The following is a 144,179-nucleotide window of genomic DNA, read 5'->3' as shown; positions in this document are numbered from 1 at the left end:
AATCATATTTTTAGGTTTCATTGAAACCTGTCACTGAGTTTCATTAAATCTGTAGATAAAGTTAAAAAAAAGTTTATATTTAATCTTTCTATCCAGAAATACAGGGTCTCTCTCCAGGAATGACTTAAAAATATCTTTTTTTCTGCGTATATTTGTTTGTAGGTGCGCACCGGTCATTATGTTTATGGAAATACGTTTGAGCAGTTGGTATCTGGTGTGGAAGGTGCAGCTGATTCTCGTGTATGAATCTAGACCTAGCCGCCTTTGCTAATGCTGGGAGACACGTCTCCATAGGGTCTCACATGTCTGCACATCTTCTTGGTACAGGCGTTGATTGCTTTTGCTCTGAAGTATCTTCTTAAGGATGTCTGGATGGTGAGCAGACTTGCAAGATGGAGCCAGTGCCTTCTGCTTGGGCATCGGGGAGACTTTTGCGGTCCAGGATGATGAAACTAATGACTTCTTCCATTAGAAGCAGAGCTTGTGTAGGGGTGCTTCCAGCCCACTGAAGACGGAGGGTCCCTGCGTCTGGGCTTTCTCAGCTGTGACGCAGACCCACCGTGTGCGCCGCGTCCACCTGGGTGTCTCTGCACTGTCTCCTGGGACTTAAGAGCACAGCTCAGGCCAGGACTGCAATGCGTTCTCATCCGGCAGCTTGCAGCCCTGGTGGCTGTTGCCTGAATTAAACGTTGTATGAAACAAAGGGAACAGAGTTGGTCCCAAGCCCTATGGGCACGCTAAATAGAGGGACCAGTAGCCTAAGGTGCTTGTGGGGAAATTTGCCAACAACTAAGGTGGTAGAGAAACGAGAAGCGGGTATTGTTGGGAGACAGTTCTCCATGGTCTCTCATGAACAGGTAGGACGGTGGGGGGACCGCCCTCCCCATCTCTCCCTGCACGTAGCCGAGAACATTCCCTACTGGAGGAAAGTGACTGTGGTGTGATGTACACATAGAGTCCGTGTTCATATATTTGTTTATAGTCAGTTACAGTACTTTTCAATTTCCATTACACGTTTCATTCATGTTAATTTGTAGTGCATTCTTTAAAAAAATTAACATACATGTTTAGTAGGTGCCTTTATGTTGACTTTTAACTTCAGTGCAGATAACGTATTCTGTATAATTTTAACTCTTAAGATTTGGTGAGATGAGCTTTATAGCCCTGGGTCTTTTCAGTTTTGATAATGGTTCCATATATGAGAAAAGAATGCATTTTTGGACTTCTTGCGGGTACTGTTTATATATGTCTCCTAGGTTAGGTAAAGTTTGTAATTTGTTACCAACTTTTCTATAGCGTTAGTGATTTGATTTTAGTATCTGATCTATCAGTTATGGGAAATGAAGTATTGAAAGGTTTCACATCATTGTGGATTTGTCTTTTCACAGTTTAATCTATCAACGTTTGCTGTTTATATAATGAAGTTATAGTAGTGAATTGAACAATATAGCATCATGAAATAACCCAGAAGCTCTATTTGTCTAATATTAATATAGCAATACCAGCTTCCTCTTTAGTAGTGTTCGTATGATTTATTTTTCTGCATTCTTTCATTGCAAATTTTTTAAATTTGTGTGTTTAGCTCTGCTTCTTGTAAGCAGCATATTGTTGTTTTTGCTTTTTTGTCTAGTCCAATATTCCTTTTTCATCTGGAGCATTTATTCCATTTATATTTTGTATGAGTTTTGATAGGCTTGGGTTTAAACATACAGTCTTATTTTGTTTTTGACAGCTATCCTGCTTGTATTATCGTTCTCTTCCTCTCCTTTCTTGCCTGAGTACTGTGGGGTTTTTTTTAAATGAGTTTTTTACTGGTTCATGTGATCTTTTGCCTTAATAATTCTATTGTAGCTTCAAAAGTATTTTACCAGAAGCTTAAAAAACTACATTGTGACTAATATCTGGACCATATTAAAAAAACAGTTCTTAGTCTATGGTAATTAATTTTTGTCTTTGCTTATTAAGTGTTTTCCAGTTGTCAATTAATATAGTGAGGTACAGAGAGGTGGCATATAAAATTACATGGAAATACAGTTCTATGAGGAAATGGAAATAAAATGACTTACATTCAACAAAGTAGTCATAATTAGTTTTCAGAAAGCTTAATTGTATCTCAAAGTAAGGAAATATTTCTCTCAAACAGAGTCATCCGCGCGGGAAGTGAGTACCTTTTCATGAGGTGAGTTCTGCTCGATGAACTGCTTTACCTGTGGGGAACGCTCGAGATGCAGGGAATTTCTCCTTCCTTTTATCCTCCTCCGCATCAAGTCCAAACCAGTCAGTGAATATTTGCACTTGGAAAGTAAAGGAAATATTTAGCCTCATTGGACCTGCTGGAATAGTTCTTTAAGGCAGTTATTAACCACTTTGAAGTAGGAAAGTTTTGTTTAAAAATCCCCCTGTGTTGATGAACTGGTGTTTGGTTGAGGACATATTTTACTCTCCCTAAGACTTTCAGCACTGTCCCAGCCCCCAGCTTTACCTTCCCTACGGCTTCCTTAACTTCTGCCTCATTTATGTTTTAAAGTTATCCTTCATAAGGTGTGGTAAACTGGTTACTGACATGCTCTGATAACTCCCTTACACCCAAGAGTCTGTGATGGTATTAAGTCTGTGATGGTATTCTAAGTTAAGCTAGAACTTAAAAATACATATATTTTAAAATAAACAGAAGTTTAATTTTAGGTGCCATGGCACAACTCTTGGTCTTCAATTTATGAGCATCTGAGTGAAAAGAAATGGCTTCTATTCATCAAAGGTAGAACTAAGCTTTGGGGCATTAATGTTAATTATGTAATAGTAAATCCTTTCAAAATATGCTAAAACGTATTTCAGTTGGATATCAGCAAAATCATTTTCATTTTAAATGCCCCAGTCTAGATTAAAAGCAGATTAAATGTAATCTATCTTTATAAATTTCTATATTTTTAATTTAAGTTTATTAATTGACTCAGTTCCATAAAGTTGATCATTAATCGAGAACCTCAGGTAAATCAAATATTTGAAACTACTGGCAAACTCTCCCTCCTACCAATTCTGTTTCATTTTAAAGGATAGAAAAAAAAGAAGAATTGAAGTCCTGTGGTTTCCATCTAATTGTAGCCACCTAACGTTAATTGTGACTTTAAACAAAACTTTACAGATGTGAACAAAAATTTAGTACTCTCTATTGTTTGCAATTCTATAAACATCTTTTAAGACTCAATAACAAAACCCTTCAGGTATTTCTTCCCAAAGATTTGATTATCTTTAAAGGTAACAGGATTCTAGGATAAAACTTTCCCCCAAAAATGTTTAGCTCTATTTGAGGTAGTACATGTCCATAGATATCAAAATGTTTGATTATTTTTTAAAGAGCATTTAATTAATTTATTTATTTAACATCTTTATTGGAGTATAATTGCTTTACAATGGTGTGTTAGTTTCTGCTTTATAACAAAGTGAATCAGCTATACATATACATATATCCCTATATCTCCTCCCTCTTGCATCTCCCTGCCACCCTCCCTATCCCACCCCTCTAGGTGGTCACAAAGCACCGAGCTGATCTCCCTGTGCTATGCGGCTTCTTCCCACTAGCTATCTATTTTACATTTGGTAGTGTATATATGTCCATGCCACTGTCTCACTTCATCCCACCTTACCCTTCTCCCTCCCCATGGCCTCAAGTCCATTCTCTGCGTCTTTATTCCTGTCCTGTCCCTAGGTTTTTCAGAACCTTTTTTTTTTTAGATTCCATATGTATGGGTTAGCATAGGGTATTTGTTTTTCTCTTTCTGACTTACTTCACTCTGTATGACAGACTCTAGGTCCATCCACCTTACTACAAATAACTCAATTTTGTTTCTTTTTATGGCTGAGTAATATTCTATTGTATATATGTGCCACATCTTCTTTATCCATTCATCTGTCGATGGACACTTAGGTTGTTTCCATGTCCTGGCTATTGTAAATAGAGCTGCAGTGAACATTGTGGTACATGACTCTTTTTGAATTATGGTATTCTCAGGATATATGCCCAGTAGTGGGATTTCTGGATCATATGGTAGTTCTATTTTTAGTTTTTTAAGGAACCTCCATTCTGTTTAAAGAACATTTTAAAATTGCTTCTATTGTGTACTTCTGTTTAGATACATTTGTTTATAGTATATCATAATATATATTATAACATAAACTAGCTACTGCACTAAGGTTATCTAAAGTTATGATATTAATAAAAATGTAATTTTACCCATACTCGAAGAAAATTTGAGAATGGTGACCCTTCATATTAAATTTATATCAACTTTATAGGTGCTTTGTCACTGTGACATATTTATGAGGCTGTTAACTTTTAAGTGCCTGGAGGTTATAACGTATTTGATGTGACCCTTACATACTAAGTCAAGACCATTACAAGTTACACTGATTACATGCCATTCAGAAATCATACTAAAATTTAGCTTCCTATGCTTTAAATGAAAGTCTATGAAAAAGGATGGCCATTTAATGTCGTAGGGAAAAAAGGTCCTAAATAAAAGATGTAACTGAATAATATACTAACTGAAATGCCAAATTTAATATTATCACTGGCATGCAAATAATAGCACATCATTAGATTTATTTTAAAACATTAAATTTGCATTCAGTAAAATTCGATTTTCCAAAAGAAAAGTATGTTTTTTGTATTTCTAGCACATAAAAATTAATGGAAACCCAAATCACAACTCAACCTTTCATATTGTCTTGACCATCACCAAAAAGTGCTGCTAAAAGAAATATATTGATATAAAAGAGTAGTATGGAAGTGTTCTAGGGCTTTGATATTAGAGAGATAATGGAGGTATCTATCTGATTGACCTTTTGTGTATTAATTTATCTTGTCATTAATGATAGTTGCAAAAAGTCAATCTTTTTGCATCAGATAATAATAAAACAGCTATCCCTTTTTCAAAAATGTTCTTAATAATTTCTGATCTGAACATTTCATTAACTTTAAAACTCATTTCTAATATTTTTCCAAAAAAGGGATGTTTATCATCTCTTACTTAAGTAACCACTGTAAGGTTAACACTCTTGTTCTTTTTTCTTATTTGCTGTCTCTCTCTTTTTCTCTCTCTCTCCTGGTCTGGTACATGTAGAAGAAAAGTAATGTGATATTTTATGTGGTAAATAGCTCCTCAATTGCAAATGCAAATAAAATTATAATTTTATTAAATCCCCACATTGCTTTTGAATCATATCTGTGCAAGCTTATAAGACATTCCAGAGAATGGAAAGACCGTCAGAGGTTCGTGAAAATCAGTTTTCAATGTATAGATTAAAGGTTCTCAAACTTTAGGATACATCAGAATCACCAGTAACAGTTGCTTAAACACAGGTTGCTGCGGAGTTACTGAAGGATGTCAGAGGTAGGATCTAAGAATTTGCTTTTCCAAAAGTTCCCTGTTGATGCTGATGTGGCTAGGCTGGGGAAAGTACTTTGAGAATTCGTCTAAAACAAATACAGTATTGTGCTTTAGCTCAGACTCCTTCATGAACTAGCAAACACAACTAATTACAAATGAAGATATTTTTGACCCAGTGCAGTGATGTGTCCGTCAAGGTTTCTGGACCTATTTTCCATTGCTTTTCTTTTTATTGGAGATTAAACATAAACAGATATGGCAGTGATGAATTCATTGTCTTTCAGCTCTAAATCCACCCTTCCTTGCTTTGTTTCTCATACCACAGCCGCACCCTGTAAATCTTCAGTGCCGTAGCCAGGGAGGGTCCTGCACGTGTCTCGCCCCGCCCCCGTCTCCTGGCAACTGCTTCCAGTCTCCGGGAGGGAGCTGTCTCCTCACCCCTGGGGCTCTGCTCCCCAGCGTCTGCCGTGGACTAACTAACTCCCACGTGCCCGAGCCCGCTGGCGAGTTCCCGGAGGGGCGTGCTCCCGTGCGCTCCTAGAATTGCCTCTTCTGTCCATGTTGCTCAGCCTAGACTATTATTTGCTTTATCGTACTTGCTTCTTCTGGTCCTATTAGAATTATCTTTTACCACTTCTAGTAGTTACCTCTTTAATTACTTAACAATTCATATGTTATTAAATTTCCCTCTTCAATGAACTAAAGTGATTAAGCTCCTGGCCGGAACTTGATGTGTCCCGATGTATTAATGAAAGCTTTATTTACCTCCCTGTAGATAAATTCCCTTTTCTTGTTTTACTAGTGAGCCTCCCTCTTAAGAGTCTTGTGAGGGTGGAAGATGTGCAAATGGACAGACTAAGCCCAGCTTAGGAAGCTCGGTTTTAAAATAATAGTTTGGAAAGTAAATTGAAGACCACACCTTCAAAAAATGTTGAGGTTTCCGTGAAGTTTTGATTTTTTGGAGGACTTGTGGGAGATACCGGAAAAGTTTACCTGCCTGATGTGGCAGGAAAGACATTGTCTCTCCTTTCAAATCAGCCTTGCTGTGTTTTGCTTGGTGCTGAGACCCTGTTGACCTTTCTTCTCCGTCATCTGGCTGTTGGGCTCTGCGGGAGGGTGCGCTGGAGTGGGGCTCCGAGGCTGTGGAAAGAAAGAACTTACTCTTCCCTGTTTTGTTTCCTGGGCGCTGCCTGTATGCTCCCTGCATCCCTCTTTCCTGTTAGCGTCACACTCTTCTTTATCTTGCAGCACCAGGCCATCCCCATGCATTTCCCCCCCATCACATCCTAAACCATGGAACCTTCTCCAAGACACCGCCTTGCTCCAGATCAGAGAGGCACCTCGTCAGGTCTGGGATCAGCTCCGAGGGCCCCTTTGCCAAACACCTACATTTGGATGTGTGTCCTCTTCCCTTTGTTCCAGGAACCCTAGGGGTTGTATCTGCCTTCCTGGAATTTTTTTTTTAAGTGATAACTTAGTGTTTTTTTTGTTTTGTTTTTTTGTTCAGGTTATCTGGTTAACAATTTTATACCTGGTTAGCAGTTTCTTATATATATATATTTTTTTCTGTTCAGACAACCAGTGTGGCTTTGTTTTGGGACAGGATCTTGACAGTAACAGAAACTGGTGCCAGGTGCCATCCCAGGAAACAGACTCTGAAATACAGCGTCTTGAGATTCTTTGGGTTTGCCCTTGTGCTTTGAACTCAGTGCTGATCCCCTGGCAAATCTGAAACAGGATGCGAGCGGTCCATGACACACGGTGTATTCTGATTAATCTGATTTTCACCCCTTGCCGACACTGGGATGAAGTCTTCCCTGAGACAACCCCCCGGGGGGAACCAGGCAGCTACTGTTCAGTTCAGTGACTACAAAGACGGTCGTGCGGAATGTGTTCTTTTCAGGCCACTGAAGCTCTTCCTGAAGGAACGTGTCAAGCATGAGCTCTTCAAACTCTCACCTCAAATTGCAGTCAGAGACTTGGGGTATATCTGTGGTATTCATGAAAGGCACCTTTATTTCTTGTAGCCACCGGGACTAATCCCACTGAACACTTTTTTTAAAGTAATTTTACACTTTGCAGGCTTAAAACATAGTTTTAATCCAGTGTCTCATCAAGTCCCATATGAAGTTTAGTGCATTTTTTTAGTAAGAAATTTGACCCTAAATCTTTGAATTAGGACATTTGGTTGGAAGCAGCTTTCCTTTTCTCGTTTGTCATATTCATACCTCCTTTGCGCAAAGCATAGTCAGTCACACCTGGGGTATTTCCTTTCAAGGAAATCTCCATTCTCCTCAACATATACCCTGAATACTCTGTTTCCCTTAGACTTATAACTAGGGTTATATCCTAGTATTTTCTTGCAGAGTAAGTAGAAGCCTGACACAAGAAAAAATGGTTAATATATCAAAATAATTCAAATATTTTGCTAATTTATATTAACAGAACCCTGAAGAGTATGTGTGGGAACGAACAGTGGGTAGAACTGAATAGAACACCAGATTCGGCTGAATTGATGGATTATGATGTGTTACCAGGCATTCTGGATTTAATATGTTTGCTCATTCAGCTGCAAATGGCCCTACCAGATGACTTGTTTGGTTGACTGAAATTTGCACTCAACAGTGGCCTATGGTTAAAAAATTGTTATGGCCGAACTTTTCCTGGTGTAATGTAGAGGATGGAATCCAAAGGCGTAAGGGGATAGGAATGTCAGAGTGGGTTTATTATGTGTGACCCACACAAATACTTCACACACTACATCTCACAGGAGTGCCTGGAGAACATTCCCTTCATAGGGCTTTGGGAATCATTACTGGGGTGGTACCAGCCTCCCTGACATGCTCTGAGGTACCGCCCCTGGCTCTGCTCTGACCGGGGGTACGACAGTGGGAGATGCTGTCAATCGTAAAGGCTCTCTGACTTCAAGAGAGACAAGAGGATCCCAGGACAGCAAAGGCCAACATCATCTCTTAACTTCCTACGGCAAAGTGATGGTCGCTGCCAGGGGCAGCAGAGAGAAACTGGTGATTAGGGTGCTTTGATGCACTGAGATCGCACTTACGGCTAATTGATGTCTATGTTGGTAGGAACAAAGTAGGTTATTTGTCAACTAAAATGTCACCAGATACATAAAACAACTCCAAGACAAGTGAACAGAAACCCAATATGAGTTGCCCAAGTAGGTATTCTCAGTTGCTTACCATGCTTCCAGAAGACCTTACATCAGTTCACCGACCAACCTTCACTGAAGGAGAAACTGAGTTCCTTTTCATCCCATAAGCAAAAATTGCAGTGATCTGAGGTCATTTCCTAGAGTGGTTGTGTTCTGAGGTAAAGGAGAGGCCCTGATTTATTCGGTGTTACTGAACATTGCCTTTGAAGTGGCACGGATTCTTGAAGACCCAAAGTAAAACTGTGGTCCAGGAATTAACGTGGGGGTGTACAGTGTTTAAATGGTAAAGTTGGGCCACAGTTTGCATCACCATGGATCAGTTGGAATGGGCTCCTCCTCTAGTTCCGTCCTCAGGGCTGAACGTATAATTGGAATAGACATACCAGGTAGCAGGTAGAATGGCTGCGTTGGTTCTCTGACCCAGGGATAAGGACATTTAGTATGAAGGTATACACTGAAGGTCTAGAATGTCTCTTCCTTACCAAGTTAGCACTGTAAAAGCAGGACTCCATCCCTGGGAGAAATGTGCACATTTGTGCCACCTTCAAAGGCTTGAAAGCTACAGTGGTGGTAATACGTTACCACCTCACTACTTAGCTTCTCTGTTTGCCTGTGCAGAAATCATACAGGATTTTCAGAACTATAGGTTATTTTGAACTTAATCAGAGAGCCTCCATCTTCAGCTGCTCCTCCAGATGTAGGTTGCTGGCACCTGATATTTAGGTATTTACCTGGAAAGTGCTTTTTCTTCATAAACTTTCACAGGAAAACCATAAGCCACAGCGTTTACTTTTACCTTCGGTCTTTCCTTGGAGGTACATCATTTCTCCTACTCCCTGCCATGCCATAATCTGGAGAAACCTTGTTTATCTTCAGATTCCCCATAACATTACACTGGATCATTTTATCGTTGTCATGTGCTGATTAGAAAGTGGCAAATGCTTTAGGTGTCAAGGTACGACATCCCTGTCATAGACTGGGAGGTAACCCCAGTGATTTTCAGGGGCCTCAAGTCCCAGGAATGTTTCTGGCAGTCCACTGGTTTGTCTGTTATGGAGCTGTCCACTCTTGAGGGAACGCTGGGTCACTGCACCTTGCACCACCTACCAGGACCAAAGAGTAAGGGCTTGGTGAGCCACTTTTGATTTCAGAGGCAACACATAACATATTAAATGTGTATTTAGACCCATTTACCAAATAACCTGTAAGGCTGTCAGTTTAGTGAAATACTTGTGGACGTATGCAATATGTTATTCCCTTAGTTATATTATTCTGCCTACTAATGCTTTCCTCATTTCACAGCAGAAAAAGTGCAGCAACAGATTCCACATTTAAGGGATTTGCTTACCATTATGCTATCACCAAAAAGCAGCTAAACCAATAGACCAGTGGAATGGCCTACTAAGGACACTACTATGATACTGGTTGCAGAAAAGACCCTGAGGACATGGGGTTCAGTCTTGCAGGGTTCAGTATATGCTTGAAATAGCAATTAGTATCTCTTCTATGCCAGGATACACAAGTATTAGAAAAAGGCATGAAAATGGAATGACTTCTCTCGCTATTAAGTTAATAATCCAACTGCAGAAGTTTGGCTCCCACAACTTTGCGTTCTGCTGGTTTGGAGGTCTTAGGTCCCTGGGGAAGAGCACTTCTGCCGAGGAAAATCAGTTTCATTGAATTGTAAGTTGGGACTGCCTCCTGTTGCCGAAATTCAGCTTCTGTTCACTCGGAGACAGAGTTTGGGGTGAAGTAGAGAAGAAGAGCTTGATTGCTTTGCTAGGCACAGGGGGCCACAGCGGGCTCATGCCCTCTAGACTGTGTGTCCCGCCCTGGAGCGGGTAGTGAGGGGTCTTACAGTGTTCAGGGAGTAGGGCGTGGTCAGCTCGTGGACACTCTTCTGATTGGCTGGTGGGGAGGTAAGCGGGAGTCGGCATCATCAACCTTCTGGTTCCAGCTGGTCTGGGGTCTCCGTGCTTGTGAGCAGCATGCAGTTAACTTCTCCCACCTGGAGGGAGTTTCAGTATCTGCAGCACAGCTCAAAGGATCTGGCTCAGAATATTATCTATAGTCCTGGAGGAAGAACTAAAGGTCCTTGACTTTGTTTAATGGCTAAAACATTAATTTTTTTTTTTTTTTGTCTTGCTTGACTGTTTTTCTTACTTTTTGCATTTTCTCACTTCTCTGATTAAATGTATTCTTTGACTAAAGTTTTTCTACCGACAAAAGGCAGATGGAGGACACGGGTGGGGGTCCATTCTGGGAAGACCCCAGAGGGTCCTGCTTGGCTACACTCCTCGCCATTGGGAAGACCACAGACATCACATGACAAAACAAATTAGGAAGGAGAGATATTACCCTACTAGGTGAAATGAATGATCCTCATTACCAAGGGGAAGTTGAGTTATTCCTAGATAGTGAGGTCAAGAGTTACCGGAGGCGCTTCTTTGTACTTCCATGCCCAACAGTAAAATTAATAGATCTTTGTAGCGACAACAGCAAGAATGCAGGTCCAAAGAGAACTCTGTCTCTCCAAAAGCTAGATTTGGGTCACGCCTCTAGTAAGGACCCCTCCAGCTGTGGTTCTGGTTGAGAACAAAGTAAAATGGAAGTTATAAATATTAGCTATGGCCTTCATGCCAGTTACAGAACTGAGGAATTTAGTACCTACAAGAACAGTTAAAGGAAATGTGACTGAATTTCAGGAACTACAGAATGAATAGCAGAGGCAAGGGCCTTGAGTTAGAAGAGTGTCCAGTGTGTCAAAGAAGACTAAGGAGACTGGGGGACATGTGAACTGAGGGGAGGAATTGGAGAAAGGAGAACCAAGAGATAAAGGGTAGGGGGGCTGAAGATTCGGGCTTCACACACAGGGAACTTTGCTCAATATTACATAACAACCTAAATGGGAAAAGAATTTGAAGAAGAATGGATACATGTACATATATAACTGCATCACTTTGCTGTACACCTGAAACCATCACAACATTGTTAATCAACTATACTCCAATATAAAATAAAAAGTTGAAAAAAAAGAAAGTAAAAGATTAGGGCTTTACAGATAATGGACATGCACAAACTCCATGGCTTGGGGTATAACTTGGTAAACGTTGGAGGGACATTTGGCAGCACCTCAAAAATACTAAATAAAGGTTCTCTCTTACTCAATCATGACTTCCTTTTTATCCTGGAGACATAGTTATGCTCAAATATATGTGTAGCAGAGTATTTATTGCATAATTGATTACTGTAAAAATACAAACAACTCAGATATCTGGCTGAAAAATACTGTATATCCATTAATGGAATTCAACATACCTGTCATAAAGAACGATGACTTCTGAGTTTTCTAATGATTTGGAAAATATTCTAAGATACATAATTAAGTAAGAAAAACAAGGTACAAAATACATGCTATCAGTTATTTGAAAATGTGTGTGTGTGTTTATGCATATACACAAGTATGCATATACAACATTCTGGAAGAAAATATAAGAGATATTAATAGTCTTTATCCCTGAGGTGATAAAGAAAATCCCTTTCCCTTTCTTGACTGTTAGAGAAGTTTACAACTTGGAAGTATTCATAATAATAAAAAGAAAATAGCAAATGTCTACAATGAAATAGAAAATTAACTAATTAGATTAATCAATATAAAAATTAAAATTCTGTAAATGTTACATTTTATATCCACATTCCCAGACATCTATTAGGATATTTTGATTCTCTGGAATTTATCAAAATATAGATATTTGTATTTGAGTAGATTCCGGCACCTTTTGGTTAGATATACAGTAGGCTCTTTTCTTCTTCTGGTTTGGAACACTACTGGTCAACAAGGAAATCTAGAAGGCTCTTTATATTTTCAGATACCTGTGATTGAAGGAGATCTTAAGAAACTGGTTGAAGTAATTCTGAATTGCAGAGAAATTTGTAGCATATATTTATAAAAATTGTTTCTGTCAATTATAGGGAAGGTTGAAGAAAAATGCTAAGTTGGCTGAATTGAAAATTCTTTGCTAATAAATTTACAACCATGAGCCAAACAGATTTAGAATACAAAAAATATTCAAACCAAAAGAACTTCACTTTAATTTCTGCACAATAATTTTCATAGACTGTACTGAGCTTGTCCAATTTTCTATTCAGAGTCCAATTATATTTATTTATTTATTTTTTAACATCTTTATTGGAGTATAATTGCTTTACAATGGTGTGTTAGTTTCTGCTTAATAATAAAGTGAATCAGCTATACATATATCCCCATATCTCCTCCCAAGCTATCAGAAATAACTAGGCTATATTTAAATATATGCTTCTAAAATTTGCACAGATGTTAAGACTTGGTTCAAAACCTTTAAACTGGCAGGTTATAAAGTACAAAGTCGAAGTGTTCAGAAAAAAAAAATGTGGGCAACTTTGAAAGCACAAGGAAATCAATTTTATTATGTCACGTATGTATACATGTTGTAGAGAATTTCTAATTAAATCCTTTAAAGTTTTTTGCTCTGTTTCACTTTTCTACACCTTTGAAGGATATCTTTGAACATTATTAAAAGTGAAATATAAATGCTATTTCTTTAGAATAAATGTAGCTATTCTGACTAAGCACTAAATTGTGTAAATGATTTATGGACATCCAATCTACCACTTAATTCATATACTGTCGTTCCTCTCCTATAAGCATATTGTCCTTGATTGTTATTTCAAGGTCATACACACAATATTTCTTTATAAAATCAGAAAGTTATTAGGGAACTGGTAAGTTATGTTACACTGCATTGTACCTGATGAGAATGTGACAGTACTCAAATATATTCATTTATATGCAATTAGTTATGGACCGTAGTTTTCCACAAGTATTATTTCTGGAAACTGTTCTGTATAATTGGAAACAAATTCGAACAAAAAATAGCCTTAAAATAATTGCCAGCTCAATATGATAACATTAACTCATCCTCTGTTTATAACTTTTCCATATGAAAAATTTATCATTGGGAAAACCAATCATAGTATCTTGCATCATAAGTATCATTGCGTATATATACACAATGGTTTAACTTTATACGAAATACAGAGCTTTTATTTGGGGGCTTCTATTTTTCTAAGATATTTGAGTACTTAAGTAAATGTATTTTATTTGAAATCGAAGCAATAGTAAATATTCTTTTTATTAAAGTAAAACAAAATTGAAAAATTTGTTTTATCTGCTAATAGAATTTAATGAACTTAAAATAATAGAATTTAAGCTACATTTAAATTTTTTTATATTATTGATACCATGGTAATTATATTTCATATGTAGCAACATACTACTTTGATGTCTTTTAAAAATTTTTTATTGAAATATAGTCGTACAAAATATGTTACATGTGTGCAATATAATGATTCACAAGTTTTAAAGCTTATACTCCATTTATAGTTATTATAAAATATTGGCCATATTCCCTGTGTTGACAGTATATCCTTGTAGCTTATTTTATACATAATATCTTGTACCTCTTAATCCCACCCCTATATTGCCCCTCCCCCTTTTCCTCTCCCCACTGGTAACCACTAGTTTGTTCTCTATATCTGTGAGCCTTTTTTTTTTTAATATTCACTAGTTTGTTGTATTTTTTAGATTCCACATATAAGTGATGCCATACAGTATTTGTCTTTCTCTGTCTGACTTATTTCACTTAGCATAATGCCCTCCAAGTCCATCCATGTTGCTTCAAATGGCAAAATTTCATTCATTTTTTATGGCTGAGTAGTATTCCATTGTGTATATATGTACCACATCTTCTTTATCCATTCATCTGTTGATGGACACTTAGGTTGTTTCCACATCTTGGCTATTGTAAATAGTGCTGCTATGATCATTGGGGCACATGTATCTTTTCAAATTAGTGTTTTTGTTTTTTACAGATATATACACAGGTGTGGATTTGCTGGGTTATATTGTAGTTATATTTTAGAGCAACCTCCATACTGTTTTCCACAGTGGCTGCACCAATTTACGTTCCCACCTATAGTGTAGGAGGGTTTCCTTTTCTCCACATCCTTGCCAGCATTGGTTGTTTATGTTCTTATTGCAGATAGCCATTTTGACAGGTGTGAGGTGACATGTCATTGTGGTTTTGATTTGCATTTCTCTAATAATTAGCAATGCGGAGCATCTTTTCATGTGCCTGTTGGCCACCTGTATGTCTTCTTTGGAGAGATGTCTAGTTAGGTCTTCTGTCCAGTTTTTGATTGGGTTGTTTTTTGATGTTGAATTGCATGAGCTGTTTATATATTTTGGATATTAACCCCTTTTCAGTCATATCATTTGCAAATATTTTCTCCCATTCAGTAGGTTGTCTTTTCTTTCTGTTAATGGTTTCCTTTGTTGTGCAAAAGTTTTTAAGTTTAATTAGATCCCATTTGTTTATTTTTGCTCTATTTCCCTTGCCTTAGAAGACAGATACAAAAAAAATGTTGCTGCAGTTTATCAGTGTGTTTTGCCTATGTTTTCTTTTAGGGGTTTTATGGTTTCCGAACTTACATTTACGTCTTTAATCCTGATGTCTTCTGATATAAGCATGCTATTTTAGCCATTTTATGTGTTAAAGGTGGAGTCCTGGGTGATTATAATAGATCCAACAGTTATTTAAATCACAATTATGTTAAAATATTGTACGGTAATTTAAATACGGCAGTAAGTAGTTGCTTAACATTTTTGTGTGGTGCTCTAACTCAGTTTCACTAAGAAAAATGACTTAAACTTTGTATCTAACATGTGTCATCAAGTGAACGGTGCAAAAGCTCTTTTTACTTAACTCATCAAGAAATCAAAAAAGTGAAGAACACCAGGAAAATTCCTTTGGCAGTCACTGACAAATGACTTTCAAAGAAAAGACAACTTAATGTTCACAAGAATCTTGGGTGACCACTGAAGCAAAACACATTTTTATATTTAGAAAACGTCTTTATAATTTACCCTGCAAAGTGTCCCATTTACTTGAATTTCCTTGGGCAATCAGGGTACGTGTGTTCTGCAGAGAGTTTAAAATCAGTAGACAGCTGACCAAGATTCGGTCTACTTTCAGTTATCAAAAGGTGATGCAGTTCTGACAGAGATAAGATACTCCCCTATGTAAACTTTTCTGTTATTCTAAGTTTTAAACTTTTGCTGACATTGCTGTTGAGTTTTAGTTATATGCACATGTAATTACACATGTGTAAGCTTCAAATCAGCACTTTTCAAACACGTTTCTTTTAATAAATGCTGTATTTTACCCAGAGGTTAATTCAAAGCCCCAGTTGTACCAGTTACACACTCAGCCATCAAACGTGGCCCCGGCTGCTAGCATTCCTTCTGAGAGGACTGGAGTTCCTGGATCCCCATCCTGTGATTGTGCATGGCCCTGTGTTTAAAGAGTAGATACGAGAAAAAAAAAATGACGGAAGACTGATTGTAAAGGGGAAGAAAGAGTCTTGATTTATCATTTGATTTCTATCATTTTTTTCTAACCACCCAACAACGTTCTGTGTAACATTTAAAGCCGTGAAATAAGAGTATGATCAGCAAGGTGTAATATTTATTTGGGAAGTGAACATTTTTGTTCATACCTGAACTATTTCTTTGAAAGCTAATAATGTTTTGAAGTTGAAATGTATGCTTTTAGACTTGTTAATTGTTTATAGTGAAACTAAGGAATACATCTAGAAAAAAATATTACTTACTTGAAAATACTTGTGTTGTGTAGAAGCAGGCAGTGTTAAAAAATAATCCACTCTTGGAATCAGATATTCTGGGATCACAACTGGTGAAGGGTGAAAAGAAGACAAGTTGATGAACAGTAGTGCCACCAAAAGAACTTAGGGAGACGTGGAGAAGAATCACAGTAGGTCTTGTATCCCACAAAAGAAAACAACGATAACAGCAAAATTCAGACACACACACACACACACACACACACACACATACACACACACAGTGTGATACCTCACAGTAAGTACTCTGATATCTGTAAATGAATTATTTTCTTCAGAGTCACATGTTTTGTGCCTTTTCGGGCAATCAGTGTCTAATTTAGTGTCAGATGGTTTTTTAAATATATTAGGCATCTTATAAATATTCGCTTTAAATTTTACATATCTTGCACTTTTTTCTTTGAGTATATTTTCAACGCAGAACCCACATTATAGGAGGATGTTAGATAATCTGTATGGTCAATTTGTTTGATGGCTGAATAGGGACATTGAAATACACTTGTTCTTTGTCTATATTCTAAAGTCTGTTAGGTCATACCTTAATTTTTTTGATGAGTGTAATTTAGTACTCGTGAAGTAATTTGTGTTAAATAAGTATTGGTAAAACTACAAATGAAATAAATTTTATATTATGTCTCCAGTTTGGACTGTTAAAATGATGTGAAAAGACCTGAATGAAATAAAGGAAAAAGTAGGTAGGCCAAATCTTTAAATATTTAGAGCTACTTCTATGATTGATTTTCTCATTTAGTTTCTCACAACATCACATCACAACATAATATTAGTGTCACAGAGAGTGAAATTCCTGGTTGATCAAACAGCTTAATATATTTTGCCATTTCTTAACAATAATACCGATATATGAATAAATGTTTATAAGAAGACTTACAAGAAAATTTATCTCAGTCTTTGTACTATTAGATAAGGAACCCAGAATGTTCTTCAAGAAAATTTATCTCAGTCTTTGTACTATTAGATAAGGAACCCAGAATGTTCTTATCAATATTTCAGTGTCATCCAGGGGAGACATTAAAAACTTTTACTTAATCATTCTTACTTCAAATTTCTATCAATATCCTTGGAATGTACTCAGGGAATTTGCTAATGACATTGAATTAAGACTGAGTCACAGCCAGTATTTATTTCAGTTTCAAGGGACCTTAATGTTATATTTAGAAGCAGAACAATTAAAATGAATGAAACCCTGAGCAGGACATCATACCTGAAAAGAAAATTATAAGCTACATAAATATAGTAACCTGCATTAAAATCAGGAGTTATTTGTAAAAAAAAAAGGAGAAAGAGGTTTTATGAACAAAGTTGCTATCAGCCTATTACTTTGAGTTGCCCATTTAAAAATCAGGAAACTGACAATATTACGATATTGACTTCCAGCCTGTATGACTCACAAGTTAATTTTTAAAAGAATGCCTTTAGTATATTACTTCATTCAGTGTTTGTAACAATCCTGTGAGGTTTATAAAGCTGATATTATACATGTATTTGCTGTTAAGGAAACTCTGGACACCTGACTATCCCTAAACTGTTACCCACTAATTCCGTGGAACCCAGGATGGAACCCGATTCTTTGACCCTTAGGAATGAGGGTTAATGCATCTAAGGAGCATATACCTCAATCTTACCTGGACTTCATAAATAAAAAGGTTCAAGTAATTAGTGTAAAAAAGAACAGAAGACCATCACAAAAGTAATTGAAATACTGGAAATTCATATCGACATAAATGTATGAAAAAGCCATATTATGGAGAAAAAAAGTAGGAGCCATCTATTATTTATAGTAGTAAGTGTAAATCCTTCAAACTGTTAGGAAAAATATACATCTTTGTTAATATTCTAAATTTATTTTTCCTTTTCTTAGTCCTAAAATAGATGATTGCTTATTTTTCTATTTCCTTATTATTATCTTTAATTTACCATATTGTAAAAATGAGACTGAATTCTAAGAATGAAACTTAGCAGCAAAACTAAAATAAAAACTCATGGTTATGCTTTGTGAACACTAAATTTAAGATTGACTCATAGTCTACCTTACTTAGGGATGAAACTCAGAGCTAGGATGTCAGGCTGAGTCAGAAACCTTGGGTATACCTGTTGATGCGTTTCTTCACGTGAAATCATGGTTAGCCTCTGACGTCTAGAAGACAGATCTGAGACAACGGAGTTTTGGATCCTTGCCTGGTTAAATCAGGCTCAAACTTGATTGCTCCTTTTCTGAACTATCTCTTTATTATCCTTGATTCTGTCACAGTAATTTACAAGGAAGGGCTGTAGCCTTCTCTCTCAATATTGAGGAAAAACTCTTGTAACTACCAGAATTAGAGGCTAGGAAATATATTATCACACGTTTGTCTCTCTCGAGCTCAGCACAGTAAAAAGTGACCAGTATTCAGGGTGGCAATTTTGATGGTACCTTGTGGAATGCCAGCGTTGTTTTGGCACTTGAAACTTTAGTTGAGTGAAAAGAGGATTGATTCACTTCCTTAAGTGGTTCTCCAACTGGTTTGAAAGTTTGAGGCTGGCTTCTAAGAAAAGGAACAGCTTTCAGAATGGATAAACGTGGCTTAAAAGTTTCAAAGCAATCTTTCCAAAAAGGAAAGGTTAGAGTTTAAGTGAAATACAAGACTTAATATCATTTAAAACCCATTTTTCCTCCAAGATCAGGACATATATCAATATTGTGATTATAACTGGAGGATGGTATCTACATTTTATTTATTTCTTACTATGAAATAAATTGAAAAGTAACACTAAAATTTGTTATACTTTAAATTTTATATGCTAAAATTACCTTTCTGTTGCTTTCTGTAATACAAAAATATTGTTAATAAAACCATGCAGATTGTTATTACTTGCCTAATATTGTCAAAGATAAAATATAGAATATTGTTTAAGAAAAATATAGAATTAAATCATAATCATAAAGATATCAATGCTATTATTTTAATAGTTATTTAAGTTTTGAAAATCTGGTGAATGTTATGTTTAATTCTATATGAATAAATTAGGATTTGCATCAAAAATTGGTTCTGATTTTTAACATTTGGTATGAGAGGTAAAAATTTCCAGAACCTAAATGAAATGCTAAATCAAACTGAAGCCCAATCCTTCACAAAATCTGCCCTGTTGAAGAAAAATACTTACCGTAAAATACCTTTAAATCTGACCAATAAATTACTTTAAATGATACTGTAAACTACAATACTGCTTTGGCTATTAACTAAAAAATAATACAACAGATGAGTTATTTAGATATTTTTTCCATTTGCAAGATGGGGATTTTTTATCTTTATTTTTATCATGGAGGGTAAATTGAGTTAAGATTAAAGAAACTTAAAAAAAAAAATACCCAAATGGTTTTTCATCAGAATATGTTGAATCAGTAAAATAAGCAGTAAAGAAGAGTAGTAGAAAAAGAAAAAGGCAATTTTTCATTGCTTGTATGCCTATTCCTTGGGAATTACAAGTTAACCTTAAAATAACATCAGGAAATTCAATCTCTGCTTTGCTCCCTGTTCATTTCTCTATAATTACTGAATATAGTTATTTGTGCTGAGTGGCAAAGGCAAACAATGCAAAGGTTACTGAATCATAGACTATTGGAATATTGATCACCCCTTCCCCCAAAATTACATCTGAGGAAATTAAAATCAAGACAGTACAGAGACTTTAATAAAGTCACTGAGAGAATTAGGAGCCGGGCTGGGATTAGCAGCTTTCTGACAGGTATTAGAGAGAGGTTTACATTCACTGGCAGGAACTCTAATTCACTCATTCTAAACCATGTTGGCGATGTAATATTCTGGAAATTACTTATATTGATGATAATAGCACTGGCTCACCTAAGTAGGAAGTTGATATTAATATTTGGAGAATCAAAAGTAGCCCCGTTTTCTGCAACCATTCAACAGCCATTGTCAAGGTTGTTCAGATTGATCACCAGATAATACCTTTTTTTAGCAGCATTTACACATTTACAGTCAATCAAATGTTTGTTGATTGTCTCCTTTTTGTTTGCCACAATGAAAGATACAGTATGGAATACATTATGCCAGGATTAAGTCTGCCCTTAAGTAACATGAAATTATTAATGAGTCAAAGTTAATTTTTATACAACTATACCATAAGTTCCATAAAGTGTCAGAGGATATAATCTACAGACGAAAATAGCTTGTACAGCCTCTGACTTGTATTATTATTTTTTAAATTTTCATTGGCGTATATTTGATTTACAATGTTATGTTAGTTTCAGGTGTACAGCAAGGTGAATCAGTTATACATATACATATATCCACTCTTTTTTAGATTCTTTTCCCATACAGCCCATTACAGAGTACTGAGTAGAGTTCCCTGTGCTGTACAGAGGTCCTTGTTAGTTATCTATTTTATAGATAGTAGTGTATATATGTCAGTCCCAATCTCCCTTTACCCGCCCCTGGAAACCACAAGTTTGCTTTTTACATCTGCAACTCTGTTTCGTAGATAACTTCTAGGAAAGTTAGAAGTTATCCTTTTTTTAGACTCCACATGTAAGCAATATTATATGATATTTGTCTTTCTCTGTCTGACTTAAACTTCACTCAGTTTGACAATATCTAGGTCCATCCATGTTGCTGCAAATGGCATTATTTCATTCCTTTTTATGGCTGAGTAATAATATTCCATTGTATATATACCACATCTTCTTTATCCATTCCTCTGTTGATGGACACTTAGGTTGGTTCCATGTCCTGGCTATTGTAAATATTGTATTGATCTCCTTGAGAACAGTTTCAGCACTGTCTGAAGTGGTGTCTCTAGAATTCTATACAAAGTGGGCTCATGAGCTTTATCTCTAATTTGGTATAAAATGGTCAGGTTCGGCCACTTGTTTTTTACAGTTACATTTGAAGAGCATGGTGATTGTTTTATTTAGATCTTGTGTTGTCAATCGTAGAACAATTGAGGTTTTCTAAACTTGCTTATTTATAAACTTAAGAGAATTTAAAGGTCAAGGTCATTATTACCAATATTCATAGTGGACATAATATCATCCAAAGTGTTTGGAAAGCTGATGATTCGAGTAGGCAACACACTCAAGTAACAACAACAAAATCTCCTGACGCTGTCACTCTTTTCACCCATGTCCTATTTTGTTTATAACAATAATAAGGGTATGTAGATCCATACATACATAATGTATTGAGTTAGCATTTATCATATGCTGGCAGGTGAATTATTGTTGCTGTCACCTGAGGGATTTGCCTGAGAACCGTGTGTTCTTTTTGGATGAAGGTGTCAGCAGATCCTAGAAGTGGTTTTTGCTGAATCAGAGGGTTTCTAATGCTAATTGTGGTGGTAACCGTCTAGAGCTCCCCTTCCAGCAGCTACTTTTATAACTAGATATTTTTAAATTTTCACGATGCACTTAAAGCCAGACACTCCCAAAGTCTGTGTGCCTCGTTACTCACCCCTTGGCTATTGTCCTTTTCAACTTCCTTACTTATTTTCTATTAAAATTCACTTGACCTTCTGAAGAGTTGTTGAGTCTGAGGTACTTCTAGGTGGTGTAAAGTTGTGATAATAGGAGCACTCAGAATCCACTCCCCCAAAAAAGCTTTCTGTAAATAGCTTTACAGAATATTTTAAAATATTATAAACATTGCAGGATAGAGAGTCCACAGAACTCAGTTCTGTGGCCATCCTCTAGGACCCCAGACCAGGTCAGAATTTCTTTTTCAAATTCTGTGACTTTTTATTTATTTATTTATTTATTTATTTATAAATTTATGTTATTTATTTATTCTTGGCTGCATTGGGTCTTCGTTGCTGTGCGTGGGCTTTCTCTACTTGCGGTGAGCGGGTTCGTTGAGGTGCGCGGGCTTCTTATTGCGGTGGCTTCTCCTGTTGCGGAGCATGGGCTCTAGGCGCACAGGCTTCAGTAGTTGTGGCACGTGGGCTCAGTAGTTGTGGCTTGTGGGCTCTAGAGCACAGGCTCAGTAGTTGTGGCACACAGGCTTAGTTGCTCCACGGCATGTGGGATCTTCCTGGACCAGGGATTGAACCCGTGTCCCCTGCATTGGCAGGTGGATTCTTAACCACTGCGCCACCAGGGAAGTCCCTGTGACTTTTTAAATGGCCAGTAAAAGACATTTCACAACAATGCATCAGTTTGTTAACAAATGTTGATTTGAATTTAGCAGAGAAACTATTATAAGATGGATGAATTTCTTTTATTAGATAGAAAATTACAGGTTATAATTGTCATCTGATAAATCACACTTCATATGATTTACTGATATTTTCAAGTATTTACAGCTTATCCACTGCCTCTTATTAAAATATCCAGATTCTTGTTTGGATAGCTAGTGGTGCGGATAGTTTTGTTTTGCTAACGAAGTCTCTGTGTGCCCGTTTTTCACATATTTAAGGAAAACTTGTGTGTCGATTCTGTTTTCCAGTTACAATTTTATTACTGTCTTGTGCATAACTTCAGCATGGTTTGAGGAAATACATGTATTTTTCTCATGCCTCTGAAAGCCTGCTTGTAAGAGGATCTCTGTAGTGTAAAAAGGCTAGATAAAATTTGAACTATTTTGAGCAGTCAATTGTAATTTAGAAATTTCTATCACAATATGAAGTGTTCGTCATCCAATATATGTGTCAATACTTATCACTTTAATGGACTGATTTAGAGATGCAGCTTTATGAAGTAACCCAATTATGACAGATATTTGTATCACCTGTTTAGGTAGGATTTCTTTTTTTTTTTTTTTTTTTTTTTGAGTTATTTATTTATTTATTTTTGGCTGTGTTGGGTTTTTCATTTCTGTGCGCGGGCCCTCTCTAGTTGCGGCGAGTGGGCGCCACTCCTCATCGCGGTGCGCAGGCCTCTCACTGTCGCGGCCTCTCCCGTTGTGGAGCACAGGCTCCAGACGCACAGGCTCAGTAGTTGTGGCTCACGGGCCCAGTTGCTCCGCGGCATGTGGGATCCTCCCAGACCAGGGCTCGAACCCGTGTCCCCCGCATTGGCAGGGAGATTCTCAACCACTGCGCCACCAGGGAAGCCCTAGGTAGGATTTCTTTAACTTTTGCATCTACCTCATGTGCCTTTCTATTCCTCTGCTTATTTATCTGTCTGTATTTCTACTCATTCCTTCATTTGCCCGTAAGTCACCATGTACTCTCTGTGTGGCCAGCGGTGAAGTAGATGCAAAGGATACACAAATACACAATATGGTATCTGCCCTAAGAACCCTACAGCTATGTGAAAGAGACAGGCAGGTGACACAGCTGAATACCTAATCAAAAAATAGGACACTAGGAAGAAATTTTCCTTATAGACTCTAATTTAAATTTCTACCATTGACTCTGTTAATAATACTAAGCCATGTTAAATTATTTTCTAAAATTGTAAATAGCAGTTTATCTTTTACAACCTTCTATAGTTTTAGTAATTTGCAGATTTGGACAGGTTATAATAATTTGAATGCTATAATTAATAGTTTAATTTGAATGAAATACATTATATAGGAATATATTGCTCATCATTTCAAAATAATGAAAATTACAAAGAAGGTTCTCAATCTTCCTGTTCTTTTCAGAAGAAATGTTACTTTTTTTTTTTTTTTAAAGAAATTCACGTTCTTTTATTTATTTATTTATGACTGTGTTGAGTCTTCGTTTCTGTGCGAGGGCTTTCTCTAGTTGCGGCGAGCGGGGGCCTCTCTTCATCGCGGTGCGCGGGCCTCTCACCATCGCGGCCTCTCTTGTTGCGGAGCACAGGCTCCAGACGCGCAGGCTCAGTAATTGTGGCTCACGGGCCCAGTTGCTCCGTGGCATGTGGGATCTTCCCAGACCATGGCTCGAACCCGTGTCCCCTGCATTGGCAGGCAGATTCTCAACCACTGCGCCACCAGGGAAGCCCAGAAATGTTACTTTTAAATAAATAAAACTTTTTTTTAAAAGACAAGAATAAAGACGCAGACCTACTAGAGAATGGACTTGAGGATATGGGGAGGGGGAAGGGTAAGCTGGGACAAAATGAGAGAGTGGCATGGACATATATACACTACCAAACGTAAAATAGATAGCTAGTGGGAAGCAACCGCATAGCACAGGGAGATCAGTTTGGTGCTTTGTGACCATCTAGAGGGGTGGGATAGGGAGGGTGGGAGGGAGACGCAAGAGGGAGGGGATATGGGGATATATGTATATGTATAGCTGATTCACTTTGTTATAAAGCAGAAACTAACACCCAGTGTAAAGCAATTATACTCCAGTAAAGATGTTAGAAAAAAAAAAAAAGAGGTCACGATTAGCCCCCTCCCTTTTATGAGCAAACAGTACCTGATATGTAGTGTGAAGTGTATGCAAATGTAACTTTTTGAACTTCTTCTAAAGTAATAATTGATAAACAGTATTTTCTATAAAAATGGCTTTATTGACTGGACTCTTCCTTCCAGTATAAAATATAAAGGGTCTTCAGTCTGATAATTCAAAGTTATGTTTCTGCTTCAGTATATGAAATACGTGAATATTGAGTCTTGTTCAGTGGTCGTAAAAAAAGAAACATTTCTTATGTATCTATACATAAACCTGCAGGTTTAGTGTAACATTTCTGTTTGTTAATAACGTATTATGGAAGTTTTAATTGAATCCTTGAATTCTAGTACCTAAAATATGTGCAAAGGAAAAAGAAATCAAAATTTATATCCCCCAAAGATATACCTTAGAAATGCTCTATTTACCTTAGATTATGTTATAAGATGGTGATTTTTAGTCAGGGGAATAAAAATATAAAGATAATTTTATATTTCTCAGTAAATATATAAGAAATACATTTTAACTTTTTATTAAGCAGAGCATGCAATTATTTATAAATATTGATGTAGCTCATTACTAAACTGCTAAAAATAGAATTCTAGAAAAAAAAATCATTAGATAGCATTATTCCCAATTAAATGTAAAACGCTGTCAACCACTTGACCATGAAATTTGTATTCTGTAACTACCTCCCTCAAAATTCTTTGTTCATTTTCACTCAGGAGTCCAGCCAGAAAATGATAGCTAGAGGACACTTGAGCATTGGTTTTCCTACATCATGAGTCATGTCAAAAATGCTGCCTAAAAAATTATGTTCTTTCTGTACCTATTACTGTCACCACATCAAAGGAGAAGGACATATTGAAAATATAATTGCATTCACGTTGAAGGATGGTTTGTAGCATAACCAGTAGTGGTCACAGAAATAGTGCATTTATGAATGTATAAACAGTACAACAACAGTACATGGTGTTTCGTTTACTGGTTGCCTTCTTTTTATGTAAAGAGGCTGGGCTTTCTAGTAAAGTGAACTCAAAATAGAAATGGGGAAGAGGCTATTGCAGTACGTTGTCCTAGAAAAAAAAGAAACATATAATAAATTAACTTTTAGATTATTGTTTTGTTATCTCCATGAACCTCAAAATTGTCCTTCAACAAACATTTAAATTATATTTATAAGGGAATTGAGTCTAGAGAAACTAAATAGTTTCCCCAGTGTTACCTACCTTGAATGCCAGCTTCTATATAGAGACTTAAGGAAACTATTTTCCAAAAGTCAGATTAAAGACATATATATTCATGATTTCAAAGACAAACAATACCTACACACTCACACACACACAAGCATACACATACATAAACACATTCGTCCCCAAAATGAAACTAATTGAATACAAAAATGAAAACTACCAGGAGAATTGGTAGTTTAACCAGGAACACTAAATTTTCTATCTTCTAAGTCTTTTAAACTAATGCAAACCTAAAATACAAACAAAACCCGTCCCAAATAGAACACTGTTCTTAAAACTGAGATATAATTGGCATATAACATTATATTAGTTTCAGGTTTGCTACATCATGATTTGATATGAGTATATGTTGTGAAATGATCCACGTTAAGTCAACATCCATCACCATGTATAGTTACAATTTTTTTCTTGTGATGAGAACTTCTAAGATCTCTCTTAACAACTTTCAAATATAAAGTACAGCATTATTAACTATAGTCAACATGCTGTACATCACATCACTGTGACTTATAATATTTTATAACTGGAAGTTTGTACCTTTTGACACCCTCCACCCATTTTGCTCATCCCTCACCTCCCACTTTTGGCAACTACCAGTCTGTTCTCCATCTATGAGCTTGTTTTTGTTTTGCTTTGTCTTTTTAGATTCCACATGTAAGTGAGATCATACGGTATTTGTCTTCATGAACACTTTTTCAAAAATGTGTTTTTAAATATATAAGTAATATGTTACAAATATAGTTTACTTGTTTCCATTCATGTCTTTCCCTGATCTTTGTTTTTTAATTACTTGAAACATATATGAAGCCATGAAATCCAAGGTTCCTGAGTGATAAACCAATGAGAAAAAAAACTGAGATATAAATTAGTACATTAGCAAGGTTTGTTTTCCAAGAAAACACTGTCTCATTGCACTGCATACAATTGATTGATGTATAGTAATTTGGTGGATTAAGCACAGTTTAACATCAATTGATAAACATTGTAACAAGGATTAAAGTAATTAGCTTAATTCTTCCTTTCCCAGTCTCATATGATGACAGGATTGAATTAAATATTCTCTTTAGCAGTCAAACTGTAGAATGATGGATGAAGGAAAGAATAGGAGCTCGGATATATGATCATGAGTTACTTTTCTAGGCTGAAATACCACACACTGCATACTAATGTTTCTTTTCCTTCCATTCACTAGTTAAGCCAATCTGCAAGTATGAGTACTTGTTATTTCTCACAGGGACACAATCTGTGAGAGGGGTCAGAATTCTGTTTGTCAGGGTGTGGGTGTGTTTGTATATTGTTTACAATTTTGAGGAATATGTATGTGCAACATAATATCCTAAGGAACATATTTCTATTCTCGTAGAGTTAAAACTGTTTCAGTATTACTGTGCCAGCACTTTTATTACCTGATACTATACTTTCATATTATAATTTACTGCAAAATTTTTTCTATCCTCAAGATTGTTAGGTTTTCCTTCTTTTTTATCTCATAATGTCCTGACATGTCAGATACCGAAGCATTTTGTTGTTATTTATTGTAAATTGGTACTTATTTTCTAGCCCTTCCACTCAATTACGAGATCATTGAGAACTTTCTCATCTTCTTTTCTCCATTACATAATGGAATGTACTCATAAGAAGACACTGTCCTAGCATTCTTATGAGGAGTATAGTATTATTCCCAATGTACTGTCATGACTTTGAGACTTTGACAAGCTAAGTCCTTTGTCCATTGTCCCATAGCTGGGAAGCAGAACATCAGAGTTTCTTCTATGTATTGTATGTCTGAATATAAATTCCAATCATGTCTATTATTACGTATATCATTGCCCTTTCAATTCTTTCTCTGTGTGTGGGTGTATGTGTGTATCAGGTGGGCCTGATGTTTATGTGTGCCCGTGTATTTGGAGAACTTTGTAATTTCCTATACTGTTCCCATGGAATTGAACCATCAGAATCACACGTAAGGTTTGATAAATTATTTATGTTTTTTCATTAGCTTTTTTTAATATTGGGGTATATTTGAGTTACAATGCTGTGTTAGTTTCTGGTGTACAACAAAGCAATTTAGATATACATATACATATATCTGTTCTTTTTCAGATTCTTTTCCCGTATAGGTTGTTACAGAATATTGAGTAGAGTTCTCTGTGCTATACAGTAGGTCCTTGTTGATTATCTATTTTATATATAGTAATGTGTATATGTTAATCCCAAACTCTTTATTTATCCCTCCCCCCTGTCTTTCCCCTTTGGAAACCATAACTTTGTTTTCTAAGTTAAATATACTCATAAATCAGTTGTTATATGTAGTAGAGTCAATGTCAGGTTTAACTTAAAATGATTTCAGTTGTTTTAGGTGTTTTTTTTTAATATAAATTAACTTGGAGAAAGAAGCTATGCTACAAAAGATAACAGATTTGAAAAGTCTTAGCTTCAGTCTTCAATGGACTAAACTTATCCATCCCATGCATGGTTTATATATGATCTCAGATCATCTCGGAGTAACCTACCCTCCCTCGATCTTGGCCAGTTGTCTTGCATCCAAGGCAGAAGGGCTGGAGTGAGGGCTCACAGTGTTCTCGTGGTTGGAAACTCCAGCCCCTGGAATTGGTGGATGGGACGAAGAGAAGCCCGGCTTTGGCAGAACTGGCTCTGAGGGCCTGGGTGACACAAACTCGTTTGCAGGTGGAACAGAAGTTCTGTGAAGCAGACTTTCAAAGTGGGATTTGGGAGGCAGGATGGAGGAAGCAGATCAATCCCTTCTACTTCCACCAACAAACAGTCTGCGATTGAAGAGTTTCTGTTGCTTTGCTAAAGATGCCCCACAGAGCCTCAAAAGTTGGTCAGCTGCTCCTACAGTAATGCTGTGTATCCAAACACCCCAAACTCAGCACTGTACAACCACATTTGATTTCCATGCAGACATGCGCGGGACAGCCTGGGGTTACTGCTCTAGCTGACCTCAGCTGGATTGGACTCTAAGCCTCAGGTTGGACCCAGCACTCTGCCACGTTGGTCTCATCCATCTGGGACCATAGCGATCCGATGTGCGGGAGAAGAGGCGGAGCCCTCAGGCACATCTCGCAGCACGTGTACGTCTGCTGGCTTCATGCTTGTTAATATCCTGATGTAAGGAAAACACACGTCCGGGCATGCAGTCAGTAACGTAGGAAACACACTTCACCTCCAGTGAGAACTGCAAAGCTGTAAAGCAAAGGGAATGAGTACAGCTAGAGAGTGAAGAATTGAGACCAGTATTTCAAACTTCCACAGTGAGAAATCAGCTGTGTGTGTGTGTGCGCGTGAGTGTGAATCTGGGAGGAGTTGTATTAAACTTCTTTTTCCATGTGCTCTTCCTTCTTCCCTCCCTTGCTTCCTTTTTTCCTTCACTGCTGCTTCTCCTGAATTACATCCAACACAACCTTTGCGCAAAAGTATTTGCTTTGGACTCTGTGTTCTGGGGATTATGGACCAGGAGGGTGGGTCTGGGATTATAAACAGACCTCAGGATGGGACTTTGGAATGGGTTTTAGGACAATAGGAGGACAGCAGCTGTACCATTATGATTGATAAGAGGGTGTTGAAAACCACTAGTAAGCAGGGGTAGCACATTAGTAAAATTTTCATTTGCGTTTAACATAGATAAGATGGAAATACAAGGTGACCATACATGGTATCAAGTTCCTGCTGCCCTTAAAGGCAGTGATCTCAAGATGTGCTGCGGCTTTTGCTGATGACATTTCAAGCTTTGCAGCAAGAATGTAATAGGTGCGGTGCAGCTAACAGTCAACTTAAAGCATGCTGTGAAACACGGGGGCTATCAGATGATCTCTAAAGAAAATCTCCCTATGTCTTTAAAGGAGAACCTCAAGAAGCTGATTCTATTGAAAGTAAAGTACAGAATATGATTTTATAAAAATACCGTTTCTGCAAAAGGCACTAAATGTTAGTCGTGTCAAAATCAGAACCCTGATATGGTAAGAATGGAATTCAGACCTGGGATGGATTCATCTGGATAAATGAACTAAGGGATCTTGAAATCCAAAACGCCACGTGGATCACCTGACTGTTAAAAGCAGGGAAAGGATGTGGACTGGGGGACAGATAGGTCAGGGCACGACACAGATCAATAATAACCACTGCCGAATTTCAGGTCCACCCTGGGCCCTGAATGACGACAGTGAAGGGATGTCTACATAACGGGTAGACACATCTTAGTTTTTCATATTGAGGGAGCAAAAGCTGCAGTACCTTTCCTTATCATTTCTACCATATGACGGAGAGGCAGCTAGAGATATGAATCTATACTGACTCAAAAGCATATATTTTGGCCAACTTGTCAATGACGTGGAATGAACAAGATTGAAAATTCAGAGACAGGAAAATTTGAAGAAGTTACACATGGATGGATCTTTGAATATGGACAGAAAGACCTGTAAATGGTGTCTAATGGTAATACTGACCAGCACTTACACAACATTACATTATATTCACTATTTCCTTGATTTGAAGGATATACTTTAGAGAAAAGGAAGGGTAACAATGGGCTCAGCTAAGGAATTCCCTAGTTGTCTCACTAACCCCATTACCCAGAAGCATTTGGATTGAGTCAGTGGCGAAATGGCCATTTGAAAGTTTAGCTACAATCCTATGAGGGTTTGTAGTATTCTTGTTCAATTGCTAATATGTGGTTCTATGTCCCCATTGGGTCAAGAAACCAAGAGTTTGAAGTAGCATTTACCTGTTGACCTTAACTCTCTGTGACAGGTAGTAGAGTGTTTTTACTTCCTTTTTCCACAGCTTTCTTTTCTGCTGGTAAAGGGGTGCTGATTGTCAGAGGGTGGGTGCTTGCACTGGCTGACAGTGGGGATTCTATTGAAGTGGGAACTATGATTTCCACGTTGCCGCTTCAGTCTTGTGCTAGTGAGCTGCCAGGTTCAGCATCTAGACCCTGTGCTGAGGGTCACTGGGTCTGTTGCACGTGAACACCTAGGGCTGCAGAGAGAAATATGCCTGGGACCCCAGTGTTCACTTATGTCTTAGGTTTCTTCACAGACCAGAAATAACCGTAAATGGGACATTGCAACAAACATAGGTCTGTAAGTAGAAGGAAACTAAGGTCTCTTAACTCCTGAGGAGGACATGGGGCTGAGACAAAGGTTAGACAAGCAGGACACATAGGCTTAAGTTTAAGGAGGCACCTGCTCTCCTGGGTCAGCGCTTGCAGGGTCCTAGCAGTGAGTATCCTCTTAAATTTTGCTCTGTAGGAACCTCGCCTTAGTGTGGGCCTTTGGGTCTGGATCGCTCCTCTATTTACCAATTAGTCTGGCCAAAGCACTGCATGACCGTGAAGAAAAATCTAAAAGTTGGTGGAAGAAGTAAATGAAAACCAGTGGTGATACTGGGATCGGCTGCTGTATCAAGTCTCTTAAGAGATTGCAACTCCCCCTCTCTTCTCCTCCTCATGAAGAAGTGAAGGCACATTATTGAGATCAGGATATTAAGAGAGGGTCCAGTGATTCAAAATGGCACAATGACTATTCTGGATTCAGCCCGTGGGCCACCCAGATTGTCACAGTCTTGCCTACCTCCCCTCCAGGATTTGGCAACTTATCCTGCTGGTCCTAGTGACAAATTACATTATTTCTGTGGTGAGAAAGCCCAGGCTGCTGCACCTGACACGTCAGTTGCCCCTAAGACCCCCATGCATGTAGGTATCTATGCTTACAAGGAGAGACTGACACACACCAGCTAAACTTGACCCCCCGAAGTGTTGGCTTCTCCAGAGCCTGACTCCAGATGCCAGATGACAACCCCAAAGTGCAGGAGAGTTGGGATACAGCCTCTGGGACTCAGTCCTGGGGGATGAAGAGGGAGCAAAGATAGTTTGTGCATCTTCCACATCTATTCCACCAGAATCTTCTGATGTGCAGTGGTTTCAGAAGTCCTGTCTGAATATGTACCAGGGAGACTGAGCAATCAGGAACATTATTATGTCATTGTGGCCAGCTTGATAATGCATTTCTTATCTTTTCCTTTCTTCACTTTTTCTTCACTTCTCTTGAACTCTTCCGTTTACCACCCCTATAAAACCTTACAATGAAAGTTTTTTTGTCTCTAATTCTTTTCTCTAGGGATGACGACAAAGATAATAGCAATTATGATCTATTTTCATAACTTCACATACTCTCCACCATGTTTCCTTTATATGATATTTTTGACAAGTAACAAGTACATAAAACAACACTATTTGAGGGAAAGCGAGCTGATAAGGAAAACGCTACAGCTCTTCCCAGCAGCACGCGTGGCTGCTCTGTTAGTTTCAGGGCTCAAGCACCACAGGATGAGCCTCCAGCAAAGCGGTCTCTGGCAGCTGAGGAAAATGCAGACACACTGGTGATTGTAGCATTGCTTCTTCCAGCCAATCAGAAACAACATAGACGTGAGCTTGTCCGCAGGCGAGCTGCCCTGGGAATGCTATTTTGCTGAAAAGAAGGTAACTGTTTGCTTGTTTCAAGATGAAACATTTCCTCTGACACCTTTGAAAGAGAAAGTTAGAAATAAGAATATACTAGGGCCTAGTAAGCTAACCTGTTTCTACCATGTGGACAGGAATTCCATTAACTTAAAAGGGTCAATTCCCATCTTTTCCTGAACCTGGATTTTGACATTAAGGAAGTAGCTATGGAGTTTCTGGCACCGTGCCTCGCTTACGTCTGTTGACAGAACTTTCTGGAGGTATGGAGAACTAACTCTGTCACCCTCAGAAGTATCTCTACAGAGCCTCACATTTTGTCATCAGAAGTCCAGGATGAAAAATTTAAAGTTTTAGACAATTAGACTTCGAAGTCCATAAGTTTTTAATGTGTGTACACATTTGGTAAGATTATAAATGTGGCATTTAAAAAATATATGTATGTATGTATATTGTAAAATTTAATAAAATATACTGTTTACAATATTCTATAAAATTATATTTATTATGTATGTATGACTCAGCTTCCATGTCTAAGGTGCTTGCGCTCTGAAAGTTTAATTTTAGAACATTATGCACTGATGAATCAACGTGATAAAGTAAGACTGAACGTCTAAAATCTTTTTTATTTTAGTAAATTTATTTACTTATTTATTTTTACCTGTGTTGGGTCTTTGTTGCTGTGCGCGGGCTTTCTCTAGTTGTGGCGAGCGGGGGCTACTCTTCGTTGCAGTGCGCGGGCTTCTCATTGCAGTGGCTTGTCTTTGTTGCACAGCATGGCCTCTAGGCACGCAGGCGTCAGTAGTTGTAGCACATGGACTCAGTAGTTGCGGCTCGTGGGCTCTAGAGCGCAGGCTCAGCCTCAGTAATTGTGGCTCACGGGCTTAGTTGCTCTGCAGCATGTGGGATCTTCCCAGACCAGGGCTCGAACCCGTGCCCCCTGCATTGGCAGGCAGATTCTTAACCACTGTGCCACCAGGGAAGTCCCCTAAAATCTTAATAATAATATATTGGTCATAAATTTTGCTAAGTGCTTCATGTGAAATATCTCACTGACTATTGCTGAAGACCTGTATGAGAGTTATCGTTTCCCCTACATTATTTATAAAGTATCTGAGACTTGCAGAGTTTATGTTATTTATCCTTGTATAAGTAGTAAGTCACAGAGCTGGGACTCAATCTCAATGTCATTTGACTCCAGAATTTATGTTTTGTGAACTGGACTTACAATAAAATTGTTGATAATCACCCACGCTCGCTGGCTGTCTCTCTCTTCCTTTTCCAAGCTAAGCTTCTGTCACCTCAAAGCAGTTACATATTTTGTCCCTACTGCCTGAAATGCTTTGTCTGAAAACATCCACATGGCTGTCTTGTCATTCGGGTATTGATTAAAAAACCCACCCACCACCACCACCAGGAGCAACAACTTTATCCGAGGGCCTGTCTTCATCATCCCATCTACAACACTCATCCTTCCCTTTCACTGTCTATAGCATCATCCTATTTTGTTTTCTTCATATAAGTTATTACAATTGGACTTTATCGTGTTAGTTGCTTTATTGCTTGGTTTTTCCAATCCTTACCAGAATATAATTCAGAGACATTGACTTTTTAATTCATCACTGATTTCTGGCCTATAAAACTCCTCACACTCAGTAGGTCCTTAATTATCTATTAAAAGAGTAAATGCATAGTGAGTTGGGGTCAAGTATTGCTCCAAGTAATTCTGTATATTAAAAACTAGGCATAAAAAAAAAAAACAAAAACAAAACTAGGCATAAGTTCATTTGACAACAATGAGTAATTGTTAGTATACACAGCATAAACTCATTAATTCCCCATCCATGATGTTGGACTTACAGAAGTTGAGTTCTCCTGTAGACTGCCTTATGACTAACCTGACTTTCTCATTCTCTGTTTCTTGAAGTAATCGTCTATTCTTTCTCATCCCCAAGAGACTTATCAGCTGTACAGATGCGTCACCCCTCACACATATGTTCTACTGAAACTAGTTTCTCTAAAGTCACAAATTAGTTCTTAATAATAAGAACATCTCCAAAACAACAGCTCTTCTTCACTGAATGTTCTTTATCTTTTTTTTTCTAGAAAGTACTTGCTGCAATACAGCCCTTCTTAGATTTTCTTTTTTCCTTCTTTGACTGCAGTTCCGACATTCCTGCTATGTCTGTCAACTTACTTTCACCAACTGACTCCTTTTCTTCCTCATGAACAAGTTTTGCAGGAGATCTTGTGGATACCCCCACGAGGACATCAAGGAGCTAAAGAAACTCAACAAGAGTAAGAAACTGGTCCAGAACCTTTTTTTTTTTTTTTTTTTAGATTCCATATATATGTGTTAGCATATGGTATTTATTTTTCTCTTTCTGACTTACATGAAAGTCTCTAGGTCCATCCACCTCACTACAAATAACTCAATTTCATTTCTTTTTATGGCTGAGTAATATTCCATTGTATATATGTGCCACATCTGAGAGAGTGGCATGGACTTATGTACACTACCAAATGTAAAATAGATAGCTAGTGGGAAGCAGCTGCATAGCACAGGGAGATCAGATCAGTGCTTTGTGACCACCTAGAGGGGTGGGATAGAGAGGGTGGGAGGGAGACGCAAGAGGGGAGAGATGTGGGGATATATGTATATGTATAGCTGATTCACTTTATTATACAGCAGAAACTAACACACCATTGTAAAGCAATTATACTCCAATAAAGATGTTAAAAAAATAATAAAATAAAATAAAATTTAAGAGAAGAAAAGAAACTGGTCCAGAAGTGAGATGCCTTTTTGGCTTCAGAGTCTCAGATGGGACAGATCTCACCAATCCCAGGCCCTGGCCAGCATAAAGCTGGTGAATTCCCTTCCTTGATGAACCACAATGAGAATGCGGTGGGCAGAGTCAGGGAAGTGAAGTCCACGGTCAAGTTCCTGATGAAGAGGATGCTGTGTATGGTGGGGCAGTCAGCCGTGTGAACGTGACGGATGGTGAGTTTGTGTGCAACACCCGCTCGGCTGTCAGTTTCCTGGTGTCGTTGCTCAAGAATTGATGGAACGTCTGGGTTTATGCATCAACAGCACCTTGGGCAACTCCCAGCACCTGTCCTAAGGCACAGCTTTGTATGCCTTAGTGATTTGTCAGTTCACTGGTCTTGTCACTGCATTCTCACTACATGTTAAATGACTGAGCTCTGCCACGTCTCATGCAATGTGCTAGATGTTACGGAGACACCAGTAAAACTAAATCTTCATGTGAACACAAGGGGAGACCAAAGATAGGTCCAGGTGCCAGACTTAGACAGATGGTCATATGCTGTTCCTGTTCAATAAGGTTGGGATTTCAGGAGACATATGGCAATTTTTTAACATCCTGAGTTTAAGATTTCTATGTGATATTCCAACAGATGGGTCTATGCTTACTAAGTAGTACCTAAATTACTACCAGATGGTCACTCATTAAAATACTAAAACCAAAAAATAGGCTAATTGAGTACATACATATACACATATACATAGGTACACACATACAATCTGTACTTTTTTTTTAATCTGTTCTGCTTCCTTTTTTTGAAGGCCTTTATTCTTGGGAACAAAGTTCACTGTGGGATTTAAAGTTATAGCATCAAGAATGAACACCCAAGGATAGACATACAGCTGGTTACCAAAGTGCCATATTTCCAAAGTGCATTCGTCTGTCTAAATGCATTTCCTAACTGACCCACCATTTATATAGACAGAATTAGAAGCTTACATGGAGAATAAGAGTCTAGAGGAAGAAACGCTAGCAAAAAGAGAGACTGTACATCACAAACTTCATTTTCTACTAAGTACCACCAACTTCACACTTGAATGCCTTCAAATAAAGGAAATGAGACATAACACATTCATTAAATGGATAGGTATTGGCAACAATCCCCTCTTCACACTTTTATAATCAAACAACCCCCCTCAGGTTCCTAGAAAGGCTGCCTGTCTAACCACTAAAGATGCCCAGTTATAACCAATAAGGTGGCTCCCATTAGACCTAATTATTCACCCACCCCCTCAGAGAACATCAGGACTAATTCCATTGTACCATGTCTTGCTGATTTGTCTTATTTTTTAGATTCCACATATAAATGATATTATAATATATATTTGTCTTTCTCTGTCCAACTTACTTCACTTAGTATGATCATCTCTAGGTCCATCCATGTTGCTGCAAATGGCATTATGTCATTCTTTTTTTATGGCTGAGTAATATTCCATTGTGTAGATATGTACTACATCTTCTTTTATCAGGTATATAATTTAGAGTATTACATTTTTTAGAGTATTATATTTTTAAATTTTTTTTACCATCAGAAACATTTTTAAAGTGTACAGATCTGCAAAAATTAAGTTCATCCACATTGTTATGCAACAGATCCCTAGAACTTTTTCATCTTGCAAAACTGAAACTCAGTACCATTGAACATCTCCCCATTTCTCCCTCCTCCAAGCCCCTGGTAACCACCATTCTACTTCCTATTTCTATGAATTTGACTACTTTAGATGCATCATATAAGTGGGATCAGACAGTACTTGTCTTTATTTGACTGGCTTATTTCATTTAACATAATGTCCTCAAGGTTCACTCATGTAGCATGTGACAAGATTTCTTCCCTTTTTCAAGCTAAATAACGTTCCATTGTAATTATATACCACGTTTTGTATATCCACTCACCTGTTGATAGATATTTGGGTTGCTTCTACCTCTTGTGTATTGTGAATAGTGCCGGTATGAACACAGATGCACTGAATAGTATTCCATTGTGTGTATATACCACATCGCCTTTATCCCTTCATTTGTCAATGGACATTTGGATTGCTAAGATCTCTTGGCTAGTGTGAATAAGGCTGCTGTGAATTCAAGACCCCGCTTTCAATGTTTTTGGATGTATACACAGAAGTGGGATTTCTGGATCATATGGTAGCTCTATTTTTAATTTTTTGAGGAACCACCATATTGTTTTCCACAGTGGTTACACTATTCTACAATCCCACCAGCAGTTACAAATGTTCCAATTCCTTCAAATCCTCAACAACACTTGTTTTACAGTTGCTTTGTTTGTTTGTTTGTTTGTTTGTTTTATTAGTCATCATATTGGGTGTGTGGTGATATCTCATGGCGGTTTTGATTTGCATTTCTCTAATGATTAGTGATAAGATCTTCTCGTATGTTTCTTGACCATTTGTATACCTTCTTTAGAGAAATGTCTCTTTAAGTCCTTTGCACATTTTTGATTGGGGTTATCTAATTTGTATTGATTTTGAGTTATGAGTTTTTTATATATTCTGTAAATTGACCATTTAGAATATATATTATGCAAATATTTCCCCTCATTCCATAGGTTTCCCTTCCACTGTATTGATTGTGTCCCTTGATGCACAAGAGTTTACTTTTTAAATACAATTTATTTTTAAAGCAATTTTAGGTTCACAGCAAAATTGGACAGAAAATTCTCATATATACCCACTATGCCCACACAGTACAAACTTCCCCACTATCAGCATCCTGCACCGCAATGGTTTCTTTGTTATAATCAGTGAACCTACATTGACACATCATAATCCTTGAAAGTCTGTCTGCTTTTTCCTAGCATATTAATTATAGTTTTTAAAAAATGGCCTGGTCTGATAATTCCGTTGTTACTGCCATATCTGACTTTAGTTCCGATGCTTATTCAGTCTCTTCAAACTATGCTGACAACTTTTAGTATGTGTTGTGATTTTTTGTTGAAAGTTGGCCATGATATACTGGGTAAAGGAACTGCATTAAATAGCCCTTCCGTCATGCAGTCACAAGCTATGGAGTGAGCAGGAAGCATTCTGTAGTCTTATGATTGGGTCTCAGTCTTTTGCTGAGCCTGTGTCCCTGGACTGGGAACCTCATGAGTGGTTCTCAGGTTCCCCTGTGATTTGGTGGTTGGAGAGGTCCAGAGTTGGTTATCTCCCTTAACCCAGATCAGTGAGGCTATGATAAGACCCCAGTAAGTTAGGCTCTAGTAAAAATAGTTTCTCCTGAGGACAGGCATTGTTAAAAAGAACAGAATACTCGTGTACTTCAAAATAGTTCCTTTTATCCTCTCCCTACCAGAAACATGATGGGACTGATTTTCTCACGTATTCACTGTGAGAAGTTGGTAGAGCTCCTGGAAGTAAAGCTCACAAAAGGATTCCCCCCTCCCCCAAATGACTGGGTCCTCTTGGATTTTTTATTTCCCAGGCTTGACCACACTTAACAATTCATCAGTTACAGGTCAGGTTTTCCTGCCCCACCACTGGTTTCCATAAATGTTTCTGCTTATGTGTTTTTGCTCTGGTAAGCAGTGATTCTCTATATTTGCCTACCTGTGCCTCCAATTTTGGAATCAGTGGTTTACCTTGTGACCTCACATCTCTGACAGACTAAAAAAGAGTTGTTGATTTTTCAGTTTATTCAACTTTTTAGCATTGTTAGGATGGAGTGACGATGTTCAAGTCCTTACATGTTGGGCCAGAAAAAGAAATGCACAAAAGTTTTTAAGTTTAATGTAATCCCATTTGTCTATTTTTGTTTTCATTTCCTGTGCTTTTGGTGTCACATCCAATAAATCATTGCCATAGCCAATGTCGTGAAATACCCTCTCTATATTTTCTTCTAAGATTTTTATAGCTTGGGGTCTTATTTTTAGGTCTTTAATTCATTTTCAGTTATTTTTTGTATATGGTATACGTAAAGATGCAACTTAATTCTTTTGCATAGAGATATCCAGTCTTCCCAACAATGTTACCTTAAGAGGTAAATAAGGATACTATTACATCTGAATATTGAAGAATTTACAAGTTATATTAAGTAAAAGCAAGGCATATAATGAAATATTGCTAACATTTGGGTTTAAAAATATAAATATCTGCCTCTAAATGATAAAATATCTCTAGAAAGATAGATATAAAAGCATCTAGTAGAAATATTTACCTTCAGAGAAGGGAAGTGGGTGACTGGTAGAGACAAAGCAAAGATTTATGTTTTACAGTATACTTTTTATATCATTTTTAATGTTTTACCATATAAACAAATAGTTTTTTAATGGTAAATTAAATGCAAAAATGTTTCCCTTTCTAATGAGTTCTTTTATTTTCTTCTCTTGTCTTTAATTTTTTTTTCTAGAGCAGTTATCTTGTCCCCCATCCCAATTTTTATCGTCTGTGATACCTCAGAGAATTTTAAACTTTTGACAGCAAGGGAAAACTCACATTAATTGATATGCACTGAATGAGTAGAAACTCAGATGTTTCATTACCTGCAGCAATTCAGGTGGATTTTATTAACTTTACAGTTATTTTTGACCAGAACTGTTTTTATGAGGTTATTCAGTATCTCTTGCAAATAAAAATGGATATCAGCTCTGTGAATTGCTGTTGAAAATGATTCTGTTTATTTAGAAATATGACTATAAATAGAAAATGCATCTAGAATCTTTAATAGGTGATACTTTTTACAGAGACATATGAGAATGTGTTGCCTGATTTTTAATTATATTGCTAAACTACAAATCATATAAAATAGCACAATTAGATGGACAGATTTGATTGTTATTCAGTGAGTTGGGAACTCAATGACAGTAATTAAATAATATTGTAGGAGAACAAATGCATCTTATTTGCCCCTCTCTTCTCTTATTAGAAAGCCTTTCTAGCAACGCTTCCAAGTCACTAAATCAAATTAATATTTCAAAATATGACTTTGTACTGCAAGGTCCCCATGCCTTCTTAGGTAATACACTTAAGTGTATGTTCCAAGATATTAAATCCTATGTAACCTCTACTAAAATGCTTCAGAGCTCAAAATTGATGTCAAATGTTAATCAAAATCTTTTGTCAAGTATAGAATTTTAATGGAATTACTTGGTTCTTGAATTAAAGCAGAAATTTAGTCCCTGAAGTATAGGGCAAAATCTCAGCATATTAGAGACACATTCTCTGGTATTCGTTTAAAAGGGGCAATCGAACATACAATGAATGCTACTGATACAAGCTAGTGGCATTAGGTACATAGATTCTATCATTAACCTTATCATTTCATGGATCTAAATGATTTGTCTCTCTTAGCCTTTGATAATAAAAACAAAAAGAGGAATCTATATCAATTTTACTCATCTATTTTTCTTTCAGAACACATTGGGACCCAGGGACCCATTTTAGCTAATTTTCTCTGAGAATCTTTCAGGACTCCAGAGAAGGAGTTAACTTCATTTTAATCCTTTGCTTCTCATTTTCATCCTTCACATTTCCAGATTTAAGTGGTAGTAAAAGTATTTTTATGTTATAGGAAAGGCAAAATAATTTGATCTCTGGAAAATCTTTTCTGAGATTTGGCATCAAGAAAAAGTGGCTGTTCAGCTTCTCAGGAGGTGTCTGAATATATATATCATCAAAACACTAAGATTGCATTATTATTTTTTTATGGGAGAAACACATTTTTTGTAACTTGGGGAAAAGAAAAAATTAAATGCTACTTTCCTTATTAAAGGATGGACATTTTTGAAATGTCACAAAATATGCCATTTGTCTTTTATAATTAATTATTTTTTCTTTTTTACTTATTTATTTTTTTACATCTTTATTGGAGAATAATTGCTTCACAATGCTGTATTAGTTTCTGTTGTACAACAAAGTGAATCAGCCGTATGCATACATATATCCCCAGATCCCCTCCCTCTTGAGCCTACCTGCCACTCACCCTATAATTTATTTTTAAGGAAAAATTGTGTTTCTATTTGAAGAGCAGCTGTTTACTATTTTACTAATTTTGGCCTTACAAATTAGTGATTATGAATTTTTACATAGGAGTCGTTGAGAATATAGAAGGTAAAATTGATTGCAAGGGTATTAGGTAAATACAGCATTGTAGTCATAATATTTTCTGAAATTATTTGTATGCTAAGTGTACTTATATACATTTGCATTTCTCAGCCTGCCTCAATTTTATTTGCTTCGTATACAGTTAATTATTTACAAACAACACATAAAGTGTAAAAGTATAAAAAAAGCAGAAATTATATGTTCTGCTGCATCCTTCTAAGCCAGAATATAATCTTAATAGCATTGCATAGTATTGTAACAGGTGTATTTGGAACTGCAAAGTGTAGGATGTATGTAATCTTATGTCAATTACATTCACATATTTAGTGTTTAGATTCATTTATATTTATATTGAGTCTAAATTTTATGATCACACTTTTACAAAAATACCATTGAAATGTTTTCTGGAGGCAAGAGAAGAATGGGTAGGAAAATAAGACTTTACTGTACATAGCTCAATTCCAATAATTACTAGAGGTTTCTTTTGGTTTTTGAGTCATACAAATGAATTGATATAGAAATTAACTTCACAAACTATAATCAGGAAATTCAAAAGACAGTTTTCCTTTAGGTACTGCTTTTTGTTAAATGTTGTTTTCAAGGTTATGCTACTTTCAAAAATTGACTTGGGAGTATAACCTCTTAAGTAATTTATCAAAACTGATCTGTAAACAACATAGTTCATGAAGTATAAGGAAACTGGTCTTTTGAAGAAAAAGATAGTTTCAAAGCCTTGGTTTGATACTTACTAATGAAAGTGAGCATGTTACTGAAGTTTTGTTTGTTTGCTTGTTATTGAAGTTTCGATTCTATATTATGTGGCTTATAACATACCCCTCATCCTAACATAATGGGCTATTGTGATGAATATATATTTTGGGAGGTCTCCTATGTTAACTGCATCAATTGGGCTCTTAGTAATTCCTAAAATAATCTTTGGCCATTGGCTTGGTGTTTAAATTTCTGCCTTTAAACTTCTGTAATTATTTTTGGCATTTAAACTTATGTAATATAATTCTTTATCTGATTATTTATGAGTAATTTAGTTCTGAATAAAATTGAGTGTTATATCTTCCAGATATAGGGTTATGATAATTAAAATGTCTGTATCAATAGTGATGAACATACATTCTAATTTTAACTAAAGATCAAAAATACATTTTACTTATTTTTGATTGGAAAATATAAGAGACAAAATGAAGATTGCATTAAATACAAATGTACAGCAGAGGGAAGAGCTGTAAAGACTACGTAACCACTACCCAGGCCTAGTAAGTCCCTTCTTATTAGGAAGCCTGTTTCCTCCTTCATAGATGTAATCACTTTCAAACTTTTATGACTAACACTTACTTATACTTTTCCTACTTAGGTTTTTCGTGTCTGTCTAAAATTTTATTACTTTTTATACATTTTCTCTTTTGATCATTTTAAATCCTTCCAATCTTTCGTTATTTATTTTAAATGAGAATGTTTTTTTGTTTTATTTTCCTCTCATTTATGTTAATTCTTTACTACTATTTGAGAGTTTATTTTGATGTTATTTTTCATATGATTGCTTGGATCATTAAATGTTAGCTTTCCTTCTGCTGCAATATAACATAAGCCCTTAATGATATAAATTTCCTAGTAAATACTACTGTATTAGGATGCCAGAAATTTCTCTATGTAGCATTTTATTAATGTTTAACTCAAAATACTTTCTAATTTCTTCTTTGAATAATGAGTTGTTTATCTATAACTTATGTTACGAGTATACTTGAAATTTTCAAATATAATTTGGGGGTTATTATTTTATTGATTGCTAATATAAACACACTTAGCCAGAGAATACCGTTCTGTGATTTCAATAATATGAAATTTGTTGAGATTTTCTTAAAACTGTATAGCTCAGTATATGGTGAATTTTATAAATCTTGTGTTTAGACTTAAAAGAAGAATGTGTGCTCCATACTTTTTGAGTATAGTGTTCCCTATGTCACGTTTGGTCATGTTTAGGTCACGTTTGTTAAACTTGGTGCTCAAATCTTCTGTATATTTATACTATATTTTTCTTTATGCATTTGTTCTATTAGTAGAGGTGATATGTTAAAACTCCCCATGCTGTGTATTTTTGGTTCTTGGTATTGTCTATTTTTTCTTGTAGTTTTCCAGTTTTTTGCCCTGTGTGTGTATGGGTGTAGAGGGAAAGAGAGAGAGGCTATTTTATTAAGTGATGCAAAATTTAAAGTGATTATATCTGTCCTAATAGTAGGGATATATGTATATAAATATACATATATATATGTAATTAAGATGGATAAATAGATAGATGATAAGTAGATAGATGATAGATAACACCTTGGCTTCAGTTAGTACTTTTTGATGACATATATTTTGTTTGATATTAATATAATCAAGCCAATAACTTTAATTTTTATTAACAATATTTTGATCCTTTTATGTTGCCATGTTTTTAACCTATGTCTAACTTACTACACTTATAACCTGTATATGTAATTGGACTTTTGGTTTTATCCAGGCTGCTAGTTTTTTTAACATGAGTGTTAAAAACCCAATATAACACTAATATTATATTAGGGATTAAATGTACTATCCGAGTGTGTATATGAAAATACAAGAAATTTAGAGCAGTCTCAATCTCATTTTTTTCCCCCTGACTACTATTCATAAATTTTAATTGTACTTGATTTTAAGAAGATAATATAATTATTGTTTTATGTAACCATGCTTATTTCACTCTGTCAATTGCATAAGTCAGGATAAGCAGTGGTTCTCAGTGGGGGTGATTTTGCTCCCCCAGGAGACATGTAGTAATGTCTGGAGATATTTTTGGTTTTAACAATTGTATGGGGTGCTGCTGATATAAGTGGGTAGACACCGAGGAAACTGCCAAACATAGCCTAGCATGCGACAGGCCCATGACAGAGAATGTTCCAGCCCAAATATAAAGAGTGCTAAAGTTGAGATGACCTGAGGAGGTTATGCTGAGGTAACATAGAAGGCCACACAGTCAAGTGTCTAGTTACCACTTGTATCACATGTCCCTAGACTGGAGTCATCTGTTCTCAGCCTCCCAGGCTGAGGAAGTAGCCACTATCTGTCATTGTGCAAAAAGAAAGACAGTTCTGGTGAGTCTTGAATTATACATCAAATATTTGGCCTGAGAAAAGCATATGTCACTCTGATCGCCAGTTATTGACCAGTGCTGAGCTGGTAACCCCACCTCATCACCAAAAGGCAAATAAATACATTCCTACCGTCTGCTGAGGAGATGGAAAGGCAGAGATATTCAATGTATTGCACTAATAAACTCCCACAATCAGTCCTTGTGGTCCCCAAATATTTGGCCCTCTCTCCGTCCTATAGGCAAGATATAATCACCTACCCCTAAACAGAAAATTTGAAAAAGTCCAAGTCAGTCTCAATATGATCTCAAACTCTAAGATTTCTGCATGACTCATAGTAATCTCTAAATAAGGGATACATTATTTTTAAGATGGTCTTTTCATCCTATCTGGTTGTTATGCCTCTGAATCCAGAAAACCATGACATGAAAAGATGTTTTGTCCTCAAAAAGTATACTAAAAATGTTATCATGGGGCAGGGGAAGGAAAAACAAAATAAACATTCCTATTGAAGAGGTAAGAAGAGAGATGCACGGAAATTACCGGACTGCAGCTGTTCTGAAATCTCGAAGTGCGGAATTTCCAAGACTCTCTGCTCTGGTAGAGGATAACATGCTTTGGGTAGGCTTCAGTTTTATGACTTCAGACAGAATCCTCAAGTCACTGTTCTTTGTGGACTGGCCTCTGGGAATTTCTGCCGGTCCCAACGTTCCCCTTGGTTCCAAGGAAAATAGTTGCTTGAAAATATGCCTTACCTGTGCTAAGAGGATCTGTCAATCTGATTCTTGCCTTTGGTCCCAAGGAACTTTCCTTTGTCAGTAAAATCCTCTTAAGAAAATAGTGAATTTTTTATCACTTGTTTCCAAAGGATTATATGTCATTTGATTCTTAAAGCTAAATTTTAATTGGTCTTTATCACTCTAAATTTTATCTTATGCTAGTTGAGATTGTACACTTTTTTTTTTTCCTCTTCAGTAAATACCTAGAATGGACTCCTGATCAAATAGTACATGAATAATATATATAACTTTATAGGAAAATGTCACACTGTAGTTTACAAAGCCATCAGCAATGTTTCCCTCCATTACCTTATGGCTTGCATAGTTTCTTGTTTATTTATTTATTTTTATTGGAGTATAATTGCTTTACAATGTTGTGTTAGTTTCTGCTGTACAACCAAGTGAATCAGCCATGTGCATACATGTATCCCCTCCCACCCCCCATCCTGCCCATCTAGGTCACCACAGAGCACCGACCTGAGCTCCCTGTGCTACACCGCAGGTTCCCACTAGCTATCTGTTTTACACGTAGTAGTGTATTTATCTCAATCTAAGGCTGCTGTAATTCTTATCTTCGTTCCTCTCTATGTAGTAGGTCTTAGTTCTCTGACTGTTTTTACGATTTTCTTTTTCTTAATGGTTTTAGCAGTTGGATCATTATGTGCTTTGGTGTAATTTTCTTTAAAATATTCTGCTTATACACGCTGTGCTTTTTGATCTGTGTGTTTATAGTTTTCATTGCCTATGGAAAGTTTACAACTGTTATTCTTCGGTCTCCCACCACCACTTTTTGTTCTGGGCCTTCAAGTAAACATATGTTACACCAGTTTACATGGCAACACGTGTTCAGTCTCACTCTTTATTTCTCCTGTGCTACATTTTGGATCGTTTCTATTGCTAAGTTTTCAGTGCACTAATCTTTGGCAATCTAATATTCAGTTTACATACTACAGTGTAGTTTTTGTTTCAGATATTATATTTTTCAACTCTAGAAGTACCGTGTTGGTCTTTTTGTTTATAATTTTCATTTCTCCTTTTCATTCTGTTCATGTTTTTTCTGTAGCATCTCAAACATGTGATGGAAGCTCATTTTAGATTTAACATTATTCTTTGCTTATTCCATCATTTCTGTTTTCTTGGGTCTGTTTATATATATATATATATATATATATATATATATATATATATAATTTTTATTGGAGTGTAGTTGCTTTACAATGTGTTAGTTTCTGCTGCACAGCAAAGTGAATCAGCTCTTTGAATACATCTATCCACTCTTTTTTTGGATTTCCTTCCCGTGTAGATCACCACGGAGCACCGAGTAGAGTTCCCTGTGTTACACAGTAGGTTCTCATTAGTTATCTATTTTATACATAATATCAATAGTGTTAAGTATGTCAATCCCAACCTCCCGATTTATCCCATCCCCCTTTCCCCCTTGGAAACCATATGTTTGTTCTCTACATCTGTGTCTCTATTTCTGCTTTGCAGATAAGTTCATCTGTACCATTTGTCTAGATTCCACATATAAGTGATATTATACGATATTTGTTTTTCTCTTTCTGACTTACTTCACTCTCTATGACAGTCTCTGGGTCCATCCATGTCTCTGCAAATGGCACTATTTTGTTCCTTTTTATGGCTGTGTAATGTTCCATGGTATATATGTACCACATCTTCTCTATCCATTCATCTGTCGATGGACATTTAGGTTGTTTCCATGTCTTGGCTATTGTAAATTGTGCTGCAATGAACATTGAAGTGCATGAATCTTTTTGAATTATGGTTGATTTTTCTCTTCATTATGGATGACTTTGATCTGCTGCTTTTCACGCCTGATAACTTGTGATGGGCTGCTGGACAATGTAAATAATGTTAACTTACCTTTTGGTTCATCAATTTTATATTTAGCTGGTATCTTACCTGCTGTTAAACCCGTTCATTCATTTTTAATATTGGTTGTTGAATTTTTATTTGTAAAGTATCCAATCATTATATTTCTAATGAACTCTGTGGCTTTTTATAATTCCTTTTGAGCTCGTCTTTCTTTAAACATTGTAAATATATTCATTTTGTAGGTTGTGCTTGAGAATCAACATTGAAGAACTATGTGAGTTTTTTTGTTGCCCATGATTTGAGCTAGTGTTGTTCATGAAGAAAAGATACATTTTTTTTACTGTTTGTCTTCTTCTATCTACTGATTTCCCAAAATATGATTTTTAATAAAAATAAAGATGTTAATGTTGATATTAAAGATATTAATGATGGTATTCCAGAGAGGTTCTGATTCTCTGCCACTCTCCTGAGGATAGTATCCTGAGTATAATTCTATTCGGAACTATAACAAAACTTTTTTGAGGCTTAAGATTCCCTGAATGTCACAGGTAATAAAAAGGTGGTAGTTTTGTGGGGTTTTTTCCACTCCAGGTTTGGTACATTTCCAGTTCTTGATTCTCAGTTTAGGATTCATCCCTTCTTATATGTTTCTGTTGTAGGCAAACATCTCCTTTTAAAATGTTTCATTCATCCTCAGTCATGAGATCATTAAAAGCAGAATTTAAATTTCTTCATAATGACAAAGAGACTCATGGAAAAAGCACCCTTCAGGCTTATAACTTCTCTGAGTTATGTTTTTTCTTTCAATTAGTCTTAGCCTGCAAACACCTGTAGGTGGGCTCTTGGTTGGGTTTAAGTATTGCTAACATATATCAAGTCTCTAGTTTTTATAGTATTTTGTCATTAGGAGATAGAGTCTGAAACAATTAGCCTTCTATTTTGGGAAACAGGAAATCTATTTTTTTATTTATAATTTGTAACATCTATATATTTAGAAATATTTTAAGATTTGATGACATTTTAAATATTTTAATATGAATAAAAATCTGATCATAATTTGACATCAGATATGGTCATAAAAAAGAATTATGGCATATGTGTTTCATTAAGAAGATAAATAAGGAATTAATATTTCTTTGGATAGAGTATTTGACAAAAGCCAGAAGAGAAAGAGGTAGACTCTACCTCTCTTGAAAATGATACAATCTATTTAAAAAGTTGTGTGATTTGAAACATGATTTTAGGCTGAGTTTGAGGCTGTTTCTATAGATGGGTACACAGAAACCTACAGACAATTTCTAGAATTTTCAAGGGATGGAACATTCAAGAGCTCTGGAAAGAATCACACCATATATTGTTTAATTAACAGAGGACGCAGTATTTCTGTTGAAATACCAGGGACAAGAATTTGAACCCAGAGCCCAGTGGTGTCAGCAACACACCAGAGCCATCATGTGGACTCAAGGTCTACACGTGGGAAGAAGAAAAAAAAAACAAAACAAAACAAAACCCAGAGTCCAGCTGAGTAGCAGAGCCTTATTTTGGAGAGAATATAGATAGAACTGAGAGCATGATCCTGCGTTGATGTCTCCAAAGCCAGTCCTGCTTTTGAATTACTGTGAGTTGTGGTAGAAAGAAAAGATTTATATAACTTTGCTAGGAAATGTCCTTCATGAGGAGTAGCAGAGTTTGTCCTGTTGAAAGCACACATGATTTGACAGAGGTTAGTAACAACACACACAAAAATCAATTAGTCACAACAGGAGAGAAGCATAGTGACTGGTATTAATTAAGCAAGGAGATACAAGCGGTAAACGCCAAAGGATACGGTGTCAAAACATGTCAGCCTCCATCAATTCCTTCTTAAAATCCTAGAGGGAATAGTCACCGTTAGGGGACAAGGAGAAAATGATTGGACATCTTGATAAGAGCCCCGTCATAAGGTCATAATCCTGACCTTTGGAATGTTGCTATAGATATGATTTATTTGCATTTACGAGTTGGTGAGAACATTAATGATAGGGAACAAAATATTTTAATTGAAATTATATCATTCAACAAAGATTTTCAAAAAAGGCTTTGGTCAAAATCACATGCGTACATGAAATGTTAATTGTAACAGTTCCCTACTAAAATGTAAGCTGGTGTCACTGAACTGAATCTAGCCAATTTAAAAAGAATGAAAAGGAAATAAACCAAATGTTGAATAAAAAGGGTGAAAACATAAACGTTAAGTCTCTGTATTAACGGGAGAGGATCAGTGTGTTGCCTAACGAGCCCAACACCTACAGTTATTCCCAGATAATAAGAGGGGTTTTAGAGGCACATTAACTCTTTCAAACAGCTAACCACCTAATTTGCAATTAGGGGACATTTCTCAAAAGATATAACAGAAGCTGTTAAATGTTTTTAGATATTTCTTGAAATTTGCACTATAAAACTTAATGGAAGACTGAAAAGCATGGTTTATAGATAATGACTGTAACAATGCAAATGAAAATAAGTGGTGAAAGACTTAACCGTTTAAGTACGGAAATAGGATATGTTTTCTTTGTAAGACTTTGGGGGGGACTTTTAGGCTTTGTGATATTTCACGTTAGCAAACATTTTATTTTATGATCAATTTAAATATAAAAATTGCTTGTTGGTTTTTCTTTCTTTACCTCAACTACATTTCAAAGCATCCTTTGTATTTGATGGAGATGAGCCGAAGTACTTGAGCTGAATAGTGAGTTTTCAAGGAGAATTTTAGGTCCACTACTGAGAATTATTTAGTCATCAATGAGAATGCATGAAATACTAGTATTTTTACAAGGACTGTTTAAAGAATATTCATAACTTAGTCAAAGGATTCTGTGAGTTCAGTGATGTTATGCCATCACATTTTCCAGAGATAAAGAATATTATAACAAAACAATAAATTTAGTTACCTTTTGTCTTCCTAAATTTTGACCTTTTCTTATTATGCTAGTGGTTTGTAATTATTTTTAAGACTATATTTAAGCTAGAAACAACACAAGATTGTTTTTACTTTGAGTATGAAGCGATGCCTAATAAAATATGAACTTGTTTTCAACAAAAAATTTTTGTAAAATGTCTCCAGTCCTTCTCAGGTTTGAACTACCATAAGCAATGTATTTTGAAATGCCTTAAAAATGCTGCTTTTATAATATTCTATCAGCAGAGCAGATTCACTTTTATTTACTCTAATTTCTGCAATATTTATCTTGAAAATTTACGAAAGCTTTGGAATTTATTTAAGCAGATCTCCTGCCACTTCATATTTACTAAGCCTCTGAAATATAGTTTGAATTTGATGGGGTCTTCTCTATCTTAAAGAAAAATATTTTTTAGCTGCTAAAATATTTTTAAATAAAATAAACACAAGGTTGTCTGGTGTGCAATGAAATTAAAATACTGAGTAATTTCTAGTGCCCAGCACCGTGCTGTGGATATCCAGGAAATCTTATTGTCACTTGATCCGGAAGATAAGCATATGTGATTGTAAAATGTATAGTGTAGTCCTTAAGAGTAGAAGCTCTAAAGTGACAAAGATGAGAATTTGAGCCTCTCCTTCTACCTTTCCCAGTATTTATCTTAAAAATTACATTTCTAAGTGTCAGTTCTCACTCAGAAATGCTAGGAATATATTTCTCTGAGGGTTACTTTCAAGATTAAAATAGAATCTATGCCGATAAAGTCTTAACTGCAATTCCTAGCACAAATTGAGAGCTAAGAAATAATCATTATTTTTATTACAAAATTATTTCATTACATTTTGTTCACTGGAAATATAGTATTGATTGATGTACCACAGAAGTGTGTAACTTCGAAAATAAGATAAACATCATTTTTAACATAAACCTTTTATTGAACAGTAAATAAATCTACAATCCAATTGGACAGAATACTAAGTCATCCTTAGATTAAATTTGCCAACTTCAAGAGTCAGTCCTCAAATATGAGGCATACTGCACTTTTTTTTGTATCATTCTCAGCTGTCAATTAAATTGACACTGGTTGTTATTTCCAATGTAAAGAGCATTAGTCTGACAACCTATTCAATTATCTTGAGATAAAAAACTATGACATTAATTCAAATGTGACCATTCCTATTTTAAAATATATGTCTCTATATACTTATTTATTTGTTGTGTGTGGCATAGATACATATATATTGCACATTCACTTTTTTCCAACAATTGAAGGTTGATTTTTCTTTTTTTGAGTATAGAACTCTTGCTAAAGTGAAATATGGTATAAAGGGTAAAATTCTAGACATTGAGTTATTTGACTTCTTGAGGTTTATATTTGAGTCATTTAGCCATTTGTGCCCTTATTATAAAGTTACAGCCCTTTTCAGCAGATGGCAAAGAGAATGGAACATAAATTGTTCTGTTTCTCATTACCTTTCTGTGCAGTAACCTATTAATTCCAGCCACTGTCTGCCTGCACTATACCACGTCCTTCTCTTCAAAACTAACTCTAGTTAATGAACTGGGTATATTTCAAGTGATTCAAAAAGAAGGCAGAAAGAGTTTGGGGACTGGATTACAGAAAGTTCAGCTGATTAAAGGAGAAAGGAATGAAAGAAAATGGCATAAAGCCAAGGAATAATGTTTTGACTTGAATTAATGAGTTTGGGACTATTCATTAAATGAAATTTTCCCTAATGTATTTAACCATTTAGGATAAATTCAATATTTTGATTGAAAATAAGCAACTAAAGATTATTTATTTATTTTTGTTTTAAGGTTGTGTTTTTATTTAAATAGCGTGCTCACTTTCTAAATATCCCCATATATTGCACAAAAAAGGGTTTCACTCTTGGTGTTGTAGTTTATATGGTCTTGGACAAATCTATAATGATATGTATCCACCATTATGGTATACAGGGCAGTTCCACTGCCGTAAAAATCCTCTGTGCTCTGCTTATTCATTCCTCCTGTCCTCTAACCCCTGGCAACCACTGATCTTTTTACTGTCTCCATAGTTTTGCCTTTTTCAGAAGGTAATGTAGCTGGAATCATACAGTATGGAGCCTTTTCAGATTGGCTACTTTCACTTAATAATATGCATTTAAATTTCCTTTATATCTTTTCATAGCTTGGTAGCTCATTTCTTGTAGGTGCCGAATACTATTCCATGGTCTGGATGGACCACAGATTATCCACTCTACCTGCTGTAGGGCATCCTGATGATTGGTTTCCTGTTTTCAATTTCACTGATTTCTGATCTATATGTTTTTTCTTTTTTTCCCTTCCAATTTGATTGAGATGTAGTTGGCATACAGCACTGTATAAGTTTTTTTCTTTTAATATTTTTTTGATGCGGACCATTTTTAAAGTCTTTATTGAATTTGTTACAATACTGCTTCTGTTTTATGTTTTGGTCTTTCGGCCCCGAGGCATGTGGGATCTTAGCTCCCTGACCAGGGATCGAACCTGCACACCCTGCATTGGAAGGCGAAATCTTAACCACTGGACCTCCAGGGAAGTCCCATACAGCACTGTATAAGTTTTAAGATATGCAGCATAATGACTTGATTTACATCATGAAGTGATTACCACAGTAAATTTAGTGAACATCCAACCATGTCATATAGATACAAAGTAAAAGAAAAAAATATTTTTTCCTTGTGATGAGAACTCTCAGGATTTAGTCTTTTGACAACTTTCATATATAATGTACAACAGTGTTAATTATGTTAACATGCTGTACGTCACGTCCCTAGAACATATTTATCTTATAACTGGAAGTCTGTACCTTTTGACCACCTCCATAGAATCCCCCTCCCCCCACCCCCCCACCTTTGGTAACCACAAATCTGATCTCTTTTTCTATGAGTTTGTTGGTTTGAAGTATGAGTGACCTATACCACTATGTTAGTTCCTGTTACACAACACAGTGATTTAATATTTCTGTACATTACAAAATAATCACTATGTTAAGTCTAGTTACCATCTGTCTTGATACGAAGATATTACATACTTACTGACAATATTCTTCAAGCTGTACATTTCATCCCTGTAACTCATTTATTTTGTAACTGGAAGTTTTTACTCTTAATTTCCGTCACCTATTTCACTCCTTCCCCCCATCTCCTGCCCTCGGGCAATCACCTGTTTGTTCTCTGTATTTATAACTATGTTTCTGTTTTGTTATATTTGTTTTGTTTTGTTTAGATTCCACATACAAGCGAAATCATACAGTATTTGTCTTTCTCTGTCTGACTTATTTCCCTTAACATAATACCCTCTAGGTCCATCCACGTTGTCACAAATGACAAGATTCCATTATTTTTATGGCTGAATAGTATTCCATTGTGTGTGTGTGTGTTTGTGTATATATATAAATATACATATATATATATATATATATATATATACACTAAACACATCTTCTTTATCCATCTCATAATGGGCACTTAGGTTGCTTCAATATCTTTGTTATTGTAAATAATGTTGCAATGAACTTTGCATGGGGTACATATATGTCTTTTTGAATTAGTGTTTTCATTCTCTTTGGAAAAATACATGGAAGTTGAATTGTTGTATCATGTGGTAATTCTTTGTTTCTATTTTTGACTTTTTTCTGCCTTTTGTGCTTTTAATTGAAAATTTTATACGATGCCATTTTCTCCCCTTTCTTAATATATCAATTACCCTTCCTTTTTTGTTTTCTTTTAACTTTTTTAGTGGTTTCTTTTTGATTTTGCAACATACCCTTAAAACAACAACAACAACAAAAATTCCCAATTCCTTCCCCTGCTCCACAGATCATTGCTGTAATTTATTTCACTTATACATAAGCATATGTGTACATTTGACCCTTGAACAATGCAAAGGTTTTCGAAGTGCCAACCCTCTTTGCAGTCAGAAATGCCTGTATAACCTTACAGTAGGCCTCCGTATCAGCAATTACACTTCCTCGGATTCAACCAACCGTGGATTGCGTAGCTCTGTAGTACGTATTTAGTGAAAAAAAAAAAATCGGTGTACAAGTGGACCTGCACAGTTCAAGCACACTTTGTTCAGGGATCAATAGGATCTGTGCTTTGGTGTGTCATTAATTTGGGGAAATTATCCATCATTATTGCTTCAATCTTTGCTTCTATTCCTTTCCCTCTTTCTTCTCCTTCTGGCGTTCCCATTATGCATGTTATAACTCTGCAGTAGCTGCACAGTTCTTGGATATTCTGTTCTATTTTACTCAGTCTTTTTCCTTTGTTTTTCAGTTTTGGCAGTTTCTATTGTTACATCCTCAAGCTCAGAGGTTCTTCCCTTAGTCCTGCTAATCACTCTGCTAATGAGCCCATCAAAGTTATTCTTCATTTCTATTATAGTGTTTTTGTTTTCTAGCATTTCTTTTTGATTCTTTCTTAAAATTTCCATCTCTCTGTTTACATCATACATCGGTTCTTGCATGCTGTCTACTTCTTCCATCAAATCCTTTAGCACATTAATCAGACTGTTTTTAAAAAATTCTTGCTCTGATAATTTCAGCATTCCTGCCATACTTTTCTATGGTTCTGATGTTTGCTTAGTCTCTTCAAATTGTGTTATTTGCTTTTAAGTATGCACTGTAATTTTTTGTTGAAAGGTGGACATGATGTATTTGGTAAAAAGAATTGTGATAAATAGGTCTTTAGTAATATAGTCCTAAGGTGGGAGGGGAACCTATCATTTTATGGTTAGATCTCAGTCTTTTGGTGAATGTGCGTCCCTAGACCGTCAACCTCACCAGTGCACCTTATCTCCCCTCCTTAGGTAGGGGAGGATGGCTGGAAGGGCTGGAGTTGTGTATTTTCCTTCTTCTACCTGGAAGCCTAGAAGGAGTTGGGGCTGGGTATTTGCTTTACACCAGATCAGCTAGGCTCTGACATAACCCTGCAGCTGCAGTTCTGGGGGCAGCCCTTGTTAAAAAGGGCAGGGGATTTTTCCCCTGACATTCGATGTGAGAACCTGGTAGAATTCCTGAAGGTAAAACTCACCAGAGTGTAAACCCTCCCCTGCAACCCCAATGACTGGGTCCTTCTGGAGCTTTTATCTCCCAGGCTTGTCCACACTGAGTCTCTAGCAATTCATCAATTACAGTTTGGGTTTTCCTACCCTGGTCCTGGTTCTCACGGAGGTTTCTGCTCATGGGTTTCTCCTCCAGTAAGTTATGATTCTCTATATCTGCTTGTGTGTTTCTCCAGTTGGGGGGCAGTATTATTCACCATGACCTCACTGCTCTGATGGATGAAAGAAGAGCTGTTGATTTTTTAGTTTGTTCAGGTTTTTATTTATTGTTAAGACAGAGTGAAGACTTCTAAGCTCCTTCCATGATGAACTGGGGACTAGGAGACGCCCTTGTTTTTTCAGATGAGGATTAAAGACTTTCAAGTGAACATATTTTATCAAAAGTCACACGTAAAGTAAGATACAGAACTGTGCCTGAATTATGGCCACCCAGCGGGCCCTGTTTCATGGCCTCTGTGAAATGATGTAGCACGATCCTGAGGTCAAGTTAAACAGTCACCTCAGGAAAGTAAACATGTTGTCTGTGTTGTCAAATATTGAAGCTCTTTGACAAATGTGAAGTAATAGAAGTATAAATAATGATTAAATTACATATATTAAAGCCTAGTGTTTTACAAGGTAAATATGTTAATGCCATAGATGGGGCAACCTAGTGTAGGTCAAAAATTAAAACCAAAAACACCCAGGAAGAATCTGTTTGAAGGCGGCTGCATCATCATTGGTACGATCTATATTGCCTCTGTTTCATACAGTTGCAAACACAACAAATATGTCACTTTACAAAACCAATGCTTCTGGAACTGTTTCTCAAAATGATCCCACTTCTTCTAAACATCTCCTCATAAATGCCTATATAAATATCCCTGGAGTCTTGAACTGCATGTCCCATTTTAGAAAAAAAAAGTTTCATTTTGAAGAGATAAGATAGAACTTAAATCATGTATTTATAAACATCTCATTTTTTTATTATTGTGTTTTTATTATAAATAAAATTTACTCCCAATTTTTAGACATCAGAGATATGTGAAGAAGAAATACATTTTGAAAATCATGCCCCTTGAGAAGTGTGGCACGAAATCCTAGGTATCTTACTTTGCTGTTGGGAAATAAATATCCATCCAAAGCAGTGTCCCAGAGCAGAGCACATGGGATGCCACCCGTATCCACTGGTATCTGATCAAATCTCTCCCCTTCCTTTTCCATCTCTCCTTCTAAGTTGGGGGTCCCCCAGGTAGGTACTCATTACAACAGTCAAATCCACAGGTTTTTACATTGGTAAGCAAGAGACACATGATTTTCTTTGAACCTGTAGATTTCAACTTAAGGAGGTTTTCATCATTGCAACTGGAAAAGGGTTGATCTGCCGTGAGTAGGTGTGTGGTCCATGCTCACAAAGCCCAAGGCCTGCTGCTGCTGCCACTTCTGGACCTTGAAGGCAGAGGCACTGCCTCTCGTGATGAAACTGAAGTGGTGAAGACAAGGCTTCCCCTCGTCTCCCTTCCCTGGCAGCTTAGAGCCATGGATGAATCATGTCATGTTGTCCTGTGCCCTCTGTATAGAGTACTTTTGTTTATACGACTAGGTGTTCCCCAGGACACAAATCTACCACCAGGACAGAGTGGCCAGGGGATCTTTGATTTGCTGTTTCACTCACAGACTTACAACTAGAATATCTCCCTTTCTGGTACTGGTCATAGCACCGGGATCAGATTACCATTTCTGTCCTTGGACATGCTCACAAAGTTTTATTCCAGAGGGCTTGTTATATCACATAGCTAATTTCTTTGATCTGTGTCAATTCAAAGTTTTAAATATCCTTTACATTTAGGAAAAAAGTAACAGATTTTTTTCTCATGAGGCCCCTGGGTTTCTTATGAAAACTGTAGCACTTTCAGTTAGCCTACTAGCTCTGCACTAATTTATTTCACAAAAGTATCAATTTAGGCTTCACTAAGCACTGCCATATGTGCACACAGGTAACACCATGGCTATTCAACATGCAAAAACAGGGATGCATGGAAGGGCCACTAAGGACCAGGTGCTGCTATGGGGAAGGGGAAAACAGCAGTGAACAGACAGAAATGGTTTTGCCCCGAGGGAATTTGCATTATTTTGTAAATAATAATATGAAACACTATTGTTTTATTTCAAGTTAAGTGTTCGAAGGGATGCCTTTGGTGTGGAGAATGGAAAAGTATGAGGACAAGGTGGAAGTAGGGAAACCCCTTGGAAGGCTACCAACGTGGTACAGATGAAAGACAGCAGTGGTCTATGCTAAGATGAAGCTAGAGGAAGCGAAAAGTACTCAGATTCAACACTTATTTTGAAGCTAGAGCAGATAAAATGTGTTCATAGAATGTGCTTGGAGAAAATGAGTAATCTTGGGATTATAATGCATACAGTCTTCTGTTCCTTTTTAAACTTAGAGCAGAGTAATATCAGTTCTCTCCAGCAACTGGTTTCTTAGAAGCACCTCCGCCCTGGCAGTGCCTCCCTTCCGCTGGAACAGCTTTGTCTGACCCCGTGACATGTCCCTTTCGACATAGTGCAACCTGGAAATGTGTAGGGTGAGGGAAAATTCTGCCCTCCCTCAATGGAATGTGCAGTATCACTTCTAAATTTCTGTGACTCCCAATCTTGAATGAGTGCCAATGTTCATTTAACTGTTCTTAACAAATATTAACATATTTTTTCATTGGCAAATCAATCCCAGCACTTTTTTCTCTATTAAATGGTGAGGTGAATTGAAACTTTTCTGTTCTTAACATTTTTACCATCAGTTTTCGTTGGCAAGATTGCTTCTCTTAGTTTTTTGCCATCATTCTTAATTTCAAGACACTTCATTTTTTTCTGTTCTCTAAACTCATTCCAACATACCTGTCTTTTAAAAATATGTATTCTTAGGTTTCAGTAAATAGCTCCACCTGAAATGTAATTGATGCCAAATAATCTTCTTATCTGGGTATGATACATATTTTAAATAGTTTGCTGTATGGATAAAAATAACAAAAGGACTTGTTGGACAAATTGTTGAACCCATAAAAACTCCTGCTGATAATTAGACTCCAAAGAGATCCACTTACAGGATTTTACTGCTTGGGATGGGAGTTAATGCACAAATGATGAGGTCATTTCATCAAATGCTATGTGTTGAATCCGTGGGGACCATTTTGGGCATAGACATGTAGCTCACATCCAAATGAACAACATTCTAATGATATAAAATTTCAAAAACAAAAACAGGATTAATACATTTTTCATTAATTTAATAGAGCTATACTGAACAAAAGTATAAAGATTGTCACATCATATGTAAATTTCTAGACAAGAAATAGTTTGAAGTTACCTTGTGTTACCGTCACTGCCTTTTGGTTCCCATTGCCAGCATCATAATTTAAGTCTTGATAAAGTCACACAGCAGTAGTTTCCTAAATGACTTCCCTGACCAGCCTTGATATTCTTCAACACTATTTATTTCTGTCAAGTTGAGTTTCCAAATACCACATAAATTATTTATTCCGATTGCCATTTTGCATATTGAAAAATTAGCATTAAAGTCAAAAGATCTGAGTTCAAATTTCAGTTTGAACATTTTTTAGAGCTTCAGTTTCCTTCTCTATAAAATGATGAAATTACTACTTAAAATAAAAAGTTGTCTTGGAAATTACATAAATATATACACATATACATTACCTATGTATTTTAACTCTCTCTCTATTAATCTCTAATCAATGTATCCATCCATCTAGTAGATATTTCCTTGTCCTTCTTTAAGATTGTTTAATGCTTATATATTTATTTTGAGAAAAATAACATCATTACTAAGTCTGGCGTATAAGACATTTTCTCACGTGGCCATAAATTAGCATTTCCTACCTGCTCCCAACATATCTTTCTGGCCTTATCTACTATTTTTTTTTCCATCCAAATTGTGTTTTTCAGTGACATAAATCCACCTTACCCTTTGTTTCTTTTGGCATTCCCTTCCTATCTTTTTCCTGCAAGTAATGCTATTCTCCATCCCTTATGAATATTCTGTTCATCTTCTCTATTGTTCTTTGTTAAATCCCCATTATAAACTTCAGATCATTTCTTAACCTTTTGCTTTCATTCTTATTTTCAAGGCATTTTTCCTTGATCTCCTCACTCAGTGATTTGAGTATGTCTTCCTCATTTGAAAGGTGAGAATAGGAGGAACACAAGTTGGGCAGTGGGAAACTTCAGTTCAGAGTCAGTTTTGACCTTTGTAAACTGAGGAAACTTCACCTTATTTAGTCTCTGTTTTTTTATCTATAAATGTAAAATAATAATATCATTCTCAACTGTCATAGGTTTTTCATGACTGATCATGTGGGTAATTCATGTAAACATGATATATAATCCATAAATTACTAGATGAACTGAGAAAATTCTGCTTTTTCTCAGCATCTCTGTGTTTAAGAAAAAGCACAGTTGAACGTATTATTTGTAAGTATGCCATGTATATGTATGTATGTATACACATACACACGTAAACACATATATATATCTTATGAAAACTGTAAGCTACTTGAGATCAAGGATAGTGTTGTGTATGACCCTACATCTCCTATGGCTCCACACTAAGTATTTACGGAATGCTTAATGCTTAAAATTTTACTCTTTTATTGTTTTATTAACTCAATTAAATGCCCTCATGCTGAAAATATACTGATGGCTTATCATTGCATTATGTTTGAAAGTTTTGATTCTTAACTTTCAGTAGTAAGAGGTTTCTAAGTGCAAAAAATTTACTTTTCTACTGAAGATTAAGAGAAACTTAAATCCCTTAGGAAAATCTCTACCAAATACACTACTTTTCTGTACATGAAAAAGCTTAAATATATCAAAGCTAAAACTCATGGAAAAAGTATTCTTTATCAATAGAACATCTCTCCCACTTATGACGATAACCATGGGACAATGTTAAAAAAATGAAGAAAATCTTATTTGAACCAGAAACTTATTTTGTTATAGTTGTAACAATTTATTTAGAAAAAATGTTTATTAGACAAAACAAAACTATTTTCGTAAAATTTAATTGAGAACCATTCAAGTTCTATTGGCTTCTAGGAGAAAATGCAAATTTTAAGATACAAAGGAGAAAAATAGGGTTATCTTAGAATTTTCCGCAACTGTAATCAATGCCAGAAGACTAATGTCTACCAAGTGGTGAAGGTAGGAATAAAGGATCAGCTTCAAGAATGTTAAGCCATGTTACATTATCTTAAAATTCAGATATAAAGGTTTTAGAAATATTAACAAGGATGCACAAACTTGCAGATTATACCACCTTAGGAGTCTTTCAGGGAAAATAAATACAGTTCAGTTCCCCAATTAAATATCCTAATTTATTTTGTATTTTAAATCTAGACAACATAAAGATGAACTAAAATAATAATTCAGGAATGTTGACATCATGGTTAGATGGTAAACATCATAGTCATTAAATATACGACAAAAACTGACCAACTGAAATTTTCTTCACTAAACAAAACATAAATATTGTAAAGCTGGACAACAGTAATATAACTGCAGTAAGTTGAGAGGTAGCGAGGGAGAAGTATATGGTGTTAATTTCTTCCTTCTTCAAGGCAGGGAGTTAATAGTATAAAATTAAAATGTAATTTAAAGATGACTCCAATTCAACATGTGCCATAATCTCCTTTCTTAGTTTAGAGGGATCTTTTAGGAAGGAAATCATATCCCATGTAGTGAAGAAAATGGATGTGAAATAAGTCTTCCAATTTTACTTTGGCTCCTTTTTTCTTCCATTCAATTCAAATATAAGAGAATTTAGTACTTTTAAATATTAAAAATAATGTGCAGAAGAAGAAAGAAAACAAGAATTTTTGAAGCTAATTTGACTTATCTGTTGACAGGTGCTTATTTGTGTTTATGTCTGCAGTTATGATTTAATAACACTGATTTTTGTGGAGAGTTTATGGAAGTGGTTTATGGAAGAGCTAATTGATTCTAATTACCTTAGAATCACAGTTTATACACCATACCCCACTCCCAAACTTGTATATATTATGTATACTTTGACATGAGAGATTTTTAAAGGATTATATAAAAATGGTTTTTAATGTCACAACTAGTTCTAAAAATCTCTTTCTCACCACATCCCTCATGTTCCAAAATAAAATAGTTCAGTGGACTTTGTGAACTTGATTTTTTTCCAAATTTTTAATTCCTCTCTTACTCATGTGAATCAAGGGAATATAAGCAATGTGTCTTTGTGCATCCAAAGGAGAGAGAAATCTTAGCTTTCTATGTATAGTTGTTTTAACAGCCTGTGCTTTTGCAACGTGGATATAAACTATATTTCAGTGGGAACGGTGGAAAAGATGTGGTCTCTATGACATTTCTATGTCTAGATCTAGTCTTTTCTTCTAAGCAAAAGTTGAAATCACCTTTACAGGAAGTAAGGCCTTACTAAGAGAAGGACAAGTGGATGTGAAGAGGATGTATTGCTTCCTTATTAAAGAAATCTATTTAAAAATTAAAATGTGTAACAATCTCTATCCTAAAATCATAACATTTCTCCAGGCCTAAGTCGTCTTCATAGCATGGCTCAGAATGAATTGGACACTTGATAGTAACTCAAAATTATTAACTACAGCAAGGTGATAAATTTTGACTTAAATAATTCTAACTACTTAGTTTTTGTCCAATTTAAGGAATGGAGTTTGTTTCCAATAAGATGAAACCTATGAAAGATATTGTAGCATAAATTTCTGACTTAGTTGTCACATATGAAAAAGAAGAGGGAGGCCACCTCAGTCAGTACCACTAAAGAGACCAGTTTTGTTCTTATTGTTCCAGATCAATCGTGAGACTGAAGGTAGTTGGGAGCTTATTTCATGTCTAGAGTAGCTGTTAATTAGTTTCTATAATTATATAGTGATTAAGTTAGATTAACCTAGACTTGTCTAAGTCCTGTTATGATAATGTCTCTTGCTCCCATGGTTCATCATAAACTTAGACATGGGGAATTTCATCTTCTACATGCCATCTATTGCCTTCAGTTTTGTTTTATACTTTTTTGTTAAGGTTTTTTTCTTTTTCTTTTATATTATTTTTGTCAAGTAAACGTGTGGTATGTGTATTACCAAGGAATTTGGACAGGCTATAGCTCTTCTGGATAAAGATATACCCAGAGTTGTTGATAGAAATAAAATGCCAGTAAATGCACTGTTACAAGAAACGATTTCTTGAAGAGATAATTGAAGCATGCACTAACAACAGTGTGTCAAAGGTATTATAAAATGTACTACATATTCACTTAGATAGCATACTATCTAGCATCTGCATAGAAAGTCTGAGCCCTTTTAAAATCTGAAACTTAGAATGATTAAATTGCATTATTAAATGATCATACCTCTGATTGGCCTGTGTTACAACTGAATTAAAATAATATTTTTATTTAATACATTTCCTAGAAAAAAGTATTGATATATATATATGTAAACATTTTATTGCCCTTAAATAGTGCTATATTTATGAAAACCTCACTTTTATTCTAGAAGGTAGAAATTAGATAATACCAGCCACATTACATGCATCCCATCTTTGGATCCCTTTGGTTATATATCAGGGTAGAGTAATTGAAACATTTTTGTTTTGGAAAAATATAAATACATGTATTACACTTGACTTTGAACAATGTGAGTTTGAACTGTGAGGGTCCGCTTATATGTGGATTTTTTCAATAAATACAGTTACCTGTATTTTCATTTTACAGATCTTTCAGTTAATTAAATGTGGGGGAAAGTTTTTGTTCCCGTAGAAATCACGGCATCCAAAGAACTAGGGTTTGAGTCCTGATTCTATCCAAACTGTTTCAGCTTCCAGCCCGTGGGTGGGTCATTTCTCAGTTCCTTTGCTTTCGAGGCAGAGAGAGCCATAGTATGTGGATTTTCTACTGTCCCTAACCCCTGCCATGTGTGAGGGTCAACTGTATTTGAAAGCCTGTTTCCCGTTGTATGAATCCATTCAGTATCAGATGACTGAGTATTATACTCAGAAATCCATGTCGGTAAATTTTATTGTCTTTTGTTTTTATAACAAAATTCAACCTACTAATAATTTTCAGGGTGTAGAATTTTGCGACTCTAGCAAAATGATCTCTGCTCTATGTGTCCCACAATGTTCTCCTCGGCAAATGTTCTACATCCTCTGCGTTGAGGCAAGTTTAGCATTATCCGTGTAGGACTCGGAGTCCCCCCCAGGGTAGAGGTCTCTGAATGTGGAGTCCGCCTTCCTGGGTTCGGTCCTGCCTCTGCCACTTTTTACCAACTGTGTGACCTTCCATAATTCCTAAGCATATTGATATCTCTAAAATGAGACTTATCTGTAAAACGGTACATATCTTGTAGAACAGTTGTGAAGATTTTCTGTGATGATTATGCAAAGATTGTAGCAGAATGCCTGGAACATATTATGTGCTCAATTACTAACCCGTCAGTATTTTCAGTATTATTATGTAAGTGTTCAATATGCTGTTTTATCACCGATCGGCAGATTGTGAGATGGAAAATATGGTCCAGAATAGGAAAGAAGCCTCTACGTCAATTGCTGGGCAAGATTTGCCAAGTTCTTCTCCATTTAATACATCACATCATATTTAAAAATAGGAGTTACTCTATGGGTGCCTTTTCTATGGGCTTTCCCAGAGCATTTTCATCCTCATTTGAGTTATGATTTATCTAACAAACTAATAAATAGTCAAGGTGTTCCTCTGGGTCGACCTAGTTTTTGATAATTTTATTTCCAGAAATTAATTCATGGCTCAGATTAGTATTGTTAGAAAACAGACTTTCTTGTTATATAAGGCATAACTTGTATCTCTTTAGAATATAGGAACTCATGCACAAATTGTAATAGCGGGCCATGTGTGGGCTTATATCCTTTGGTAATCAGAAATTTTAAAAATTAGCAACATTTAGAAGCATCTAGTTAGACTACTCACCTCACCCATTTGAGCAAACGTCAGTACCACAAAGGGAAGGAAATACTGTTGTTAGTTTTCTGGACTCCACAACTGCTGAACTAAAATCTCTATGTTTCTCCTCTCACTTGTATTTCACAAATTAGCTCTCTATTCTTCCTATTAATTAGGGACATCGGAGACTATTGTTAGTCATTCGAGAAAATCCTGATCTTTATTTTTTAGTATTTTCATTTCCTTTGTTTTCTGGAGTCGTAAGTGCAGTGACTGGGGGGAGGGGAGACGGGCACTAAGCGAGGAGTCTTATTCCCAGGGAGGAGATGTTCTTGAAGGTTTGCTTAAGTAACCCGTCTGTTGCAGCCCCAGCATAAACTGTCCTCAGACTTCTGTCACTTTAGGAAAACTAGGTGATGGGAAATGAGAAGGAAAAGTCAGAGTTACTGGAGTACTAAGAGCTTGAGTACTAAGAGTGGTAAATGGTGCTGAGATTGGCTGAGAATCCCAACAATACAATGTAAGGTCAAGACGTGATTTGGGTTTCTTACATATTACAAAACTTTGATTGAAAACTAGGCCTGACTCCAAGTTCTCATCCTCCAAGGGTTCTGACTTCTCATCAAGCATGATTAATAGACTGATACTTTATTGCATCCTTCATGCAGTGTGTTATACATTTAAATAAAGTATTAATCTTTCATTGTTAAACCATGAATACAACATGATTCTGCTCTTCCCATGGCAGGCTGCAGGCAATATTATCAAGGAGAATGACTGCACTCAAATCCTACATTGATTTATACCATTGGGTATAAAAATCATTTTTCTATTCTAATCCTTAACCACAGTGGTTACTCCACCCTCTAATATCTGTTCATTAATTCAGAAAACACAAAGACACTCTAAAAACATCTTGAGATGCCATGCAACACTATAAATAGCATATTAGGACACTAAATATTTCTAAAATGAACAAAGTTCTCTTGTTTCCCCGAAATCTCTATTATTAGGTAGTGTGCACTTAGCTACTTACTTTTATGCTGTCTAATGTTTATAGTGATTTAGGTTTTCAGGGAGTGATTTCACAAGACTTGGAATAATATAATAAGAGGTATAAAATATTTTAATAATTGTTTTCATATATTAAAACTCTGGTTCAATATTACTTCCACAAACTGAACATTTCTACTTACATAATGTATCTTGGATTTAGATCAGGTTATAGATATAGATTAAGTATCTTAGTTATGTAAATAGGAAAATGTTTGGGCTTAGCTTTTAAATATATGCTAATGAAAGCAGTAATAATAACTTGCAGTTATATTATTGAAGAATAGTAATGACTTGAGAAGTAAGCATATACTGTATATGTTTCATGTTGACTCAAATAAGTATGCTGTGATTCTATGACTCTCATCAAATAATGTCACTCTGGGTTTTAAACCCATTTTTATCACCCAGAAGATCACATCTGCCAATATTTGATTAGAGGATCTAGCTACCTAAGACAGATTTTCTCAGTTTGATAGATAATCTGGAGCTTCAAGACTATTGATTAAAGCTGCATTCAAATAAAAGAAAAGAAAGCAAGCAAGCAAGCAAGAAAGAAAAGAAGGAAAGAAAGAAAGAGAAAGAAAGAAAGGAAGAAAAGAGAGAGAGAGAAAGAAAGAGAGAAAGAAAGAAAGAAAGAAAAAGTGAAAGATGACTTTGGTTGCACACTTTAAATTCTGCTTTTTTGCTGCCTTGAATCCAAATAGCAAAGTGTGTTCCTGTCTTATCAACTCAAACAGATTCTTCTGTATTGACTAGAAAATAAACTTCAAATGAGTTCCAGCTTGATGAAATTTTTAAAAATCTCATTTAAGAATAAAAAAGACCTTGATTCTCTTTATTATATTTTTATTGAAATAAAATAAACCCAAATCATCTGAAAGGGAACTAGGAGTAATGTACCAGTGTACCTTGAAGTCCTTTGCTATTAAATACATAGAATCAGACCAATAATGTAAACTGTTCCAGTAAAACAACTACAGTCAAATATAGATGAAATATGAAGTTTTCTTAAATGATTTTTAGATACTTCACTGCCTTATCCAGCTACTTTATGGATCCTTCTCATGGGACATAACTGGGATTTAGTGAACACCCAAGGCAGGTGTTATGAGCCTGAATGCATTAGTACCAATTTGAGCTCTGCGCTCTAAGTATTTTAGTACAATCTTAAGACACATAGAAGTATTTACAATATCTCTGTAACCGGACAAACAAACTTCTGAGATGATTTAATAGATACCAGACAAAAATTCAGAACTTATACAGGGTAATTTAAAATTAATTTATATAAAGCTAAATACACATTATTAATGTACAGTTTGATGAAATTTGACAAATGTATACTTCAGTGTCATTGCCAACCCAATAAATAAAGATTTGAACGTCTTCCTGATTCCTAAAACTTCCCTCAAAGCACTTTGTGTCTGACTCTCCCTAACCCTGGAACCAGGCACCCTCTGATCTGTTTTCAGTCACTAGAGGTTATTCCCATTTCTTGAATTTAATCAAATAATATACAGTATGTACTCTTTTGTATCTGTTTTTTTTTTCATGCAGCCTTTGCTTTTCAGATTCATCTGTGTTATTGTGTGCATTAGGAGATCCTGACTTTTTATCTGAGTGGTATCCCATTGTATGGATAGCTACCAATGTGTTTATACACTCAGCTATTGATGGACATTTGTATTGTTTTCAGCTTGGGGCCATCAGAAGTAAAACTGCTGTGGACATTCATGTACATGTTTTGATGTGGACATGCTTTCATTACATTTGGGCACAAACCTAGGAGTAAAATTGCCGAAACAGCTGGAAATGCAAGTTTAAGGGAAACAGCCCAAATCTTTTCCTACATAGTTTTTCCAGTTTACTTTCCCAGCAGTAACGTATGAGAGACCCAGTTGCTCCACACAAAGAATTGTCAGTCTTTTAAAAAGTAACCATTCTCATGGATGAGTAATGTAATCTCCTGTGGTTTTAGTGAATTTTACTGATGACTAATGATGGGAGAAGCTTCACATTCATGTGTTAGCAGCGGTGTATTTTCTTTCAAAAGTATCTGTTCAAAGCTATTGCCAATGGATTAGGTGTCTTATTGAGTTGAGTTCTTACAAGTTCTGGATGCAAATCCTTTGTCAAATGCATACATTGCCAACATTTTCCTCCAGTTTGTAGCTTGCCTGTGCATCTTCTTAGTGGTGCCTTTCAGAAAGTAATCATTTTTAATAAGTTGGAGTCCAATTTATTATTTTTTTTTTCTTTTATGTTTCATGATTTTTGTCCTCTATTTAAGACATCTTTGCCTACCCTGAGGTAGCAAAGATTTTCCTCCTATGTTTTCTTCTATAAGTTTCATAGAAATAAGATTTACATTTAAAGTTATGATGTTTTAATGCTTTAAAAGTAGAATTAATATTTATGTATAGTGTGACGTGAGTATCGAGGTGAATTATGCTTCATGTGGATATCCAGCTGACTCAGGACCAGTTGTTGACTGTTGTTATCCCCTTGCAATTAACTTGACATCTTTATTGAAAAATCAGTGAACCATATATGCATTGGTTGGATTTGTGGGCTCTTTTTCTTCACTATTCTAATGCATATCCTTACATCACTATCACATTGTCTTAGGTGCCAAAGAGTTAGAATAAGTCCTGCAGTCAGGCAGTTTAAGTACCCAAAATTTGTTTCTCTTTTACAAAATTAGTTTGAATATTGTACATTATTTGTATTTCCATAAATATCGTACAGTAAGTTTTCCAATATCTACAAATATAAAAGCCAATTGAGATTTTGATAGAGATTATATTGCATCTGTAAATTATTTTGGGGAGACTAGCATTAAAATCTAGAGATTTTTTATTATGAATGTACTTCTATATTTAGATATATTTAAATTTTTCTCATGAAAATATTGTATTTCAAAAATTTTATATTGATTGATGATATGTTGTTAAATACATTCCTAAGAATTTCATATGTTTGGACACTATTATCAATTGAGGTTTTTATTTCATTTCCTAGTTGTTCATTGCTTGTATATAGGAATATCATGGCTATTTTATCAACTGTATATCCCGTGACCTTGATAAAAACATGTAGTGCTTCTAGTAGCTTTTTTATAGATTCCTTAAACTTTGTGTATCCACCATCATAGCATCTATAAATTAAGACATCTTTACTTCTTTCTTCTAGTGGGTGAATCTAGATACCTTTTTTTTTTTTCATTTTATTACCTTATTGTTCTGTCCAGGATCTTCAGTAATTTTTTAAATTAATTTTTATTGGCGCATGGTTGCTTTACAATGTTGTGTCAGCCTCCACTGCACAACAAAATGAATCAGCCGTACACATACATATATCCGCTCCCTTTTGGACTTCCCTCCCATTTAGGTTACCACAGTGCGCTAGGTGAGTTCCCTGTGCTATACAGCATGTTCCCATCAGTTGTCCGTTTCATACATAGTGTCAATAAAATGTTTGTGTGGGCAATCTTGCCTTGTTGCCAATCTTAAGAAAAAACTGTTCAATATTCCATTATGCAGATTGTTATAAGTTTTCTCTAGGTATCTGTGATGAGGTTGTGAAAGAGTCCTTCTATTCCTAGTTTGGTGAGAATTTTTTGTTTTTGTTTCTGTTTTAAATGAAGTATTCAGTTTTGTCAAATGTGTTCTCTTCATCTACTGAGATCATCATCTGACTCTTCTCTCTTTTCTTTTCATGTGGTAAATTACATTGATTGATCTTTCTTTCTTTTTTTTTTTTTTTAATATTAAACCAACCTGATCTTCCCAGGATGAACCCAATTTGGTCATGATATCTTTTTCTTTTAAAACGTTGCTAACATTTTCAAAGTGGGGCAGCAGTAGGGAGTTATTGCTTGATGATTACCTAATTTCTGTTTGAAGTAACGAAAAAGTTTTGGAAACGGGTAGTGGTGTTGGTTCCACAACAACATAAATACAAGGAATGCCACCGAACTGTACACTTAAAATAGTTAAAATGCCAAAGCTTATGTTATACATATTTTACCACAACGTGAGCAAAACTTTTAAAAAGGATAATTATGAGCGATTTTCGAACTTGTGGTATCTTTAGCACTACATTACCCGCAGAGTTCATTAAGCTGCCCGTGCTTGATTTCTGGAAGTCCTCTGCATTAGTTACCAGTGGATTCTTGCCCTTACAGTATGTACCACGCCTTGATGTTTCGGATGCCTAGAAACAAGCACGGCCCTCGTCAACATAGCACTCAGCTGCAGAGCCCAGTTCTGTTCTCTGCTTTAAAGTAAAGGGTCAGCGGATGAGGCAGCCAGAGTCTCACTTGCTCCAGTGTGTACGAGAGCAAGCATGACTCATGTTAGGCGTGGGTGTCACAAATGGACTACCCCCAAATTAGGCTGTCAGAGCTTCTCGTCCCTACAAACCGCTGACTCCACAGTTTCATGAGGACCCGCTGTCTTTCACGTTAGGTTTGTGTAAATAGTTTTTTGAGTGTGGAATCTCACAAAGGAGACAGTTCTATAAATTCATGCCATATCATTTTACAGGTAAAAGGTAAAAGGGTGTCTTCTTTGGAGGTTATAACCTCTTGCCTCTATGCTTTCCATTGGGCCAATTCCCGCTAAAATTGGTATTGTTGGTACTGTTGCTCTTCATCGTAAGTTTTTACATTTGTTTTGTAATTTGTAGAGTTTTACAGAAAACTCGTAAGGATAACGAAATCTGTTACCCTGACATTTCACTAGGTTCATGAATGTTTGAACTTCAGTTAGAACACGGTGAGAATATAAAAGGTAAAACAAAATGTGCATATTTATGGACTGCTTTGTTATTATATGACCATAATCATCAATTTCTGATTTAATTATTTGTCATTTGTAATGTCCTGTTTGTACACATAAATTTCTATGCCAGTCACAACACATTGAGATATAAGGCACATGCACAAATCCGTCTAAATTAAACTATCTTAAGTTACAAAGAGAAGGAGTAACTTGGCTTACCTAACCTCTCTCACTGTTAGGAGAAGGCTGGCTTCTGGAGTTGCTTAATCCAGGGATTCCAATAATGAAATCACTAAGGCATTTTTCTCGCTTCCCGCAACATGGGGAGGCTCTGGTCACAGATGAAAGCATCACTGCCTCTGACATCTTATCAACTGAGCAAACCCTTTGAAAATAGAGCTTTTTTTCTAAAAGTTGTAACTAAAAAGGCTGGAAAAAATCACATGCATATGTGCACATTGTCTCTGGCCAGAGGCAGAGACCATGTAATTGGACATATCTTGGTCATGTTCAGCCCCTCTGCCGTGGAGGGGAAGAGTTGAGATGGTTAATCCTATGTCACTTACATGGAACATGAATTCCTAAGAAAGCGGGTTTGGCAACAAGGAAGTGGAATATGCTGTTCGGCTCCCAAAGAAAAGATACTACTTGCGCTTATATTTAAAATTGGCATAGTGTTTCCTAAATCAAAGGATTATTAAGTATTAGAGGAAATTGTGTGGAATGCCTTGAGACTCACTTTCACAAAATGAATGACCAATGGATGGAATATCTTTATCTTCCTCATTACTCTTAACAAGTGGAAGCTAAATTCAGTAGATTATGTCTATTTATAGAAAATATAAAAGATGCAAGCTAAGACAGTCAGATATAGGGGGAAGAGTCTTACCTTCTTTGCTAGCGAGATATGTTACCTCTGTAAGAACAAAGGGGAGTCATGACCCGACCATGTTTTAGAGCTCATTCCTCATCCAGTGGGATAACAGAGGAATTTGTCTTTACAGTTAAAGAGACTCATATATGCAGAGTGTATAACTGATTAAAATTTTAAACTGTCATTTGAAATATTTATTTTCCCTAGTGCTAACAGTAGTTCAATCTCAAAGAAGAAAAATGTTGACATACATGGCTAAAAAAAAGGTTAAGAAATAAAGTAATTCTCTTGTTAGAAAAAAATAGAGTAGTGAATGTACTTTTTTTTTAAATGGCAGAAACTTTAAAAAAGTTATTTATTTATTTTTTCTGGCCACGCCGCACAGCATGTGGGATCTTAGTTCCCCAACGAGGGATCGAACTTGCACGACCCCTGCAGTGGAAGTGCAGAGTCTTAACCACTGGACTGCCAAGGAAGTCCCCCTGAATGTGCTTATTTGATCAAAGAGAAAAAATATTTACTACAAGAAAATCAAGATAATGTGTGATCTTATTTCAGAGTGAATATTTCAAACAAGGATGATGCAAGAAAATATAAAAGTGTTGTAAGTTAAAACTATTAAGTTCTGAAAAATATTTCATCGATGAGAGCAAGTATTAAGATAATTATTAAAATATTCAAAATGTATTATATAAAGTAATAACATAACAGGAAACAATACATTTACAATACACATGCAAAAGAAAATAAGCTACGTTCATCTCATGCCATGGAAAAGAATACCAACATATATACCAATAAAACACTAAAATGAATTACTTTGGAATTAGAAAGACTGGATTTCATATTTATAAAGAAAATAAGGAATTTGTAATATCCAAGAGAAGAATGTAACAATGTAGAACAAGCCAAATAAAAGCTAAAAATATTAAAATGCTGCAATAATTAAACGTGTAATTTCAGTGGAAGAAATAGAAAGAATAATAATGACCCCAACTGTGTATAAGAATTCAGTGCAAGGTAGAGCTGCCTTTTCAAATCAGTATCAGAAATGTATAATACCGAATAAATGTAGCTGTAAATACTGGGTAGCCACTAGAAAAAAAGACAGTTGAGTATTTGTCTCATCTAACAATAAAATTATTCTGGGCACATCAGATATTTAAAAGTAAGAATGAAGTTATTAAAGTTCAGAGAAGAAATATTGGAAGAATTTCTGCCATGACACAGAAGTCACATTTTTTTTTTTTTAACATTTTATTTTATTTATTTATTTTTGGCTGTGTTGGGTCTTCGTTTCTGTGCGGGGGCTTTCTCTAGTTCCAGCGAGCAGGGGCCACTCTTCATCGCGGTGCGCGGGCCTCTCACTATCGCGGCCTCTCTTGTTGCAGAGCACAGGCTCCAGACGCGCAGGCTCAGTAGTTGTGGCTCACGGGCCTAGTTGCTCTGCGGCATGTGGGATCTTCCCAAACCAGGGCTTGAACCCGTGTCCCCTGTGTTGGCAGGCAGATTCTCAACCACTGCGCCACCAGGGAAGCCCTACAGCATTGTTTTTAAAAGCAACGTTAAAGAGGTAGGGGGAAGAAGGAGTGGGAGAGGGAGGCCAGATGTATACTTAATATAATGTAATATTACACAGCCAGTAAAAAACATGAGACAGCGTTATACATGCTGGTATGAAAGAGTGGTGAATTCTTGAATTATAAAACACACACACACACACACACACACACACACACACACACACAGAAAGGTACCTTCAGTTCCTGTACAGGTTTACATGGACTCATAAGTGTCTGCTGTAACTTCATTAAGTTTACACCTATTAAATAGAGACCTGGACTGTGGATGGTGAGCTATGGTTCAGCCGGAGGCCACCAGGGAACTGAAGCAGAGGTTTATGTATCGCAGGTCCTGGAGGAGGAGGGTGGCCTTGAGGGGTCACTTTGGGAGGTCAAGGCAGGTGCAGGTGGAGGGAGCGGAGGACTGAATTGGTCAATTCAAACCAAAAAGAACAAGGTTTGGGTGAGCTCCCTGGGGGTCTTATCTAAGGGGCGCACACAGAGAAGGCCTGGGGGGAACGGGGGAATGCTGCTCACAAGGGCGGCTGGGGGGTCATTTCAGGAACTTCCATGCCGGTGACTCTTGGGCAGTTCCCCAGGGCATAGATTCGCACGAGGGTCTCGGATAAGCCCAAGGCCCCCGGCTGCTGGCCACACAGCGTGGACGCGGAGGCCGCGACATCATGGGGTACCTTAGCACGCTCTGCACACCATGTGTGTGTGAAACGTGGCACGGGTCTCGGGAAGGATACCTGGTAGCCTCTGAGGTGGGAAATAAGGACTGAGGGGTGAGTATGGGAAGGAGAAATTGAGCCTTTTCCCCTCTTTGTATCGTATTATTGCAATTATATATTCAAAAATTAATAATAACTTATGGAACATATGTTGCCCTTCCTTTAGGGATATCTTTTCATACTTAAACTATGTTATTGAATCTTTTTTTATGAATAAATCATGCCAATTATTTATTTTGGATGCTTATTCCTCACCCCTCTGTTGGCCCCGTCGGTGAATTATGAGACCCGAGTTTTAAGGTTCACGCTGTAGTGCTGGTCTGAACATGGAAGGAGCCCGAGAAAGTCACCCATTTTTACGGGGGCTGGGGTGCAGGGAGGGCAGAGGCAAAGGAGCAACGGTTAATGAAATCAGTAAAGAAATTACCTTAATTAGTCTATAAGTGGAGAGGTAATCTCATCATTGAGATGTGGGTAGATTAGAAGCAAAAATGAGTGTTATTCCCTCATCTTCCAAGAGGAAAGTCAAACGCTATTTAGAAATCAAGCAAAAATCTTGTGGTCAAGAGAAATGAGAGGAACAGTGATGGAAGTTGTGTGAAGGATTTCAGGGGCTGTAGGAGGTTCAGGGTTCAATATGGGAGCCCATTATCTGGGGCGGCTGTTTTAGGGTAGGTGTGGATGCCATTATTTAAGGTCTTTGATGAATGGGATTGGATGCAGACATTTGCATGCATGTAACTCACTCCACTGTATTTGTTAGATTATTTCTTATTTTTTTCTTATAAGAGTTGGAACTTCATGTATCACAGGATGGACTTTGCATTTCTGTATATGTAGGGACATATAGCTTACTAAAGTACTGAACAAGTAGAACCCAAGTTTCCTTTTGAGATTTTTGTAAATAATGAAAGTAGAGAAATTAGAAACTGAATTAGCATGGAGGTGAATAGAGAAAGATATAGATGTAGATGTAAATACGGATACAGATGTAGAGGCAGATGTATTAAAAAGACTTGAGTATATCAACAGATAGGAGACTGAGTATCCAGTGGGGGATCATAATTTGATGAACTGAAGAAGGATCTTCCAAGATCTTTGAATAGTAAAAGCAGATGAAGTTCAGGACACTGTTTGAACTTAAAGTATTTAAGTACTTAGGTCCCTGAGATAAAGTAGAAGACAGAGGAGATGAAATTCATTAAAGAAATACTTAAAGCTCTAGAAAGAAGGAATCTCTAGAAGCTATTTTCATGGCAATAAGCAATTAAATAATTATACGTGGTTTTTAAAATATGCTTTGGAAATTCATGTGGATACAAGACCACTTTTTTAAAGCATTAAACAGAGTATAAGCCACAGGTGTTTTCCCCTGATTGTCTAAAAATGAATATGTGATCAGTTTTCCTAGTTTGAGAGTAGATTTTCCCAAAGCATGGAGACAGAGTCAGTTTATATAGTATTGTATAAAGAGTGTGGCCAGAATAAGGATACATAGATCCTAGATTTACCCTTAAAACTATCTTTGGGAACTCAGTTAAATTCTGTAAATCTCACTATTTTTTTCCATTAACATGAGAGGTTTGCTAGATTGTCTGTGTGGCCACTTCCTAAAAACCGTATCTAATTGTTGAGCTGACTTTTGCAAGCTTCTTCTAGCACCAGGGTCTGTAATTTTATGATATTTCTCTGTACTAGCAGGAGACAAAATAAATTATTTGTTTACATCTATTTCCTACTGTCTGAGGATCTGATATGTGAAGCAGTAATAAAAGAGTGTTTGCTCCTAAATTATTCCTAGGGATTTTTTGCACTATTTGCTTGGGAGTTGCCTCTGCATAATTGTTTGACTGCCAAAGCGGGTCTGATGATGAGGGCTACAGGAGGGTATTTCTGCAGACAGTGAGTCCTTCTTGCATGAAGTATGATTCATGACTCCACATGGTTTATCTCAGTTTTATATACAGCAACATACATACCATATAGCTATTTTAGAGTTAATAATAGGTAAGTCAAGAATCATTCTACACATTGCAGAATAAAGTAATGACTCTAGTTTCCTGAGGGATTTTAGGACACAAAGGCAGAGGGCAGTTGAAAAAGGAGACATTTAGGATACAGATTTCATTCAGACTTTGATTAGCTGAATGTGTCCACACAAAACATGCACACACAGACATGTGTGCACACACAAACCCATGTGGGTGTTTCAGGGTCACAGAAATCAATTAGTCATGAGTATGAAATTTTGACAACCTTATTGGAATATGAAAATATTTATGTAATTGACATATGGTACTTTTAGCTATGAAAATGAGTGCATTTTAAAAATGATTTCTAAGATGATTGCTCAGCTCTCACTCTTTAGGAAACTCTGCAGGTCATCTATAGGGTAGTCCTGGGGTTCTTGGTTTTTCTATACATGAGCCAAATAATGGAAATACATGTAATTTACTCTTCCGACCCCCAGGAATAAACATGTGTGCATTTTTAAATGAAATATTGGTCACTTCTGATTTCATGGCTAAATCCTGGAGAGCTTTTATTTTGTTTTTCTTTTTTAATCAGAGAGCTGAGTTTATCACACTCATAGCCCCTAATAAGGTAAAATTATTGGTCATTCCATACTTCTCCCTTTGTTTATTCCCTTTCATCTTCATACAGCTTCCATGACTCCCTCCAGAATGATAACCATCTTAATATGTTTAATAAAGTACCTTTTATTTGAATATGATCTTGCAAAGTCTGTGTTTCTTAATGCTGTGTTTATTTTCATAAAGGTTGTTGATGGTTATTACACACTCGGAAGTGCACACATTGTAAGTGTACAGCCGCGTGAACTTTCATCACATGAACATGTCTGATTACTCTGTACAAGGTAAAGGCATAGAACATTAACAGGATCTGTAGAAGATGTCCTGTATCCCTTCCGGTCACTACTCCCTTCCAGAGCAATCCTGACCATGAAAGACTAATAATGTCTCTTGTTTGGGGGCTTTATATAAATGGAATCACACACCAGGTACTCTGTTGGCTTTGAGTTCTTATTCTCAATGCTGTTCATAGCAGACTTATTTCTGTTGCTTTGTGAAATTACACTTCAGTTATGCTCATGACTCCAGGGTAGCCCCCCTCAAACATTTTACATGGGAGGATCTCTTGATTCTTGTTCAGGTCTCAGGGAACCCCTAAGTAAAAATTATAATATCTGTTTGTCAAGGCAAGCTAACATGCTCCCTGAGTTCTCCACCACAATCTAAAATTAAAATGTCAATGATCTTTTGAGAGGTAAAAGATAATTTTCTATAGCTTTGCTCATTTTGGGCCAGTTTACTCCCTTTTTGTATGCTTTCTCCTCCCTACAAAGGATATTAATTCTAATCAAATCAATATTGTAGGTACAGGAAATTTATGTTTTTAAAAAGTTTCTCCTTTTTTTTTTAACTTACTGAAATGTCCTAAAATCCTCATTACAAATTTCTGTTATACAATATGCTGATGAGTTGGTGAGGTATGGTATGTGAAATATTGTCTGTGAAAGAGTTTGTTTTTCCTAATTAAACAGAAATGACTTTTAACTAAAAGTTACTAACTAAAGCAAAAACAACAACAACAATGAAACCCAGGTGAAGCATAGCTTATCTTTCTTGAAATTAATCTCTTTCTTCTGTTTTCATAAAATTTTAAAACATCATGCAGACATTTTCTGATAAATAATTGCTGTAATCCAAATAGGATTCAATTTTCTAAAGGTAGGATTAATTTAGTGACTGTAAATTGGTCATAGTTAAGATCATTTATAACATGAAAATTTATGGCAATGTTGACAATTAAATATACTAATACAATTATCCTTTAAATAAAATATGAATAACATGTGGCTTAAATTATTTTATACAACACTGATATAAAAACGTTTCTTCCCGAGTGACTTGATTAAATACAGGGCTAGAAGTTACAAGTTTATTTTACATGTGTGAGTTTCTTGATCTTTTGCAGCTTTATATACTTTTGGCATGATATGTTAAAATAAGCATTGGTTACATTTGCTTTATAATTTTACCTATAACCTTGAGTATTGTTTTCTTGAGGAAGGTGCCCAATTATTGAGGGAAGTGTCACAAAGCACAGTCAATGCAGTATGCAGGGAACTGGTCTAGGAATCCCTTGCTGTTTCCAACATATACGGGAAGTAATTAAAGCAAAGCAAAAAGAACACTTCATCTTACACAAAGTAATCTGGATTCTTGAACGGGCCAATGAACGATTTAAGAAGTTTGATTATCACATAGCTCTTACTGCTTGCCTCATGACAGGCCAATAAATCAAGAGATGAGGTCTTGGGACAAAGAAGAGTGGCTTTATTCAGAAAGCCAGCAGACGGAGAAGATGGCAGACGAGGGTCCCCAGAAACCATCTTACCTGAATTAGAATTCAGGCTTCTTTTATACTGAAAGGGGTGGAGATGTGGCTGTTTGGTACAGACATCTTGGTGCTGGAATCCTTTTCAAGTCTGGTTACAATGTTCTCCTAAACTTCCAAGGGGACAGTTGCTATTCTCTGTTCTGCAACTTTTTTATCTCTATATAAATGGAAAAGTGTTACACCTTTAAAACTCAAGCCTGGGAGGCAGAACATTGAGAATGGGCTATTATGTATATTTCAGGCAATAGGCGACATTCTTTTACTGTTTGAGACAAAGATGCCGCATGACTAAGCACAGGCAACAGAGCACAAATGTTAGAGCTAAAGGAATAGATCCAGTATGAAGTCAGGTTTGTTCTCCTCGGTTACATAGTGAAGTACCAACAACAGAATAACTCACTGAGCTTGTAGCTCGCGTGGCCATGACGGGAGGTGCTGACCATTGGGTGCAAGCGGACTTCATGACATGATCTCAGTGAGGATGTATGCCCTTCCTTCTCACTGGCTGAATGCATACCAGGTGACTGGACAAAGTTACAGAAGAAATCCTGAGTCATTATCTGGCCTGACGTGTAAGAGTGGAGAAGCAAACCAGAAAGTGCCTGGAAACTTAGTCATCATGCAATCACCCTTTTAACCATGAAATTTTGGATACACTAGTATTACCAGTAATATAGTAGACAGAAATGCTTAAAACTAAAAAAAAATTATGTATTGATATTTCAATGGGGAGAATGTGGATCCATTTATTGCTTGAAAGCGGCAACATCTTATCTTACCTCCCAGGATCTTGATACGAAAAGCAGAATGGGTTACTTAAAATTAGTAGTTATTGCTTGAGTTTTCATATATAAATGATCTAGTTACTTATCATTAATTTCTTTTGCAAGGAGAAATGTTGTTCTTAGTACCCACTCCTGTATGCTAGTTTTATCTACAAGTATAAAAACTTAAACTATAGATTAATAAAAATATATATCAGATGGAATGCCTATAAAGAAAACGTTGGAAAAGCATTTGTTGTGTGATATATAATTTAAGGTAGAGCTAAAGTGGTATTCTGTCAATGTAACTCAGAAAAAATAAAAGAGAAAATGAGTTAAACAAAACAAAATCAAACCTAAATTGGATTTTAATCAAGACTAAATAAATCAGGCAAAAAAGAAAAATCCATCAAAGTATGGATACAGGGACTTCCCTGGTGGCACAGTGGTTAAGAATCCACTTGCCAATGTAGGAGAAGGGGTTCAATCCGGGTCCAGGAAGATCCCACGTGCCGCAGAGCAACTAAGCCCATGAGCCACAACTACTGAGCCTGCACACCTAGAGCCCATGCTCCGCAACAAGAAAAGCCACCACAATGAGAAGCCCACACACCGCAACGAAGAGTAGCCCCCGCTCACTGCAACTAGAGAAAGCCCACGTGCAGCAACAAAGACCCAATGCAGCCAAAAATAAATAAAATAAGTAAAAATTTTTTAAAAATTTTTAAAAAATATGGATACAAAAGAAATTAATAGGATGATGGACATAAAATTGACACTAAAATTAGCATTTAAAAATGAATAATATGACAAAAGTTTTAATTCTTTTTGTTTTTAAAAAGAAATAAGCATCTAGAATAGCACATTAAAATCCATTGAATATAAAAACTACAGTTACAATAAGTAACAGTAGGATAACTTAAAAGAATTAAATTGCTATCATTAAGTAATAAATCTTTCTATTTTTTTGAAATGCAGTCTTTCATAATTTTAGCTTACCTCAGTTGAGAATCCCTGGTTTAATGTGGTAGATTTTTATAATGGAAATTATCTTGTCTATATGTTATTATATCCATTTATAATACAGGTATATATTTTCTGTTATAACCTTAATCATTAAAAAAAACAGAGATTTCCTTTTTTTCATGGCTGAATATTATTCCACTGTATAGCACATCTTCTTAATCTGTTCATCTCTTGATGGGCACTTAGGTTGCTTCCATGTCTTGGCTACTGTAAATAGTGCTTCAATGAACAGTGAGGAATTTTGCCATTTGCAGCAACATGGATGGACCTAGAGGTCATTATGCTAAGTGAAGTAAGTCAGACAGAGAAAGATAAATGCTGTCTTATTCCACTTATATGTGGAATTTAAAAGACAAAACAAAAGAACAAATATAGCAAAACAGAAACAGACTCAGATGCAGAGAACAGACTGGTGGTTGCAGAGGGCAGAGGGGTGGGGGAATGGGCAAAATAGCTGAAGGGGATTAAGAGGTACAAACTTCCAGTTGTAAATTAAATAAGTCATAGGGATGTAACATACAGCACAAGGAATATACTCAATAATATTATAATAATTTTGTATAATGCTTAATTTATAAAAATATCAAATCACTTTGTTGTACACCTAAACTGATATAATGCTGTAAGTCAACTATACTTCAAAAATAAATGAATAAATAAATAATTTAAAAATTTGAGTAATGTAGCACTTTCGCATGTGGTACCACATATCTAACGTGACTTGATGTATCTGGAGCTTAAATGGTTTAAGCAGTTTAGAAGAGGTGTCCAAAATTTAAATATCTGAAGAGAACCATTAGCCTGTGAGACAGGCCAGGTGGAAATGGGGCCCGTGGAGAGCACAGGACTTCTAAAGTGTGGTGACAACTCTCTGTGCTCACCTCCTTGTAGGAAAGGTGAGAGCCTGTTTTAGCCCTCGTTTCCCATTCTTCCGGAAAATTCCATATCAATATTTAAATGAAATCTCCACATATTTAAATACCATTAAACAGCAAATTCCATTTTTCTTAAAGTGTGTGAACTAGCTTAACAAAATCAGCATCTTTAGATCATCAATTTGCAAGATTGGTTTAGAAAAAAATTTGAAAGTAATATTCGCAGACTGGGATGAATTTTGTACCTGGAAAATTCCTAAATTGAAGCCCTAACCCTGAGTACCTCAAATTATGAGTGTTCCTGGAGACAGGGCACGCAAGAGGTGATTAAGTTAAAAAGAGGCCATTAGCCTAATCTGACCTGTCCTGTGTCCTTGTAAGAAGAGGGAATTAGAACACACAGAGAGACCCCAGAGATGCATGTGCACAGAGAAAAGACCACACGGGACACAGCTAGAAGGAGCCATCTGCAAGCCAAGGGGAGACGCCTCAGAAGAAACCAACCCCACCAACACACTGATCATGGACTTCTAGCTTCCAGACTCTCAGAAAATAAATGCCTGTTGTTTAGGCCCCCTAGTCTGTGGAATTCTGTTATGGCCAGCCCTCACAAACTAATATACAAATTCAAATTATCTTTTCTAAGTATTCCACTTCTTAAAACTGATAATCTAGTAAGCAATCTCCTTTTGTGTAAAATAATATAAACTTGTTTTTTATTCACTTTAACTATACTTGTTGCATATTTCTTCTATTTTGCTTTGGTCAGTAAGAAACATTTTTCAAGCATCCAGCCAATATCCGTTTATATTGCATTGCTTTAGTGAAAAAGTAATGTTATTTAAGCAAAAATCTTCTACTGAGTAATGTTTTCTGCAGACATGATTGTGAAGTAGCAATATCATTAGCTAAGAGGAGAAGTTGATGCAACACTTGTTCAGTAGATCACCAAGATTGCCTACTAGAAAAGTTTTAATCAGCCTAAATGAATATATTATCTTCCTTAGGTCATATAAATACAATTATTAAATAGCACAATTATCTGTACAAACAAACTAATATGATAGGAGTTTGTGTGGTTCTAATAATTATCCATTAAGAAGAGTTTGTTTAATTTTTCAACATCACACATAGAAGGGATTATTTAGGAATACATACTTCAGTCTTATTTTCTTAAAAAATATATGTGATACATAAAATAGCCCATATGCTTTTTAAATATTTAAAACCAGACTAATTTAAAACTGTTTATGTTCCAGACATAATTATGTATTATATGGTTAAATATTACATATACGTAAGAATATAAATATGGAAATGTAATAAAAACAATTACTAGCTTGCATTGTTTACACATTGGGAAAGAGAATAAAATCATGAAGAAAACATAAGGCAGGATAATCCATCCTTCTAAAGAGGCCAGTATTAAATCTACGGTCATAACTTTCAGTATTGAGCTTTATTAACTTAAAAAATTAAATTTTAAAGTTCAGCAGGACATGAGATAACATCTTATATGACTATTATATTTTTCAGAATGAAAATAAGAGCAGAAATATTTCCCTTAACCTAAAATTCAAAGTTAATAGAGCCAGAACCTAAGTCTGCTGAATCATAGTCTGGCATTTTGCTTACAATATAAAAGACTTGTATTATTTGTTCCTTGTACTTGTTTGCCCGTTTTTCTTTTTTAAAATCTTTTTTTTTTCATTTTTAATGACATTTATTGTTTTCTTTCTAATTTTGCAAGCAATACATATTCATTGCTAATGACTAGAAATCTATAAAAGCTTAAAGTAAAAAATAACAATCACGCATAATCCGCAGCCCCCGGATATAACCATCATTAACATTTTGATGCATTTCCTCCAGGGTTTACTTTTTTTTTTTTTAAATTGAAGTATAATTGACCTACAACACTATGTTCGTTCCAGGTGTACAACATAGGGATTTGATATTTCTATACATTACAAAATGATCACGATGATTAGTCACCATCTGTCACATACAAGGATATTACAATATAATTGACTATATTCCCCATGCTGTACATTTCATGCCCATGACTCATTATTTTGCTACTGAGAGTTCGTACGTCTTGTTTGCCATAAAATACTTCTAACCTAACACCAACCTGCCAAAATTCTAGTGGTATTAGACAATGTACATCCTTTGAATTCTATTTCACTTATCTGTCTGATATAGGGCCAAGGAATATGGCATACTTTCTAATTATTTTGCAAATAAAAATATAATAAGAAAAAGGTATATTTTCAATAAAATGAGCTATGTTTAATAAGATAAAATAAACATTATCTTATTGCAGAAATTTTAAACATACTGAAGAGTAAATGCAAGAGTATAATTGAAAAATACTGAAAAGTAAATCCCCCAAATTAACTCTTCAGCTTAAATATATTCATACTTTTCCACCTTTCATGACTGAAATACATTAATATTATCTTGTTAAATTTGTGATGCTTTTCACCACATTTTTATTTAAAAAATTTTTACTGTAGCATTTTAAAAAAATATTCAGAAACCCATCATGTACCTCCAGAGTTCTGAGTATGAACATATCTATAATTATTATCCTTACTTTCCTGACTAATTGCTGTGGTTAAAGTGCATATATTTTATGTTTGGTAATATTGCCAAATTCCTTTCCTGGAATATAGTATCCGTAGACTCATCTACCACCAGTGTGTGCAAGTATTTGTCTCACCACACTCTTACCAGCTTGGACATTGTTTACAGAAACAAGAAAATAAAAAATAAAAACAAATTTTAATTTCAACTTGATTTTAATTTCAGGGTTTTTTTTTTGCAATTTTCTTCTCGTTCTTCCATATTTTAGTCATTATTCATGTAATCATATGATAATTTTATATAAGTTATTTATTTCCACTTCACCCATCTATAGACTCCATGTCTCCTCACTTACTGTTGAGTGTGTCATGGAGTTTTCTAAAATTTCCTTATGGTTCCTGTGATGAATACTTTCTCTCTGTATGTTTTGCATCTGGATCTTCAGGATGATGGTTTATTTTCTAACTATTCACAATTTTTATTTCGTAGAGCAACTATTTCTTTGCTATTAAATCATATTGGAATCAGTGGAGATCTATGCATTCACCACTTGAAAGGGATCTGGATTTGATCCCATGTATTAGCTGATTTCATTTTAGCCAACTGTATTTCTTGGCTATGCTGCTAGAGAATGGATGGATAGACATATACAATTCCTACGCTAATTTTCTGTAATTTTGTTCTTTGCTCTCTTATTACAACTCAGTTTTCAGAAAAATGATCAAAATTTACCGTCTTGGAAAGTAGCGATAATTTTCGTGAGAAACAAACTGTTAAACTACCCCCACTTTCTGTGTGTATATGTATACATGTGTATATATACATATTTGTATTTCTCTTAAGTATGGTACCTAGTGTAATCAACCATTTATAAAAATTACCATTTTTAACCAAGTAACCAATGTATTTCCTCTCCAGACATAAGAGAAATCTGAAGTACAGTTTAGTTTTTTTTCTTCACCATGCTATTCATTTCATATTATTTTAAGAAATGGAGGTAACAAAATAAATGTATATAAATTATATATTATATGTAAATGTACATATATGATATACAAAGTAATTTCCGTGTTTTAACCTATTATAAGTAATAAGATTAAATTAATAAATTAAGATTATGTTTAGTAACCAGTGTTTTATGTCAGTTTCTTACTTAAAAGTCATCTAGGCATGCAAAATTATTTATTTTTAACTAAATATTTTGTCTGAATTTTAAAATTAAAAATCTGAAAGTTCTAATTTTAGCTACCACATTATATTCCTATTATTAGCAGCATTGTGAGAATTTACAACTTACAGTACTCTTGCACAAAGACCCTAAGTCATGCCTTTAAAATTTAGCTTACCATATAAAAGTAATGTCATCACATTGTTTCGGTTTGTGCAAGACCGTTGTAAATTGTAAATTCTTACAATGTTACCATAGGAATATAATGTACTATTAAAATTGTAATTTCCAGATCTAACTAACCAAACCTTAGACAAAATATTCAATTAGTAAATAATTTTTGCATGCTTGGATGATTTCTAAGTAAGAAACTGATATAAAACACTGGTCACTAAACATAATTTTAATTTAATAATTTAGTCAAATATTAAAGAGAACTTTATATTCTTTTGTTTTATCTTTTTCTTGTTACCAAGGCTCTTCCTCTTTATCTTGTAGCTATAGTAACAAATACTATTATGTATATAATATTTTCACTATCAACAACAAAACACAAAGCCTTGAACGTATTTTCTTTCTTTTATTGAGGTGTTATGAATCTTATCTGTACTTAAATATCCCTAAGAGTCCGCACATAGTGACATAAATTTTATTTATGTTTTTTCCTGATTAATAAATCTTTAAAGTTTACTAAGAGAGGGGAAAAGAGGAAGAGAGAAATAAAAAAGGAAACAAAGTGAGAGAAGGTCAGCTTCAAACAAATGACTTGTTTACTGTAAAAGACCAACTATTTTCCCTCTGCAAGTTGAGGGGAGAATAACCTTTAGAGTCAAGTAAATCAACATGGACACACATCCACAAATGAGGTGCATTACAGTTGTTTTAATAACTCAGTCTCCTGACCATTAACAAGTTGTGTGATTTAAAAGCCATCATTATTAATTCCTGAAGTATGGAGACAAAGAAGAGGGTGTCTCCTATGTTAAATCCATGATCTCTTCCTTTCAAAAGGTGAGAAGTTCTTCTCTGGGTGGTACCCTACCTATCTCTCAAGTGGAAAAAAAATTTTTTCATATGGAAATGTTACCAAAGTAGCCACTGCTGGTCTAAATTGTTACTGGTAAAATTTTGTCAGTCACACAAATCTGCATACCAGTTAAAGTGTTAGTGAGAAATCCTAAAGGGAGCAGGTGTTCAGCCTGGGGGGAGGCACAGCCTTACCTTGAGAGGACCTGGAAGAATCATAAGTCTGTCAAGATATGAACCCCCCTGTCTCTAGAACTTAGCCAAAGACTCAAGGGGCCCCAGAGGTGCTCCCTCTTACTGACTTGAGACTAACAGTCAGCAAGGGTCTTGAGTGGATCTCAGTGAACCTCCACTTCTGTCAATGACCTCTAGCCAAAGGCCACCAGGAATGTACTTCTAGCCAAACAAATTTGGGTTTACTGGCTCATTGCATTCAGGGAAAATGTACCGCGTGTGGAAATGTGGCTGCATTCACTAGCCCTCCCCTCACTTCCTGTCTTTGTAAAACCAACACACCACTAAGAATTTGTGAGATGCTCCACAGTGGGAGTGTTTCTTCCTTGAGACTGTTGCTTTACGTTTTATGTTAAAATGGAAATGTGGAATAAAAATAGTGCAAATTGCTCATTTCTATCGTATAAGTATGAAAGACCTGTATATAGAAGAGGTGGTTAAGGTAGTTAGGTGTGAACTTGAGCATGTGACATAGACCCAACACTGTGAGAGCCAGCATTTTCTTATCCAGGTAGCGGGAGTCTCAACCTGTTTTGAGTGTCTCTGTTCCTCATCTGCCACCCACCAATCTGGAGCGTCTGCCTCTTTCTTTGGTCTCTCCTTGCCCTCTGTGTGTGGAGGCCAGTTTAGAAACCACCACCCCCACAACGAGCGACCCCAAATGGCCAGGACTTGTTAATAACTGGCAGCTTTCCGAATTTCTGTCCCTGCTTCCAACTTAGGACCAACTAGAGAAAGCCAAATAGGTACCCCTAACCAACCACATAGGATGCCCCTCTTTAGTTAGCCGGCCCGCAGCTTCCCATGCCAATCAGCCCCCATCAGGGCACATTTGAAGCCTTACATTTTTCTTCCACTATATAAAGTTTTCCCACTCCTCTGCCTGCCTTTGAGTCCCTGCCAAAACGCAAGTGTTGGTGGCTGACTCTTTTGCTACAGTAAGCTCTGAATAAATAGCCTTTGCCTGTTCTCATTTGGTCGCCCCTTGCTTATTTCCACAGAAACTATAAGAAAGAAACTAATACAGAATTTGACTTGGTGTAGGTGATTGGAGAAGAGTCCAAGGAAGTGGGAGTCGTGGATTGTATGAAGTGGGGGTGATTCTCTATTATTAGGTGCCTGTATTACATCTAGAAGGAAGAAAGACGGGAGCAGTGCTAAATCTGTAACTGGTAAAGAAGCAGCAATCATATCAGCCAGTAAATGGAGATATTTGGTCATTCTTCATGTTTGCAGCATGTGATATGAATACACATATCAGGCTTTGATATGAATACAGAGTTGTGCTATTTCTGTCTTTGCCCATCAAACTCGCAGAGTGGCTTTGTCTGCTGTTGGTGCTGGGTGAAGTAATTGGTGTTCAGTAGTAAAATGTATGTCCTAACAGTAATGGCCACACCAGGTCCCTGCAACCCCACAGCCTGGCTGATGGTGCCAGACCACGTCCTGGGTATTAGAGCTGCTTGTTACTTTCCCCAGAGTAAATGATTTTAGGAAGAAGTCTTCCGTTAACGGCACTTGCTGTGCAGTATAGACCTGTCTACCCAGTTTTCTGTGGCAGAGTATGTATCTCTAAGATGAGGAAGGACAGTCTAAGGTAGATTAAATATCTTTTGACCCCCTTTCCAGGCTTCTAATAATTCTTTTCTGACATTTCTAATAGCAGAACTACTACCATTACAACCACTACTAATCAATCATCATCATCATCAAATTATGAGCCTACTTTCCTGTTTCACAATACATTTCCATTAATTCTTAGACTTTCTATATAAATTGTGGCTAAAGTTGAAGATTAGACCTAGAATTTTCTTCTATTTGTGATTTTTTCTTTTTTCTTTCTTTTTTTTCTACTGTGTCTTCCTGCTCCAGGGTAACTTGTAAAGTAATTTGGAAGAAGCTTCATCAGGGACTTATATAAGATGCTATTTTAAACCTAAACCCTACACTCTCCTTTCTCCATATGCTTTGTAAAACTTTCAAAGGATATTGGTAGTTAAGAGCTATTTGGAGGTAGATGAATAAACCATGGAATAATTAGAAAGTTGAGAGACTGCAGGAGTTGGGTCTAAAATAAAAGTAGGGGACAGAAGTAAAATTTTTGGATTGCATTTGCGTCCATGTCCTTTACAGCACTATCTTATGTTGCTATATGGAACCTTCTCCACTTTGGGAATCACCTGAGTCTTGAAGAAGAATAGAAATTAGCAGTAGGGATGGGATGTTTTCAAGAAACAAGTATCATATTTATTTATAATAATGAGAGGCCATAAAACACCCAGCTCTTTTAATGAACAATCACATGATTCTCAAAAAATGATGTAACTGAGTGCCAGCCTACAGAGCCCCACCGCCCTGCACTTTATGTACACCAGCAGATGAAGAATGCCCTGGGCTTGGTCACAGTCATGGGTAAATAATCTTCCTCTTTTGGGGAGATGAAGTCAAACAGAAATATGTACAATGGGGTCAGGGGAAAACAGCCCTACCTCTCTTTAGCCTTTTAAGCATCACCATGTGAAAACATGTCTGAATAGCGTTCTGTGCATGATAAAGACTTTATTAGAACCCACTCCCAATAAGCATACAATTTCAAGCTGCAAAAAATGTCATCATGTTTGCCCACCACCCAAAAAATGAAGTGTACTTACTGATTGAGGATGACCATAGAGCCTCAGAAGTTTTATTTTTTAGAACTTCATTATACAGGTTTTTTTCTTTCTTTGTGGAGACCATCTAATTCTATCACTCTAAATTCCTCAGTAAATAGAGTATCTTTATCAATGCTTTTTCCCTCACCTGTGTTTTGCCATTTGTTGATTCCAAGTGTGTGTTTTCTGTAGTTATTTGTGAAATAACTTCTTGGTTGCTACACAGCAGTTCTCAGTGTTTATAAATCAATACCTTAAAGCAATTAATTAAAAATTTAAGGCAGTTAATCCAGCCTAAGGCTTCCAAACTCATGGATCACCAGCTGGGCTTATGGAAGCCTTCTGGCATATACTGATTTTTCTTTTTTCTTTTTTAAAATTTGCAGCATAGATTGTTCAATCAAGGTCTTTCCTTGAAAGATTTGGGACAAAGCATCTTGCTCCAAAAACCATCTGTATGTAGGTTAGTAAAGATATGCATAAAAAGTTAGGATAATAAATTCACTTGGGGAAATAATATTATATGTTATAGCCCTTGGAAAAAATGTTGTTTTATGAATGTCCCCTTAACTTTTCCCTACCACTCCTTATGCATTTTTCTAAATCTCAGAAAAGTCCACATTTTAATACAGAAATTCTTAAACCTATAAGACTCAGTGACACTTTTTAAGAACAAAAGTTTTATAACATTATTTCCTATATTAAAATGAAATTCACAGATTCTATAGCCTACTTATATAAGGAACATAAACCAAGACAATGCCATCAATATAAGGGAGATATTAAAATAATAATAAATGATAGTGTTCAGTGTAAACTTATGAGACATAATAGTTACGTTAGAAGTCATATCAAAGTAGTGAGATACTTATAGTTCAACCTGGAATCACTATGAATGATGCAAATACAGGAAGATACAGTAATAAAAAGATTCCATTTTTGATGTTAGCAAGATGACAGTTTTCAGGTTACCACACCCCGCTTCCTCCATAACTGAGTAATCCCCCTGCACCGCCGCACCTCCTGTCTCAGGTCACAGGTGGAAATTCATCACAATAGAGCAGCCCGTCCACTCCACCCAGTGACCATAACACACACCCCAAGCCACCCATCTCCTCCTGTTCCTGTTTCTCTCCAGACACAACCTGAGCCCTTCTCCTTGAGGAAATCCACTTCCTGTTTACCATGTGAGTAATAAACTTATTACACATCCAGGGGTCCCTGTGTGTCGTTAGGCCAGATGTTCATAAATCTTGGGGTGGGGGGAAGTTGTTCCCTGCATCCACCTGGGGATGCCAGGTATACCTAAATCAAAAAAAAAAATGATGTGGTTGTGTACTGTTGGTGATTTAAATAAGAAAAGCTGCCATTTTACCATTGTAGGTATGGATTTTTGTGAAAGGGTACATAAGGTTTAATAGAGTTTGAACAAAAAGTATAAACTTGCCCTGGTTTACCTATTGCTTCTCTATTAGAAATATTGGAAATAGCTAAGTCGTAGAGTCTTTGTTGCCCGTCAAGCACTGTTGCAGGTTTTTTGTGTTTACTTATCACAGCCTTCTGGTATGACCATCCCTGTTTCACAAGGAGAGAAACCAAAGCACAGGAGGATGAAGTAACTCATCTAGGGTCAGACAGCCAGCGACAGGTCCAGAATTCAAACCCTGGTAACCCAGAAACTGCTCCTAATCAACACCCGGTATTGGTTCTTAGACACTTCATTTACGTGCCGGACGGTTAGAGTCAGTCTCAGGTAATTAATGATTAAAAAAAAAAAGTATCCCTCCACACATTTCTAGAAGATCAGTCAACAGTTGTACAGTATCCAGGACTGTACTGAGGATCCACAGGACAAGACCCGGTCCAGCTACCTGCCCACTGGTCCTCATTTGCCTAACCCCGTCCCATCCCACACCTACTGTAGTTGTGAAATCAAAACACCGCCAGGGATTTACAAAATGCACAAAGGTGGAAGTAGTTCTTTCATTGGTACTGTCGCTTTACATCTTCTATGAAAACGGAAGTGTGGTATAAAAAAATATTTCAAAATTGCCCACTTTTATCTATAAGTGTCAATAAACTATTTGTAGGACAGACAACACATAGAAGGAGGTAAGTGTGACCTTGAACAAGTCACATAAATCCCCAGCATGTAAGCCAGCATTGCAGATCAAGAGTAGCTTTTTTATGTGTTTTAAGTGTCTACATTCTGGGCATTCAAGGCTTAGAAAGGCAGGTGGTGTTTTGAGGACTAGATGTGTTCTTTTTCACTTAACAATATCCCCAGCATTTTGTTGTTAAATGTTGGTCTAGTTTATAGACCTGTTTTTATCTAAGTTGTTTTTGGTGTCGTATTTCTGCTCTTCCAAGTCAGTAAGCTCTAGACAGAAGGCCTTAGGGATTGATAAAGCAACTTAATATTCTTTCTTATTATGCATTTATTTAAGCTTATGATCAAAGCATCTGTATTTGAAACTTCCAAAGCAATTAATCTAAAGTAGTTTCAGAGATTTCTTTTTTAATTTTAAGGATTCCCCAGAGATGACTATTCTCCAGAGTCATAAAAATGAGACTGTGACAGAGTCAAGTTTACCAAAATATATTTATAAAGTGCATATTTCTTTGTGCATTTTCGCCATGCACAGCAAAGTAGATTGACAGCTCATGAAATACTTAAGTCATAACAGAAGGAGAAGTTAGATTTTTAAACAACTTTATTTAGATTTTTAATGTTAATGTTAATATTTTCTCATTCCTTTATTTCATTTTGTTCTATAGAGTTTTGCATCTCTTTCAACAAAACTGTTAATTGTATTTTTTCTATGCTAAAATTTGACTCAGTAAAGTCTGAGTTGCTCTTATACCTTACAAAACATTTTTCAAAGTCTTATACTAACTCCTCTCCATCAGAATGTTTGACCTTTGGAAGGAATAGAATTTTTCTTTGGCTCTTGAATTAATTTGGAAATGAGTCTTTGCATTCTAATACAACCAATGGATCACTGAAGGATACTAGAGGAAACAGAGAATACAACAAGAATTATTTATGAGCTTTAATTCAAAAGCTTGTAGATACCCTGCTTCTAAGTCTGGAGAAATAAATATCGCATTTATCAGTAATGTTTTCATGCCAATGGGATAGAAATCTTTGAGTAAAATCCCTTTGCAAACATCAGTTCTCAGCTGCCATCAGGAAAATGTTGAGCACCTCACATCTCAGTTTTGTCAATTTCGGTGATTATCCCAAGATCAACTTCCTGTCAGAAGATGCTGTAGAAAAGCAGACAGTGAAGACAGTCTCTCTGAAATGGGAAATTATCCTCAGACAAAGAGGCACACTGAACCCAATGATTAATAACCTTTAACTTTGCAGTGTTTGACTTCAAAATAGTGATAAATAGCAAAATACAAGAATAAAAATCAGGAACAATTATTTCTCCAACTCTTTCATTTTCCCTTTTAAATAATGTCCTTTTTAAATTTTTTTTTTTCATAGACTAAACAACTTAAAATGCAAACTGTTTCATAGTTTTGTACAAAGACTCTGAACGAGCACTTAAGAGCTGGGTTTCCATTTCAGGATTGTTAAGAGGTCTGTCAACTATTTTACTTATTGGGCACGACATCTGAGAAATGAGGTTGTACTACATGGGGATTTAAATGCATGTTTGATGGGGTTCACTGATGAACCATGATGGGGGTAGGGGGTGAGAGTGTAGGGGTTTGGGTAGCATGATTCACAGCTTTTCACCTTTGTTTAAAACAAAATGGATTTGCCGTTATATGTTTTATATGCTGGACTGCTGTATGAACTTAATTGGAGACAAGCATTGGTAGTTTACTTCTCTTTTACACAAAGGTTTGTGGATGGTTTTTCTCTAATACCTGAGAATGAGGATACTAATTCTGAATTTCTTTCCCAGAAGGGAAGAGGTTTAATCAATGAAAACAGAAGGGTGCACTTCAAGAGAAAAGGGCATATGATTGTGTAAGGAGTATTTTATGGCTTTATGCACACTGATGTCTGTCAGTGGATTCAGAATCCCAGAGTGATGGTGGGTGCTGAGATAGACAAGTCGTCAGGTGTTTCAGCTGTGATTGCAACCCCTCCTCTCACGGAACTCCAGACACCAATTATGACGATGCAAAATTTCAAGGACTTGTGTAACAGCATATCTGTCAGCACATTACCCCAAACCTACACTTGCGATTCTGCATTGCCTTTAGTCTGCTTTATACACTATGTTTCTGCTTTGAGATTCAAGATAACACCTGTTCCTCTTGCAACATTTACCTCCCTTTTCACAAGAGGAAACTTGACTTTGATAAGAACCAAAGACAGCATCAGAGATAAAGCAGATTTGGTCTTAGAAAGCAGCGTGCAGGAGTATGCATGCAGTGCTTCTAGGGCACTAGAAGGAGGGTGGAATGAGCCACCAGGAGCCTTTGCAACTGCTCAGAGTATATCCCAGGTACAAAGAGAACTGGGGATTCCATTGAAGAAGAGTAAATATCAAGATTCTACAAACAATAAAGGCTGGAGAGGGTGTGGAGAAAAGGGAACCCTCTTGCACTGTTGGTGGGAATGTAAATTGATACAGCCACTATGGAGAACAGTATGGAGGTTCCTTAAAAAACTAAAAATAGAACTACCATATGATCCAGCAATCCCACTCCTGGGCATATATCCAGAGAAAACCATAATTCAAAAAGTCATGTACCGGGGCTTCCCTGGTGGCGCAGTGGTTAGGAATCCGCCTGCCAATGCAGGGGACATGGGTTCGTGCCCCGGTCTGGGAAGATCCCACATGCCGCGGAGCGACTAGGCCCGTGAGCCACAACTACTGAGCCTGTGCTTCTGGAGCCTGTGCTCCGCAACAAGAGAGGCTGTGATAGTGGGAGGCCCGTGCACCACGATGAAGAGTGGCCCCCGCTTGCCACAACTAGAGAAAGCCCTCGCACAGAAACGAAGACCCAACACAGCCAAAAATAAATAACTAAATAAAAAAAAAAAAAAAAAAAAAAAAAAGTCATGTACCACAATGTTCATTGCAGCACTATTTACAATAGCCAGGACATGGAAGCAACCTAAGTGTCCATCGACAGATGAATGGATAAAGAAGATGTGGCACATATATACAATGGAATATTACTCAGCCATAAAAAGGAATGAAATTGGGTCATTTTTAAAGATATGGATGGACCTAGAGTCTGTTATATAGAGTTAAGTAAGCCAGAAAGAGAAAAACAAATATTGTATATTAACACATATATGTGGAGTCTAGAAAAATGGTACAGATGAACCTATTTGCAGGGCAGGAATAGAGATGCAGATGTAGAGAATGGATGGGTGGACACAGCGGGGGAAAGGGGGATGGGGCGAATTGGGAGATTAGGATTGACATATGTACACTACCATGTGTGAAATAGATCTAGTGGGAACCTGCTCTATAGCACAGGGAGCTCAGCTCGGTGCTCTGTGATGACCTAGATGGGCGGGATGGGGGGTGGGGTAGGAGGGAGGCCCAGGAGGGAGGGGATGTATGTATACATATAGCTGATTCACTTCGTTGTACAGCAGAAACTAACACAACATTGTAAAGCAATTTTACTCCAATGAAAAAAAAATTTTAATAAAATTAAAATTAAAAGAAGATACCATGGCACGCTGTAGAGATTTGATTCCACTCTTTGCCAAGGACCTCTCCAATTTAATACTTATGGTTATACACTTAATTACTTCTGTGGATTATGTGTGTATTGCCCTAACCCCCTGCTCTTTTGCTATTTCCCAGTTTAAGTAGCAACAGTGACTCAGTGAAGCAAGTTGCTTCAGTTGAAAATGAAAATACCACTCACATAGTAAAACATGGGCATTCACTCTCTGAAAGCTGAGATATGGGCCGGAGTTGGGATATGGCGATAAGAAATAAAGGAATGACTTACTTTGCAGAGAAAACAAGTGCTGACTCTTCAAGGCCTAGTCAGGGGAGCGGGGGGTGTCAAGAAGGGATCTTGGCAGAGGGAGGAGGTGAAGCATATTCTGGGAAACAGAATGGAAAACGCTTTTCTCATGAAGACTTCAAGTGAAAATGTCCCAGCAGCTCTTGAATGAACCCCCTAACCACAGATAGAGCAGAGGAGTGGGGCCCCGCGTGCTGTCTGACCAGGGGGCTCTGTGATAATCCTTTTCCTGGTACCCGCTCCCACTGGGCTAGACTTCTGACATGTCCCAGTAGTTGGAACTGCGGTGCATACACAGCCTGGTGATTCTGACTGCTTCAGGTCAAGTTACTTTTCACTTAACAAAGGAAAAGGTTGAAATGTGGGCATATGCTTAGAGAACATGAAATGTGCTGATATTTGGGGTGAAGCTACTACGAAAAGTACATCCTCTCTTTGGAGGTATCTTAAAATAGATTTGAATGACCTTAGAATACATTTTGCTTAACAAGTAATAACATCAGTGTGTACAAACAAGCCCAAGACATCTCTTTGAAGTTTTGACTGACTTACATTTTCTAAATTTTCTGGCCTCAAAAGCACCCTAGATCGTCCTTTGATGAATTTGGTAATTAAATCCAAACTGAGAAAACATGTGGAAATATAGTTTCTAAAGCTACAAGTTTGCGATATTTACTTAGAGAAGTTAAGAATCTGATGCACACACTGTTGTGGTCACTTTTCCAATTGTATGATTTAAAATAAACTTCTCTTAATTTTTAATACAGCGTTGGACACGAGAATTCAGACAGGGATTAAGAATAGTTCCTCATAATATGTTCAATAAATGTGACATGTTAAAATTTAATTTTAAGTAAAGCAACAGTTGAAGTGTTTAACTTACCAAATCTACAGACCTAGTTCCATCTAGTGTATTTAGAATGTAGTCTGTCCTACTAAAAAAGTGAATTCTCTGTATTCTGTAATTAGGCCTTTTTATGCAAATGTCTTTCCTGATGAATTGCAAGGCTTGGATTCGTAGGTCAACGGTCTAGGTGAGGAGCAGATTAGTTTTAAACACTGTTAATTCACTATTGATCACTTTTAAACTCTTTGGCACCTGGTGCAGAAACTCCTTTCGAATAATTTATGTGTTCATGTCCATTATGAACTTTCAGAAAGTCTTTATTCTGCACCTGTTATGTTTGAGCTGCTTATATTCAGTTTACCCTACACTCACCCCACCCTGTTATTGATATTTCTTCCATATAACTTGCATCGTATTAGTACTATGAATAGTAATTTTCACTAGGATTAATATGATTTTGTTTATTTTAGATCTTTTCTTTTCCAATGTGTATCTTTAAGGTCATGTCCTTTTTGAGGATGAGTTTTTCGTCTGTCTCCCAAGCAAGGTCCTCTTCAGTAGAAAATAGCAATGCAGATTCTTTTCACATGAAGAAGACTTAATGGTATTTCCCCCAAACTAGACTGCATTGTTTCAGAGCCAATGTGGCCTTTCCTTCAACCATAAGGCACTAATTATCTGTGTATACTTTGAGTTGCTGCCACAATAAGGTAGCCAAAGAAATTGAATCCTCCTAATTAAAAAATAATATTCACTAATGCAATGACACATGAAATTATTCCCTCTAGAATATCTCTGTGTATTTACTCTTGTAATTATTCTTTAATTAATAGAGGTAGTGGTCATATAAAAATTCAAAGCAAATTCATATTAAATAAAAAATCTTGCAAAATATAGCATTTTATGAGTTAAAATGATGTTGGATTACCACTTAAATCACTAGAATAGTTAAGTTATGAATTAGAAAGGTTAAAAATAAAATGAGATAGTTGTATAAAAATAATTTAAAATCTAAGGATATAAAAGCACTCCAAACTTTGATGAAACATATTATATCCTTAAAAATTAAATGTTCTGGCTTTTAATACTATAATATTTTATTATAAAATTAATATTTAGGTGTATCTGCTTCTGCTTTAGCAAATTTTTAAATTAATTTTTATTGAACTATAGTTGATTTACAATGTTGTGTTAGTTTCAGGTGCACAGCAAAGTGAATCAGTTATACATATACATATATCCGCTCTTTTTTAGATTATTTTCCCATATAGGTCTTTACAGAGTATTGAATAGAGTTCCCTGTGCTATACAGTAGGTTCTTATGAGTTATCTATTTTATATATAGTAATGTGTATGTGTCAAACCCAATCTCCCAATTTATCCCTCCTTCCCCCATCCCCCTAGGTAACCATAAGTTTGTTTTCTACATCTGTGACTCTATTTCTGCTTTATGAAAATGTTCATTTGCATTAGAAATTTTTAGTGTTAATGTCATTATCATCTACTCATTTCTCCAAATCAAGTATCTGGGAATAAATCTCCGCTTCAAAGTGTACTTTATTTTCCATGTTCATTATTTTCCACATTTGTTGATTTTCACCTCTTGAGGCTTCTCCAATCCATGCAGCATGGAGAGGGGTCTAGGGCAGCCTCTCATCAACCATCACTTCATCCCTGCAAGCATTTACTAACCCTCTTATCATGTTGTGTTTACATTTCTCACTCTCTTACTAAATTATCACTTCCTGAACTGTAGGGACCAAGTTTTGTTCATAAGCCTGTTCCCAGTACGTATTACTATTTTGTGTTTCCAAAAAAAATCTGCCAAAATATTGTTAAAATATCTGTTGAGGTCAGAATGGGAACAAAAGAAATACAATTTCCAGGTCAACAGAGTGGGAAACTGTGTTAATTTCCAACGTGAGATTAATTGAAAAAAACAGCCATTGGTTTTCCAGTCTGGCTTTCGTCCTGCTGTAAAATGACTAACCAGATTGATGGGTTTAGAAGTAAGTGGTTTCACCAAGGATAATCTGTGATAATCTGTGAGTGACAGTATGTTGTTAGCAGCTTGGAGTGAAAAACAAGAGATAAATATAATGATAATTTGATGGAAAGGAGGAAGAAGAGGAAATCTGATTTTTGTTTTATAGTTTGTGTACTTTTAATGATTCTGCATAAATTTTTTTACCATTTGAGAAATTAAAGAAACTGATTCTTACTGAGAGTGTGGAGTAAGCATTGTGCCTTTCTGTATAATCTTTTCTTCAAAATCAGTTTGCTGTGGATGTACAATCCTAATACATTGAATCTCCTGCTCAACTGCTATGTCTCAACTACTTTTGCTTTCACCAGTGATAACAAAATTTATTCAGGTATGTTTCTAAATTTTTATGGAGCTATAATACTAGGAAATCAATAAATCTTCTCACATTGGAAAATCTATCCTATGTAGAATTTTAAAAATCTTATTAACTAGATGTATCAACCATGGAAAATTATTAATATAATACATGTGGAGTCACATAAGTAAATTCTCAAAATACAAGACACCCGGGATTTAGAAAACATATTTCTCTGCTTAAGGCACATTCATCTACACACTTTTCAAATTTGTCCTGGCTTTTGCTTGAATATACATTCAGACATTGAATGTGTTTCTTAAACCAAACACAGGGGTTTAATCCTATGGTTCAAGATGGTTGAGCTGATTATAGACCTAAATGTAAGCCCTAAAACTATAAAACTTTTTGAAGAAAATTTAGAAGAAAAATCTTTCTTACAGTATTTCTTAGGTCATGAAATCACAAACTATAAAAGAAAAACAGTGATAAGGAAATCTATTCAAAATTAATGAGTACTGCTCCTCAAAAGAGAGTTAAGAAAATGAAAAGTAAACTATAGTGTCAGAGAAAATATTAGCAAAACGTGTATCTGATAAAGGACTTATATCCAGAATATACGTTGTATACTTCCAACTCAGTAATAAGACAAATGACTCAATGCTAATGGGTAAAATATCTGAACAAATACTTCACTAAAGTAGGTAAATGAATGGCTATGCTCAACATCCTTAGTCATTAAATACAATCTAAATTAAATTACAAATTAAATGCAAATTACAATGACAATTAAATGTCACTGTACACCCATTAGAGTGGCTCACATTAAAAATCATGGCTATAGCAAGCAACACATACTCTCCTACGTTGCTGCTGTGGATGAAAATAAATGGTGTGTCCAATTTAGACACCAGCCTCACAGTGCATTTCATAGGTAAATGTACAGGTAATTGTCACCACATGACTCAACTGTCCCTCTTTTTGATATTTACCCTAGATTAATTAAAACATAAGCACACAAATACTTACATTCAGTTTTTTAATATCAGTCCATTCATATTCCTCCCAAAATGAAAATGTCTATCAACTTGTGAACAGATAAAAAATGTGGTGAAAATATATACAGTTGAATGCTTTTAATGAAAAAACAACGAAAAATGCTGCTACAGAAAATAGCATGGATGAAATGCAAAAGCAATTTGTTCGTGACAAAAACAAGACACATGGATGAATATATACTTTATGATTCTATTTATGAAACTCAAGAAAAGTCATAACTGTTAGCAGATTAGTCATTTCCAGATGGATGGGGTATGTGGATTTACTAATCATGGCTGTGCGGTAACTGTTATCCAACTTTATATACTTATCAATAGCATTTGAATTGTATACTTAAAAAGAGTGCATTTCCTTTCATGTGTTAACAAGTTCAAGCTTGTGCTGCTTGCTGCATGACAGGCCAATAAATTGAGTTGTTGGGGCAAAGAATAGCGACTTTTTCGGAAAGCCAGCAGACAGAGAAGATGGTGGACTAGCTTCCCAGAGAACCATCTTCCCTGAGTTAGAATTCAGTCTTCTTTTATATTAAAAGGGAAGGGGTGTGTAGCTTGTTGTTGCAAACGTGTTGGTGTCAGGTCCTTTGTTCTTGCAGCTGTCCATATAAGTCTGGTCCTGATGTTCACGTAAACCTCCAATAAGACAAATGTTATTCTCTGTTCTGCAACTTTTTATCTCTATATGAATGGAAAAGTGTTACACCTTTAAAGGCCAGATACTTGAGAATGGGCTGTCCTGTATATTTCAGGCTATAGGCAACAATCTTAACTTGTAGTGAAAGCAATAGAATACAAAGGTTAAAGTAGAAGAAAGAGATCTAATATGGAGTCAGATGTATTCGTCCCTATTACACATGTATATTAAAACGCCAAAAGCTAAAAATATTTTACAAATATATTTAAAAAATTGGTGAGCAAAAATCCCTTCTTGACTTACATTAATCAAATAAAACATTTTGTACAATTATTATTAGTTTATAATTTATCATATTTAATTTGGGAAATAAAAAAAGAGAACTTCATAATAGGACAAAATTACACATAGGGTGATAATAATGAAATAATTTTATTTTCTATACGTCATTCAGGAAATGGACTGATACGCTGCTTGTCAGCTTTTATAAATTAAATGCTCATGATAAAATGTCTAAGATAACCAATAAATAATAGAAAAAGACTATGTAACATAGCTACTATCACTTAAAAGAGACATATAAGGAGAAAAATACAGGTATACTCCTTTTATGGCACTTCACTTTATTGTGCTTTGTGGATACTCCATTTTTTACAAACTGAATGTTTGTGGCAACCCTGTGTCTAGCAAGTCTATTGGTTCCATTTTTCCAACAGCACTTGTTCACTTTGTGTTTCTATGCTACAATTCTTGCAATATTTCAGACTTATTCATTATTGTTATATGATTATGGTGATCTGTGATTCGTGATCTTGGATGTTACTATTGTAATTGTTTTGGGGACACCACGAACCTCACCCATATAAGGTCAGGAATTTAATCTTCAGTGTTGTGTGTGTTCTGACTGCCCCACCAATCGACCATTCCCCTGTCCCTCTCCCTCTCCTCAGACCTCCCTATTGTACACAAAACTATTTAAACTAGGACAGTTAATAACCCCACAATGGTCTCTAAGTGTTCAAGTGAAAGGAAAAGTCACATATATCTCATTTTAAATCGAAAGCTAGAAATGATTAAGCTTATGTGAAAGCCAAGATAGGCTGAGAGCCACGACTCTTTCACCAAACAGTTAACCAAGTTCTGAATGCAGAGGAAAATTTCTTGAAGGAAATTACAAGTTGAATCTAAAACATGTTACAAACGAACTTATTTACAAAACAGAAACAGACTCATAGACATAGAAAACAAATTTATGGTTACCAAAGGGGAAAGGGGGTGGGGGAGGGATAAATTAGGAGTTAAGGATTAACATATAGACACTACTGTATATAAAATAGATAACCAACAAGGACCTATTGTATAGCACAGGGAACTATATTCAATATCCTGTAATAAACCATAATGAAAAAGAATTATATATAACTGAATCACTTTGCTGTATGCCTGAAACTAATACAACATTGTAAATCAACTATACTTCAATTTAAGAAAATGTGCTACTCCAGTGAACACACAAATTATAAGAAAGTGAAACAGCCTTATTGCTGATGTGAAGAAAATTTTAGTGGTCACAGTAGAAGACCAAACCAGCCACAACATTCCCTTAATCCAAAGCCTAATCCAGACCAGGGCCACAACTCTTCAATTCTCTGAAGGCTGAGAGAGGTGAGGAAGCTTCAGAAGAAAAGTCTGAAGGTAGCTGAGGTTGGTTCATGAGGTTTAAGGAAAGAAGCCATCTTCATAACATAAATGCAAGGTGAGACAGTAAGTGTTGATGCAGAAGCTGTAGCAAGTTATCCCAAAGATCTAGCTAAGATCATTAATGAAGGTGGCTACACTGAACAACAGATTTTCAGTGTAGACAAAACAGCCTTCTATTGGAAGAAGATGCCATCTAGGACTTTTATAACTAAAGAGGAGAAGTCAATACCTGGCTTCAAAGCTTCAAAGGACAGGCTAACTCTCTTGTTAGGGGCTAATGTAGCTGGTGACTTTAAGTTGAAGCCAATGCTCATTTACCATCTGAAAATCCTAGGACCCTTAAGAATTATGTTCAATCTACTTTTCCTGTGCTTTATCAATGGAATGACAAAGACTGAATAGTAGCACATCTGTTTACAACATGGTTTACTGAATATTCTAAGCCTACTGTTAAGACCTACTGCTCAGAAAAAAAAAAAAAGTTTCCCTTCAAAATATTACTGCGCATTGACAACACACCTCGTCATTCAATAGCTCTGATGGAGATGGACAGTGAGATTCATGTTGCTTTCATGCCTGCTAACACAGCATCCATTCTGCAGCCCATGGATCAAGGAGGAATTTCAATTTTCAAGTTTTATTATTTAAGAAATGCATTTAGTAAGACTATAGCTGCCACAGATAGTGATTCCTCTGATGGATCTGGGAAAAGTCAACTGTAAACTTTCTGGAAAGGATTCACTATTCTAGATACCAATAAGAAGATTCATGGGAAGAAGTCAAAATATCAACATTAACAAGAATTTGGAAGAAGTTGATTCTAACCCTCATGGACGACTTTGAGGTGTTCAAGACTTCAGCGGAGGAAGTAACTGCAGATGTGGTGGAAACAGCAGGAGAACTAGAATAAGAAGTGGAGTCTGACCTAAGTGTCCATCGACAGATGAATGGATAAAGAAGATGTGGCACATATATACAATGGAATATTACTCAGCCATAAAAAGAAACAAAATTGAGTTATTTGTAGTGAGGTGGATGGACCTAGAGTCTGTCATACAGAGTGAAATAAGTCAGAAAGAGAAAAACAAATACCTTATGCTAACACATATATATGGAATCTAAAAAAAAAAAAAAAGGTTCTGAAGAACCTACGGGCAGGACAAGAATAAAGATGCAGATGTAGAGGATGGATTTGAGGACACGGGGAGGGGGAAGGGTAAGCTGGGACGAAGTGAGAGAGTGGCATGGACATATATACACTACCAAATGTAAAATAGCTAGCTAGTGGGAAGAAGCCGCATAGCACAGGGAGATCAGCTCGATGCTTTGTGACCACCTAGAGGGGTGGGATAGGGAGGGTGGGAAGGAGACGCAAGAGGGAGGAGCTATGGGGATATATGTATATGTATAGCTGATTCACTTTGTTATACAGCAGAAACTAACACACCATTGTAAAGCAATTATACTCCAATAAAGATGTAAAAAGAAGTGGAGCCTGAAGAGGTGAGTGAATTGCTGCCATCTCTGGACGAGGAGTTGCCTCTTCTGTAAGAGCAAAGAAAGTGGTTCCTTGCGATGGAAACTACTCTGGGTGAAGATGCTGTGAGGATGGTTGAAATGACAACAAAGGATTTAGAATATTATCTAAACTGAGTGGATAAAGCAGCAGCAGGGTTTGAGAGGATTGACTCCAATTTTGAAAGAAGTTCTCCTGTGCATAAAATGCTGTCAAACAGCATTGCATGCAACAGAGAAAGTGTTCATAAAAGGAAGAGTCAATCGATGTGGCAGACTCCACTGTTGTCTTGTTTTAAGAAATCTCCACAGTCACCCCAGCCTTCAGCAACCACCACCCTGGTCAGCCAGCAGCCTCCATCGAGGCAGGACCCTCCACCAGCAAAAAGATTACGACTCTCTAAAGGCTAAGATGATGGTTAGCATTTTTAGCAAAAAAAGTGTTTTTTAAATTAAGGTATATAAATCATTTTTTAAGACATAATGCTAGTACATACTTAACAGACATCAGGATACTATAAGCATAACTTTTATATGCACTGGGAAAACAAAAAATTTGTGGGATTTGCCTTATTGCAATATTTGCTTTATTGCAGTGGTCTGTAACCAAACCCGAAATAGCTATGAGGTATGCGTGTATAGAAAACCCAAAAGCAACAAGTGATGTTTGAAAAACATCTGAATATTTTTATTACCACAGTGAATTTAAACTAATTGTGCCGAGTAAAAGACTAGGATATCAGATTATATATGAAAGTCTAGTAGCATGCTATTTATAAGATGCACACTAAAATCATAAGATTGTAGAAAGCTTGAAAATAAAAGGATGGAAAAGACACAAGAGGGAAAAAAAAAGTTGAGTTTGTTACTGGACAAAACATTCAATTAACTAAGTAAGCAAATAATAAAATAGTCTAAAACTACATAAATTTTCACAACAATAGAAAAAAATGAAAAATTCACCATTACAGTATGTAACTGTACCATATCTCTCTTAATTATTTGTTTTGCAGGCAAGAATTTAGTGAAGATATAAAAATTTTCAACAACAGAAATAATGACTTCCATTTATTGAAAATATTAAACTATGAATATAATAGTTTGTGAATTACTTGAACACACATTGAACATTTACAAACAACTGGCCATTTTCTAAAATAAAAAGCAATTTTTGATAACTGTCAAAATTAAGAAGGTATAAAACTCCTCTTATGATAAGACAAGTAAATTTTAACAGCCAATAAAAGACAGGAAACAACAACAAAAATTTCTGTGCTTGAAAATTTTAAAGCACACTGCTAAAAACATCCGCCCAAAAATAATTCATGGTGATAATTTATAAACTAATTAGAATATAATATATATGCATATCAATGAATGTGATATACAGTGACAATAATTCTTAGAGGGAAATTATCATAAAATTTTCTAATAAAATGATATTTAAAAATAATGACCTTATTTGAATTAACATGTCAGTAAAATAATAAGGAAAATATTATATTGAAGAAGAAATTAATGATACAGAACACTAAGTTATAATAGACAGTATCAACAAAGCCAAATGTTAATTCTTTTATATGACTAATTAAATAAAAAAAAATTTTTGAAGGGAGTTAAGAAACAAAAGTGAGAAAGCATACCTAATGTAATAATTTTAGTACAATGTGTTTATTTTTAGTGCAGTTTATTTAATGCAATTTATTGCTACAATTGTAGCAAACATTTAAAAATGTACAAGAATGGTATTAAAATCTTCATGGCAATGTATTTGTAGCTTAGATGAGATGGACAACTTTCTAGGAAAATAGAGTTAATTAAAATAAATTCAAGAAAGAATGCTTAACTAATACTGTAACCAATTTAAAAATGAATCAATTTTAAACATTTTCCTAAAGGAAGTAAATTGATATAGTATGTAAATTCTTTTCAAAATATGACGAAACTGGTCATTCTTTGTATATTTAAGTTTCTCTCTCATGGAATACAAAAAAAAACCAAAACACCTTCCAAATATTGTTATGAGGTCTGCACAACTGCTTTAACAAAATTAGACACATGCAGGAAAAGAAAAATTTTCTGAATGATTGCATTTATGGATATAGATTTTTTTAAGAATCTTAAACAAAATGTTAGGAAACACAATCAAACTATGTGCAAAAATCCAATATATTATGAGATGGAGTTAACCTACAAATATTGGGACAGTTTTTAACAAAATGTGGTACTTTACCATATTTACACATTGAAGTAGAAAGACATATGAGCATCTCAGTAAGTGTAGGAAAAGTATTGACAAATTTCAACATTTATTTTTGAAATCAATTCAGTACTGGTACTTATGCTGATAATGTGTATATACATAATTCTTTCAGAAATTATAATTCTCAACAGTGAAATTTTAGAAGAATTCACTCTAAATAAAGAACAAAATTAAAATGTGCACTTTCCTTGTTTCTGACCCCAGATAGTATTTCCAATGAAAAATGGAAATAAATATTCTAAGAATGATAAAGAAAACAAATCTGTGAATATTGTGGAAGAAGTGACTATCTTCATTGAGAATCCAAAATAGTATACCAACATATGATTAGAAATAATAGATAAATTTAACAGAATATCTGCTTGAAGATCAATATACAAGGGTCAACTAAATTTTAGAAACTAACAGGAAGCATATAGAAAATACAATATTTATTTCATTAAAAAGTGCCTCAGTAATTAATTAAAACTTTTCCGGAAAATATAATTTATTTATTTATTTCCTATATTTATTTATTTCCTAATTGATATTCAGACACAGTACTATTCCAATTAAAATCCCAGCAAGATTTTGCTAAACCATGGCAAGATCTTTCTCATATTTATATACAAAGAGTATGGACTAGGGAAATTGTTCTACCAGATAGGAAAATTGATTTTAAACCTAGGATAATTGAGACTGTGAGTTAAAGGGGTAGTCAAATGAAATGATAGAACAGCAAAAAAAAAATCTCAGGAGCAGACATACTTATGTGAAAACTCAGATGTTGCAGACTTCCCTTTGCTTGGCATTAGGGAAATGATCCTACAATAATTTGTTATTTTTAGAGGAATATTGAAGTTAGATCTTTAGTTTTCACTATATACTAGAAAATAATTGCTGATGGATTAATCCCTTGAATGAGATGCAACATTTTTAGTCATTTAGAAGAAAGTATGTCTTTTTGGTTCATTTTATGTGTATGAATCACAGCACTGAAATCAATTCACATAATGATCCAAATATAAAGACAAAAGTATTTTGTGTAGTAAAGAGGAATACGTGAAATGGGAGTGGTAGAAATGTGTTCCTCTCTAGTAAATGATACCTTTACTGATGGTATAAAGCTTTCCCCAAAATCATCTCAGTTGAGCCTAATGACAAACTATGAAAACAAGTACGGAAGGTGTTATTTTCCAAATTTTTTAAGGTAATTGTTAGACAGGAAATGTCCCACCCCACCCCCAAAAGAGATGTCCAAGTTCTAGTTCCTAAAACTCGTGACTTTTACCTTGCAAAACAAAAGGGACTTTGCAGATGTGATTAAATGATGGATACTGATTGGACCAGATAGAGGAGGGGTGATTCTCATCAGTTGGTTTGGTGTCAAAGGCATGCTCCGCGCTGAGCCCTTTGCTGTCTCAAAGAATTGCACAGCCCATGAATGCCAGTATTTTCCCAGCCAGAAAGGTTATTTTTTTTAAGATAGCAAAACATTATAATATTCAGAAAATAAAAAATATGTAAACAATTCAGTATGGTCAGAAATCTTTATGACATAGTAATAGCAATTATTATTAAATGTATTAACCGTATATTACATCGTTTACATTTGATCAGTAAAATGAACAACTTCACTTATCGAAAAACACCTTAAATGTTGTGAAAAAGTCAGATGGAGAAACAGTTTGCCACAGGTCCTGAGCATCCGTGCATGTTTTTGCTGCATGTGACAGACAGAAAGCTCTCCTGATCTGAGTCAGCTCTATGGCTGATCACATGGAAAACTGTGTAGGTCAAAGGGATCGGTGTAACTACTGTGTAACTAACTGCCTGCTTCCCTGGGTGCGTGTGGAGGGCGTGAAGGAGGACCAGGAGGACGGGCAGGGTGCTGCTTGGTACAGTGTTTGCTCTTTGGTCAACATAGGCAGGACCCTTGGCCCTGAGTTCCTTAGCTGTGAATCCTGTCTACTTTGCATGTGGTATGTATGTGCTTGTCAGAGATAAACACAGCTGAATGCTAGATAAAGCTGGAAGGATGGCTTTTCATCATGCTGTACTACTGCTATAAGGAAGAGTCCAGCATGAACTGAATTCAGTTTCGATTTGTACAGAGGTGACTCAGTATTTTAAAGGGGCATGATGAGCAAGGGCGCAGTAGAGTGAGTGAATGAAAAATACAAAAGGAGGACGGGAATGTTGGTCCATGAACCCCATCTGGGTTTGCTAACTGGCGTTTATGGAAATTAGGCTCCTCCCCTTCCACAGAGGCTGGGGGACCAGGGCCCTGTCTTCAGGTGTCGGATGGAACAAATAGTACACTCTTTTCGCAGCTTCAGTTTTTTCAGGAAGGCACTTTAAAAGGTGGGAAGATCACCCTAGTGATGTGGCCTTGAGATGTTAGAAACCAGGTTAGTGTTTTGTTCCAGCCTTCGTAAGCCTAGGTTGAGGCTAGTCAAGAACAGGGCTAAGACGAGCCTAGTAGAGTTTGGTCAGGGAGGGAGTCCTGTCAGCCTGGACCCAGTTCTTCATTCTCATGGAACTGAGAACAGGAGAAAGGATGAAAATATGGTAATACTCATGATGTTTGCTGCTGTGTTGTGAGTAATGGTTTCTTCTCTCTTATTTAGAATTTTCTTGTCTTCGTCAGTACCTGTGACATGGTGCTGTCGAGCTAACATGTGCCTTTGCAGGTAGGGTACAATCTCAGACCCTTCACATTCCTGACAGCCATCAACCTAAAGAAGATATTTGTGACATCTGGAACCAGCACACAGTATACTATACATAGAAAGAATTTCTGGGAATTAATAAGAAAAGGGAAAAACAACGAAGTAAAAACAGACCTAAGAAAGGATTGGTTGTTTAAAAATAGGAGAAAAAATGTTAAATAAACAAATAAAAATATGTTCTTAACTTCACTTGTAATTAGTGAAATAAATATAAGTGAGATCACAATAAGATAGAATTTTACATTCATAATTTTGGCCACAAATAAGATGTGTGACAATAGCCAGTTTTGGATAGGATATAGAATGAGGAGAAATTTTATAATTTGTTGTTTTGAGTGTACAGTGGTAAAAACCACTTTGCAATAGATTAGCATTCAATACTCTGTAATCCTGCAATATTTTTTATTATCTTGCAAGTGAAGGGGAGCAGATACACCACTTCAAATATGACATAGACATTCAGGACATACCACAGCAAATTATGCCATTTTGGTGTATTGATTATTTTGAGCTGTAGGCACTTGGTAAAAAGGCGGTATAGGGAGAGGCTTCCTCTGAACTGTTTTTATCTGTCCAAACATAAATTCTGCAAAAGGAACAAAAGGAACTGCATGGCCACAGATCCCCTCCCCAGGAGTTTCATCAACCAGGGAAGATTGACTCTTAATCACAGGAGAGACTAGAAATCAGTTCCACACACAGACAAACTTTGTCACAAACTGTCAGATCCCCCATCTCTCCTTCTAAGGGCTCATTCATCTTTCCTAAAAATCATTTCCTCTCCCCTAAGTTGTCGACATCCCCCCTCCCCTTTCCCTATTAAAATGGTATTTAAGCCTGAATTCTAAGCCACCTTGGGGAGTTTACTCACTTTTCCCTGTGTATCTCCCATGTATATGTGAGGTATACGTGTTAATACATTTGTGGTTGTTTTCCTCTTGTTAATCTGTCTCTTATGACAGAGTGTCTCAGCCAGGAGCTCAGAAGAGTGGAGGGAAGATGATTTTTCTTCCTTACACAAGAATGCAGTAGGGGATAGGTAGGAGGTATTAATAGCAATGTTTATAAGGGAGCGGACTGAATCAGTAGCCCAAATGCCCTTTTATGTATATTAAATTAAAGAAACTATTTTACAGATATGATGTTGAACAAACTAATGCCGTACTCAGTGACATGAATGAGTCTTGTAGAAATAAATGAGTCCCCAAAAGCAAGTCTTAGCACATTACACTTCTTCTATAAAGTCCGAAACACAATTTTAAAAATAAAAATATATGATAAATTGTTGAATGCATACCATGAAGCCAAAATTCAATCTATACATCTGCCTAGACTTACAATGAGGCTATGTCCCAATAAACCCATAGTAGGTTGAAAATACCATAAGTCAAAAATGCATTTAACACACAAACTAGGACACATCCTAGCTTAGCCCAGCCTGCCTTAAATGTGCTCAGAACACTTACGTTAGCCTACAGCTGGGAAAGATCATCTAACACAAGTCCTATTTTGTTATAAGTGTTGAATATCTTATGCAATTTGCTGAATACTGAGAGTGAAAAGCAGAATCGTTGTCTGGGTATGGAATGGTATTACGTGTATCGATTGTTAACCCTTGCAATCACCTGGCTGGTGGGGGACCTGTGCTCACTGCTCCCATCACAAGACGGTAGCAGGCCATGATCCCTAGCCCAGGAAAAGAGCAAAATTCTAAATTCAAAGTATGGTTTCTACTGAATGCTTATTGCTTTCACTCCATCATAAAGTCAAAAAATCCTAAGTTGAGCCATCATAACTTAGGAGCCATCTGTAGTTGCTTGGCAGCAGGACAGAGAGACAGAATTTGAAACAATAAACACATATATTCAATCACATTTGTAACATTGAAATTAAGTATGGTAATGTGGTCATGGTTATTTATTTTTATGTTTTGTAACATGTATTCTTTTTATAATCAAATATTGTATAATAATTTAAACATCATATGATAAAACAAGAATTTGTACTATACATAGAAGAATAATAATGAATTTGTAATCTGAATATAAAAAGCATAGTTTCTATAATGTCTAAGAAGATAAATATACCAATAATTTCACTCAGATCTTGAATTTCATGACAATATCTTTATTTTCCAAATTCTAGGGTATTTTCTTATTCAGTACTAGTAATTCTACAGCTTTAATCACTTAAACCTGAAGGTCATAGAAAAGTTTCTCTTGTCTCTAAAATTATTTAGATCCTACTCTGGCCAGTGAGCTCTAGGCATTTAATTATTTAACCAGATATGCTGTGAAGTCGAAACTCAAACAAGATTTTTAATATCAGATCATGTCTGCTGTCATGCTAACTTTGGCAACCATGTCAAATTGCTCTTATGTCAAGCTTACTGTAGACTGAATCCTTGAGGTTTTCTTTTTTAGTGTTCTGCTTCTTAGTTTTCTCCTCATGTTTATTTGTATGCCGGGAGCTTTGGATTTCAGTACACACGGGTGTCTACTTTCATCCGTGTTATTTGTCATCTTGTGGGGTTTAACCTGTTTCTCCAGTCTGTGCGTTTCAGCAGTATCATGGCCTTTGTGCTGGCTAACCTGTGCTTTGATTTGATGGTATGTACGTGTTCTTCTTATTTTGTCTCAGTTGATCTCCTGGCCAGGAGTACAATTAGAATAACTGCAGAGCCTCTCCCTCATGGTACCTGCTAGAAAAATGGAGAGGAGTGTGTGGAGTGAACTGTGTGTTACACAGACACACAGGTGTGCATGCAGGTGAATTCTGCTTTACCCAGCTTATGATTATTTAATTACAAATGCTCTTCCCTTCTCCTTTAAAGCTCTCCAGAGGGGGATGAGCTGCAGCCCAGTGGTTTGGAAGGTGACATGAAAGCTGTCATTTGCTATTCAAGTATGGCTCTCCTTCCTGCTATCCCAGAAAAATTAGGATACATCACTTGCAATGCTCCTTTGGTTTAACTTTGGGGACTCGTTGAACTTTAATCTCATTTTAAATACTAGGAGAGGAAATTTATAGACATGATGAAAAGACATGTCTCATGTATTAGACTTACATATGATTACATTCTGTTTCTTTCAGAAAAAGAGACAAATCTAAATCAGAAACTCACCCGCTGAGAACATGATGATAAAAAAACTGATCACTGAAAAAGTTTCTAAAAATCTTGATGTGAGCTCTGAGACAAATGTGGAGAGAAATAGTGCAGATATTATGTTTCCTGTGGTCAGATCCAGGGGGAAAAAAGCCTTAATCTGTTCTAGCAAGAGCCCCATGCTATATGGAAAACACAATTTTAAAGTGAAACATTTAGTCATATATTGGCTTTAAACTGAAATTGCCAGTAACTAGGAACTGAATTAGCTAAAGATGTATATTATCTTAGGGGATACTCTTTACTCGATAATATTTTGAATAGTGCTTAAAATTTCCTAATATTACTAATGTAAGTCAAGCAGCCTAGATTAAAAGCCTGGTGCAGCCCCTTCCTATGTGTGTAACTAATTCACTTACTAGTAAATATTTCATCCGTGATTTAATCTTTCGCTGTCTCGGCTTCCTCATCCATAAATGAAGGTCATGGTAATAGCTACTCTTAGAGTCGCCATGAGGATTAAATGGGTGAGGCACACACACCCAGAGAGAGGGCTGAGCTGTAAGCACCCGTTCGTATTAGGGGCTGTGAGTTCAACCGCCCAGTCTCCCCACCGCTCTGCAGGCTGTTTCTTTCTAACGGTGGGTACACTTTCAGGACATTTTCCCTTCACTTCCTGCTCACACTCTACATTTCTAAAATATTTATGCCCCAGGGAGTTGAGAATGAGAACTTCTCGATATAAAATCAGCATCTCCTGGTTTCCAGCTGCACCAGGCACATGTCTAGAGCATGGAGACTCGTAGCCACTGCATCACTAATAGGAGCTGCTCCCTTGCCAGGTCCCAATCCTGGTCTCTGTGAGACTGTGTTTTCTGTTCTGTCTGAAAGTTTGCTTTCATAGAAAAATGTTACATCACTCTTTCCACGGGGTTCGTTCTCGTCTACAAGCAAAGAGGAAAGCTTCAGACGGTTTTGGTGCTCTCCTTCATAATTATTAATAAAGACTAAATGTTACCTGGAAAAAAACACAAGATTCCGTCAACTTCTATTCATAAGTCTTATAAATATATATGTGTATATGACGATACAGCAGATTTAGCAAGTGCTAAGCCAGTGTTCCTCAAAATGTTATCAAAGTTTTGCCTGCATTGTTTGCTACACCAGGCAGTACAATTTTTATATGTTTGATTTTAGACCCACCTAAATTGAAGGATATTACTTGGGACTTTTGGAATCAAAATGTTATATTAATGCGACAAAATAATTGTAATAAGGGGGCGTGGGGAGTATGGAAACGTCTTCCCATCCCCTACTACTGTGGAAATTTTTAAAAATTTATTTATTTGTTTAAATTTTTATTGGAGTATAGTTGGCTAACAGTGTTGCATTAGTTTCTGCTGTACAGCAAAGTGACTCAGCTATACATATACATATATCCCCTACTTTTTGGATTCACTTAGAAAACCTCAAATACATGATGGAGATTTTGCTGTCTCCTGAGAGGTCACGCTCCCACTTGACTTCTCTCTCTGGTTGCTGCATCTTTTCTATATTTCTAACATGCTGATTATCGTTTTCTTAATGTTTTCTTATCCGACATGGATTAAGGTTGCTAGATTTAGCAAATAAAAATACAGAACGTCCAGTCAAGTTTGAATTCCAGCAAATATATTGTTTTTAGTAGAAGTATGTCCCAAATATTGGAAGCAACGTACTTGTACTCAAGAGGTATTTGTTGTTTATTTGAAATTTGAATGTCACTAGGCCTTGTGCGTTTTATCTGGCAAACTTACTGTGGATTATGTTTCTTGCTTATTTTGCTTGATTTGGTCTTTATCTTTTATCATTGCAATTTCTTTAAATACCCAATGATACTTGCCTCTTCCTTCACATTTAAGAGGGGATACTACAACGGGTTGAAAATGTTATGCACATAGGGGATGCTGATTGGCCGGTGGGTTTTGATGTAGTATGAAAAGGTTACTCCATTTTGCTGGGAGACCCCATCAGCTAGAGTCTTCAGGTTTTTTCTCCAGGTTTACCTGGAGATTCCAAGTCTAACTGCCAGTATTCTCTGGGCCTAAAGCCAGAAGGGAGCTCCGGGGTCTCAGTTCAGAATGGATAATATCTTGCAGTGCCCTTTTTTGTGGTAAGAAATTCCCACCTTTACCTGCATCTGGATTCCCTGGGTCAGGAAATGGAAATCACAGGAATTTGGAGACTAGCAAGTATTCATCAACGGTACCTTCCAAGCAGTTGACATAGCATAAGATAAGTGCAATATCATGCTATAAAAAGGCCTTTGCAGCAGAGCTGGTGACCGAGAGTGCGGACCCTGCTTTAAATACTAAGAGTGGCAGGGAGGGGAGACAGTGAGCGCAAGAGCCCAGGGACCAGTAGTTGAAAGAAGAGAGTCTTCCCGATGAAAACAGTTATCCAGACAAGAAAGTTGGCTACAATTACTTGCCCATGGTAATGATGAGGAGCAAAATTAAGTAAAACATAATAGATTTTCAGGAGTCTGGCCTGCCAGCACCTGTCATGTTTCTATTCCTAAAGCAGCTCTAGGCCACCCAAACTGCAGTAGCAGCAAGAAGGCGTAGGAAGCTATGTGGTCCCCAAGAAATAGCTCTCTGAAGTGAGGACTTGAAGGGTGAGGGCAGGACTGAGACCACAGGGGATGCTGAAAAAATGAGTTCTTCTGAGAGAGCAGAACTGGGGAGGCTGTAATTACTAACCGAAAAATTTACTGACAGAGGGGGGCAGTTCCATATACGAGGGGAAAAATGATAATTGTATGGACAAAAGAGTGCTGTGTGTTTGCCATTCGCCCCGGTTCTGAATGGGACGTCCTGTCCATACTCCACCATTGCTTGTTGAACGTATTGTGTGCTGATAACTTGTATAGTTCCTGGGGCTTGGAGAGCTGTGCGTAACCAGGTTTCCTGGGCCGTTTGTTGAAGGCAGTAACTAGGTGATGCTCTCAGTCATCTCTCTTGGGCAGACGTGGGACTGTTTAGCATGTAAAAAAAACCCAGTGATATTGGACACGAGGTGAGTAGGAGAGTGGACCCGCGTTTTCCTTGTTTCTACCTTTGCTTGCTTCTCGTCTGTTCTCAATACAGCAGCCAGAGTGTTCCCGTTAAGAAGTGAGTCACCTAATGTCAACCCTCTTCTCTAAGTTCTCCGGTTGCTTCCAGCCTCACCCAGAGTAAAGCCGTGGTTCCCCGCAGGCCAGGCGTTAGCTTGTTTCCTGCTGGTCTCCTTCCTAACTGCTCTGGCCTTTGGTTATTACAGACGATGCTAGGCTTTCTCCTGACTTGGAACACTGGCCCTTGCACTTGCCTTTGCTTTTTCTCTTTTCCCCCAAGAAAATCTAAATAGTTTTCTTACGTATTTCCTTCAGATTTTATTCAAATACCACTTTCAACATGACGCCTAACCTGGCAGCTCCGGAACCCTCTGGGATCATCACAAGTATGAACTCATTTTTTATTCATTTTTATTGGAGTATAGTTGATTTACAATGTTGTGTTAGCTTCTGCTGTACAACAAAGGAAAGCAGTTATACATATACATATATCCACTCTTTTTTGAGATTCTTTTCCCGTATAGGTCATTACAGAGTATTGAGTAGAGTTCCCTGTGCTATACAGCAGGTTCTTATTAGTCATCTATTCTATATATAGTAGTGTGTATATGTCAATCCCAATTTCCCAGTTTATCCTTCCCCCCCTTCCCCCTTTGGTAACCATAAGTTTGTTTTCTACATCTGTGACTCTCTTTGTGTTTTTGTAAATAAGTTCATTTGTACCATTTATTTAGATTTCACATACAAGTGATGTCATATGATATTTGTCTTTCTCTGTCTGACTTCACTCAGTATGACAATCTCTAGGTCCATCCATGTCACTGCAAATGGCAGTATTTCGGAATGACCGCCTTTTCCTTCTAGATTTCTGCATATTCTTTGTCTCCCTCCATTAAAAATGCAAACTCAAAGGGTGTGGGCCTGTTTGTCTGATTTTGGTTTTCTTTAGTCTCTAGTTTACTGCGGAATATTTATTCCTTAAATCTGTGCCTGGCACATCGTGCGTTTCGTAAACATTTGGAGACTGAATGAGCAATAATGGTCATGCCCTCAATGTGGGGATGGGAGAAGCTTGCAGACAAGAATCAGCATTTCACTGTTCCCCACAGACGTGTGAGTGGCGAAGCTTTGCCGTGGCTTCTAAAGCCTTTCCTGAAAGAACGGGTACAGATCCTCTGCCTGTTCTGCCTCCTTCCTTTTGCATCATCTTGACCAAAATGTGGGTGTAATGTCTGCAGATCCAGCCCCAGCTTCAGGCTCCAGAATAAGAACCTTATCCTGCAGACGACAGAGAGATCAGATAGGCAGGAGCATGTTCACTGAAGCCTGCGTGGAGCAGGGCTGCCTTACGGGCTGTGAGGGTTAATTGTATGTGTCGACTTGACTGAGCCATGGGGTGTTCAGGTATTTGGTCAAACGTTATTCCGGGTGTTTCTGTAAAGGTATTTTGGGATGAGTTTAACATTTAAAACAGTAAACTGAATAAAGCAGATTGCCCTCCCTATTGTGGATGGGCCTTATCCAATCAGTTGAAGGCGTGGATAGAACAACCACAAAAATAAAACTTGACTTTGCGAGGAATGGTGATTGATTCCTGTGGGCTGTGAATGTTCTGTTTCTCTAGAGAATCAAGACTAATACTGTAGTCCTGACTGCTATGAAGGATCCACGTGGGAGAAGTGAACTTCTATTGAGGTTAAGCTGCTGCTACTTTGTGCTTTCAACCAGTGGGTATTTCTGGGTTGTAGCTGATTTCCTACAGAGAGAACTCCTAGGCCTCTGGAGCATTCACTGCCCACATTCTGCCCCACAAGAATCATCTGCCATTCCTCCTGAACTCTTTTATTTCCTTTACTTCAGGTGTCTTTTATTGGCCAAGCATCCTTTGGGTACTTCACAAACATTTTGTAAGTTTGACAGTTATATTCAAAGTGATACTGAGAAAAGTCCTTAATGAATCATACAGTATGCATGATACGTAAAATCACTCACTGGTGGGTCAAAGAGTAACTGCGAACAGATTATAATTATATGACAAGAAATATAAATACAACTTATAAATATGATACATATATAAATATCTCTACTTCAAAATCCCATATCTAAACAGTTATCAGTATTTAATTTTCCCTAAAGTTGAGAAAATTTATTTTTGAATGTTTCTAAATTAATTTTGAATATGCAAAATATTGACAGATGGTGTAGGAACTACCGATTTTTCCCTTGAATTCTAAAGCTGAATTAGGAAAGAAATGAAATTGTGCGAAACGTTCACAAGTGTTTTTCTATTACTTTGTCTCTTTGCGTATACATGTATCTAATCAACATTTGTTTCACACCATTGTGAAGCAAGTATACTCCAATAAAGCTATTAAAAAAAAAAACACATTGGTTTACCTTAAACTCTTCTTTGGTTATTATATTCCACCTAGAGCTGTGCTTAATTAGTATTTCCCGAGCAACTCACCCTACGAATGCTGCTCGCATCACCCAGCTTACATCCGTTTGAGGTATTTGGATTTGGAGACATGCCTTATTATAGGCTTTAACTTTTTAACTGTTAATACTTTTTGTCCATATTCTTAAGCTTCCACAAAATATCTATTTGAAACAAGGTGGAGACTTAAAGTAGTGTAACAACCCAAGAGGTAAAGAATAGAAATTCTTAAGAAAAATCACTTGACCAGGAATGACACGTGACACCTCCTCTTTCAGGGACAACGCACAGCTAAAGGTAGCAAAGCTGACGGCTCTGAATACTGGCAGAGGGTCTTGATTCATGCTTTCACCCTTCTGAATAATAATGATGCACATTATGAAGAAGGGCTTCATTGGAAATCTGATGGTTGGATGGGTACCATCCTCCTCTGCAGGAGAGAAACCCTGTCTTTAGCACATGGGTGTCATTATTACAGCTCTCAGTCAGTGCTTGGTGCAGCTTAGAAAGAAGATGATTTCATGAAGTATCCTAGCATTGAGGGGTTTACTCTAAGACATTACCCTGACTTTTCTTCATTCCTAAACTTTTCCCCAAGAATTCCATCATCTCTTACAAATAATAGTTATCTTCTATTTCCACACATTTAGGTGACCGGGTTTCATTTTTCTGTTATTTTCACTCCTATGTGTTCAAAAATAATTCAACATAATATTATTACAGGCTCTGAAAATTAGCAAATTAGCATTATGTTGTAAATTCATCACCACTGATATGTTTACCTCACTTTAGAGGAACAAGAAATTTGTGATGAAAACCATTGTCTTTCACTTTAATCTGTGAATGGTTCTGTATTTGATTAGAGTTTGAGTTTATAACAGCACACTTTACTTAGGAAGTCAACAGGATACGGTCAATTTACGTTTGTTCTACCTGTTTTCAAAAAGTAATTGCCACTAACAGTATATTAATTATAATACCATCATTATCTGTGTCTTTAAATCAAATTCAACGTTATTTCTGTATAATTTAGTAATTTTCCCTCAATTGTTGCCAGATTTTTCTCATTTATCTCTTCTCTCATGCAGATTTGAGACATTCTAACAACAAACAATATTTATGATTATATCCATTCAATAGTTGTCTTAATTTCCTCAGTTTATTAAGGAGGTTTCTTAGATTACATGTATTTCCAGTTCCATCTCTCCCCCCATTTTTTGCTTTGCCCTTGGACTTTTCCACTTGACAGGCAGGTGTCAGGTGTGTATAAAAACAGAGCTCATCCAGAGCAGTATGAGAAATGCAACTAACCTCGATGTGAGCATTGATTAGACCCCCTTGTCTTCTTCAGAATATGAATTTATCTCAAAGTTAGTCCAAGTCAGGGTATATACTTTTCTTTGAAGTTAAAACTCTCTTCGTGCTATGTATTGAATCAGGTATTTGTGAGATATAGCACTCAGTTTTTGTGTTTGTTTTTTAAACCAAGCCTAAAATACCATGTGATCAAAATCCCTTGACCAAAAGTATGTCAGTCGATAAAAGTTAATATTATTTTATCTAACGTTGATCTCCTTTATAATTTTGGTCATATGCTCTTTCATATTTTGCGTACATTTAAAATGCGCCTCCTCACAAATCCATCTGGAAATGGGCTGTCTATAGATGTTAAGTGGATAAAGAATATGTTGATATTAGGCTTTGCTATTTATTTATTTGCTTATCATTTATTTCAGTCTATTAGAAAAGACTACCGAGTACTTGTTAGGATCTCAAGCTTTTGGATTAGAAATCTTAGATTTAAATGCTGTTTCCATCATGTGGTCACCTCCTCTACCTTAAACATCATTATTGACTTCGCTGAGCCCTATTAGCCTCTGTGTGTGTTAACATCCAGGGAACGGTCCAGGAACATTCACAGAAACCCTAGGTCCTACCAAGGCACCAAGGTTCCAAGGATAGAGGGGAGACACAGGCACTGATGGAGCTCTTGTTTCTGGAGAAGCCTGAATCTCTCCAGCAGAGATTCTAATTGTCCCTTTCACCCTTGTTGGGATTCATTTTGGATTAGCCCACTGTGGTGTGACCACCATTGAGATACAGCTTCACAGATGCAAGAGATCTCATTTGTGACTCTTTTCCCCCCTAGAACTCTCTGAATCATTGGAGATGTTAACTCTTGCCTCCACCGTAAAATTATGTTGCTCTTACTTCTGTGATACCACATTCTCCTTATTTTCTTCCTACATCTTTGATTTTTTTTTTCCTATTTACCTCTTCTTCCTTGTCAACTGGCATCTAATTGTTAGAGTACCTCAGGGCTCAATCCAGGTCTGTCTTTATTTCTTACTCTACCTTCTCCATGTAAAGGACCTCATTCTTTCCTAGTATATTAATTCCTTTGCCAGAAATTCCCAAATTCTGCATTTGGCTCCTACCTCTCCTGTGAACTTAAGGTTTATATGTTCAGTGTTTGTCCAAGCCTGAAACTTAGTGTAATTGTATGAACAGAAATGTGAGGCTCATTCTTGAAATTTAGTTCTTTGTTACAGCCTGCTCACAATTAATCATGTGTCCACCTTGCCTCCAAATGCACGCATGTTTCTCTTACCGACTTTGCTTAACCTCAAACCTTTCTTTCATCTTCTGCTGCCAAAGTCTCCTCCTCTAGTGGGAAGATTCAACTTAACAAATTGCAAATCAGATATGCAACACTTCTTTTTGTTCACAATTACTTTTATAATAAAATCCAAATTCCTTAATTTGTCAAGTCCTAATTGTTTAATTCTGACTCAACTATTCATTTTCCTCCTCATGTTCATGACAGTCTAGCCAAGTGTTCTTCTCTGACCTCCTCAAATCAAGCTCTTCTCTACTTCCTTTGCCCATTAGTTGTCTCTTACTCATCTTTCAAATATCAACAAAAATGTCATTTCCCCAGAGAAAATGTTCCCGAACCTGTAATCCTAATTACATCTTTTCTCTTCCTCCATACGTTAATATTTTGATTTTTCCTTCATCAAGTGCCACGCTTTGTATTTATGCATGCATTTTGGGTTTATTTATGTACTACCAATCCCCACCCATACTAAGCTTCCCAAGTCTTAGGGTGTCAGTGACCAGTTTCTCTGTCCAAAATCTGGTGCGTGTGTAAGTTACTGACATTTGAAATGGAGATGATAATACTTGGTTCATTGAGTAGATGTAAAATTAGGTATGTTTAAGTGTCTAGCAAAGCTGTCACATCATAAGCCTTTTATAACTGTATATATTTATGAGGAATAGTCCTGTCCAAGGCTTGCACTGTTTAAGAATAGAGTCAATTATTTCAGAAGGGTGAAAGCATGAATCAAGCCCCTCTGCCAGCATTCAGAGCTGTCAGCTTTGCTACCTTTAGCTGTGCGTTTGTGGGTACATCATTCTGCAAACCTCTGTCTTCATTTCCTCAGTTTTAAAACAGGAATAACAATATCTGATAAATTCATATATTTAAGGTACATAGTACAGTGTGTAATACATATGTATTAAGCAGTCAGTGAACATCAATTTTATTGTAATTATGAATTATTTTGCTTATTTTAACAAATATTTAGAAACTTTTCTTCTACAAATATTGTCAGTTCTAAACTGTCTTCTGAAAACTTTCCATTTTATGTGTATACTTTTCCTCTACTTTGTCTTGTTTTATTCTATATTAAAAAGGTTTTTCCAGTCATGACAATGATTTAGGTTTCCTTTTTCCTGCACAGCCCTCTCAAGTTTTTTGCTAACACTTTTTGCAGTGCAATTCCCAAAATGAGTTATGACTTCATTTTATTCTCTTCAGAATGTCATTGTTTGGCTCAGCAAAATGTGTCTGGTTCTTCTTGAAGCACTTTGAAATCTCTGCTACTTAGATCGTTTTACTGTTCCAGGACCTTAATCGTGTCAACTCATTTTAAAGTCTCTCCCTTAGTCTGAAAATATCTTTAAAATTACAGCTCAAGTTTCTAAAGTTGCATAATCTTCTGGCTTTGAACTGCATAGATTCCTAGGCCAAATTCATCTCACACGCAGACCTTGAACGCCGTCAAGGTCCATCCTGACAGGCGGCTTTGTCTTCCTCTCCCACTCTTTACACTTCCTGTGCTGAGAATGGCATCTTTTTTTTTAGCATCTTTATTGGAGTATAATTGCTTTACAATGGTGTGTTAGTTTCTGCTTTATAACAAAATGAATCAGTTATACATACACATATGCTCCCATATCTCTTCCCTCTTGCATCTCCCTCCCTCCCACCCTCCCTATCCCACCCCTCTAGGTGGTCACAAAGCAACGAGCTGATACGACCCAGCAATCCCACTACTGGGCATATACCCTGAGAAAACCATAATTCAAAAAGAGTCATGTACCAAAATGTTCATTGCAGCTCTATTTACAATAGCCAGGACATGGAAGCAACCTAAGTGTCCATCATCGGATGAATGGATAAAGAAGATGTGGCACATATATACAATGGAATATTACTCAGCCATAAAAAGAAACGAAATTGAGTTATTTGTAGTGAGGTGGATGAAGTGAGAATGGCATCTTAATCAGCATCTGTTAAGTGCACTCTTTCAAATCGTCTTCTTATGCCCACCTTTTCTGTTTGATCTAGAATACTGGAATTAACATTTCCTCACCCCCCAAATTCTTGGCCCTCTTCAGTTTTTATAACTATAGTTATTTTTCAACTCATATCCACATAATAGGAATGTATGAAAATTGAAATGTGACTTTTAATTGACAAGAACATCTGTAATATCTCCTTCTACCCCAAATTTTGAGAGTATATCCAACCTTCACTGAGAAAGAAAAAGTTATTCCTTGAGTAGATAATGCAGTGGGCATAAAGGGCATCTCTATTGCATGTAATATCTCTAGACTATATGTAATGCATTTATTTTTTAAGACTCTTAAGGACATGGGCTTCTTTTGTAGGTATTTTTTCAAGATCTCATATTGTCTATTTCTGTGCTCTGAAGACGAAAGACACTGAATAATTATCCATCTGAAAACACTATTGCTACTACTCCTGATTGTTACAGCATCTACAGTTCTTTACGTGCTTGAGTATTAAGACTTGAGTGCCTGGCAATTTGCAAGTTACTTTACAAATATGCTTCTCTCAATTTTTCATGATACCAAATTAGGATAAAGTTGTTTATTGCTGTATTCCAAATTAAGAAAAGAAGTATTAGAGTAGTTAATATATCCAATTTTAAAAAAATGAATAAATAAAAAATCTTGGTGTGAAAACAATTCTGATGTCAAAATTTGTGGCAGGCGGTATAGTGATTCCCAAAGAAATCCATATCCTAATCCCCGGGACCCGTGGGTATGTCAAATTGCACAGCAAAGGGAATTAAAGTAACAGATGGGATTAAGGTTGCTAATCAGATAACCTTAAATTGGGAAGATTATCTTGGATTATTCATGTGGGCCCAATATACTCACAAGAGTCCTTAAATGTGGACAAGGAAAGAAGAAGAAATTAATTCTATGTAGGTGAGAAGAACTCTACCTGCATCGCTGGTATTGAGAACAGAAAGGGGCCACGAGCCAGGAATTCAGAGCCTCTACGAAGCTGGAAAAGGCAAGGGAAATGATTCGCCCCCAGAGCCTCCAGAAGGAGCTCAGCCCCCAGCTAACAGCTTGATTTTAGAACTTTCGACCTCAGAGCCTTACACTAATACATTTCTATTGTTTCAGCCACCATGTCTGTGGTGATTTGTTAGGAAACTAACACAAAGACCTCAGGTATTTGTAGCTTTTGATTATCAAGAAAGGCCTATCTTAAAGCCGTACATAGTTGATAGAGGATCGAATTCAGGGCTCTCATTTATCAGGTGAGAAAAACAAAGAATAGAGATCCTAAAATCAATTGCGGTCAACTTTTTCTAAATGCTCCTATTGGCTTTTCAATTGAAATATAAAACCAGACTTCATCAGAAGTCGCATGCGTTTGTTCTTCCTGCTCCTGTCTTCACAGGATGCTAGAGCTATTACAATAGTTTGTTTCTTTTGATTAGGACGTTTTTTCCCTCTGATCTATGTTATCTCCCTTGTGTTTGCACAATACATCAGAAGGACTTATTACTATATTAGGAAGGTAATGAATGCTGTTAGAATTATACTTTGTCTGCTTAAATGTACTCTATATATTAATAAATTACATACAGTACATTTAAGTGGAGAAAATATTGTTTTCTTAATATTTCAATCGCTTATTCTTCTACAATCACTTTCTTAATGCTCAAGTGACAGGTTTTTGTTTTTGTTTTTAATGAGAGTTATTGGAAACATTAGAAGTTGATAGTATTATGGTAATTTTTAAAGGAATGATAAAAATAACCATAACTAACATTTGCTGAACATTATCTGTGTTGGATATTGCTCCCAAACACATGTTTCATGTGTATTATTCAGTCTTATTCTCAGAGTGTTCCCATCATGGATGTTGTATTACAATGCTCACTTTATAGGAAATAAAGGCACAGAATGGTTGGATAACTTGTCAAATGTCACACCCGTGGAAGCAGCATTGTAAGAATTTACATACAGCCTATCTCTATCCAAAGCCTGCGTGTGTGTGCGTGTGTGTGTGTGTGTGTGTGTGTGTTTGGTTGGCTGGCTGCCTGGCTTGATGGATTTGATTTGTTTTTAAGTGGCTGCCATAAAACCTCCTACAAAGTGTAATTTAAAAATCACTTCCATTAGCTGGGTTTTATTATTTGTAGTTATTAAATTCCAAGTTAGTCCATAACCTTATTACTTTTAAATCTAATAATTCCAGGTCTAAACAATCTACAAGGTTATTTTAAACAAATCAAGGAAACCCAATCATCATTAGCTCTAACATAAAATTTCTCTTGATAGAACTGCCCCAGCCATGGTCCCCAAATTGTTCCTTCTGTGCAATTTAACATGAACTGGCCATTCCCTTCTCCCTCATTCATTCATTTACTGATTCAAAAAATATACTGGAACTCTTACGTGTCAAACCTTGCCTTAATGCAGTGGATGTGATGGTGAAATAAACTGAATAGTCTCATGAAGCATGTGCTTCATTAGCTTACTATAAATCAATGAGAATCCAAGTATAAGATCTTAGATGCAAGGTGTGGCAGGGACTTTTATGAATGATATCAAATGTTGTTCAGTGGTTCTTGACTTGAACGTTTTAGTCAGGATCTCTTGGGAAGTCAGTGGTCTGCATTTCAGTTACTTTTTCTACTGGAGAGAGATCGCTGGAAAAGAGGAAAGGTGCAGGAGCTAGTCTAATCATCTTGTAAACATGCTAGGGAAATACCAACTAGAAAATGTACCAAATGTTTCTATCTATGGAATGTTTTATCACAATGTCTCTGTTGTGTGAAGTTGCCTGTTAAAAATTAAATCTGTGGATTTTTGAGGCACGGCTTCCTGAAAAATGTTCCATGATCTATATAATCATCTGGACATAATGTGGAGATGTCTCATGACACAGATTGCCCTTCTTGTCAGAGAAGAGACTGAAAACCTCACTTAGAAACCTCCGATAGTCTGGATAAAACAGATGTGATGGGAGAAGCAGGAGGAAGAAAGACCCAGGGACTTGTTGAAGGGCTGTCCTCCTGCTTTGCCTGTACGTGAGGTTACTTGTATCGCTGAAATCATCAGGCTTGGTAGTGGGAAAAACGTCTAATCTATACAAGTCTGCCTTGACGATCTGATCAGACTCCTTGTGTTATGTCACCAATAAAATCAGAAGCAAGAACTTTACTATGATGGGAAAGAAAGATTAAAATAAATAGCCTCTCCATTGAAAAAAAAGAAAGAAAAAAGAAAGTTACCAAATTGCACTCATCTCCAAAAAAAAAGATATTGGGATAGAGAGATGCCAAAAATACTAATTTTAATCATCACACAAAACTGAATCAAAATGTATAAATTGGAGGAATGATAGTAATGTGTTACCCCTATTTCATTTTCCAGTAAAAATTTGTAGATAAAAGTTTTCCCAAGTAGAATGTAAATAGTAATTTAATAAATTCAGAGCTCTGAGCATGCATAAACCCAAATGGTATGTGTTGAAATTTTTAAATGTTTAACTTGCTATTGCCGTGTTGAGTAGACCATTGAAAAGGTTTTTAATATGCACCTGGGAATAAAAGAACAAAGAACTTTGAAAACGTATCTTTTTGAAGTAAATACAAATAGATTAATTACAGTGTGTTAAGGATACGGTTTGTTTCTCACATCATTTCTTTATATAATTTTCTTTCTGTATATTCTTGCTTTGTTTAAACATTAACATTAAAAAGCTGCTATATGAGTAGAGATAGATTAGACAAAGAAGAGGACGATTTAGTAGCAACAGCTCTTTACATCAGTTTTCAAGAAAGCAGAGTTCCAAGGAAATTTGACCTTCTAACCATAATATATCCCAGCTCATAAGGTAGTTTCTACATTAACCGTGGTCAGGGAAGGGTGGTGACTGATGTCAGAAGGTAGGGCGGGCAATCCACTCTCAGGTGAGCCCCTTTCAGGGGAAAGAAGGTGGGCGGGTTCTCTCCCTGACTAGGCGTCAGGTGGAAAAGAGCCTCTGTGTCCCTGAATCTCATGACCTGTTCTCTCTTCTCTTGCCATTGGTGAGTCCTGATTTGGACTCTTCCAGACGGCAGGTGTTTACAGACTTTTGGCTCGAATTCACAGAATGAATGAACTCATGAGTGCTGGTTTTACCAGCCAAAGGTGGGGTTTGGCAGTGATGGGTGTCTCTTTTGGGAACACCAAGGTAAGGTGACAAGTTGTCTTGGAGGCAGCCTGTCCCTTGGGTGGCAACTTCTGGATATTTGCTCCCTCTGGCAGAAAGTCGTGGGGTAGCTTGGGGTGGGCAAAAGCCATCTCTCAAGAAGAGAATGGGGAGAGATTCGATTGTAGCAAAGCTTTCTCAGGAAAGCATGGTGATGTCATGTCATCTCTTTCTTCAGAATGTATCCTCCATCCAAATATTTGGGAGGGACTGAGGATAGAAGCGCTTTATTTTGCTTCTTAGATACTGACCCAAAATCTAACATAACTTGCAATTTATTTTCATGAATACATCAGTTCCCCAAAATGTATATATTGTGTTAAATCCTGTGAGTGCACACCATCTACTTTTTTTTTTTAAACTCCAAGTGTTTTTATTTTTTTAATTATTTATTTATTTTTGGCTGCGTTAGGTCTTCGTTGCTGAGCGCGGGCTTTCTCTAGTTGTGGTGAGCGGGGGCTACTCTGTTGCAGTGCGTGGGCTTCTCATTGTGGTGGCTTCTCTTGTTGTGGACCACGGGCTCTAGGCGCATGGCCTTCAGTAGTTGTGGCATGCGGGCTCAGTAGCTGTGGCTTGCAGGCTCTAGAGTGCAGGCTCAGTAGTTGTAGTGCACGGGCTTAGTTGCTCCGCAGCATGTGGGATCTTCCCAGACCAGGGCTTGAACCCGTGTCCCCTGCATTGGCAGGTGGATTCTTAACCACTGTGCCACCAGGAAGTCCCTCCATCTACTTTTTGCACATTGATATTCCTTTCTCTCTTGGCTATCATGATGGATACTTACATATACTAAACTCTTTTTTCTTGGAACCTTGCTTTTTATCTTCAACTCCTCAGCTCTATTAGTGGATGCTCTCATGCGTATATCCCTAAAACGAATCTGAGCAAAAATTAGATGTTCCAAACTAAAATTGCATTTCTTCCCTATATATGGCAAACACCCTCTTTCTCAAAGAGGCTTGTTTCCCTTTGAAGAGGGACAGGGCAAAACACAGCAACTTGAGAAGCATCTTCATGTAACTTGAGTGCCAGCAGCAGGCAGGGGCTACCAGTGGTGGCTTAGAAGATTATTTCATGCATTATGGTGTAATTATTGATCACCCTTCAAAGACAACAGTGTATATTGATATTTTTACTTTAGCCCACATTTTATTGAGTTCTTTCCTTTTAAAATCTTGTTCTTTTTTTTTCAACTCTAACATTAAAAGCTTGGTTAACCTAATGAGCAGATAGGGAATTAAGTATAGAGCAGAATCTGTCTCCTGAAACAGCCATGTGATATTTTCTAGAATCAAGTTTATTTTATGTTTGCCAAGTGTGATTTTGACAAATTTGATGTATATTTTTCGGGCTAATGTACAGCCAGTTTAATGATTTATAGTCCTAGCGCTGCTTTCAAACAGGTGTCAGAAATCTTGCTTTGATCATTTCTAGCTCACAGAGGACAGGGCTAACATTTTCTTCTCACCTTCCCGGGACAGTTTCACCATTAACCATTTACACATTCTAAAACTTAGTTCAGTCACAAAGAGCTAAAATGACAGTGTTTGCCATGGTTAGAGCTTTATGGAGGAGAATGACGTAAGTCAAGTCATCAATGAAAGGGAATAAGAGAATCCAAAACAGTGCAAACATAACCCAAAATAGCTTGCAGTACACTGAAAGTGAGCAAGCGATGGAGGGTGCCAAGTGTTCAGCCTTCTACACTGTACAACCCACCACTTAGCACGTGCATGTGATCTGTGACTTCTGAAATTCAGAACAGTTTCCTTATCCCGAGGATCATCCTGCCCAACTTCTGGGCTACATGTGCTCCACTTTGGATACCACTGGTTGATTACATGATGGAATTACCTTATGGAAATGTAACAGATATGCAAAGACATATCTATTACAGGTGAAAAGAGTAAACATGTATGATACTTGACCATATTAACCATTTGAATAATAAATGTCCAACAAGGAGAGAAAAAATTAGAAAAAAATAAAAAGAAAATTTTGTGAGATTAAATAGGATGTTATTTTCAGGGAAAACTGAAATTAGACAGAGATGAAAGGAAAATCAAGATTAGACAAAAACACTGAAAATATTAGATAAACCTAGACATAGCATCTTAAAATTTTGAGCTGTTTTCATAAAAAGATGTCACGCAGGTTTTAAGGTGGGAAAACAGATACCTTCATAAGGAAAGGTAATTAGATGAGTATCTTTTTAAAAAGAAAAATCTGGTCACAGGGTCATATTAGATAAGGGAATAAGACATGTAGGCTTTGAAAGGAAGGGTTATGATCCAAACACCAAACATGAGTACAGTTAATATTCATATTGGAAGACAATAGAAAGACGTATTGGAACATGTGCAAAATTAGGCAACATCCCATCCAGGAACCATCTCTGTGGAATTCATCTAAGGAAAATGTCTAGCCAAGGAAAAAACACAAATAATAAAAACAGCCTTGAAACGAAATTCAGTACATTTTCCAAAAATTTAGCATTTGGAAATAGTAGAAAGACAGGGAAGAGAAGTAAAAGTGAACTAAATATCTCCAAACTCTCATATCAGTGGTAAAAAAGCATATGTTGGGAAAATTGTGAAAAATTGTGAACTATGAAGGTATTTACTAGTAAGTAGGGATGTGTAGCAGAATGTCCAAATTCATAGATGTGAAACCATACAGATAAATGTTTTTTTTTAAAAATCATTAAGTTAAGGGACTATCAGAAACAATAAAAATAAGCAAAAAATAAATATGGCATAGAAGTCATAACCCAACATATTAGATATTCTATTTAATGGGAATTCCTTTATTAAAAGATATGCTCTCAAATTGGGTTCTAGCTATATTCTGCTCAGAAAGAACACAGATAAGATTAATTAAAAAAAAAGTACAAAATAAAAGGAAGAATAGAATACAGTATATAAATTTAAAAAATTGAAACAGTGTTGAAAATATTAACTAATGTCTAAGTAAGATCAAAGAAACACAAGGGATAAAGATCATATTTTTAAAGATAAAGCATAATATTCTCAGAGTAGATGTACTAGTTGGGAATATTTATTCATTTGGCAGTTTTTGAACATATATAGTGCTGTGATAGACTGAATAATGTCTCCTTCGCCAAATCTCTTCACTTCCCAATCCTGGAACCTGAAAATAGGTTACCTGACATGGAAAAGGGGTTTTATAGATATGGTTAATTAAATGAAGGATCTGGGGCGGGGGGGAGATTATCCTGGATTATCCGGGTGTACCAAGGTAGTCGTAAGGGTCCTTTATAAGAGGGAGGCTGAGAAGGATATAAGATGACAGAAGGAGAGATGGAGGGTGAGAGGAAGGGGAGAGAGAGAGATGCTGGCCTTGAAGATGGAGGAGGGGACCGCATGTCAAGGAACTCATCAGCCTCTAGAAGCTTCAAGGAAACCTTCTCCCCTTAGAGTCTCCAGAAGCAATCAGCCCTGCTGACCTCTTGACTGTAGCTCAGTAAAGCTGATTTCTTACTTCTGATTATTGTTAGAAGAAAGAGCCGGGGAAAAATGCTAATAATCCTTGACTGACGACGAAGTATTTTTTATCTGGGTGCTGGTAACACTTGTGTATTTACTTTGTAGACCTACGCATAGAGCTATGCATTACATGCCTTTTTTTTTCTCTATGGATATTATAATTGTTTTCAAACAGTATCTGGGTTCTGGGAGTATAGCAAAGACAGCAACAGTATGTTTTTCCATCTCTCCAGAAGAACTGACAGAGCAAAGAGATAGCAAAACAAAATATCTGCAGACAACATTTATACCAATCGAGGTGAAAAGGTATTCCCCCAATCCCAAAATCCAGGCAGTTGGTTACAATCCTGTGTGTGGAGGAAAAGAAGAAAAGCAAAGGACACACAGAAGATCAGTAGACCCCGAAAGAACCCAGGGGAATTCAGTGGAAACCTCAGAGGGCTGACTAGGGAGGAGCAGCTGACACTGGGGCTTGGAGTCCAGCAGGGAGTGAGTCGAGGCACCTGCAGTGGTGGGAAGGGCTGGGCATGTGGGGCACTCCAGTGACTTGATTCTCAGAGCTGCCCTGCAGAGGCTGCCTTCTGGTACAAGGCCCCCCTCTAGGAGTCCCTGCTGCAAGGGAATTCAAACTAGAACAGACAGAGAGAACAGAGTGAACAAAAGAGAAGGTCCAGACCAAAGTTGGGGAGGGAAAGGGAACCGGGATTTCACAGAAATTGAGCCACCATATTGCTGTACAATGTACAGCAGAACCTCTGGGAAAAGCTTTCCTGAACCCTGCTTCATTATGAAGTTCAGGAAACCTAATTTCACCCAAAAGTGAGAAAAAAAGAAATGTATACACATCAAACCACATGCAAAGCTATTATAAGAATAAAAAGAATAAAGAACAGAGTAATATCCCTACAGACAAGGGGAAGATGCCAGAAAGACCTGCCCACAAAACAGATCAAAGCTATAACCTGCCATGTTTACACAAACTAAAAGACATTAATAAAAATAATATAAAACATGAAAGAGCAACACACATCAGAACTAGACTGAGTATTGAGGTCCCAGAACTCAAGAAAGAATTAGAAATAACAGAAACTATGTCAGAAATGAATGCTGACGTTGACAGAACACAAAACAACAGCAACAACAAAATAATGCCTTAAGACAAGTAGAAAGTAACAGATAGGAAGATGTGAAACAATCATAAAAACTGAAGAAAGAGATAAAACAATTTAAGAGGAAAATGGGCAAGCTATTTAAAATAGGGAAATTAAACATGTGGAAAATAGGATAATAAGAATCACAGAAGAAGAAAACCAAAGCAGGAAAATATAATACATACTAAAGCTATAACTTAAAAAATAATTCTGAAGATAAAACAAACAAAAAATATTTAACTACATATTGACTAAAAAGACTGTGTGCCTGGGAATATTGACTCTGAATAATCAACACCAAAGCATATTCTAGTAAAATTGATGAACTTTAAAAAAAATTAAAGAAGAAAAAATATGTTTTGGAAGCACTTAGAAAAAAAGAGCATGTGACTTATTATGGAAAAGAATAATTATCATTAGTCTTTTCACAGCAACACTGAGGTTCAGTAGACATATCAATAGAAGTTATAGTGTCCACAAATTAAATGGAAATGTAATTGATGACTGGAGTGCAGAGATATAGCATAACACATATATGCAATGTAATATCATTAGGAACATTTGATGAATCTATTACAAGAGTTTGAGTGTAACTTTTGGTTGGTAGAATTAGAAATAAATTTATTTCTTTCTATTTTTATCATTTCTAGTACCTGCAAATTTTCAGTTAGGCATTACAAGTTATTCTTGAAATGTGTCATCTTGATGACACAAGATGCTTTTCCTTAAAGGAGGAAAAAAAATGGTCAGACATTTCCAAAGTGGGGCAAACTTTGCTGGATCACTTCTATTCATTTGCCTGCTAATCCAGCACTTCCTAAATCCACTCCAATCTGCCCAAGGTAATGCATATTTTGATGTTTTATATAATACATAAAAGGCAGATAGCTCAATATGTACTAAATAATACAGTATACATTGTTTTCAGCAGCACTACACATAATAAATCTTTCTCCCAGTTGCCTCAAAGCACTCCATAAATAATGAATTTCTAAGAGCTCTGGGATTAAAATATGTTGTCAGTAAGGTTTTAATGAAAGGAAAAGAGAATTTCACTGAGGTAACGTAAGCCTCTCAAAAACATTCATCAAGTTAAGAGTGAAGGCTGAAAACAGGACACAAGACTCACATCTCCCCGTACAGACAGAGCACAAAAGACCAAGACTTTTTTCTTAAGGGTTAAATACAAATTCATATTAGGACCACAGGCAAGTGAATTAAGTTCATGGGAAAGCACTAAGGTAGATCATGAGAGAAATAGGTAACATAAGAAAAATTAGTTCTGATTATTATAAAGTTTAGGACAGTGTTTACCTGTCTTTTATTCCAGCGTAATTTAATATTTCAGCATTATGGTGTGCAGATAACCCTGACAAGACATGTCATACTGGGGAGTATCTGAAACAGATCATCCCTAGCAAATATTTTCTCTGGTATCTGCCAAAGTGTTCTGTTTACATGAGAGCATAACCAAGCCCCCAAATCTCTTGTGTGGTATATATTTCTGACCAGTCACCAGAGTAAGAAAAACATAATATAATAGACCTAGATGTGGTCAGGAACAGAGATGCTAGCACCAAAATAATTTCTGCTCATCTAAAAATTCTGTTGGTGAACAATACTGAAAAAAGACTGAATTTATATATCGCACTTCATCTGGTAATGTAATTGTTCATCTAAGATAATAAAAACAGCAACAATACAATCATAGTTACCATAGAATTGTCAGCTTACAGAATGCACTCCTCATCAATAATGGAATATACAATTACCTTATATATGTTAACATTTTTACAATAAAAAAAAAGCCTTCAAATATGTTATTTAATGAACTCAAAAGACTAGGTATTCTATAGTTCTGATGAACAAAATGGGTAAGATTTGATTAAAAGAAATTGGTTCTCGTAATGAAATAAAACAATTTGTCTAAATGCAATACTCAGTACAAGTCATTTATTCTACCAGGAAAATGAATTTTGCTTAGAGTTCGTTAAAACTTTTTGTTGAATATGAAGGAGGAAAAATGAACTTATAGATGCACTGGACAATACAACAAGTTGATAACAATAGACTATAAGTGGAGAGTCTCCTATGATTTGTACTTGATATCAATTATTTAAAAACTTCTCCAGGAAAGTTTTGAGTCAGTTTTGACCCATCAAAAAATAGTTTCCGATGCCTATCCACATTTGATATCTATGAGAATACATGTACAGAAAGAAATTCCATGCATTGTCACATATTTTTAGCTCAACAAATAGATAGTCATATATGACATTTGTACCACCATTGAAAATGAAACCACTTTCATAAAGACATGGACTCTTTCCAATACAGCTAGTTCTCTAACTAAAGCTCACCTTTCCTCAAATGATATGGAAGAGTTAAATAACCATACTAATTTGTATATCTCCATTTTATTCATAACATATATATGAATGCAAAAGTGTTTACCTAAATATCTGTAGATGAATCAAATAAAATCCCAATATGCTAGAGAATATCAATTTTTGAATGTGTGTATTAAAAATATGACGCTAAGTACCTACAATTTCCCCCCAATAAGATTTTTCATGTACAGATTATATCATCACTGACATAGAGATGCAGAATGCATCAATTTAAACAACAGACAGTCCTCAGTTTTCCGTAATCCCTTTACCCCTGGACTGCCTGTGGAACCCTAAGTTATGTTTTGGTCAACCCTGCAGGTTTCTGTCAACATCTTGGCAACCCTTATTCCATAGTGTAGACAAAGGGAAGATAGAAAATAGAGCCATCTTGGAACCATCCAATTAAAATGCCTATTGAGAGAGAGCCCCAATTCTAGTTCCGGCTGCAGCAATTTTAATTGCTCTGGGGCTCCCTCAGATGAAAACTCGAATGGAGGACACCCTGCTATTAATTTTCCAGGGTCTCCTCTGAAAGGTTCTTTAGCCTCTCCTGGCAGGATGGATGTAAGAGCTGCAGTCTGCAACCGTGCTCTCCCAGTGATCACCGGGAAACACAGAAACAGGATCTCCAGGCAAATGTGCATACAAAGGATAATGACTTCTGAAGTGGTGACACGTTTTATAGAGTGTCTGAGTGGCTCACCTCCAGTCTGTGTGTCAGAATAATTTCGACTGTAAGGGAGAGTAGAAATCATTTCTTTTTATGTTGAAAGAAGTAGACGTGGACTGTGTATGGCTTTAAAATGTTAACGATGGAGAGAAAATGGGAAAAGTACTCAATACCTTAAGGGATACACTGTGTATGAAATTATAACACAGAGATCCTAACTCACTCATCTCTTGTGAAAGAAAATAATCCCAAATCACACAGGTACACTGTCAGTGCTGTCAAATATCAACGAACAATTCATCATCAGTAATCCACACTTTATCTCTCAAGAAGACTCGGAAAGCAGTCCAAAATATCACTGAGTGACCCCAAGGCTACCACAAATACTTAATGAGATCTTTGTAGAATCTTTTGAAATTTTGCTTTTATGTTTGACGCCTTCACTCTTTTTCTGTCTCACCAGACTCTCTTCAGACTCTTGCGACTCCACCTTAATAATCTTCTTTATTATTTCGGGACACAGTGGGAATGAAGACAGCCTTTGTACATGATTTATGAAGTGCATATTACCATAGCAACCATACTGTAATTTTGAAAACAGGCATCTTTGTAAGAAACTGGGTATCTAAAATGAGAAATGACAAAAAGTGGCAGCACCATTTATTTTTTAGCTTATTCTGCTCTCCACAATTGCCTTATTTTATTTACATTTTCAAGTAGTCTATTCATTTGTGCACTTTCCCTAAGTCTGGATTCAGTAAAGTTCTATCCATTGTCCCTGATTCATGTGGAAGAATTGGTTCCTGTTTTCTGAGACACCTCTATCTACAGGAGGTTAAATAGTTTTACTAAATACAACCCAGTGGAAAAAGATGAAATCTTTAGTCTTTCTTTCCAAGACAATGCCCAAATATTAAAAGTTAAGGGATGCTTGAAATTATAAAAAGAAAAGCCAGATTACTGATTAAACTGTTTCACAGTGAGGGAATGCTATGTTTTCAGTGAGCGAAGTTGGCAAGAACACTATTGTAACTAAGTCAAGAGGCAGCACAGTATCCAAAAGCAGCTGAGGCTCACGGGGGAGCCGAGAATTGAGCCACAACAGGATAGAACCATGTCATTTGGGACTACGGATCTCTAGAAAGACACAGAGGTCAGGACTTAATGTCCTCCATTAAATAAATAGTGACTGCACATTCTTGATATGCTAGGCACCTTACAAGCCTCAGATGACACAGCAATGAAAAAACGGACAGGGTCCCTGTCTACAGGGAACTTAGAGTTTAGTAGAGGGGGAAGATCACTAAACAATCATGTAAATATTTTCTAAATAACTTTGTTATAAGTGACGTGAAGAAAAACAGAAAAATATAATAATGGTATATTACATCAGGTCCTGAACAAATCTTTTTATGTATGCTGATACTAGAACAAAGAACAGGAATGTATTGTTTGGTTATTGTTTGTGGTAAACCTAAGAAGGGGAATCAATGCTTTTGACTTTAGGCTGCTTTCTAGGTATCTAATGTGTAACAGTTACCTGTAATTTATCATAAAGAGCTAATTCAGTTGTTTTAAAATTGATAACGTCTCAGTGAACTGCATGACATCACTTCTGTGCTGGGTGTTTTGCTTTGTTATTTAGATCAATTGCAGTACATTGTATTTTCCATACAATGGTCTTCTTTCTTTTTTCATATTCAAACATACATACCCTTCAAGATGAATCTAAAATACTGTCTCATTCATGGAGCTTTTATTTTCAATGACCTACCATGTAATATGTGTTCATTGTAGAAAATATGAAAATGACAAAAGTAGACTATTACACTAGTGCACATCTAGTGCACTGACTTGTCTGAAGAGGTGTGCAATAAATAAGTGTGTGTGTGTGTGTGTGTGTGTGTGTAATAAGAGAAACTGGCATTCACACCACCATTTGTGATTTTGATTTATCATGGTAGGCCTACAGAATCAATAAGCTGTGAGTGTTGTCTTTCTATCGTAAGTGAGGTAAGCTAGACAACTTCAGCACAGACATCTGATCATATTCACGGAGGCCCAGCTGAAGGTTGCTTTCAAATTAAGGAGGATGGAAATGAATACAAGATCAAATAAAAAAATGAGCCTTTCTTTAAAAACAGAAGTGCTCTCGATTAAACACTAGATAGACTATTTTGACTTAGAGTGTCCTAATGTTAATGGTGAATATTTTTATGTGAATAATTTTATAAGAAAATCACCTCTATAAAACAGAAGATGAATTTTTTTTCCAGCTCTATCAACTCCCTATTATGGTTCAGATAGATCAAGTTTTTGATTTTTCTTTAAGGGTAACTAATATTCATCATAATTTTGTCTACAGAGTAGCTGAAGCTACTGTATTAGCTCATGAATCTAAATATGTAACAAAATATCAGATGGGGAACCTAACAGTTTTAAGACTTTTTTGCAGAGTGGTTACACTTAATTTGAGGTTATCATTAATTGTATATGGAATTATTTCTCTATCAGGTCTCAAAAGTGTAGTAAAAATGGGCATTGAAGCATACAAGTTTAATAAAGCAAGAATATTTTTGAAAGAAGTATGATTAATTTTGTTGTGAATTTGGAAACTACCAACATTACATTATGGGGAATACTATTTAAAAATAAAATTTAAAATAAAACGACAGAAAGAAGTTCTAATTGTTTTAGTCATTTAAGCCTTAAAATATCCACTAAATTGTTTTAATGTATCCATTTTGAACAACTGTCTTTGAATTTTTATTTACATTAAGTAGAGCTGTGAACACCTTGCTTCTTGAGTCTTTTACTGTCTGAGCAAACAGTTTTTTTCTCAAAGAATGACCTCTAACATAAAAGATACAGGCAAAACCAAATTTGAACTGAAATAACAGTAGACTAAACATTTATTAAATAGTGGTTTGTTTCTAGTTAAATTGTGTGTATACATAAAATTCTACCTAGTTGAAAATAATGCCTGGTGCATTTGTATGAAATGTGACTCTAAGGTATTTTTTTTTTATTAGGGAAAACCACATTTTCCATACTTTACAAGTTCCCAAATTCAAGTAGTACACATTAAAAGGCTCTATAATCCCAAGATTTTATGTAAAATATTTATAATGATTTTTTTTCACTTAAAGATGTGGAGAGGTTTTTCTCAATGTTGGTCAGAACTTTTTCTTGTACATTTTTAGTAACTCAAATGTCATCCAGTTGTCATGTTCTATTTTTTATTCCATATAGATTTTATTTCATGAAGGCCTAAGTGTAAGCTTCAAATAAAATTGCCCTGTATCTTTACCAACCGTAATTTATTTGTTTTTTTAATTGAAGTATAGTTGATTTATAATATTGTGTTAGTTTCAGGTATACAGCAAAGTGATTCAGTTATATATATAACTGAAATATATATATATATATATTTTCAGATTATTTTCCATTATAGGTTATTATAAGATTTGAACATAATTCCCTGTGCTATACAGTAAATCCTTGTTGTTTATCTATTTTATGTACAGTATTTTGTATCTGTTAATCACATATTCCTAATTTGTGCCCTCCCCCTTTGGTAACGATAACTTTGTTTTCTATGTCTCTCTGTTTTGTATGAAGATTCATTTGTATTATTTTTTTAGATTCCACATATAAGTGGTATCATCTGATATTTGTCTTTCTCTGTCTGACTTACTTCACTAAGTATAATATCCTCTAGGTCTATCCATGTTGCTGCATATGGCAATATTCCATTCTTTTTTCTGGCTCAGTAATATTCCTCTGTGTGTGTGTGTGTGTGTGTGTGTGTGTGTGTGTGTGTGTGTGTGTATGTGTGTATGTGTGTGCACCACATCTTCTTAAGCCTATCATCTGTCGATGGGTGCTTGGGTTGTTACCACGTCTTGGCTATTGTAAATAGTGCTGCTATGAGCATAGGGGTGCATGTATTTTTTCAAATTATAGTTTTGTCTGGATATATGCTCAGGAGTGGGATTGCTGGATCATATGGTAGCTCTGTTTTTAGTTTTTTAAGGAACCTCCATACTGTTCTCCATATTTACATTCCCACCAACAGTGAAGGAAGGTTCCCTTATCTCCACACCTTCTCCAACATTTATTATTTGTAGACTTTCTGATGGTCATTCTGACTGGTGTGAGGTGATACCTCATTGTAGTTTTGATTTACATTTCTCTAATAATTAGTGATGTCGAGTAACTTTTCCTATGCCTGCTAACCATAATTCCTTTATCAATAATGATCAGCTTAATTGTACCAAAAGTATAGCATTTAACTAACTAGTCTCAAAAATAGTTACTACTACAGGGGCATGGGGCTAACATATTCTCTAAGGCAGTACTGTTTTTTGAGTCTCTTACAGATCAATAGTTTGTTAATGTCATTGTGCAAGGTCAAAATCCATAAGAAGGCCACATGGTACAATCTGGAGATAAACACATTTTGGAACCAGTCAAACCTGGGTGAAAATGTTGGTTCCATCATTTACAAATTGTATGACATTGAGCAAGTTTCAAAGTCTCAATTCCCCAGTGTGTGAAATAAATTAAAAAATAATAACTAACTAAATGGTTGTTGTGAGTTTCAGAACTATTGATACATTTACCTGCTCCCACTCCTAACAAGTATCATTTGTCCAAAAAACATAGATAGATAGATAGATAGATACAGTTAAGCATAAGGTTTCCAAAGTTCATTAATATTTGGTTATTCTTTGAGTATCATTTATACTTTTCTTACAGTTTAACTATATTATAATCATTACAAATATCGTCATTACCACCAACTTGCAATGCCATGCGATCATGAAACCCTAAACGCTACTTTATAAACAATAACGTATCTAGTTCTCAAAACATTACTGTGAGTTAGGCATCTGCATTCTTCAGGGAAGTGGTATATGTAAAAATCGTAGGTAACTCGCCTATGTGATACAATTAATAATTAGAGAACCTAGGATTTAAACCCAAGTAGAAGCACCCCCAAAGTCTTGCTCTGAGAAGTAAAAATGTTTCCTCTATTTGACATTCAAAGATTATTCTTTGAGTGTTTAGAGGTTATGCCAACTGAAAAATAGTTCTCATTTTAAATTATCAAACAGCATTTGGGGCCAAGCTAGATGGTAGATGGTAGGATACAAAGATGGCAAAGTGATCCTTGCCTTAAAGAAAACTTTAGCTGGTAAATCACGCATAAAAAAGAAATTCAAGGACATGTTATACACACAGGAAAGAAATCCATATGTGGTATTCTGGTGGGGATTCTAGAAATAGTTGCATTAATGCGGAACAGAATTATTCTGTTTATTGAAAGTTTATTATATTTATAGATTTTCTGGTAAGAAAAGATTCTTTCATTTATGTTTGTTAAAACAGCTTTGGTATTTCCATGGAATTACTCTTTCAGAATAATAACAAATTAGAAATATTCAGGGGCTTCCCTGGTGGCGCAGTGGTTGAGAGTCTGCCTGCCAGTGCAGGGGGCACGGGTTCGAGCCCTGGTCTGGGAAGATCCCACATGCCGCGGAGCAACTAGGCCCGTGAGCCACAACTACTGAGCCTGCGTGTCTGGAGCCTGTGCTCCGCAACAGGAGAGGCCGCGACAGTGAGAGGCCCGCGTACCGCGATGAAGAGTGGTCCCCGCTTGCCGCAACTAGAGAAAGCCCTCGCACAGAAACGAAGACCCAACACAGCCAAAAATAAACAAATAAATTAATTTTAAAAAAAAATATTCACTTTCATTAGCCATATGGGTAATTTCACTAAAATTTTATTTTATGTACATATTTTAAATTTTTTCTACTGTGAATGCAAATATAAAAATAATACACATATTGGACTTTGTGTATATAACACAGAGTATTTGCATATCAATATTAAATATACAATGTAAAATAAAAATGCAAAATAAATACTTTAAAGCAAAACTTTAAAAAAAATTTGCTGAAATAATTTTTCACTACACATGTTCAAGAACTAGCATGTAAAATACCATCATCATAATCAGGAATGAATTATTGGTATACAGTGAACTGACAGAATAACACAAACTTCACTTGGGGCAATCAGAGTAACTTTCTCCTGAAATGTGGTACGTGGTTCTTTGCAGGAAATCTCCCCAAATTAAAATTTAATATAACTTATTTTTAAGTCACAACAATAGCATATATGCCTAAAATTTGAATAAAACAGAAGTAGACATAATTAAGATCATGACAGTAAAAAAAAGACATGGAAAGATTGGAGAACTAGGTGAATTGTGTCAATATTCACTGGGAAATTTTAATAAGTAGGTGCAATTGTTCACAAAATTATATAATAATTGAAACTGTCTCAGTAGGCTGGTGTAAATACTTCAATCTATTCTTTACATAATTGCAAAAAACTGATCAATAGCTCTTTCAAACTTACTGTACTGTACTGTAAGAGAGAAAGATTGATGGTATCAGAAGGTCGCTTCTGGAAAAAGAAAAAACACTGAGAAATGACTACTATCTAGCAAAACTTGAAAATGAAAATTAGTCTCTCAAGCATGTTTTATTTTTCATACCGTTGAGATCAATCGTTTGTGGTATCTCTCAGTCCAGTCACAGAAAAATTACTAATAGTTTATTATAAATATCTTCAGAGGATCACTATTTTATGGCCATGATATAGCGAAGTCATTTGTTGGTTATCTCTCCATATACCAAGGCAGCTGCATAACAACATCTTTGTGGTGACAGATGGGCATAACTTTTATACCATGGAAGCTAACACTGACACCCACCAAGTACATCCTAATGAATTGCCTGTATGCCTAAATGAGGATGCAGTCAGTAGGTCTAGTGTTATGTCACATGGGTGCTTTAAATTGTTTATTTTAATTTTGCCTCTTTAAATAGCAAAGCCAGACATGTATTCACATATATTCACAAAAGAACATAAATATAAGCCATGCCAATAATTAGGCAAATTGCTTGATTTTTTAAGTAATTACTCATTTCAGTAACATGAACCTATAACTTGAGGTACAGTGAAAAGTTTGTAAGGTGAACTGGGCCATAAAGTTGGGAAACTTGCATAAAGTGTTTGAAGCAAGCAGGAAAGAACATTCCAAACAAGAAGACAAACTGCATATGTTTGAGGAACTTGAAGTATTTCCTTATAGTTGAAGAGTGAATTTGGGGAAAAGATAAAAGAAGGATAGGGAGGTACCACATTGTGTAATTGTTTGGTATGCCACTGTGAATTCCAGTGGAAAGATTATAACAGTGACATTGTGAATAATAAATTGGTAGATAAACATATGCGGCAGGGAAATGGTTTTTGCGGTTAGTTTGAGATTCAAGACAAAAATAATGGTAGCATTACAACCAAAGGGCCTATCTTTGCTTCTTCCAAAAGTATATACTTACAAAGGTAAAGATTAGAGAATAAATGTCAGCAAATCCTGAGAACTTGGGTTAACTCCAAGGTATATCTAGAAGTACCAGGTACACCAGAAGAGTAGAGTGCTAAGGCAGGAGAGTAAAGAGATTAAAGGAATTAACACTCTATATTGTCAAATATTGTAGAGGTTGATGCAATAAAGATTAAAATGATGACGGTTATCTATGGGCTTTTTAATGTTACGTGTCTAAGCTCATACTGCTTGCCGCATGACAGGCCAACAAATGGAGAGAGGTGTTGGGGCAAGGAATAACGACTTTACTTGGAAAGCCAGCAGACATAGAAGATGGTGGACTAGTGTCCCAAAGAAACATCTTGCCCGCATTTGGATGCTCATTTCTTTTATAGAACAAAGAGGGGGGAAGTGAGGAGGTAAAGTAAAAAGGTGATAAGTTGCTGCAAATTTTTCCTGGAGATGGGCCATTATTTACTTTCAGCTATAGGCAACATCCCTTTAGTGATTAACTTGTAGCAAAAGCAATAGAATACAAAGGTTAAAGTAAAAGAAACAGATCCAATATGGAGTCAGATTTGTTCTTCTCTCTTACGTTAACGTGACAATCATCAGTGACTTGAACAAGGGAAAGTCTAGTGCAATGGAAGGGTGGGCAGTATAATGTAGAACAGCTGTCCAATAGAGCTTTCTGTGAAGATGAAAGTGGACTGTCCACAATGTCCAGTATGGCAGCCTTAGCCACAGGGAGCTCTGGAGTGATTAAAATGTGGCTATTGTCACTGAGGAAATGACATTCATTTTAACTGATTTAAAAATTAGTAGCCTTAAGTAGCTGAAGTATTTATAATCACAGAACTACAGATTTCAGAAGATAATATGTAGTGAGAAACCGACCACACTGACATAAATAATGCTTTCAAAAGATCTGGCATGAATGAAGAAAGAAAATAGTCCAGAAGCAGGTGTAAAAATGTGAAATCATTTGAAATAATTTTCAAATGTTGTTTCAAGTGTTGTTTTTCACTTATGCACCCACAATGGAATAGAAATAAGTATTATAAATGATAGAGGGAAAAAGTAGAGATGAACAAAATGAAGAAAATGAAATATAAGTAAAGTGTGAGAAGTAATCTTAATATGTGTTGAGTAGTTCCTGAATTAATTTTCTTTAAAAGTGATAAAAGTTATGATGTAGTGTAAAATACAGTAAAAGGTTATCTTTCTGCCTTTGGTGTATATCCTGGTTATTATCCATCTGCCCAATTAGACAATCCCTTTTCTGCCCTGCTTTGTGTCCCAGGAGGCTGAATTCCACTGACTACATTTCTGACTCATTTGATCTCTTAACTTTCCGTTAAGTTTGTCCATCGGGAGGAACCAGAAGATCTAAGAACAAAAGAATAGAAAGGTCAGGGCATCCATTGTACCTGAGTTCTCTGTCCCTCCTCTTTCACTGACACCCCTTGTCTGACAGTTTCTCTCTGCTCCTTCCCTCCCTGCCCACTCCTCTAGTTATAGCTTTCACTGGGCGCTTCAGTCCTAGTGGTAAGTGATTTTGGTTTTCATTGTTGATTGACCTGGTACTTAATCATTATTTGTTCGTTTCCTTAACCCCACCCGCACCTATGAAAACATTTTATTTATTAAACTCTCTTCAATTATACCATTTAAGTGGGTCATTTGTGTCCTGTTAAGCTTAACTAATTGGAAATGAAGAGTAGCCCCAGGAATTAGCCCCTCAAATTGAGATTCTGGCACTGAGTGTCTAATATAGTTGATGTACTCAAAGATTACTTCCTTGCAAGGGAGAGATGAGTTGCTGATAACTCATTCTTGAAGTGGCACCATGATTACTTAAATCATAACTAATTCTGTTCTGGAGTGACATGCTCATTGATGACAACACATTAGAAAGATGCTTGCCTGTGGCACTTGATGATTATATCAACGGTGGAAATTAAAACAACTGCCTCTGATTGCCCTGAAAAGGTACTCAAAGAAGGAAAAAAATAAAATAAATGTAAAGCCTTGAATTCCAAATTCCAGGCATGGGTGGAGGCTAAGAAAGTCTATGTGAAGGCCATAAAGAAATTATTTCCTGTAGCCACAACTGGAAAATGGAAAATTTCAGCAGAGAATTAAAATTTATAAAAACCAATCAAATTAACTAGACTTATTGTGGTGATCGTTTCACAGAATATGCAGATATCAAATAATTATGTTATATACCTAAAACTAATATAATATTATTTGTCAATTATACAAAATATATATATAATTTTATAATAAAAAAACTAATGTAATATATTTGTCAATTATATATATATATATATATATATATATATATATATATACACACACACACACACATATACACATACCCAGACTGTAGTATAGAATAACCTCAATTTAAAACTCAGTAAATGTGTTTAATACTATAGACAGAAGGCTAGAAAATTTAAAAATAAGACAGTATAAAACATTTGGAGAGAAGAAAGCATCAAGAAAAGAAGAAAAAATACAGAAAACACTTAAGAGAAATATGGGGCAGAGTGAAAAGTTCTTGAATATATTTAATTAGAACTTCAGAAAAAGAAAGGACAGAAAATAAAGCAGAAGCAATATATTAAATGATAATGGTCAACAAACTGTCAAAACTGCAAAAGATCTCAAACTAGCAAGTCAGGAAGCAGTATGAACCCTAAGCAGGATAGGTATAAAGTCAGACCTATCTACAGACTGCTAACACTGCAGGAGACCAGAGATGATGAGCAAATTTTGGGGAAACAAACAAAAAACCAAACAAGGAATGTCAGTAGGTACAGCAGCCTCCTCTTAACAGAAGACACTGAATAACATCTTAAAAGTGATAAAACCAACAGACAAACAAAACTGCCATGTGATCCACAAATAAAAGCACAATGAAACGTTCCAGTCAAAGAGAAATTGAGTAAATTTGACACCGGCAAAATTATGCTAAAGGAATCATTAAAGCAAACTCTTCATGAAAAAGGAAAATGATCCCAGATGGAAGCAGAGAGATGTGAGAAGGAATACAAATTAATAAAAAAGAAATATGTGGGTAAACATAGAGTATTAATAATATTGTTTGTATTTTAAAATATATAATTTTAATAGCAAAATGGCAGCAGGGGGTAAATGGGGTTGAAATGATGTAAAATTCTTTTATTGAGTGGCAAGAGTAGAGAGATGTACTAGCCTTCATAAGTCAAGGATACCTACTCCAGTTTCTAAGGAATTTATAAAATAATAAAGAATACATAACTTACAAGCTAATTGAGGTTAAAAAAAATGGGATAGAAAAGAACTCTAAGTAAAATAAGGGAAAGAAATAAGTGAAATAAAGTAAAGTAATAAGTAAAAGACAGAAAAGGGAGCAAATAGAAATCAAGTATTTAGATGGCAGATCTAGACCAAAATGTGTTCTTAATTCCATTTATTTAATTTATTTTATTTATTATAAATGGACAGGATAGCGTAATTTAAAGAAAGATTTTCAGATCAAATTTTTTTAAAAAGCCAAAAATATGCTTCTTTTTGATGACAAAATGGAAAAATTACACATAAACATCGAAATGAAAAGTATAGAAAATATATAATGCAAAAACTACACCAAAGACCTATTAAATCTATGCTAATGCCAAACTTTAAGGCAAACAATTTTGATAGATATAAAAAAAGAGGGTGCATAATGATAAAAGGTTGAATCCATCAGGAAAATTTAAAAATTCTAAATCTGTATTCATGTAGATAATAAAACTTGATTAAATTACAAGGAGACATAGACACATCTGCATTCACAGTGGAAGCTCTTTTAACATGCCTCTTTTAGTAATTTACAGAACAACAAGAACAAATGAGATAGTAAATAAACGTTGAACTAAACTCCCAGTACCCCTGACCTAATTGACGGGTACAGAACAAGTGTCCAACAAGGTCAGAATCCATATTCTTTCCAATCTTACATGTTCTTATTTCTATGAAAATTAACTGTATGCTGAGTCATAAAGCATGTCTCAAAGATCTTAAAGAAATTAAACCACTGGAGGATATTCTCTGTCCAACATAAATTATTTGACGAAACAATAAATAAGTTTTAAAAAGATAAGGATATTCCAAAATGTGGAAAAGTAAACCAATATATTTCTAAATAACACATCGAGTAAAGAAGAAATTACAACGAAAACATTGTCAGTGTATTAAAATTAAACATATCAAAACATTAAATGCAGCTAAAGCCGTGCTTAGAGTGAAATTAGCAGCTTTAAATGTGTACTTAAAAATAGTAAAGATTTAAATTAAATATCAGTATGCAAATCAAGAAGTTGAAAAGAACTGAAATTTAAGCCATAAAAAAAATAGGAGGGAAGAAATTAAGAAGCAGGCAAAAAGTTAACAGCATTCAAAATCATTTGTATTAGAGAAAATAAAAAAAAGGATAAAAGTTAATTATTTAAAATGAGTAGTAAAATTGATAAACTCCTAGAAATTATGAGAGATAGAAAAGTACAATTATCAAAATTGAGAATAAAAATCAGACATCAGTAAAGAGTCCATGTATATTAAAATGTAATAAGCATATTTAAGTTTGAAAATGTAAACAAAGTGAGACAATTCCTAAAAGGCAAAACTTGTCAAAACTGATAAAAGAAAAGTGGAAAAAATGAGTACTTCTCTCTCTGTTAAAGGAATTGACTTCATAAATTAAAAAAAAAAAACAACTTTACACAAAGAAAAGTTTGGGATTCCACAAAATCCCTTCAGGATTGTGGGATTTCACTAGTGAATATTACCAAATATTTAAGGAAGAAATCACTCC

The 144,179-nt window shown here is 36.0% G+C and overlaps 1 long non-coding RNA gene across 1 annotated transcript; it reads left to right on the top strand.

Moving 5' to 3' along the window:
* The first annotated feature begins 22,071 nt into the window (after window positions 1–22,071).
* LOC309664128 lies at window positions 22,072–23,516 on the top strand. The gene is made up of 2 exons (XR_014265640.1): window positions 22,072–23,050; window positions 23,373–23,516. It is a non-coding gene; the product is annotated as an uncharacterized lncRNA (long non-coding RNA).
* Window positions 23,517–144,179: the final 120,663 nt, after the last annotated feature.

Source organism: Balaenoptera physalus (assembly GCF_965194825.1).
Source record: "Balaenoptera physalus genome assembly, chromosome: 7".
In the NCBI taxonomy this organism is placed as follows: Eukaryota; Metazoa; Chordata; class Mammalia; order Artiodactyla; family Balaenopteridae; genus Balaenoptera; species Balaenoptera physalus.
Note: the sequence above shows the minus strand (reverse complement) of the source record. Positions and strands in the feature narration are given on the sequence as shown.